This window comes from Gobio gobio (genome assembly GCF_949357685.1).
Source record: "Gobio gobio genome assembly, chromosome: 6".
In the NCBI taxonomy this organism is placed as follows: Eukaryota; Metazoa; Chordata; class Actinopteri; order Cypriniformes; family Gobionidae; genus Gobio; species Gobio gobio.
In genome coordinates this window covers 54,552,995-54,697,173 of record NC_137102.1, presented here as the reverse complement: position 1 = coordinate 54,697,173, position 144,179 = coordinate 54,552,995, and the positions used below count along the sequence as shown (strand labels likewise).

The 144,179-nt window shown below is 38.2% G+C and overlaps 6 protein-coding genes across 12 annotated transcripts; 5 read left to right on the top strand and 1 right to left on the bottom strand.

Annotated features, from left to right (window-relative positions):
- Positions 1-41,468: 41,468 nt before the first annotated feature.
- them6 (thioesterase superfamily member 6) lies at positions 41,469-46,153 on the top strand. Its single transcript, XM_079818429.1, has 3 exons — positions 41,469-41,513; positions 42,699-43,203; positions 45,842-46,153. Coding segments are annotated over exons 1-3 (618 nt in total). The 5' UTR covers positions 41,469-41,511; the 3' UTR covers positions 45,953-46,153.
- A 429-nt stretch (positions 46,154-46,582) lies between these two features.
- On the top strand, positions 46,583-51,186 carry LOC307127296 (protein THEM6). 4 transcript variants are annotated; one of them, XM_079818433.1, is made up of 4 exons: positions 46,583-46,596; positions 47,015-47,519; positions 49,875-50,021; positions 50,107-51,186. In XM_079818433.1, the coding sequence occupies exons 2-3, from the start codon at positions 47,019-47,021 to the stop codon at positions 49,980-49,982; spliced, it is 609 nt and encodes a 202-aa protein (XP_079674559.1). In that variant the 5' UTR covers positions 46,583-46,596; positions 47,015-47,018; the 3' UTR covers positions 49,983-50,021; positions 50,107-51,186. The 4 variants fall into 4 exon arrangements, with proteins under 4 accessions (XP_079674559.1, XP_079674556.1, XP_079674557.1 ...); XM_079818432.1 differs by having other exon boundaries at positions 46,588-46,621; XM_079818430.1 differs by having other exon boundaries at positions 46,584-46,621; positions 49,875-51,186.
- Positions 51,187-52,655: 1,469 nt separating this feature from the next.
- Positions 52,656-65,819, top strand: ftr67 (finTRIM family, member 67). Of its 2 annotated transcripts, XM_079820341.1 has the most exons (7): positions 52,656-53,321; positions 53,402-53,497; positions 58,505-58,738; positions 61,955-62,108; positions 62,232-62,291; positions 64,631-64,717; positions 64,850-65,819. In XM_079820341.1, the coding sequence occupies exons 1-7, from the start codon at positions 52,725-52,727 to the stop codon at positions 64,903-64,905; spliced, it is 1,284 nt and encodes a 427-aa protein (XP_079676467.1). In that variant the 5' UTR covers positions 52,656-52,724; the 3' UTR covers positions 64,906-65,819. The 2 variants fall into 2 exon arrangements, with proteins under 2 accessions (XP_079676467.1, XP_079676468.1); XM_079820342.1 differs by lacking the exon at positions 62,232-62,291 and having other exon boundaries at positions 52,665-53,321.
- Positions 65,820-69,880: 4,061 nt separating this feature from the next.
- On the top strand, positions 69,881-82,017 carry ftr87 (finTRIM family, member 87). The gene is made up of 7 exons (XM_079820340.1): positions 69,881-70,558; positions 70,647-70,733; positions 77,243-77,476; positions 77,683-77,842; positions 77,962-78,021; positions 78,139-78,192; positions 81,147-82,017. The coding sequence occupies exons 1-7, from the start codon at positions 69,983-69,985 to the stop codon at positions 81,695-81,697; spliced, it is 1,722 nt and encodes a 573-aa protein (XP_079676466.1). The 5' UTR covers positions 69,881-69,982; the 3' UTR covers positions 81,698-82,017.
- Positions 82,014-102,700, bottom strand: eef1da (eukaryotic translation elongation factor 1 delta a (guanine nucleotide exchange protein)). 3 transcript variants are annotated; one of them, XM_079820344.1, is made up of 9 exons: positions 102,621-102,700; positions 92,454-92,574; positions 92,057-92,128; positions 87,304-87,369; positions 86,781-86,868; positions 84,146-84,243; positions 83,859-84,056; positions 83,573-83,767; positions 82,014-82,144 (listed from the first exon to the last, which is right to left on the bottom strand). In XM_079820344.1, exons 2-9 carry the CDS (start codon positions 92,565-92,567, stop codon positions 82,106-82,108), a joined length of 870 nt encoding a protein of 289 aa, XP_079676470.1. In that variant the 5' UTR covers positions 92,568-92,574; positions 102,621-102,700; the 3' UTR covers positions 82,014-82,105. The 3 variants fall into 3 exon arrangements, with proteins under 3 accessions (XP_079676470.1, XP_079676471.1, XP_079676472.1); XM_079820345.1 differs by lacking the exon at positions 92,057-92,128; XM_079820346.1 differs by lacking the exons at positions 87,304-87,369; positions 92,057-92,128.
- Positions 102,701-105,813: 3,113 nt separating this feature from the next.
- Positions 105,814-143,232, top strand: ghrhra (growth hormone releasing hormone receptor a; the record flags this gene model as incomplete). Its single annotated transcript, XM_079820488.1, has 13 exons — positions 105,814-105,952; positions 116,661-116,750; positions 120,905-121,012; positions 127,622-127,722; positions 128,144-128,241; positions 128,388-128,524; positions 129,504-129,653; positions 130,774-130,834; positions 131,188-131,257; positions 131,388-131,479; positions 137,882-138,011; positions 138,108-138,149; positions 141,193-143,232. The coding sequence occupies 13 exons, from the start codon at positions 105,814-105,816 to the stop codon at positions 141,346-141,348; spliced, it is 1,374 nt and encodes a 457-aa protein (XP_079676614.1). The 3' UTR covers positions 141,349-143,232.
- Positions 143,233-144,179: the final 947 nt, after the last annotated feature.

Sequence of the window (144,179 nt, the reverse complement as noted above, 5' to 3'; positions counted from 1 at the left end):
TAAAATAGCTCCAAAGAAAGCCAAAGCGGCAATGACTCACTCATAAAGACCGTCAATTTACGCCTCCTAATGGTGTACCTGCAGAGAAGGTCAATGAAAAAAAAATGCATAACATATTATTTATGCATGCCTAACATATTATGTATCATTATTGTATATAATAGTAGTTCAAAAGTGCATACAAACATTGTAATATGCTATTTTTGTCAAAACAAATAATTGCACTGTAAAATCGAATTAGTTAGACTAACATAAAACAATCCTGCAAATATTGCAGGATTATATGGTGCTCATGACATAAGTGTTAGCAAAAAAAGATTGTTATTCGACATTAAAAAATAGACTAATGATTTAGTTAAGTCACATTTTAGAAACAACCTATTTATTACTCCCCCTGCATTGAAAGAGACTTACAGTAATATAAATGTAATAAAGTTAATTTAATTATATAATTAAAGTTAATTACACAGTGTAAAATCCAACAGTTGTTCTTACTAAGACGTTTTAGTTAACTTTACTTAATGTCCAATAATTTGTTGAACTTACTTAAAACTATTTAGTAATCTGAACTATTTGCATGCTATGCCTTCGTTACTCAGAAACCCAAGTAAACATTACTTGACTGGTTTGAGTACCATTTTGCCAAAGCAAAAAATAAAAAATAAATACAAAACAGGCGGGGCAAAAGGTTTTTGAGGCGGGGCAATTTTCGCTAATTTTCTCCACTTCTGCAGTCATCATTCTCCTTAGTTGCATTCAGTCATTTTCTAGTCATCTTGAATGTCATTGACAATACAACAAAAAATTATTGGAGAACGTCACATAAGTTGACTTCATAAATTCATGTTGATTTCCTAAAATTTCTCACCATTATGGTGATCAGTGTTCCATTTGAGTTGCCACTTGGAACTTCATTTATATTATTGTCATTCTCTTTCTATTGATGCGGCGATGCAACAAGAAATCACAGTTATTGGATTTCAACGGAAGAGAAGTATATATATATATATACACTCTAAAAAATGCTGGGTTAAAAACAACCCAAGTTGGGTTGAAAATGACAATTGGATTGTTTTAACCCAGCGATTGGGTTGTTTTAAGCAAACATTTAACCCAACCGTTGGGTTAAAACGACTCATTCACTGGGTTAAAACAACCAATTGCTGGGTTAGTCCATTTTCAACCCAACTTGGGTTGTTTTTAAACCAGCATTTTTTTAGAGTGTATATATTTGTGAATTAATGATGTATAACATAACTATATTTCATGTCAAATAATGTTCTTTTAACATTTTATTGCACTCTAAGAAATGCTGGGTTAAAAACAAACCAAGTTGGGTTTAAAATGGAATAACCCAGCGAATGGGTTGTTTTAACCCAGCAATTGGGTTGTTTTAACCCAATAGTTGGGTTAAATGTTTGCTTAAAACAACCCAATTGCTTGCATTTTTTTTAAGTGTGCTAACTCTTATGACAAACATTTATTTGGGTTGATATAATCCCTCTATATTTGTGACAATATCTTGCAACTGACCATGCTTGAGTCACACACAGATTTCAACATTCAGCATGCAAAACACAAAAATGGTAAGTTTTTTTTTGTTTTTTTTGTTTTTTTGTTGTTGTTTATTTTACTTAAGACCATTACAATTTTATCTGCTGTCATTATTGGGGTTATACTGCCAAAAGACAGCAAATAAAATAGTAAAATATAGCCAAAAATAGTGAAACAAAGCATGAATTATTCATGCCGCAATGCATTCTGGGAGTACACTTCCTCAGATCAAAGATAGAATTAAGTTGACAAAACTTAAATGGTTTAAGTAAGATACACTTGATGTAATTAAGCTTACTTAATTGAGTGTTAAGTACATTCAATGCTAGTTGAACTACTAAAAATATGTTCACTTTACTTGAAGAAAACGTGGAAACCAATTGCAGAACATAATATATAACACTATTAGTTAAATGGAATTTCTCAAGTAATCTTACTATTAAATCTTAAGTAAGATTAGTAAATATTCTAGAGTATGTGAACTAGAATTGTCATTAAAACTTGACATTTATTACTTAATTCACTTGGGAGGTGTCAGCTTTCTTTACTTTTAGCTGATTATTAAATTAACTTCAGGTTTCCCTTTAAGTTTGCTTTGCAAAAATAAAGCAATCAGTTTACAAACTTTTTTTAAGTAAACTGAACTGTTCGAATTTATAGTGTAAATGTAAAATAAAGTTCCAAGTGCCCAACCAATGGGAACACTGATCACCATAATGGTGAGTTCAAACAAAAACAAGGAAAAACAACATCAATTTATGAAGTCAGCTTATGTGATATTCTCTCCAAATTTTTCAGTTGTATTGACAATTCAACATTTAATATGACTTTGGGAAATGAGTGAATGCAACTAGAGAAAGCAGCACACAAACATTTATAAATTTGAAAAATAAAAGGATTCCTCTCTGGAGAAGCGTTCAGTCTTTCCGCTGTGAATAGCGAACCCACCATGGTGCGAGCGCAACTGGCTTTTAAAGGGAATAGGAGATGAGACTCTGATTGGTTTATTGCACAATACACCCAAAACACACCCATTACTCATTAAGAGAATAGGCACAACCCTTTTGGACCATGCGCTTGGTGCGCAGACTGTTTTTTCCGTCGTTAAACCAGCAGATTCGGACACACCCTAAGTCCACCTGCGCCATGTGCTTCAGACCATGCACTCAGATCAGGGCCCTATGACTTCACAAGATCCAGAAAAAAACATGTTGTAGTCCAAGCAAGCCATTCATTGTAGTTCTACCAGAAAGACTTGGGAGGCCATGAAGTAACAATGCGTTCATTTATTAACAGACCAGTAAGTATTATATTTAGAGGTTCTTTGGCGTAGCTCTCGTCTCGAGGGTAATGGACTCTGCATTTCCTGCCTGAAGATGAAGGCAGGGGCGCAGGCGACCCCCTGGGAGGTATAGGCAGGGACCATCCTGGTGGTGGTGGTGGGGAGGATGGAGGTAAATGTTGGCGTCAGCATCTGTGAACTCAGACATGTATGTGTAAATACCGATCTTTTATACTCTGAGATTGGTTAGGTCTGAATGTAACATTGAATCTTCCTGGAAGAACTTGCGCTAGAGCTTTCATTTCTTGGAAAGTGGATTCTGTTCAATAAAACATATCCCTTTGGACTGAACCTCAGTTCATCTTTGGAACACAAATGAAGATATTTTAGTTGAAACCCGATGGCTCAGAAAGGCCTCCATTGGCAGCAATGCACTTTACACTCTCAAGACCCATAAAAGGTACTAAAGACGTCATTACAAAGTCCATCTCACTACAGTGGTTCTACAATCATTTTATGAAGCGACGAGAATAGTTTCTGTGCACAAAAAAAATCGAAATAACGACTTTATTTAACAAGTTCTTGTCTTCCGCCTGGGCCTTTGACGTGAACTCACGAAGCACCTCGACGCATGCGCGAGAATATGGCGTGGAAGAGGAAGACGCGGCGTATCGAAGCTGTTGAATTCCACATTGATCGTGCTTTAGGTCTAGCCTGGCTCCGCCCTCCTACATACTTCCGCTCACTTTTCATTTTCCTTCAGTACTACGTCTGGGACTGCTGTATATGCTTAGGTTTTCTCCTGAACAATTTTTTACCGGTCCAATCAGCGAACAGAGGGAGTGGCTGAGAGCGATGACGTTGATGTCGTGCGCTAGTTTGAGTTGTAGTTCAGTAATGGCGATGGTGAAAGATGCGAGTGTGTGGCACCGCTGACGAATGTCCAGAAGTTAAAGCCGGAGTGTGGCGAGGTGGACGAGCGAGCGAGACATGGGAGGAGCGAGCGAGATCGGTGTGCGTGATTGAGAATGAGAGACTCAGCTCAAGTCCCCTCATGAGGGAGCACGGAGGCATATAAGGACGAGCGACACCGGTGAAGGACGAGAGAGGACCTGGCCTGGATTTTAAGTTGTGTTTTGTTTACGTTTTGTTATGTATGTGCGCGGCAGTCATCCGTGAGGGGTTGCCGCTTTTACTTTAATTTTGTGTTTATTATTTGATTAAAAGTTGTTAAACGTTTGCCGGTTCCCGCCTCCTTCTTCCCTGAACAAACGAACTCCCGTTACACGGAGCAAGAACAATCACTGCTGAGTTTTGTTGGTGGCCATGATGTTGTGGTCAGCAAAATATTTCATCACCGCTCAAAAAATAAAAGAAGAAAAGCACGTAAACATTTGAATTGGGCTGTTATTTACGGCAGCATTTATTCTTATCATACCAAGCATAAGACATTTTATTTACAGCATACACAATCATGTTACGGACCACGAGAGCAGCGTGAATGAATCACAATCCGAATGCACGAGGTTTTATCTCTGGCACTGTGAGAATCAAAGGCGAACGGCGTTAGCGATTGGCAGAGCCGGCCCAGCCACTAAGCGAACCTTGCAATTGCAAAGGGCCCCGTGGCCAGCAGAGGGCCCCCTAGAGTCATTGCTGAAAAAAAAATCATACATCAAAAGTAACATAAAATAAATAAATAAAAAGAAAGAAAGAAATTGGCCTACAGTGCTCTTTATCAGGCATCATGATAAGCACAGTTGTTATTTATTTAGTTCTTTATTATGGCGAGTTCCCCGCTAATCTTGACCACTGACTGACCCTGTGATGTCAGTCACATCATGTCACTCGTCACCTGTCAGTCAGTGACTCCGACGTCGACGATGTCTGACAACAAGAAACGAAAATATCTTTCTGGCCATGAAAAACGACAAAAGAAGAGGCTGGAAGAAGAAAAGAAGCAAGAAGATAAAGGTACGTAAACCTGTAGGCTTAATTTTCCGATACCTATGTATGTATGGATAATCTGCAGTCTAAATATAAGTTAGTCTCTCTCGCTCGCAGTATAGCGAGGCGGTTGTTATAGCGAATAAAAACCGCCTCGCAGCTCGCTATAGATTATCCCTCTTATTACATGGATACCTACCAAATCAATAAATAATTTGACACAAAATATTAATTGAAAAAGGAGTTTATTGATTTAAAAACGATTGTTGCTTCCGCTAAAGAAAATAGTCCGTTCCGCGTCCATAGCAACGCTCTGCTCAACGGTGTGTTATAGCCTACTTCACAGCGGGCTGTTATCAAGACGTAACAGACCCGCATTCTACATTGGAATTCAACCAAGCCATGTAATAAATGCTAATAACATGCTGCAAAAAATTAGTTTAGTATTATACCATTTGTTGTGATGTTAAAGCATTTAACAGAACAATACAACCCCAGTTTGGCTTCTTCACTAAAGGGCTAACATTAATTTACTCCTTATGTCCCCTTTCCAGGGGCACTATTAAAGTATATGCTGCCAGTTAGCAAAGCTCCAGCTGTTGGTGAGTATAAAGGTACTGTAAAATGATAACCTTCTGCATTTTAAAAAATTAAGTCTAACTTTATGTATAATTATTTTCTTTATTGCAGCTCCATCAACCACTTCTTTTCCTGGTTCACAACACAGTCATGTCACCCAAGAAGACACAAATACACAAGTTTGGATTTTAATAGTTCTATTGAAATGTTACCTAATTCTTATTATTGTTACTTTTAATCTTGTTTGTGGTGTTTTAGATATTGTTAATTTTGTTTATTTGAAAAGTTAAAATATTTAAATGTTCTATTTATTATTTTATATAATAGTTTATTTAAATGTATTAAATATTACTCTTGCTCTATTTCATTTCAATTATATATAGGCTGTTGTTTGTGCCTCTTAAACTCTTGTGTCAATTAAAAATGTTTATTTGATTGTCAGTGAAAATCACTTTATCAGTCTTTTTATTCAGCAAGTTCAGCAGTGTGTTCATTGCACTGCACTGCCATTCAGCTCAGTGGTATCATAATTTTACTGTTAGACATCAAACATGGAACTCAACTCAAGAACTCAAGGTCTTTTATTGTCATTCTGTACATGTTGCCACATAAGAACGAAATACGTACTCAGGACCAGCAGCGTAAAAAAGAAAATTAGCATACAGTATACATAGAATAATTAAAACATAATTTAATAGACTAAAAAATAAAATAAAAACATAGTAGATATAATATGTACAGTATAGTTATAAGGTAGTCATTGCTTTTCTTTAGGCCTTACTTAAAACGGTCAAAGGGGCCTCCAACCAAATTTTGCTTAGGGCCCCAAAAGGTCTAGGGCCGGCTCTGGCGATTGGTTAGGCAGATCCAGAGTGACTCTTGGCAGATCCAATAGTGTTAAACTTCAACAGAGTTCCCGCCTTCAAGGAAGTAAACGCTTGTCAATGGAGAGTGGCCAGACTCTCTGTACAAATGAAATGTACGAGAGTCTGGTAAGACTATAGTGGGAAGTTCGGATAATTTTACTGACTCGGATCTTTGAGTCTCGTTCAGCAAAATGAACAAATCTTTTTTCGAGTCTTTTTGTTCATTTCAGCAAAATATAATTAAAATGACATGTTAAATAGCCCAACACATCTAGTACTTATGAAAATGTTGATTACATTTGTAAAAATAAATAAAAATAAACTATAGGGTGCTGCAACCAAAGCCAAATGATGAGAAACTGAAACGTTTAATTAATTGATTAGTTGTTGGGTCAGGCTATTGCAGTCTAACTCTGTTAGTTCACCTCACCTCCTGATCCGAGACATTCTTTCTTTTGCAACTTTTCATTCTTCCTGTCAGTCCCATAGAGTCTATGCTGTCAGTAACGGAAACAGAAAAGATTAGTTCTTACAAGTCTTTCTGGTTTGAGTCGTTCGTTCTTTTGTCACGTGACTTTTCACCGTATTGAACACTAGTTCACAACCTTTTTAGTAACAAGCACGTAGTAAATGTTTTTTTGTTTTTTTGTTTTTTATATAATTCTCAGTTAATATCAAACATATACAAATATGGGAAATATATTGACTATTCAAGTCTAACATCACAAATTCAATTAGACTATTACTAATTTTGAATCAACTGTATTTTATTTTTTTCTATTGAGTTGTTATATCATTTTGTTGTCCTTGTGTTAATGAATAAAAATCAATTAAAACAATTTAAATTAACTGTTATTTATTTTGGATTCATGCAAATTTTTGAGTCATTCACTGTTGGTTAGTGTTATTTTAGTGATTTTTTGATGATTATCCAATTTGTTTTAAAGCTTTGAAAAATAATAATGAACAAACAATAAACAACCAGTCAAGAGTGTGTACAGTGTTGTAATAAGCTGTTACAAAGGTGTAGGTTTCAAACTTTTTTGGTGATTTATTATGGACGAAAACATAGTGAATGACTCAAAAATATGCATGAATCCAAAATACATAACACTTAATTTCATTTTTTTTAAACTGATTTTTATCCAGTAATAACACAAAGGACAAAAAATAAACAACTCAATAGAGAAAAATAAAATACAGCTGATTCAAAAATTAGTAATAGTCTAATTGACTTGAATTTGTGATGTTAGACTTGAATAGTCAATATATTTCCCCTATTTGTATATGTCTGATATTAACTGAAAATTATAATCCACAGTAAACAAGTCTCATCAAAGTGGTTTCCCCTATCATATGGATAAAGCTTTGCATTAACCGACTCTTAAATATCACATTCAATGTTATAGAAAATAATCTATATACATTTGAGAACAAATCGCATCTGGTAACTGTAAAAGTAAAAAAAAAAAAAACTAGTAAAAAGGTGAATTAGTGTTCAATACGGTGACAAGTCACATGACAAAAGAACGACTCAAACCCGAAAGATGAACTAATCATTTCTCTTTCCGTTACTGACAGCATAGACTCAATGGGACTGACAGCAAAAACGAAAGACTCGAAACCAGCCGAACCCGAACTCGAAAGAACTAATCTTTTCTGTTTCCGCTTCTGACAGCATAGACTCTATGGGACTGACAGGAAGAACGAAAGACTCAGATTCAGAACCCATATGTTGCGTAATGCGCATCCACGGTCAACACAAAATGAACGAATCACTCTCTGAGACAACTCGGTAGTCCCGAGTCATATTAAAGATTTGTTCAAAATGAACGACATCACTAGGTAAGACCAGGCTACTTTAGGTCTTGGCGTAGTGCTCATAATGGGGCTAAAATGTGCATTTCCTGGATGCCTGAACCGCGAGAAATGAACAAGTGCACGAAAAAATGCCTTATCAAAGCCGCAAAATGAAAGTCATATTCTCGCGCATGCGTCGTGGTGCTTCGTGAGTTCACGTCAAAGGCGCAGGCGGAAGACAAGAACTTGTTGAATAAAGTCGTTATTTAGATTTTCTTTTTGCGCACAAAAACTATTCTCGTTGCTTCATAAAATTATTGTAGAACCACTGTAGTGACATGGACTTTGTAACGACGTCTTTAGTACCTTTTATGGGTCTTGTGAGTGCAAATTACATTGCTGCCAATGGAGGCCTTTCTGAGCCATCGGATTTCAACAAAAATATCTTCATTTGTGTTGCGAAGATGAACAAAGGTCTTACGGGTGTCGAACGACATGAGGGTAAGTAATTAATGACAGAATTTTCATTTTTGGGTGAACTAACCCTTTACGTAAAGTGAACTAAAAAGTGTTAGTTAGAACATCTTTTGGATTTTTTTAAGTTTGGGAATTTTTTTTTTTTTTTTTTTTGGGGTGTGCAACATTTTTTCAAGTTATTCCATACTTTACAACAAACGCACCACTATAACCCTCCCCCCAAACACACACACACACACACACACACACACAAACACACTGAGAGGCTAGAAACCCCACATTAAAACACTTTATGAGCAGAGGTACACCAACTCTCAGTCCATTACTGTCTTTTAGTGTACATGAAATAACACTTATATCTGATGGGGAGTTGGTGATCTCTCTGCTGTAACTGTCATTTTCTTGCCTGTGTCTATATTTATGTCTGCGCTTATTTCATAAAGATAAAGTCAGTGTGTAAGAGAAAGTGTTGGTATGGTGTGTCGAATAACTGATTTGTTCTTTGCTCCTGGGGTGAGTCTCACCCCCATAGCAAAGACGGATCGAGTGTCACCCTACTTTAATAATGCATCTCTCCCAGACTGATAATAACACAATTTATTTCCCGACCAACCCTTGGTGTTAATGAATGTTTGGACAGAAACAAGCTCTTCATAAATGATAGCCACCCAGGTGTCAACGGCATAACCCACATCTCAATAATGCTTGTCCTCAGCTGCCGCACTTTGCCATAAAACAAGGGCTTGCAGATGTCATTTCCGCCCTTGTGTTAAATCCATAAAACTCGTGCATGGCTCACAATGGAAGGTTGAGTTTTCAGCAGGCAGGAATGGCACTCTGTCACCATGGTGATGTGATCCTGGGATGACATTAATATTGGTTTACGAGAAGGAAGAGAAACTCAGCCTTTTCTTCTCTGTTTCCTCTCCTGCGTGGAGAAGGCAGCTGCATATCTGTGCTCATAATCCCTGTTGGGTTCTTTTGATGGCTGCGTTATTGTTTATATATGGGTCGTATTAACCTCTGGGATGGGGCAGGGTAGAGGGGGATCAAGGCAAGCTGACCCACATTCAACTGCAGTTGGATCCGTGTGCATCTGTGGTGATGCATGCATTCAAACACGTTTTGAGCTGCGAGACTGTATTGTGGTGTTTGTTTGCATTTACTGTGCGTGTAAATACCCTCAGGGCTGCGCTGGTCCATGTCGACCCAGATCAGAGTAATTACACATCAGAGACCAGCGTCTGGAGTAGATTTGGTACACCACATACAAAACAAACACTCATCGTATAGCTTCATTTTTTCTTGACAAATAAAACCAATCGCTGTTTCAAAACCAGGTGAGCAGCTTACCTACATTTTTTATTAAAATTTTAGGTAACGCTTTAGATTACGGCCCGGAAAGTACTGCGTAAGTAAAAAGAATTTACAGCATAATTTTCGGTAATTATAGTGTAACTATAAAGTAAGTACGTGTAGGTATAAGGGAACAATATGTAAAATTGGGGGAATAAAGGGGTAACTATCAGGAAAATTAACACATTATTTATACTGTAAGTATTTTTTAATTAAGGGGTAATTATCAGTGTAGTTACAGTGTAAGCATGAATCTGCGGGCTGTAAATTAAAGTGGTGCTTGTTCCCCTCTTGTTTCGTGTAGTTACAGGGTAAGTGTGAATCTGCGGGCTGTAAATTAAAGTGGTGCTTGTTCCCCTCTTGTTTCGAGTAGTTACAGGGTAAGTACAATAAACAACACATACAAAATCTGATATCACTCGGAAATATTTATTGAAAAAACAACTTAAGATTGACACTTCTTATTCAATTTTTTAAAATAAACTTTTCATTTCAAATAATAACGTCCGGACAGAAAGAGGCACCCTTTTTTGCTTCTCTTGCTTGTTTTCCTCTTGTTCCTCTTCTTCTTTATCTTTATTTCCACTGATAGATCTTAAGAAGAATCCCAGGTCTTTTGATATTTTGTATTATTATTTATTAAAATAAAAAGTACACCAAGAAATGCTCTCATATTTACTAATCTTTTCGCATCCGATCAGCTGTTACCAGCACGTGTGTGAGTAAAGAAGCTTCCAGCTTTCATGACATTCTCGCGCAAGTTTCATCTGAAACACACGGGAGATAGTCAACAGTTTGTTATTTTTCTTACAAACACTTATCGTTTCACTTCAGAAGACATTGATTCATCCATTGGGATCGTATGGATTACTGTAGTTATTGCTGTATGTGCTGTTTGATGTTTTGTGGTCAAGGACGAAAAAGTAGAGGAATAAGACGAGGATAAAGCCAAGCAAGAGAACCGAATAAGAAGTTTTGTAAATCTGTTTTAAAAAAATTGTTTTTTAAATAAATGTTTCTGAGTGATATCAGATTGTGTATGTGTTGTTTATTGTACTCCCTGTAACTACACGAAACAAGAGGGGAACAAGAACCACTTTAATTTACAGCCCGCAGATTCATACTTACCCTGTAACTACATGAATAATTACCCCTTAATTAAAAAATACTTACAGTATAAATAATGTGTTAATTTTCCTGATAGTTACCCCTTTATTCCCCCAATATTACATATTGTTCCCTTATACCTACACGTACTTACTTTATAGTTACACTATAATTACCGAAAATTATGATGTAAATTCTCTTTACTTATGCAGTACTTTCCGGGCCGTAATCTAAAGCGTTACCAAATTGTTTTATTCAAATACACTCTCCCAAGATTCTGCATGCCGTACTTTATTGGACATTCCGATTGATATTTCTGACCTCTGCAACAAAAGCATTCCATTGCATAATGCATGGAAAATGAGTTTTGGAAATGGGAAATTCTGAGTTACAAGGTTTTCAGCATTGGGTGGAATCACATACAGTTAAGGCAATCCCAGAACATACTGCAAGAAAACAGATATAATCTTACATATTAAATGTGTGCCGTTCAAAAGTTTGGGGTTTGTAAAACTTTTAATGTCTTTATTTGATCAAACAACTATAATATTGCGAAATTGTCTGGTTTCTGGTGTGTTCTAGTCAAAACACCCGAGGAAGAACTGATTCAAAGTCTTTAATAAAAAATATGAAAACGCAGGAGATCACAGGAGAATACAAATTAGAATGATCACAATGATCAACTGAGGAAACTGAGGGCTTAAATACACATGGTGCTGTGTTCGAAATCACCCCCTATACCCTCATTCACTATTCCCTACATTACTCCACTAATAATAGTCCATTTGAGGGAGTGATTGAAAACGAGTGAGTGAATTCAGACACTGAGTGTTGCCGGAAGGGCTGCTACTTTTGCATGTGTGCTTGCTGCTTAATAATTATTTGAAGCTTAGCAAACTAGCAGCTCTAATAGCAATGGGAAAATGTATCTTGAACTCTGTCAATGGAAACTAGCATGTATAAACCTTAATTAAACAATTTAATAATCAATTAAAAAGGAATGTATACCTGTATGATATTACCATTTTACCATATTAGCAGTTTTGAAGCTTAAAGCATCTCATCGCTTGTCACTCACAGATAACAGAAAATGGGCAAAGAGGCGGGACGTGGGCGGAGCTGAGGTGACACGAGGACTAACAGACAGCAGACAAACGGCAATCCACCTGTCACTCAAAGTGACCACGCCCTTAATTATGCATAACTTTAAGGCTTTATATGATGTAAACGAATGAGTTATAAACCAAATTCACCCCCTCACAGTTGTCATGAAGGGCAAAATTAGATATATAGACCGAGACCACAATTTGTACCAGGCTGTAAACATGTTTTTTTCTGCTGTAAAGTTGGGCATTTCAACATGGGGCTCAATGAGATTCTGCTCCCTGCTGGAGCCCGTCTCTAGTGGCCAGTCGATGAATTGCAGTTTCACTTCCGTATTGGCTTCAAGAGAAACTGGGGGAGGTTACCGCTTGGTTATTACACTGTAGCCACATTTGGACCAGCAGTTTGGAAAGTGGATAGATTGATGATTCAGCTACGGCGCCATCTTCTGATCAGACGCGGGAATTCATTCTGCACATGACTCTCACAGTGCATTATGGGTATTATCTAGCCGTTAAGCATACATCGGTTGTACACTCATTATTGTGATGCAGTGTGGAATTTAATAAGTGCACTCGATAACATTCACAATGGTTTCGGACACCACTATGGCTCCTAAAATAGTGCTCTAGGGGCCGATTTCGGACACAGCCAGGGAGTAATGAGGTAACTAAATGAATAACAGGTGAACATAATAATCAGTAACTAAAGAAACAAACTGGTACACACTAGGAAATGGGTGCGTCTCAATCAGCTCCCGAGCTCGTGAATCAGTATATCGTGTTCACGAATTCGGGCACTGGTAAGGACAGTAAAGGATGCTGGTGTAACCCCTCCTGTTCGAACTGCCCGCTCTAAGCGGGACTCGAACCCGGGTCCGCCGGCATGAGAGTCGGACGCTCTAACAAGGAGGCTAAAGGCTACAACCTCTAGCGTCAGTCACTAGAGCGTCTCTTGAGATCAGAGGAGTGAGGTTTACTCGCACAGCAACTACTAGCTGGCCTCCGTTACACTCACCCCCCCAAACCAAACCTCACTCCCATCCGGGTCACGGCACCAATGTAACCCCTCCTGTTCAAACTGCCCGCTCCAAACGGGACTCAAACCCGGGTCCGTCGGCATGAGAGTCGGACGCTCTAACAAGGAGGCTAAAGGTCACAACCCATAGCGTCAGTCGCTAGAGCGTCTCTTGAGATCAGAGGAGTGAGGTTTACTCGCACAGCAACTACTAGCTGGCCTCCGTTACACTGGCTCACTACAAATTGGGACACTGATGACTCTATTTCCGCTGATGTGTCAACATTCTCATTGTACAACATCATTACTGGTATTTATGAATAACAGCAGAACTGATATTTTTTTTGACATTACTTGTAATTTTATTTAATGGATATAGGTAGCCAGAGAGGAAGTGAGGTCAGGTGTAATGAGGGAAGCAAACAATTTTTGACCGTGTCAGGAGTGGGTATAAGGAGTACTATGTGTTTGAGCATCGTAACTGTGACAATAAAGGTGATAATCTTGACTGGATTGGAAGTGTCTAGCCTTCATAATGACATCTTTTACAGTCTTCCAGAAGTCTTCACTCAGGAGAAAATGCCTGTGTCCAAAGATAACATTGTTACTCAAGGGGATTTGGACAAGTGGCCATACCTGAAAGGTGTTAAGATCCCTCAAATTCCTGCGGATGTGGATTTGCTAATTGGAGCAAATGCTTCCAAGGTAATGGAGCCCTGGGAGGTTAAAAACAGTGATGGAGAGGGACCTTATGCAGTGAGAACCCTACTGGGATGGGTTGTGAATGGGCCGCTCCAAGGAAGCAAGGACAACAGGAACAAGACTGAATATCCAGGTGTTACTGTCAATAGGATTTCTGTATGCAAACTGGAGGAGATGCTTAGTAAACAGTATAACCACGACTTTAATGAGATTGCTTCTGAGAACAAAGAGATGTCCAGAGAAGATCATGCATTTATGGAAAGGGTAAGCAGGTCAATTGAGCTTCAGGATGGACACTACAAATTGAACCTTCCTTTCAAAATGGAAAATCCCATGTTGCCGAATAACCTTGGTGTGGCTAAACAGCGCATAATGGGATTGAAAAGGAAATTAGAGAGAAATAAGACTTTTCATCAAGAATATAAAATGTTCTTGGATGAAGTCATCAACAAAGGTTATGCTGAAAGAGTACCATTGCATCAGTTGAAACAGGATGAAGGGAAAGTTTGGTACATCCCTCACCACGGCGTCTATCACCCCAAGAAAGGAACATTAAGAGTGGTATTTGACTGTGGAGCTGCTTTTAAAGGTACATCGCTTAATGATCAACTTCTGCAAGGTCCATACCTGACAAATTCACTTCTGGGAGTTCTTGTGAGGTTTCGACAAGAGCCTATTGCATTCATGGCTGATGTGAAAGCAATGTTTCATCAGGTCAAAGTTGCAGCAGAGGATATCAATTTTCTTCGTTTCTTGTGGTGGCCCGATGGTGAGTTAAAGCATGAACCTGTTGAATATAGGATGAACGTGCATTTGTTTGGAGCTGTGTCATCCCCAAGCTGTGCTTGCTTTGCACTACGCAGGACCGCTGAAGACAATAAACCCAACTTTCCAGAAGAGGTTATTGACACAATTCAGGCCAACTTTTACATGGATGATTGTCTGAAAAGTGTAGCTTCAGAGGAAGAGGCTATTTTGATGATCAAAGATCTAACAGAAGTTTGTTTGACAGGAGGTTTCCAATTGACCAAGTGGGTCAGTAATAGCCGTGTTGTGCTACAAACTGTACCTGAAGAACATCGAGCCCAGGGCATAAAATTGATGGATCTGGACAAAGATCAACTACCACTGGAAAGAGCTCTTGGTTTGTTGTGGTGTGTTGAATCAGACACTTTCAGGTTTAAAATGACCATCAAAGATCATCCTTGCACCAGACGTGGTGTTCTGTCGATGGTATGCTCTGTATATGATCCTTTAGGATTCTTGGCACCATTCACTCTTACAGCGAAAATTCTTCTTCAAGAGCTGTGTAGGACAAGATGTGGATGGGATGATCTGCTACCCTCAGATCTTCAAAGACAATGGTCTTTATGGTTGAAAGAACTTGGGAGGATTGCAGACTTTAAAGTAGATAGATGCTTAAAGCCCACAGGATTGGACCAACTTACCAACATTCAGTTGCATCATTTCGCTGACGCAAGTACACTTGGATATGGCACTGTAACATATCTTAGGATGGAAACAAACAAGGATGTTCATGTTACTTTCCTACTCAGCAAATCAAGAGTAGCACCATTGAAGCATGTAACAATTCCACGTCTTGAATTGACAGCTGCTGTACTTGCTGCTCGAGTGGATAAAATGTTGAGGGCAGAGATACAGTTTCCATTGGTGGACTCAGTGTTTTGGACAGATAGTACATCTGTGTTAAAATATATCAGAAATGAGGACAAACGCTTTCTGACCTTTGTGGCCAACAGGATCTCTGCAATAAGAGAAATTACAACACCATTACAGTGGAGATACATACCTACAGCTCAAAATCCTGCAGACTGTTGTTCAAGAGGAATGAAAGCAGATTTGCTGTTATCGAGTGAAGAATGGATCAGCGGACCACATTTTTTGTGGAAACCACAGGAAGAATGGCCAGCACAAATAGTTGATTCTACTCTTAAAGTCGATGATCCTGAGGGAAAGAGGAATGTGAGTGTAAACACCACTGTTGTGAATGATGTGTCAAGTGCAACAAATGCCACTCATAGGCTGATTACACACTTCTCAGATTGGACAAAGTTGAAAGTTGCTGTTGCCTGGTTTTTGAAGTTAAAAAGAATGCTGAGGCTACGTAGTCAAAAGCGGAAAGAAATCAAAGCCTCTTTGGATCCAAAGTGTGTATTACCATCATCCAAGAAGATGGAGAAGGAGCTTCAAAGGCTAACATTCTCAACAGCTACACCGAACTTAACTTTGGAGGACCTGACTGAAGCTGAAACGGCTATTGTTGCATTTAGTCAACAGCAACAGTTTGGAAAGGAAATTGCTGCTCTATCATCTGTTTTAAAGGTAAAGCGAGACAGCAAGTTGTATAAGTTGGATCCTGTCTTTCAAGATGGTCTTTTAAGGGTTGGAGGACGACTGAGGAATGCTGCAATGCCTGAGGAAAGGAAGCATCCTATCATTCTTTCTAAGGATCAGCACATTGCCACACTCATCTTGCGGCATATTCATCAACAGTTAGGTCACAGTGGAAGAAATCATATGCTTTCCAAGCTGAGAAAAAGATATTGGATCATTAAAGGTAATGCTGCCGCCCGGAAGATTATATCAAGTTGTGGCCATTGTAGACGTCTTGGAGTTAAGGTGGGTGAACAAAAGATGGCAGACTTGCCGAAAGAGAGACTTAAGCCCGATCTTCCTCCATTTACGAATGTAGGAGTCGATTATTTTGGTCCTATAGAGGTCAAAAGAGGACGCTCCATTGTGAAACGCTATGGAGTTATCTTTACTTGCATGGCAAGTAGAGCAGTTCATCTGGAAGTTGCCCATTCCTTGGACACTGATGCATGCATTAACTCTCTACGCAGATTTATTTGCAGACGAGGACAAGTTGTTCATATAAGATCAGACAAAGGTACCAACTTTATTGGAGCAGAAAGAGAGTTAAGAGAAGCACTCAGTTCATGGAATAAAAGCAAGATTCAAAGGGCAATGCTACAGAAAGGTGTCCAATGGAGTTTCAATCCTCCAGGAGGCTCGCATTATGGAGGAGTGTGGGAGCGTGTGATTAGAATGGTCAAGAAAATTCTGAATTCCATCTTACATCAGCAAACTTTGGAGGATGAAGGATTTCATACTATGCTATGTGAAGTTGAGGCTATTCTAAATGATCGCCCAATAACAAAGCTGTCAGATGATCCTAATGACCTAGAGCCACTTACTCCGAATCACCTTCTTCAAATGAAAGGCAAACCAGTTCTACCACCTGGACTGTTTGACCAATCGGAGTTATACAGCAAGAGGAGATGGAAACAAGTCCAATATATGTGCGACTTATTCTGGAGAAGATGGACAAATGAATATTTGCCTTTGCTTCAAGAACGACAGAAATGGAACAGGGAAAGGAGGAGATTTGTTCCAGGGGACATTGTTGTCATTATGGACTCTTCAGCCCCACGTGGATCCTGGTTGATGGGACGAGTTTTGGAAGTTTTTCCTGATAAGAATGGACTTGTACGTTCTGTGCGTGTACAAACTAAAACCAATATACTTGAGAGACCTGTGACAAAGCTTTGTCTATTGTATGACGGCATGGAAAAGGACTGATTGCAAATACTATGAACTCTAACCAACAGAAGATTGTTTGAATACAGTGTTGCTTTGGACTTATGGCTCTTTGTATTAATATTTTATTGAATTGTAATGTCTACCTGTCATGTACAATTAGGGGCCGGAGTGTAAGAGCCATTATGCTTTATTTATATGTCTGTTGTAGTTCCACTGTTAGACACCGGGTGGAGTGTGGGTTTAATGGATATAGGTAGCCAGAGAGGAAGTGAGGTCAGGTGTAATGAGGGAAGCAAACAATTTTTGACCGTGTCAGGAGTGGGTATGAGGAGTACTATGTGTTTGAGCATCGTAACTGTGACAATAAAGGTGATAATTGCAGTACTGGACTGGAAGCGTCATGTTTTGGATCCCACGCGTCAGATAACCCTACAACACCTCTAGCCTAAGGGACAAGATGGTCCTTTGTCGCTACAGTGCATTATGATAAATTCTTTGCTTGTTACATATGTGTGCAAAATTATATTTTTAACTTGCCTAGCGATGTATGTTTATGCTGAAATATAATAAAATAATGGTTTTTGTCCCCCTGTATAATTGTATCCCTTAAAACTCATCTTTGATCAGCAAAAATACATATTTAAACGTGTTTTCTTTGAAAAAAAAACTTCATGCCTCAAAATAGGTTAAATGCAACACCCTTGACTCATTTAGAAAAACGTGGTTCTATGAATATGCAAATTAGCCCCGCTTCACTCACTCGCACCAGCTCAGAGATTCACTTGTTGATGATCACACGTTTTGTGACGTCAGAAACACCAGCGATTTCAAACCGTGTCTCAATCTGTCGTGCAGGCATGGAGCCGGAGAAACGAGGACGCCCGGTGTAGCCGTAAGGCCAATGGTCCCAGGTGGAGCCGAGGGAGGGAGGAGCCAAGGTGAAGCCGACAGGCCAAGGTAGAGTGGCGGGATCGATAGCTGGAGGGGGAGCCAGTGGATCCTCTTGACTAGGCGAAGCTGGAGACCGGAAGGAACCAGTGGAGGTGGGGCGACGGACTGGCTAACTTTGGAAGAGCCCTATGTAAATGTACGGGTCTCATCTGAGTTAGCGTGCAGCCTTTGTAGGCAGTAGACAGCAAGGATTGGCTCACTAGGTTTTTAGAACAGAGCAACTCTGTCTGTGAACTACAAAACAATTACTATACGAGCTGTGAAGGTGTAAGTGTGCATGTAGATTGTACATTCACAGTGCATTATGGGTATTCTCTAGCCGTTAAGCATATGGTTAAGCTATGGTGTCCATAGGCAGAGTGCTTTGTAGGAATTATTGTAACATTGAATTGAGAAACCGAACACGTTTTTACCCTGGAGAAAGAGGTGGGCCATGACTAAAACAGCTTTGAAGGATTACAGCATTGAAAAAAGTCATATTTTAGAAAGAAAACATGAGCAATGGTGTAGAGACAGATGTTTTCTTTTTCGCTAATCTTTGGGGGTTTTGGGGAGGGATGAAAACAAGGGCTTTAGCACAAACAGCAGAGCAGACAGGCTCACACACACACACACGTTCAGACATCTGTCTCTATACTGTCTGCTCGAGGTCAAAGAATAAGCAGATTTGACTGATTAATGTTGTGCGCTTTTATCTGTGTGTTTTTAAAGGCCTGTTCACACCAAGAAAAGATAAAGATAGCGCTAATGTTCTGTTTATAGGCCTTTATTACACTTCCGCCTTTGAAAAGCAGAAGCTTCGAATAATAACTTCCGCTGTAGACTGAATCAATGGCAGTGCCCATGGCATGGTGATTTATTGATGTATGTCAGGTATGATGAAACAAAGAAAGATGGTGTCATGTTATTCCGATGCATCTTTCATGATTTACAGGGGAGCGCACAAGCCTACTTGTACGTGTATGTGCAATACTTCAGTCTGGCCACCTTTTTTATTAAAGAGATGCAATAATAGAATACAAACAACATATCACATTAAAGAGCAATATAATTAGAGAAGGTTACATCTAAAGACTGTAAAGACTACAAATTAAACAACAACAGCATTGCTTTCACATGCTTTACTTTCCAAAACAATCAAGTATTATATCAAATTGAAGTCGTACAAATACATTTCCAGCCCAGAGTCGATTATTTAAAAATAACTGGTTTGATCATCTTAAACGTGTCACACTATATTGTAGACAAGATTTGAGATTAATCATAAGATTTTTCTAAATAAATTACAGAGGAGCAGTAATTTATCAATTTGCAACAAGAATATTTTCATACTCGTAAGGTGTGTTCAGACCTTTATTTTGAAATAAAAAATCATGAAAGATCGGGAGAAACCTCAGTTTGTTTTCATGCCAAGAGTTCAAAAGATAACATCCATTCAATTTTTGAGAAAAAGAGGTGTGAAAATGTTTTAAATATAAAGAACAAAACAACAGATTTGGCATTTGTGATGTGGTGGCGAGCTATAACGCACATACGTGTTCTTTTTATGTGTTCGAGTTTGAGATATCAAACTAAAAATTAGAACACAACTTGTTCAGATTATTGGCTATGATTTTCTTGCAGTTTTAGAGTAAAACATGTTTTGTAAAATATATATTTTTATATAAAATATAATTTACACTTTACATTTTCATAAACTTTCTATAACTTTTGTTCTATTTCACTTACATCATTTATTTTTAAGTACTAATCTGTACTAATAGTCTTCTTTAAAACAAGACCAGCCTTATGTCTATATTACAAAGCATTCTTGAATTACAACCATTTAAAGGAACACTCCACTTTTTTTGAAAATAGGCTCATTTTCCGTCTCCCCTAACAGTTGAGTTTTACCATTTTCGAATCCATTCAGCCGATCTCCGGGTCTGGCTGTAGCACTTTTAGCATAGCTTAGCATAGATCATTGAATCTGATTAGACCATTAGCATCTCGCTCAAAAAATGACCAAAGAGTTTTAATATTTTTCCTATTTAAAACTTGATTCTTCTGTAGTTACATCGTGTACTAAGACCGATGGAAAATGAAAAGTTGCGAAATAAATTTCTAGACCGATATGGCTATGAACTATACTCTCATTCCTGCGTAATAATCAAGGAGCTTTGAGCCGTACCATGAGTGCAGCGGGAGCAATGATATTACGCAGCGCCTGAAAATAGGCTAACTTCCGTCAACATAACCAACGTGACAACCTGCTTGCACAGGGAGCGTGCTGGGGGCTATTTTCAGGCGCTGCGTAATATCATTGCGCCGCTGCACCCATGGTACGGCAGCAAAGTTCCTTGATTACTACGCAGGAATGAGAGTATAGTTCCTAGCCATATCGGTCTAGAAAATCGCAACTTTTCATTTTCCGTCGGTCTTAGTACACGATGTAACTACAGAAGAGTCTAGTTTTAAATAGGAAAAATACCGAAAGTCTTTGGTCATTTTTGAGCGAGATGCTAACGGTCTAATCAGATTCAATGATCTATGCTAAGCTATGCTAAAAGTGCTACCAGACCCGGAGATCGGCTGAAAGGATTCAAAAACGGTAAAACTCAACTGTTTAGGGAACTTGGTAAATGAGCCTATTTTCAAAAAAAGTGGAATGTTCCTTTAAGTTTGGATAGTGCATTTTCATGTCTATACGAATAAAGGAGGGGTGACAGTTTAAAGCGACAGGTTAAAATCATTCAATTCCAATTCCAATGATATAATTTCTCTGTGACGTTATTGTTTGGCTATAGTTGTGGTGCAGATTTGTGGTGAAGTCGATTATTTAAAAATAACCAACCCAATAACTGGTTTGATCATCTTAAACGTGTCACACTATATTGTAGACAAGATTCTAGATTAATCATAATAAACAAATGCAATTTTTCAATTGTAAATTTCAAATGTAATTCATAAATTTGAAACAAGAATATTTCCATACTCATAAGGTGTGTTCAGACCTTTATTTTGAAATTGCGAAAAATCATGAAATATTAGAAACCTCATTTTTTTTTTCATGCCAAAAGTTCAAACGATTACATCCATTCAATTTTTGAGAAAAAAAAGGTCTTGAAATGTTTTAAATATAAAGAACAAAACAACAGATTTGCCTTTTGTGATGTGGTGGCGAGCTATAACGCACATACATGTTCTTTTTATGTGTTTATTAGAGGTTGAATAGGATGTCATAAATTGTAGGCCTATGACAATTGTGAAAAAGTTTGGTACAGCTCCAAAACAAAAGCTTATTTTTGGAGATATCAAACTAAAAATTGGAACACAACTTCAGATTATTGGCTTTGATTTTCTTGCCGTTTTAGAGTAAAACATGTTTTGTAAAAATATATATATTATATAAAATATTTTTTTACATTTTCATAAACTTTAACTTCTGTAACTTTTTTCTATTTCACTTACATAATTTATTTTTAATTACTTCTACAATAATCTGCCAAATGTCTTCTTTAAAACAAGACCAGCCTTATGTCTATATTCCAAAGCATATATTTTCTCTGTGACGTTATTGTTATAGTTGATAGGGATAGTTCACCCAAAAATGAACATTTGCTTTTAATTTACTCCAAGATGTAGGTGTCTTTTTTTCTTCAGTAGAACAGTAAAGAAGATTTTTAACTGAAACAAAGTGACGGTAGCCATTACAGGTACTTACATCTTATGATGGTAGCCTACATCTTATATGGCTTGAGGGTGAGTAAATGAACAGCACGTTTTCATTTTTGGGTGAACTATCCCTTTAATTCGCCTATCTGTCCAAACCACTCATTCCAACTCTCACACACGCAAACACTCACAGCTCATCAACACAGTCGTCTGTAAATACTCCTCAATGTTTCAGCAGCTAGCCCTCGATATGCTCATTACGATTTCAGAAACACATTGCACCACAATCGATACATTTCCATTACCGTGATGGACGACTGTTTTTCAAACGCTCTCCTGTCTCAACAGAATCACAGGATGCCGTTTATGAGACAGAAGTGTCATGACTAATGCTCGCTCCTGAGACGATGTCTGTCTTCTTGGAATTTCAGCCCATTTAACTTCAGCCGATTATTCACATTCAGACACACTGCAGAGCTATTATTTTCACGTTAAACCTTTGATGAATTCATGTGGTAATTCCGTACGAGAAAGGAGAATGGGGGAAGATGACTACAGTAATTTTCCGCTTCTTTCAGACGTTCCAAAGGCCTGTTCATCCCTCTCCGTCACTGACAATGCCAGACTCAATCTCCTATAATTCATCATTCATATTGACTTACAGGACTTCTCAGAGGACACAAACTGCAGCCAAAGCAGGGACGGATCCAGCAGATATGAATACCTGAATTCATAAAAAGACAAGGAACCTTTAAAACATGTAAATTTATGCATCCCACATGCTCCATTAATTAAAAAAATATGAAAACACACGAGCAGCTTGGATGAGCTGCTATAGTTTTGAAATAAACAGTCATTCAAACAAATGCAAATCTGCTCATGCTAGGGTTTTTTAGATAGTCAGTGCATCCAAATTTGAGCTTCTGAGATACACAGCCTACTTAACCTAATTAATTAAACAGTATGGCTATATTAGTAACAGCATAGACCTCATACACTGTGTACAATATGCAAAGAATGCAACATTTTACAAAATGTACGTTATAAACAGCATCCAAAATGCTCGACACGAGTGTTGAGCATCTCCAAAACTGCAGCTCTTGTGGGGTGTTCCCGGTCTGCGGTGGTCAGTATTTATCAAAAGTGGTCCAATCGAAGGAACAGTGGTGAACCGGCGACAGGCTCATTGATGCATGTTGGGAGCGAAGGCTGGCCTGTGTGGTCCGATCAAACAGACGAGCTACTGTAGCTCAAATTGCTCAAGAAGTTAATGCTGGTTCTGACAGAAAGGTGTACTGTATACTCAAAAAAACGGCTTGTTGAATTTACTCAAAAAAGCAGCGTCAAGTGGTTCCACGCAACTATATTGAGTCATTTTTACAAATAACAATTTATATGAACAAAAGAAAGTCAAATAAAGCTGACAAAATGTCTTTAAGTAAATACAAACCATTTGAATTTGTCACTGTTACATAATATTTATATGTGCAGTTTACTTAATAATGTTAAACAGTGATGTCCGGTTCGCGAACGAATCGTTCTTATGAACCGGTTCTTTTTAGTGAACCGGTCAAACCAGTTCACCAAATCGGACTGAATCGTTCTAAACGGTTCGCGTCTCGAGTCAGCGCTGATCCACAAGTTACTAACTTTCTTGAGGGACAGTTCCTCCGACTAGAAATAAATGAATATCCTGAAGTATATGTTACTAGTAGCTACAACAGTTCACTGATGAGAACTCACGAGCAGCTGATACTGAGCGTGCGCATGTACAGAACGTACAGCGGTTCTCGAGTGAACAGTTCTCGAATCTGAACGAACCGTTTCTTTTGGACACGTTCGATACTGAGAACTGATGAGCCGAGTATGCGTGTACACTGTAAAAACTAATTAGTTCAGTTTACTTAATTAAATTGTGCAAACTTGTTGCCTTAATTCAATTAAGTAAGCATTACTTAATTGCATTAAGTTGTTCTTACTTAAACCGTTTAAGTTTCAACTTAATTCTATCTGGGATCTGAGGAAGTGTACTCCCAGAGTGCATTGTGGCATGAATAAATTAATTGCTTCGTTTTACTATTTTTGCCTTTATTTTACTATTTGTCTTTTGTCGGTATAACCCCAATAATGACAGCAAGTAAAATAGTAAAGGTCGTATTAATAATAAAAAAAAATAAAAAAAAATAAAAAAAAATCCTTGTTACCATTGTTGTGTTTTGCATGCTGAATGTTGAAGTGTGAGCATGGCCAAATGATATTGTGACAAACATAGAGGGATTATATCAACTCAATTAAAAGGTTATGCCATAAATATTAGCAAAAAAATGTTAAAAGGTCATTATTTGACATGAAAAATAGTTATGTTCTATATCATTAATGGACAAATATTACATATATATATATATATATATATATATATATATATATATATATATATATATATATATATATATATATATATATATATATATATATATATATATATATATATATATATATATATATATATATATATATATTACGGGTGTAACGGTTCACAAAATTCACGTTTCGGTTCGATACGATACACTGGTGTCACGGTTCGGTACGGTTCGGTACGTTTTAGATACAGCAAAAAGAAAAAATTGGCAGATAAATTTCCTTGATTTTTTTTTTATGTTTTATTTATTAAAACTAACAAAGTATGCTTTTTTTACATTGAACAATGATGGAGCTATACTTTACCCATCTTCTATGGTGTTTTCTTAGCAGCATACTGTATAAAACAAAAACAGCTCCTTATAAAAAAATGAAAATGTTATATTGTAGTAGTTATGAACAAATACAAAGAAAATTATTTTGTTTTTATATGTAACTCTATAACTCTTTACATGGAGTGTGTTTTTACTTAATTGTTAAGTTTTTTTTTCAGAAAGATGAGAGTGTCCACATTTTCTGTGGACAGCACAGATCTGCTTGATGTGACAATGTCCCCAGCAGTGGAAAACACCCTCTCATAGGGACAGAGGTTCCAGGCACAGCCAAGTAACGTCGTGCCAACATGGCAAAATGAGGGTATAAGTGCTCATGGGTTTTCCACCATTTCAGTGGATCTGCATCCAGGGGAATAGAGTCCACTGCCGTGAACAATTTCATCTCCTCTTCTGCCATTTTGGCCACAGATTTGGGGCTTGGCTCATGATGATGGGTCATGAACAGTCCTCCAAAAAGTTCAGTCATGGCTGATTTCTTTTCTCGTGGAGGTGATGTTGAGGGCTCCAAGTCCTCTGTCTTTGTCTCCATGGAGGTTGCTGGCTCTGTGGTGCCTGTAGCTTGCTCCTTGAGAAATATAAACAACAATAATCTTAGAGACATGCATGATATAATCCATAGCATGGGAATAACTAAAAAAGGTTATTATAAATCACACACACAATTACCACTGTTATACACAGGGACATGGGATAGAACAATACAGAACAGATTATTATGAACACAACATCTGTATATATTCAGTGTCAAAGTAAGGATACGCAAAATATAAATAGTACCAGTAGTTCAATAATACTCACAATCTCTGTGGTTAGAACTTCATAGATTCTCAGGCGAGTGGTAGCATCCAAGTGTTGCAGTGACTTAAAACGTGGATCCAAAGCTGTGGTCTTGTGTAGGTAATCTTGAAGATCAGGTGCTGTGTATCGCTGCTGCAGGTCATTTTTGATGGCTGTTTTGACATCCTTCACTGCTGGGCTGTCATCATCAGACAGTACCATGGATTTCAGGATCATAATTTTCATTGGAAGGACCATGGACGCAGATGGAGAGGACTCGGTGCACATAAGGGTTGTCACAGTTTTCAAGGGTTTCAAAACTGTGATGACATTCTCAGCCAGTCTCATGTCGTTTTCAGACAAAGTAATAATGTCTTTAACATTTTTCTTCACAGTTTTGTCTGTCATTGCAGAATACACTGCAGCCTGCTGTTCAATATATCTTTCTATCATATCATAGCTTGAATTCCATCTAGTTGGCATATCTTGAATGAGTTTGTGAACAAGAAGCTGCAGCAACTCCTGTTTTGTCTTCAACACATGGGCCGCTGTTGTGCTTCTGTGAAAAAATGTCACAATCTTTCTGATCTTTGCTAGGAGGCGAGAAATCTGCTGCACTGCCATTGCTTTCTGCGATGCTAGATTAATGACATGGGCAAAGCACCCTATTTGTGGACCAAGTCCAGCAGCTCCAACAACAGCATTAACTATATTCCTGGCATTGTCAGTAGTTACAGGAATAGTTACATTATCTCTCTCCAACTTCCACACTCCTACTGCTTCTGTCATCCCTTTGGCCAAATCCTCTGTAAATTTCCATCCATTAGCCCAAAAACCGAAAACTAATGACTTGGTCAAAAGGAATTCTGCGTGTAAGCCTTTTCAGCCTTTCGGTGAAATTTTCTGACTTTATTGATATCTCATTTTAAATCTGACTCCATTAATAATTTTATCTGACTCCAATTCTAAGTGACTCCATAAAGTGTGCTACATTTAGAGTTTATCAGCTGATTTTATGATTAGTTGCGATTTAATTTAGATCGTTGATTTTCTTTGTATCTTCCTAGTTTTTATATTCGTTCATCGAGAGACCCTAAATCGCAGAGAGACAGACGCGTCCGGTTCGCACGCTCACGGGCACAAAACGGTTACTTCTGTGATTAGTCAGAGGATGTAGGGTGAATATTTTACCTTTAAGTGGTTGCACATGCTCACTCAACAAAAAGTGTAATTTTAGTAATATCTACGGACTACAACTTGCTAACCCAGCGATAGTCAGAAATCGGAATATCGCGCACGCTGCGCTCCATGCTTCAGTCGTGGCGTCATGGGTTTGATCTATCATAACCCTAAATTTTGCGGTAATAAAGGACTCTACATCGATCCATACTAGAATAACGATTTCGGAACCATACAAAAGAAATCAAGGTTAACATTTATTTTGGCCAGACAGGAAAAGTAAATATGTAAACAAGAATCCATGGTACACAACTGATCAGCGTAAAAACATAAAACACAATTGCAAAGCAATATGAAAATATTTTAAAAGAGTCATCATGTCTGGCACATCTACATGCAGTTTGCACGGGGGGTCTGATTGCAGAATATTCCCCCAGAGAGTTAGAACATCCAGCCTTAAATACTCCAACTAGAACAAAAGGGCTGTAAATATTTGCAACACCCCCACCTGGTTTTGGGGGAGTGGATCAGATATCTTTGAAGAGACTACTCAAAGGAGAACTGAATTCTCATTAGTTCTCCAATCTTTCTAATACTACCATTGACTGCAGTGAAACTGAGACCATTTTACCATTCGCACTGAGACCTTTAAAAAGACATCAAACATGAAAAGGATAAAACAATAAATTTACAAATAACATCATCACTGATATATCTGCATTTGGTGACTTGAAACCAGGACAAGGAGAGGGCAAAATGGGGAGGGGGGAGGAATGTTTGTCAGGGTGTTGTCACAGTTTCTGTGAGATCTTTTCCTCAAGATTAGTGACTTTTATTGTTCAATTACTGAGGTGTGTATCTCAGCTTTTGTCTTAGCACCAAAACCGACTCTTACACCTCACTTGTGTGACTCTCAAGGGGGCGTGTCTGAAGAATGTGGCTGTTCAGCTCCCATTCATCGGTAACGTAATGTGCCGTTACAGTCAGGTAGCTTTGTGTAGCCCTTGACGTCCAGCCGTCTGTTGTCAGTGCAACCGCTGTTGCTTTGGCCAATTGGTTCTCTATTTGGGCTTTTGTTTTTTGGTACAAAGCAGGAATTACGGTCTGGCTGAAATGGGCTCGTGAAGGAATATTGTAACGGGGCTCAATTACTTTAAGCATGTTCTTAAAACCTGCGTTTTCCACTACAGAGTAAGGTCTCATATCCGCGGCTATAAATGTACCAATCGCCGCGGTGATGTCTTTTGCCCTGTTTGAATCGGTTGGAAATGTCTGTCTAAATGCTGCGGGGAGAGTTTGTGGTGTGTATGTGTCTGCTTTTTTTCGTCTTGTTCCAGATACTGACACACTGGGGTGATGTCGGCGTAAATGAGTTGACATGTTTGAAGTATTCCCGCTGCTGTACCCTATTGTCATGTAGCAAATGCGACATACCGTTGTTTTTTTATCCACCACTCTCTTGCCATCACCATCATAGCTTACAGGGAATCCAAAGTGCACCCAAACACCAGACCTGTTGGTTATTGGAGGATCTTCTATTTCTGGTCTGTTAAACGCATTAGCCATTTTGCAACGAGCATTCAGCGCGTACTGAGTGAGCGAGCGCCTGACTGAGTAGCCTAACATAAACATATTTAGAGTTTTTTTTCTTCTTCGGGGGTGTCAGGGGCGTTGCCTGTTACGTCATTTGGGTTATTGGGCTACCTTGTTGAACGCATAACATTATATTTAACACACTTTTTTATTTTCCAAATGTAAGTAATTAGTCCAAGAACCGTTCGGTGCGTACCGCATACCGAACCGAAAGTCTCGTACCGAACGGTTCAATACGAATACGCGTATCGTTACACCCCTAATATATATATATATATATATATTACTTCCTTTGTTTTGAAATCAATTTCTTGTTGCATTGCTGCATTAATAGGAAGTTAATTACTATAATATGAATGAAGTTCCAAGTGTCCAACCAAAGGGAACACTAATCACAATTATGGTGAGAAGAAGTGGAGGAAATGAGTGATAAGTCTAGAAAAAATTGCCCCGCCTCAAAAACACTTTGCCCGTCCGCCCGTCCACCCGCTTGTTTTTTTGCTTTGGCAAAATGGTACTCAAACCAGTCAAGTAATGTTTACTTGAGTTTTCTAAGTAACGAAGGCATAGCATGCAAATAGTTCAGATTACTTACTTGTTTTAAGTAAGGTCAACAAATTATTGGACATTAAGTAAAGTTTACTAAAAAAGTCTTAGTAAGAACAACTGTTGGATTTTACAGTGTACTACCGGATCATCAGTACAGAATCGAGAACCGTTTCTTTCAGACACGTTCGATACATACTGATGAGCTGATAATGCGTGTCATTTGTTCAGAGTAACGAAATGCAGGTTTCAAGTGTATACAATTAATCATGTTTGAAACATGTTCATCACATAATTGCTGTCTTATCTCTGTATTATTTTAAAGTTTGGAAACACAATGCATGGATTGTAAAACGGTCAAACTAAACATTTATTTGTTTTATCAATAATGCATGATATTTTCAGGAACAGCTTATTTAATTTCTAAATAAGTTGATATAAATCTTAAAATGTATTCATCAAAACAGTAGTTTTGATATAGACTACATTCAGCTTGCAGCAGTTCTCAGTATGACCATATTAGCCCAGTTCTGTCAACACTGCACTGGCTGCCTATTAAACATTGCATACATTTTAGAATCTTGCTTATTACTTACAAAGCACTAAAGGGTTTAGCTCCCCAGTACTTGAGCGAGCTCTTAACACATTATACTCCATCACGTCTACTGCGGTCTCAAAATTCTGGCCAGTTGATAATACCGAGAATATCCAAATCAACTGCAGGCGGTCAATCCTTTTCCTATTTAGCAACTAAACTCTGGAACAGTCTTACTAACATTGTACGGGAAGCAGACACACTCTGTCAGTTTAAATCTAGAATAAAATCTCTTTACTATGGCATACATATAAAACACTTTTTCAATTAAATGATTGTTAGGCTGCAGTAACTAGGTCAGCCGGAACCGGGAACACTTCCCATAACACCTAATGTACTCGTGACATCATGGCATCTACGCTAATGATAGTCTCTCTGTTTTATCCCTAGGTTTACTGCAGTCAGCCGGATCCGGGCCGTATCCAGATCAGATGGTGGACCTGCGCCCAGACAAGACCAACGCATGACCCTGAAGTGTCTTCAGAGGCCGTGTCAATTAGACTCCCCTGAAATTGCCTCGTCGACACAGCATCCTCAATAAACCCGTCTCCGGCGTGATGACTCTGATTGTTCGAATATTACAATTTAATAATTGTTAAATCAATATGTCATCCTCAATAAACCCGTCTCCGGCGTGTTGCCTCCGATCCTTCAAATATTGCACTTTAACAATTATTTAATCAACACATCATCCTCAATAAACCCGTCTCCGGTGTGTTGCCTTTGATCTTTCGATTATTCCGATCTATTATGACCTCTGACCTGTAAAGTTGCCAGAATAATAATCATACGCTGTTTGTTAATTGTGTAGCAATTTTGGGTGCAGACACATAGTTTAATGAATCTTCCAAATGATTCGATCAAATGAACATCCCCTTCACAAAGCCCAATTCAGCTCCAGACCCCAGGAAATCGACCGTTGATCACAAGAGAGATGGAGGCTCGATTCTGCCCGGAGCTACTAGTTGTTGATAATAATTAACCGACTTCCTATGGACTTTTGTCCAAAACTTAGTTAAAGAGGACAGAGGACTCGTTGTGATCACAAGACAAAGAAACAAACCAGATCTCTGTCTTTTCAATGACCGGTAAATGAACTCCACGTGACACAGCTAAAACTCCAAGCAAACTCACAGAAACTGTTACTTATGGAGTGCATCAAATCACTGATTATTGGACTTTCATTCAAATAGCCTTCGACATAGCTTGTTAGTGTGTTACAACTGATACACGTGACTATTATGCATGTATATTACTCCCAATTCATGCAATTATGTAACTATTCAATGAGTGGATGAAAAGGCATCGTGTTTGATATTTTTGTGTTCGTATGGGTACAATCCAACAGATGAGCTGAATGAAATCTTTATAGAATTGATCATGTCCTTATAGTAAGAAATTAGGTCTAAATTTACTCCCTGCTTAAGAGCAGGAAACTAAATTACTATTGATAACCCAATTTAATGGGAGGGGTGGAGACAAATGGGAGGGGCCCAAGCCTAATTGGCCAGAACCCATCCAGGGGATGGGTAAATATTTGAGTTTAATCTCAGAACACGAACAAAGAATCCAGTTCGGTTCACAGCAGTTCAAGTTGGTTCGCAGTTCAGAGTTGACCAGATTGAGTTCTGAATGGAGAGCTCCCAGGAGACGATCTGACGATCATGGCAGACCAAGATCAGAGAAAATGGGTTAAACAACGATTTCATTCAGGCCATCTGCTTTTCTCTCACTTTCCTCTCTTTTACTTAAAGTTTATTTTCTTTCCGTTAAGTCTCGGGTTCTGTTAAGTTTCGCCGCAAAAGTTACTCAACGAGTCTCCAAAAGTACGCTTCAACTTCAAACAACGCCCACAAGACTTTCATCCAGCCCCCAACACGCCACGTGATTGGCTTCCCAAGACGTCGATCCAAGACACGACCAGACCTTCAGCGAATCAAAGATCCGGGAAAACCCCTGTCCAGCCAGGAGAAGGGAACCCCCCTTGTCAGACGACACACGAGACAAACGCAAGTAATACCTCTAGATTCCCAGCTGAACTGGTGCATTTGATCAAATGTAATAACCCTGCCTAATAAACGATAGGAGGTTAAATTACTGATCAATGGTTTCTTCAGGTCATGTGTCATAAATGCATATATTGCTTAGGATTTCATAATTTCCCTCCCTTAGAACTTATTCTTTCCTCACCTTCTTCCTTTCTGCTACGTGTGAATGTGCAAGTGCGTGTGTTTATGTTAGATAGTTTAATGTGTTAGAGTAATCAATAAAGTTCCGTTTGTATTAAAAGATAACTGTTCTTGTGTTATGTGCTTATCAATTTAATGTCTTGAACTGCCGATCTAAGTTACCTGGCTGTTAAATAGTGTTTCACTATTGTTCGGCTATTAATATCCGCTGCAGAGTTGATATTTACGGCCCGTTCAAATGAACGCTGCAAGAGTCATTTGCTCGGCTTTAAAATAAATAGACTCTCAAAATTCCCTATGAATTCATTAATTCATTCATTTGAGCTAAAGAGACCTGTTTCCCTTTAACATAGTCGCCTCTAAGTTCTTACATATCGGTGGACGAATAAGTTAAGGTGTAAACATTAATTCTGAATTATTTATAAATTATAGTGTCATTCGAGTCTCTTTCATTGTAATTCAATTCCCTGTTGAGTTATTATTTTATCTGACTCATAGTCGCTACAATTGGCCAGAGGAGAACTGGCACCCCGACTGAGCCTTGTTTCTCCCAAGGTTTATTTTTCTCCATTAGGTCACCAGATGGGGTTTTGGTTTCCTTGCCACTGTTGCCTCTGGCTTGGCTTGCTTAGTTGGGGACAATACATTTCACTAAATTTTTCTTAATTGTTTCAACTAAATATCCAAATAAATCTAATTATTAAAGTAAATTAACCATATAAACTAAATTACTGATCTAATTACTGATCTAAAGCCCACATTGTCACTATATGATATTTGAAAGGAACTGATGACATAACGGTTTTCTCCAGAATGGCTATACGGCTGAATAAAATTCTGTTGCATTATTTTGCTGTTTAACACTGTAAAGCTGCTTTGAAACAATCTGCATTGTTAAAAGCGCTATATAAATAAAGTTATCTTGACTTGACTCAGCGGTCAGTGGTTCTCGAGTCAGGAATGGGTTGCAGCGGTTCTTGGATAACCAGTACAGAATCGAGAACCATTTCTTTCGGACATGTTCGATACTGAGAACCGATGAGCTGAGAGACTGAGCAAAGTGAGCATGCATAGCACCGTCTGAACCAAACTGTTTCTCTCGGACAGCTGATGCTGTGCTGATAATATGAGCATGGGTGAACCGAGGACTTGTGTAAGTTTATGTTATGTCATTGTAAATGTATTTAATCCAAGTAAACATCCGCGTTTGCACGACAGTGGCTGTATTGAGTGCTTTTGCAAAACGTAAATGTAAGAACTTATCAAAGATGATGATGACGATACTTATTATTATTAATAAACTAAGTTATGATTACAAATTACTTTATATGAATGTGTTTTAATGTATTTTATCCGGCGGGATGATAGAAATTACATCATTACGTGAACCGGTGAACCGTTTTTTTTAAACCGGATCATTGAAACGAACTGTCCGGAAAAAAAAAGCGGTTTGCGGAAAAGAACCGAACTTCCCATCACTAAATTTATAAAAGTTTATTGTGTTAGGTGAACACATTTATGGATTTAACTTACCTTATTAAAGTATCTACTTACTCTACAAGTGTAAGTGGAAAACTATTAAATGACAACAAGCATATTTTTAGAAACAAAATGAAAAAATAACTTAATTGAGGGCAGGAAGTACATCCAATGAATATGTGTATATGAGTGGCCACAGGCACCACTCTTCTGCATAATGGTAACCACAAAATTATAAAAACTCCTCTAAATGTCCAACATAACTGAATATTAAACACTAACATAAACTAACAACATATTTCCCTATACTGAAAAACACAAAATAACACTTTAATCCCTACATTTACTCTCCTAATGCAGTCCCTTGCAAAGCATGCTGGGAACTACAGCTCCACTGCCCAGTTTGTTCGTTTCGCTCAGCAATGTTAAGTTGACCGAACAAACACATATTAAAGCTGCTCTAAGTGATGTCACGCGTTTTTTAGGCCAAAACATTTTTGCAATTTTACAAAAACAAACTGGTGCAGGCTGGACCATGAAGCGCAACAAACAGTGCTCCAGCCAATAGCCGTCAAGAAAGATTTCCACCCCCAAATCATTCTTGACGGCTATTGGCTGGAGCACTGTTTGTTGCGCTTCATGGTCCAGCCTGCACCAGTTTGTTTTTGTTGCAGTTTGTGGAGATTAGGCGGACTACAGAGACCGCGTACAGAGCACCTTTAAGTAAAGCTGACAATACTCATTTTTAATACAACCCCAAATCAGAAAAAGTTGGGACAGTATGGAAAACGCAAATAAATAAAAAAGAAGTGATTTCTAAATTTACTTTGACTTGTATTTCATTGCAGACAATATGAACACAAAATATTTCATGTTTTGTCTGGTCAACTTCATGTCATTTGTAAATATGCATCCTTTCCTGTCATTCAGACCTGCAACACATTTAAAAAAAAGTTGGGACAGGAGCAATTTAGGGCTAGTAATGAGGTAAAATGGTTAAATAATGATGTGATTTGAAACAGGTGATGTCAACAGGTGATTGTAATTATGATTTGGTACAAAAGCAGCATCCAAGAAAGGTCTAATCCTTTAGGAGCAAAGATGGGCCGAGGATCGCCAGTTTGCCAACAAATACGTGAGAAAATTATTGAAATGTTTAAAAACAATGTTCCTCAAAGAAAGATAGTAAGAGATTTGGATATTTCACATTCAACAGTGCATAACATAATTAAAAGATTCAAGGAATCTGGAGGAATTTCAGTGCGTAAAGGACAAGGGCGCAAGCCTAAGCTGAACAACCGTGATCTCCGATCCCTCAGGCGGCACTGCATCAAGAATCGTCATTCATCTATAAGCGACCACATGGGCTCAGGACATGTGCGACCACATCACCACATGGGCTCAGGACTACTTTGGCAAACCTTCGTCAAGTACCACAATACGTAGTTACCAGTGATGCGCGGGTCAATGTATAAACAACCCGCACCCGACCGACGTTTTCAACTAACCCGCCCGCAACTCGGACCGCAAAAAAAAAAGAAGAAAATATTGTAGCTACCCGACCCGCTTCCTGACCCGCATTTTTTTAAAGTAATAAATGCTCATCGTAGCTCATTGGGCCATTGAGAAAATGTTTCAGGCCCTGACGTGGTGCGCTCAGAGGTGCAGCGGCGAGAGCAGGCAGTTCTTGAGGCGGCCCATCATTTTCCATTTCAGCTGTCTAGATCATAGACCGTAAAAAAAGATTTAGCTAGATGCATACTATTGATGAACGCGATGTTTATGTTTCGACCCGGCTTGAAGGTCATCAGCATGTCAACTGCGAGAAAGCCCTTAAGAGCTAGTTTCACTTTCTTATGCCAGCTGAGTGATGTAGTTGCTTTTGAATAGAAGCTTCAACTAAATTACATGTTTATTACATAACACTAGACTAGGCCTATATCCTACAGCATTCAGAAAAAGAACAGTTTGCGCTCCTAATGGATTGATTTATTCATTTATTTTGTTTCATTTTCTTAACAATTAAGATGCTGCATGTGTTTATCCAGTCTAATCGATGTGTGCGTCTCTCCCCTGACAACAAAATCCCGCCCCCTCTCAGAAAATACATAAAACTGACTTTTCTGAGCTATATGCGTTTAAAAGTAGCCTATTAAAATGGCACAATGGCATTGCTCAGTTCAACGTGTTGGGAAAGCGGGCATTTTGTCCCGCGTCAGTATTTATTAAAAAGTTAATAACGCTCAACATTCAAAAGGAAAATAAGGATGACCCGACCGACCGCGACCCGAATATCATTAAAAATTATTTTGGATGACTCGTTACCGCGGGTAACCGCGGGTGACCGCAGGCACCCGCTCATTTTGGATCAACCCGCGCATCACTGGTAGTTACATCCACAAATGCCAGTTAAAACTGTACTGTGCCAAAAGGAAGCCCTATGTTAACAGTGTCCAGAAGCGCCGTCGACTTCTCTGGGCTCGGAGGCATCTGGGATGGACCATCACACAGTGGAAACGTGTACTGTGGTCAGATGAATCAGTATTTCAGGTATTTTTTGGTAGGAGGAATGGACGCCGTGTGCTCCGGACCAAAGAAGAAAAGGATCATCCAGACTGTTACCAGCAACAAGTCCAAAAGCCAGGGTCTGTCATGGAATGGGGTTGTGTCAGTGCCCTTGGCAAAGGTAACTTGCACTTCTGTGAAGGCACCATTAATGCTGAAAAGTACATAGAGATTTTGGAGCATAATATGCTGCCTTCAAGAAGACATCTTTTCCAGGGACGTCCATGCATATTTCAACAAGACAATGCAAAACCACATTCTGCACACATTACAAAGTCCTGGCTGCGGAGGAAGAGGGTACGGGTACTTGACTGGCCTGCCTGCAGTCCCGACCTGTCTCCAATAGAGAATGTGTGGCGCATTTTGAAGAGCAAAATGCAACAACGAAGACCCCGTACTGTTGCCCACCTTAAGACTTGTTTGCAGGAAGAATGGGACAAAATTACACCTGAAACACTTCATCACTTGGTGTCTTCAGTCCCTAAACGTCTTTTAAGTGTTGTGAAAAAGAATGGCAACATTACAAAGTGGTAAATGCTTTACTGTCCCAACTTTTTTTGAAATGTGGTGCAGGTCTGAATGACAGGAAAGGATGCATATTTACAAATTACATGAAGTTGACCAGACAAAACATGAAATATTTTGTGTTCATATTGTCTGCAATGAAATACAAGTCAAAGTAAATCTAGAAATCACTTCTTTTTTCTTTTTTTTTTTGCGTTTTCCATACTGTCCCAACTTTTTCTGATTTGGCGTTGTAGAAACAACTCAGTAAATGTAAGTTAATTTAGTTACATGAGTTTTTAAGTTATGTGAACAAGGATGATTTGAGTGCAACTAACAACAGTGAAAGTTCCTTTTTTTGAGTGGCTCAAATTGCTCAAGAAGCCATCTTGAACCAATACCAACAGTATTTTTAAAAAAGGTTTCACACTGTTTGATAGACTACGTCCTTGATATAGTTAATTGTTCCCTGGAGAAAGGCATTTTTTCTCCATTTTTCCTTTTAAAGAGCACCTATCATGGCATTTAAAATGTTCCAAATATTGTTTTAGAAGTCCCCAACAACAGTTTTGCATGCATGCAATGACAAAAAAGACTTTAGTTTTCTTATAATATGTATTTATTTTTACCTGTTTTGACAGCGATTCTCAAATGATTCCTTTAGTGATTCACTTTTCAAAACCCCGCCTTTACGTGACGCTAATCTGCGGTGATTGGTCCGATGACCCAGTCATTTGTGATTGGTATAGTCTGTGCAGATATTTTCGGAAACGGAACGCCCATCAAAGTCTTATAGTGACAGTAATTTGTTAATATGTGTCAGGAGTTATGAATATGAAAACCGCGTCGGAACCGTTTGATTGTAATATGAGCCTCAGCTGATCTCATTCATAAAAAAACTCCTCCATTCTCCTCACGAAGACTCGCGACAAATCAACATCCCTCAGGGCTTTTAGTTCAAAAGTGTGCAGATGAGGAGACATATTGATAGATTCTCATATGTCTGTGTCAAATTTCTAAACAGAGGAGTATTTTTTATTCAATACTTCCTCAAAATGCGCAGATGTATCCTAATCATGAGCGATCGAGTCTCTTATGTGTTGTTTTCAATTCATACTGGCAGCCGGAGGGCGCTCTGTGCACATGTAGTCCATATATGGTACAGACAGATGAAGAAGATACCATGTGCCATAATAGAAGTCCATAATAAAAGCTTCCTGAGATCGCGAAACATGCAAATAGAGACATTTGACGATTAAATAAACACACAATCGCGACAATGTATGGTTTGTCTTCAAGCCACTTAGTCTTCAAATGCTCATCCTTGGGCAGATGAAAAAAGTTTGCTTTTGAGTCGCACTTCAGAACACAGCGTCTCGTCGCCATGATGTTTTCTAGTTTTCACTGGCGTCTTGGAGCGCAATAAGTGGGCGTATCGTATTCAAATAACGTGACAAGTTGACGTCATCTAGTCAGAGAAAAAGCTTCGGTCTTCTAACGATTCTTAAAAATGACTCAGAGTCGACTCTTACTTTTGAAAGAAAATAACTATATATACGGTGTACTGTCATATTTCAAAATTTTGAAGGATGTTTTTGTTCACTTAGATCTATGTTACACACTACATGAAAGGTACATTTCAAAATTCCATGATAGGTGCTCTTTAAATGTGCTGTTGTGAAGCCACTTCTAAAGAAAAGAAACCTAGATTGTTCTCTACCTTAATAGCTTCAGGCAAATTGCTAATATTATATTTTTTTGAGTACGGTTTTAGAAAGTTGTATTGCAGCAGCTTAAACAATTTTTAGATGAATATAATATTCAGGAGAAAGATCTGTCAGGTTTCAGACAAGGTCATAGGAAACAGTATTACTAAAGTGATCTGAGATTAAAGGAACACTCCGACTTTTTGGGACTTTAGCTTATTCACCGTATCCCTCAGAGTTAGATAAGTCCGTACATACCATTCTCATCTCTGTGCGTGCCATAACTCTGTCTGACGCACACACCGCTAGCCTAGCCTAGCACAAAGACTGGAGGTAAACGGCTCCAGCAATTTACATGTTGTGACGTGTATAGTTACATCGTGTACTAAGGCAAAAATTTGCGATTTTCTAGGCCGATATGGGTAGGAACTATACTCTCACTCTCTAGCCTGACAAGACAGACCCACATCAAGATGTTGGGTCTGGGAATTCATCATTGGCAGGGCTCAATCCGAGGAGTGGGATAAACGGTTGTCTTTCAAATTCCCTCTGCACGCAATAGGATAGCGCTACAACCAACCAGAGCAATGAAGAAGGTGAAGCGGAGCTAGTCGATAGTTGACTTTCGCCCAATGAGCTCAAAACAGAAAGGAACTTTTTAGTTAATATAAGTGAGTGTATAACAAAGACATATGAAATATGTGTTCCACAAGGATCAATTCTTGGGCCAGTTTTATTTTCATTACACAAGCTCCCTTTGGGCAGCATAGTTCAGAAATATGACATGAATTATCATTTTTATGCTGCTGATGACATACATTTCAGTGGAGTTCAGAGACACTAGAGAGGTTGTCTGACTGTCCAACATTGTAAAGTGAACACAATTGTTTGAAATTGAAAGGAAGACAAAACTGAAATTCTTATTGTGGGCCCAAAACATGAGCGGAGAAAAGCTGGATTGGGTTCCTTAGCCCTACAAGAAAGAACCTGGGTGTCATTTTGAACTGTGACCTGAGTTTTAAGTCTCATATTAAACTCAAAAAAATGCTGGGTTCAAAATAACCCAAGTTGGGTTGAAAATGGACAAACCCAGCAATTGGGTTGTTTTAACCCAGTGAATGGGTTGTTTTAACCCAACGGTTGGGTTTAAATGTTTGCTTAAAACAACCCAATCGCTGGGTTTGTCCATTTTCAACCCAACTTGGGTTGTTTTTAACCCAGCATTTTTTAGAGTGTGGCAACCACAGCTAAATGTGACAGATTCAAAATAATGCCATAATTTGTACATCTAAAATATTTACAAAACAACAGAATAGTACCATACAAACAAAACTGCTGGGTTAAAAATAACCCAAGTTTTGTTGAAAATGGACTAACCCAGAAACTGGTTTGTTTTATCTCAGCAATTGGGTTGTTTTAAGCAAACATTTAACCCAACCGCTGGGTTGTTTTAACAGAGTGAATGGGTTGTTTTAACCCAGCGGTTGGGTTAAATGTTTGCTTAAAACGACCCAATCGCTGGGTTTGTCCATTTTCAACCCAACTTGGGTTGTTATTAACCCAGCATTTTTTAGAGTGTGGCAACCACAGCTAAATGTGACAGATTCAAAATAATGCCATAATTTGTACATCTAAAATATTTACAAAACAACGGTGCCTTACAAACCTCTGAAATATTACACTCTAAAAAATGCTGGGTTCAAAATAACCCAAGTTGGGTTGAAAATGGACAAACCCAGCAATTGGGTTGTTTTAACCCAGTGAATGGGTTGTTTTAACCCAGCGGTTGGGTTAAATGTTTGCTTAAAACAACCCAATCGCTGGGTTTGTCCATTTTCAACCCAACTTGGGTTGTTTTTAACCCAGCATTTTTTAGAGTGTAATCAAGTGACAAAAACTTTCTTTTATCATCTGAGAAATATTGCCAAGATTTGTCATTTTTTTAATCTTTGGATGATGCTGAGAAACCCATTCATGCTTTTATATCTCTCATCTTGTAAACTGGCTTACCTACAATTGATTAAAAATGCTGCAGCCAGAGTACTGATGAAATTAAAAAGGAGAGAGAATATTACACCGGTTTTAAAAGAATTGATTACCAGTTCATCAAAGAATTGATTTTAAGGTTCTTTTATTGGTTTATAAAACACTGCATAATCTGGCACCTTTATTTCCGATCTGTCTGTCAAGATTGGTTCCAAATCTCTTTTATCCACAATGCTTAAAAAATTCATAATTGTCTACCAAAAGTGAAAGAGGCTACTGGCAGTCATATTTTTAAAAGGCAGGTTAAAACTTATCTTTTTAAAGTTGCTTATCAGTGATTCTCTCTAGTTGTTTTATTAAAAAAAATATTTATTTTTAATTTATGTTTTATTTATATTTATTTTATATTGATATTGAGGTGAAACTGTATTGCCAATTTCTTTATTTAACATTTTGAACTTGTTATAGTTGTTTTTAAATATTTTTACATTGACATGTTTGTTTTTATGCTTGTGAAGAACTGTCAGTTGCATTCCATGCATGAAAAGTGGTATACAAATAAATGTTTATTATTATTATTATTATAGTAGTAGTAGTAGTAGTAGTAGTAGCAGTATATCATTTCCACCATTATTTATTTTATGAATAAATGTATAATATTATACAATTCATATTTTATTAAATAATTTTTTTTTAAAGAAATTACATAATACAGTTACATTGAATTAATTGTTTGTGTGTATAACTCATCATAGCTTCTATTATTTGTTATTAATTAATTTTTAAAATTGTATTCAATGCCACGAGAACAAGAGGTACAACATTATCACATTAACTGCCAGGAAATGAAAGAAAGAAGAAAAAAAATACATTAAATGTTTTTTGTTTGTTCCAAAATATTTACATATAAGTTATAGTCATTTATAAAATGTGAAGAAATTGGTTTGCAACGCCCACTTCTTTTTATGTATATGGTATTTTCCTAATTAAACAAATAACTGCATAATATGTTGTTCTTTACATTCCAAATTGATAGTATAAAAAATCACATCAAATACACAAATGTCTGTTATACACTTCAGTTTTCTATTTATAAAGGTTTATAAATCTTTCTAAAATAATCTTGAGTAAAAAACAGATGCAAAATAGTTTCTTTGGTGAACAACATTCACAGGTATATGAAATATTGAGCTTAAATCAAAAAAAAAAAAAAAAAAAAGCTTAGCAAATCTCATAAACTCCTTCTGAACGCTGCTGTCCAATTACTTCATACATAAATGTAGATTCTTTAAGAACTCTCCCACATTATTACTTTCCCATAAAGATGTAATGATCTTCTTCAAATCTTTAAGACTCATGCATAACAAAAGGCCACTATTGTAATCTTCTAAAGGTATTTGTTGATGATAACCCCTTCGTGTAATATTATTTATGTATTTAATTTATTTGTTTCTTCTTTTTATGTTTAATTTATGTTGTTAAATTATTCTGTTTGCTGCTATTTGGACTTCTTGGAATTGTATAAAGATTTGTTTTTGTGAGGTTTGTTTGATATCTTGTAAGTTTCTTCAAGCAATAAAAAAACAGCTTCTCGTTACGTCATATTTAGGGGGCGTGTCATCGTGCGTTCAGTCAGGAGACGCAAAGAACGTAAAGAAGCAGCTGGTAAAAGCGTGGACATGTAAGTGCTGTGTTTGACACTTTCACAACTATTAATTTACCTCCGACGTGTGGTTTTATCGTTGTAAATAAGTAACTGATTTCGCAAAGATTTACACAGTGCAGAAAGGTGACAGTTTTTTAAACAGTTTCTGTTCAAATGACAACTCTTATCCGCTGTAAATAATGTCAACGTGCTGAACAGTCGTTCATACAACAAAATAGTTAATGCATGAAATACAATAACTAGAATGAGCAGTATTTGTTACAGTATTCATTAACCTTTGTTAACGTTAGTTAGGTAATAAAAAATACAACTGTTCATTGTTAACGCATGTTAGCGCAGGTTATTAACCGATACAACTTTTGATTTTAACAATACGACTATCACTGTTATATTGTTAGTTCATGTTAACTAATTAAGTTTACGAAATGTAATGGCTTATTGTAAAATGTTACCACAAAAGTACAAATTTTCTGGCAAGGTAATTGTTGTTTTCTCTCAAACAGAGCAACTAGTATGTTAAACTGTTAGTGTTAGATTTAAATTAAAGTGACAGTGTGGATTTTAGTCAGTTTCTCTCATCAATGCACTCATCAAAAACAGTACTCAAAATATTATTTTTCCCCTCACAAATACATTCTCTGGTGTCTGATACTAGAAGTAGCCTACATACAAAGCAGCCGAACAATCTCGTTAAAACGTGTTCACAAACCAGCCTAACTAGTTCAACTTGAACGAGGCTTGTAGCAAAAACCTGAAAATCTCAGAACTTTAAAGAGAGAGTTCACCTAAAAATGAACATTTTGTCATCGTTTACTCATCAAAGATGATGTTTTGAAGAATGTTGGTAACCAGACAGTTGACGGTAGCCATTGACTTCCATAGTAGGAAAAAAATCAACAGAAGAAAGAAACTCATGCAGGTTTGGAACAACTTGTGGGTGAGTAAATGATGACAGAATTTAGATTTTTTTTGGTGAACTGTCCCTTTAAGAATGACATCTGAGTGCAAACAATCTTTCATGCAGTATAGAAAGAAATGCACTAACATAATAATAAAATGGAATTGTATTAATAGAATAAAATAAAATAAAAATTGTTTAAAATAGTTAAATTGCTGATATGGCATGTCAGTTGCCCATGCATATGTTTAATATATATCTCTTGTGTATTCTGGCCTCAATTTGACTTCTGTATATGACAGGGAGGACACACTGCTGTGGATTCTGGGTGTGTTGCTACTCCTGTTCTGCACTGTGGATGTGTGGTATTATATCCGGGCAGTGGTTGTGGTGGTCAGGGCCTGGTTCCTCTCGCCTGTATTTGACGTCTCGGGAGAGCAGACCACCAGCGGACGAGTCCTTCTCCACGATGTTGACCTTTGCCATATGAACAACGCCCGCTACCTACGCGAGTGTGACTTTGCCCGTTTGTCTCTATACACCCGCAATGGGGTGTTCAAGGCAATAAGAGCTCTCGGGTCCACCATGGTTGTTGGGGCAACTACCATCCGCTATAGACGCCCACTGTGTGTCGGTGAGGCGTTTGAGCTGCGCAGTCGAATCATCACCTGGGACGACAAGTCATTTTACCTGGAGCAGCGCTTTGTGTCTTGCAAAGATGGGATGGTCTCGGCTGTTATGTTCTGCAAACAGAATGTCCTGCGCGGCAGCCCGGACAAGATCCTGCAGTACCTGTGCAAAAGAAAGGTGAGCAGCTTTAGATTTTCTCAAACTTTTAACTTTTAACCCCCTCTGGAGGTCTTTGGTGAACGTGATTACACCTCGTACAACATGAAAGTGAAATATGAAGGCCAAGTCCATACTCGGAATTTGTCCTCGGTATTGTCCCATCCAAGTTGGTGCACACACATTAGGAGTAGTAAGTAGTGAACACACACCCGGCCACGACTGCCCCCCATGTTCCTGGATTAACCAATAAGCATCAACCAATCAGATTTGAGTGACAAGTTTACAGTTTATGTCAAGTTTAGGGCTTACAACCAGGGTTAGGTGCTTCTACATCAGTGTTATTCGCCTATCATTTCCCTCTGATTTTAGGGATAAGTTATAGGGTTAGGTATAGGAGTAGGGATAGAGGAAGCAGAGGAGTACTTAACTATTAGGCAAAGGTAGGCAATTGTCTTGGGCCCCCAAAAGCCAAGCGCCCCCTAAAATGCTTTTTATATACGAGATGCATGTTCAATACGGACGTGCAAGGGGTTGCTGTGATTTTCCTTAACACGTGCTTCTTGTGTATCCTGTTTGTAGCAAATGAAAATATCATGCATCTTAAAGGGATGGTTCACCCAAAAATGAAAATTTGACATTTATCTGCTTACCCCCAGGCCATCCAAGGTGTAGGTGTCTTTGTTTCTTCAGTAGAACACAAATGGAGATTTTTAACTTCAACCGTTGCTGTGTGTCACTCATAGAATGCATGTCAATGGGGTCTAATTCTATTAGGGTAAAAAAAACATGCACAGACAACTTCAAATTAATCCATGCGGCTCGTGACGACACATTAATGTCTTAAGACACGAAGCGATCGGTTTCTGAGAGAAACCGAACAGTATTTATATAATTTTTTACCTCAAATACAACACCATGTCCAACAGCCCCGAAAGCGCAGCACTTCCGGGAAAGAAGGTCAATGTACACGATATCGAGTTATATTAAAATATGTCCAGGCTCTTCCATGCTTTATAATGGCTGTTTCTGTTTTGAAGTCCATAAAAGTGCATCTATCCATCATAAAACTGTTCCACACGGCTCCGGGGGGTTAATAAAGTCCTTCTGAAGCCAAGCGTTTGTGTAAGAACAATATCCATAATTTAAAACTTTACCATCTGTAATCTCTAACTTCTGCTAACTGTTGTACGCGGGTTCACGAGAGACTGCCGTTCCAGTGTGGGACGCTCCGGTAAGAATATTGCTAGTTCTCACGAGAACAAAGTTTTTTTTTTTTTTGCTGTATCCTCTGCGCTTCCACCAGTCTCTCGTGAACATGCATATGACAGTTAGAGATTAGTTTGTAAAGTTGTTTTTCTTACACAAATGCATCGCTTCAGAAGGCCTTTATTAACCCCCCGGAGCCGTGTGGAGCAGTTATATGATGGATAGATGCACTTTTATGGACAGAAACAGCCATTCACTGCCATTATAAAGCTTGGAAGAGCCAGGACATTTTTATTATAACTCTGATTGTATTCGTCTGAAAGAAGAATGTCATATTTACTTAGGATAACTTGAGAGTGAGTAAATCATGGGCTAATTTCCATTTTTGGGTGAACTATCCCTTTAAATGCAAGCTTGACAAGCTTTAAAGTTTATAAATTACACAAACAATTACCCCAAAGCACCACCTAGTGTCCAACTGACTAAATAAAATTATGAAATGGCAAGTCTAAGCCACACCAAACCCCTTGGACATTTCCATGTGTAATTTCACCATATAGCCTACAGTTGCTTTTTTGGGGTCTAAAACAAGGCGTCTACAACATGAAACAATGCCATTGTAACAACATGAAAAATGTAGAAAAGTTGGGCACAACTATGGGACACGGTCATGCAGCAGCAAGCATCATAACAGAGAAAGGAACCTCATGGTTGATCCAGGTCAATGTGTGTAATTGTATAGAGCCTTATTCCTATATTTTGCCTGGGCCCCCCAAATCACTAAATCCACCCCTCAGGGTTAGAACTACATATTTGGACAAAATATGTTGATCCAGGAACATGTTGGGGAAAAGTGGTGACAGGTGGTCTTCAGTCATTTTAGACCAAATAATTTTATGTTTTAAATGTTTTACTTCATGGGATCATTCGAAACCTTTTTACTTTGATGGCACTTGCTATACAAACACAAACAAATCACAATCAGCCTCAATGCAATAGTCTTTGTTAATGTCTAAATGTATGCAAAACTTAATAAAAAAATAAGTAATTATGTCTGCAAATACTCTTATAAGCTACTAAGGAATACACAGCCCTAAATAAATATTGTATTCATTAAAAATAATATGAAGTGTTATATAGAAATAAATGGTGCATAATATGGAGGTGAATATTATTATCTAGTAACATGAAATCCTCCCCATAAAAAACAAATATTAAAAAAATAAATGTTATTGAAACAAAACATAGTACATTCATTAAATTCTTTTTACGTGTATTGTCTTCTATCTTTTTTGAGTGAGACTCACCCCTAATTGAGGAATACCAAAGTTAAAGGAATAGTTCACAACAAAATGTCATAATTGACTTACCTTCATGTTGTTCCAATCGAATATTAATTCTCTGATTTTGAAAACACTGAAGCCTGACAGTTTATTATCTGACTTTCCAGGTTGAAGTGCCAGAATTTCCTGAAGACCTGCAGCACTGGATCAATTTCATCTCAGCCAGCAGTAAAGCCCTCAGGGGGGAATGTCAGCTCGATAATAAAAAGAACGAATGATGGCTCACTGCCTTAAATGAACTCTCACACACTGGTTTACAAAAATGCAAGAAGGTTCTGATGCACATACATTAATGTCTCAGGTGTTTTGATACTCCAATGCAAAATAAAAATGTGAGTTCTGCTGTACTCTAAAAGCCTGATTCATGCCACGTTTTGTCTTGCAAGCTTAAGATTGTGACTATCTAAAAATAAATTCTTAAAAACAATAGAGAAAATCATATTTTCTGGTGTATTTCATGGTGTATTCACGCCACCGACTGGACTGGAGTGTGAAGCATTAATAGGAAGGAAACAAAATATATAATAATAAATAGAACAAATGACTAAACAAAAATAACTACTTCATTAGCCTAATATATTTTAATCATGTTACTCTGAGATAATTATTTCTCTTTGTATTTTGACTCTCCTAATACACAATTCAAATGGTTGAGTGAAACTATTTAAATGATCTCTCCGTTATCTACAATATGTTTTAGTCTTGGAAAACGTGTTTTCTAGTAGGAGGATGATAAAAAATCTGGCGTCATGCCGTTCGTAGTGCGGCCTACTGGCGTAGTCACGTGGTCTCGTTAAACCAATCACAGCGCAGTCTCTGTCATTGCGGAAGTGCTTGAAGCCGGTTTTTGGGTGACCATCGCGTGAGTATCCAGAACATCATACTTGGCAAGATTATGATTCTAAACATGAATAAATGCACCTAGTTAATCAATATATATGTATTCAACCGCAAACCGGTAGACATGGGATAGGTTTATTTGCACGAGCGTCAATGTTCTGTATGTGCGATTTGATATTTAATCTAAATGTTGATATTTTTTTCGAAATGAATGAATGAGTATATGATGTTACATATATTCTCATAGCAACTATTACATTAACATTTGAATAATGACCTAATAATGTCTTGCATCGCATTTTGTAGCATCCGAAGTCTGTCAGAATCGCTTTCTCTTTATCATCGGGCTGTAGCATGTAAAATATTCAATTAACCCAGTTTTGTATCTCCACGTGAATTATTCATGATGTGAATAATTAATAATCTTCCCTGTGTAACAGAATCATGCTGCTGTGGGTTCTGTCCGGGTCTCTGGTTCTGTTCGGCAGTTTTGACGTCTGGTACTTCCTGAGAGGCTCGTGGATGGCCATCAAGTGCTGGTTCCAGGGTCCGGTTCGAGATGTTCTGGCCGAGCAGGTCGTTCACGGACGGGTTCTGCCTCACGACCTGGACTTCATGTGTCACATGAATAACGCCCGCTATCTGCGCGAGTGCGACTTCGCCCGCTTTGCGCACTGCACCCGGAACGGGCTCTTCGGGGCCGCGCGCGCGCTCAACGCCACCATGGTGGTCGGGGCCACGACCATCCGCTACAGACGCTCGCTGGCCCTCGGCGAGGCGTTCGAGCTGCGCACCCGGATCGTGTCGTGGGATGAGAAGTCCTTCTACATAGAGCAGAGATTCGTGTCCAAGTCAGACGGGTTCATTTCTGCTGTCATGCTGTGCCGACAGAACGTGATTCGAGGAAATCCACAGAATATCTTGGATTGCCTTTGCAAGAAGAAGGTATGCATTTGGGTACCATTTATGTGCGTTAAAGCGGTTGTTTTACATCTTTTAGAAAGCCACTGTCCTCGTGCTAGGGACCCCCATCCTTCCAATGTTATAGCCTATATTTTTTTTATAAATACCCAATTTGTAACATAAAACAAAGCTTTATGCTTACATTTTATTTTAAGGTGATGTAGATAAGGCAAGTTTATTTATATAGCACATATGCACAATGGTAATTCAAAGTGCTTTACACATAAAATAAATTAAAACATTCATAAGAAATACAAAATATAGCCTGAATCACTGGGTTCAGGGTCTGGAGTGGAAGAAAATGGAGAGTCAGGTTCGCGATTTTACTACTTCTTAAAAATATTTGTCAGGTAACTGTGCGTTTAAACAGTAGCCTATGCATTTTTCTACAATTTATGTGCATTAAAGCAGTTGTTTTACATCTTTTAGAAGCCACTGTCCTCATGCTAGGGACCCCCATCCTTCCAATGTTATAGCCTATATTTTTTATAAATAACCAGTTTGTAGCATAAAAAAAAAGCAATATGGTTAAACTTTATTTTAAGGTGATGTAGGCAAGGGAAGTTTATTTATATAGCACATATGCACAATGGTAATTCAAAGTGCTGTACACATAAAATAAATTGAAATATCCATAAGAAATAAAAAAAAATATGGCCTGAATCACTAAGTTCAGATTCTGGAGTGGAAGAAAATGGAGAGAAAATTCGCGATTTTACTACTTCTTAAAAATATTTGTCAGGTAACTGCGTTTAAACAGTAGCCTATGCATTTTTCTACAATTTATGTGCATTAAAGCAGTTGTTTTTCATCTTTTAGAAGCCACTGGCCCTGTCCTCGTGCTAGAGACCCCCATCCTTCCATTCAAAAGGCAGTTCTAGCTTATATTTTTTATAAATACCTTTTATAATGTAAAAAAAAAATTGCATTATGGTTACACTTTATTTTAAATGGATAGTACACCCAAAAATGAAAAATTCATATACACAATGGTAATTCAAAGTGCTTTACACATAAAAGGAATTTAAAAATATAGCCTGAATCATTAAGTTCAGGGTCTGGAGTGGAAGAAAATGGAGAGTCAGGTTCGCAATTTTACTACTTCCTAAAAATATTTGTTGGGTAAGGACACATCTTCCTGGAACCACCAGAGCTATACTTTGTTATCCGTCAATATAGTTACTCTGTACTTACTCAAATAAGTACTGAGTAATATTACCTCACTTACTAGAGTTACGGTTAGGGTTTGGTTTAGGTTAAATACTTGTAATTACACATAACTGTTATTACTATAGTAAGTACATGTAGTAACTACATCACCTTAAAATAAAGTGTTATTTAAATATGTGTAAAATATTGTTTAGCAAGTATTTAGTTTCTGTTATGTTACAATACTACGTTTTCCCCACTCAATATAGTACTGTACTGTTAAATGTATTCTTTATATAATTATTTAAATAAAGTTTTATTTTGTTTAATTACATTTGTATTATTTAATCCTTTTGCAACTTTTTTTGGTCCCCCACATATGCTCATCCCATATGCAGGGACCCCATGCTAGAATTGTGTAAGGAAAAATACTACTAAAAATGTGTGTGAAATATCATTTTGAAAATATTTAGCTAAAAAATGTTATACTCACCATAGTACTGTACTGTCAGAAGACATTTAATTATTTAAATTAAATGTGTATTATTTATTTTACTTTTGTATTTTAAAAAACGATTTATTTTATTATTATTTATTAATTATTTTATTTTTTTGGAACCCCAAATATGCTCATCCGAAAATTTTAATATATAGCCTATATTCATGTATAATGACCCAATTTTTAATGTGAAAATGTGTGTTATAAATATGTGGGAAAATATTTATTTAGTTTCTATTTTGTTGTTCCTACTCACTATAGTAATGCACTGTTAGTTATTTATTTAAAAAAAAATTATTAATATTTTTGTATATTTAGTTCATTTAAAATGTATTTTATTTTAATAAAATGTTTTATTTATTTTTAATAATATGGTTAAATATTTGTATTATTTACTATATATATATATATATATATATATATATATATATATATATATATGTATATATATATATATATATATGTATATATATATATATATATATGTATATATATATATATATAATTTATTATTATAATTTCCACGGATCCCCTAGCACTCCCTTGCGGCCCCCTGGGAGTCCCGGTCCCCAGTTTAAAATTAGAGCGTACCATATTGTCAGACATGTACAGTACCATGGTAATACCATGGTTTCCTTTGAAGTATGTTCCTGTTTGACTAACATAACCCATATGTCTGTAATTTCCAGGTGGACTGCCCTGATATCTCAGAGGAGCTCCAGCACTGGATTAGATTCATCTCTGCTAGTAGTCAGGCTCTGAGAGCAGAGAGTGGACTAGACGAGAAGACCAAATGATCGTATCTAAAACCATTACCGTAAGCCTTCCTTGTGCATGTAAGTTTCCCCGTGATGCTATCCTTGAATCATGTAACTTCTCTAAATGTCCGTTTTAAAATGACAAAAGGCTTTTCTGATCCAGAACCTGTTGCTGTCGGAAGCTTCAGCGTTTACTCTATCATACCAGCCCTTTGTATAGTTTATTTTAGTTCAGAAGTATTGCAACGTCATTATTGTATTTACAAAATCCACTCCAGAAGCTGCAAGGAATGGAACCGACAAAACGCAGAGCATGTTTCTGTGTTGACAAACAGAACGCATGAACCAATGTTGGAAAAACTTGAATGCTCGGGGCTTTGGAACGCTCCCTTGACCAAATACGCACTTGACCGTGATGAAAGTCACTTTAGAAGGATTTGCACTGAGTATTTTCGTAGTATGATGGTAAATGAGTGTTGATTTATCATATCACCTCATGGATTTGTTGTGCCGGTCAGATATGTTAATATAGTTTGCCTATTTAAAACTGAAATGGTTTATTATTATCATTATTATTTATGAAAAGGGAACATGTATTTATTCAAGTAATAATTTGCATAATTTCTTTAAGAAGAGTATTTATGTAAAGTAATTTAAGCACCTGTAATGAAACCTGAAAACTTGCATTATGAAATAAAGTACTGCATTATAAATAATGTTTGTATATGTTTCTAACTTATTAGAAGCATGTGCTTATAAACACTGTTCGTGTATCTGTATCAAGTGAAAGCAGCACTGCTGCCATCTAGTGTCGTATTACACTCAGAGTGGAAAGTTGAATTAAAAATGTACATGGGTTTCAGAATGTCTCAGCATGTGTTTTTCCCCTATGACTGAATGAATGACAGCAGCACTGGAGCTCACATGAACAACCTGATGCTCATGTTCTCCAGCATGATTTGAGATGTTCAGAGGACGTCTTATGCTTCAGTGTAAGCAAGAAAATCGGACAAATTATGTACAAAGGAGTTCTTATAATCAGTGTCACTGGTTTCGTTTTATCTGACCAGAGAACTCTGAACAATCGGAAATCATTTGTATCAGTTTTACGATGTAATGTTTCTTTGTTTTCTTATAATTCTAAATAATTCCGTTTATTTCCAAGTTTAAATTAGATCATTTTCTTTGTGGACTTCACGGTGTATATTAAATAAAAAGGTATTAAAGATTAATATATGATCCTAAAAGCAGGCTTAATTGTCTTTCATATTTTAAAAAATGTTTTTACACCTTTTATTTATTTTTACCATATTTTTCTCCAATCAGGCATAACATTATTCCTAATATTGTGTTGGCCCCCTTTTTGCTGCTAAAACAGCCCTGACCCGTTGCGACATGGACTCCATTAGACCCCTGAAGGTGTGCTGTGGTATCTGGCACCAAGATGTTAGCAGCAGATCCTTTAAGTCCTGTAAGTTGCGAGGTGGGGCCTCCATGGATCGGACTTGTTTGCTCAGCACATCCCACAGATGCTCGATTGGATTGAGATCTGGGGAATTTGGAGGCCAAGTCAACACCTCAAACTCGTGCTCCTCAAACCATTTTTGCTTTGTGGAAAGAGTGAATCACCAGGGAATACCGTTTCCATGAAAGGGTGTACTGTACATGGTCTGCATCAATGCTTAGGTAGGTGGTACGTGTCAAAGTAACATCCACATGGATGGCAGGACCCAAGGTTTCCCAGCAGAACATCGCCTAAAGCATCACACTGCCTCTGCCGGCTTGCCTTCTTCCCATAGTGCACCTGGTGCCATGTGTTCCCCAGGTAAGCAACGCACACACACCCGGCCATCCACGTGATGTAAAAGAAAACGTGATACAGCAGACCAGGCCACCTTCTTCCATTGCTCCGTGGTCCAGTTCACCTGCCCACTGTTGACGCTTTCGGCGTTGGACAGGGGTCAGCATGGGCACCCTGACTGGTCTGTGGCTATGCAGTCTATACGCAACAAACTGCGATGCACTTTCTATCAGAATCAGCATTCGCTTCTTGAGCAATTTGAGCTACAGTAGCTCGTCTGTTTGATCGGACCACACGGGCCAGCCTTCGCTCCCCACGTGCATCAATGAGCCTTGGTCGCCCATGACCCTGTCGCCAGTTCACCACTGTTCCTTCCTTGGAGCACTTTTGATAGATACTGACCACTGCAGACCAGAAACTCACTCATTACGCTTGCCCATTCTTCCTGTTTCTAACACATCAACTTTGAGGACAAAATGTGCACTTGCTGCCTAATATATCCCAGCCACTAACAAGTGCCGTGATGAAGAGATAAGTGTTATTCACTTCACCTTTCATAATGTTATGCCATATATATATATTTAATTGACCTTTTTTAATTTATTTTATATCTTATAAATGATTTATAACAATATAAGTATAAGTGAATATCGGAATAATTTATATAAAATATAAATTTACATTAAATAATGTATTTAACTGTTGTTTTTAACTATATTTTTACAGACAGACACTCATTTTTATTATTATTTGCTAATTTTTAGGGTGACATATTACCTAAACTCATTTAGTTTGATTCTGTACTAATTTTTAACACCGCAGCGCTGACACATGTATTTTCTGACATGCTCAGTTGTTGTGCAGAGCAGCTGTTGCGCCCCTCCCCCTCCTGTCAGACTCTGGTCACATGACTCACTTCCTGCATAAACAAAGCTTGCCTGGGCTTCGTTCTGCCACTGGACGGCAAGAAACCTTTTAAAATGGCGCAAGCTGGGGTTTTCCTAGACCATGACCAGTTCAACTGTTCTATATGCCTGGATGTCTTAAAGGACCCTGTGACTATTCCGTGTGGACACAGTTATTGTAAAGGCTGCATTAAAGGCTACTGGGACCAGGACGACTACCTCGGGATTTATGGCTGCCCTCAATGCAGGCAGAGCTTCGCTCCCAGACCTGTGCTAGGCAGGAACACAATGCTGGCGGATGTGGTGGAGAAACTGAAGAAGACAGGACTGCATGCTGGGCCGACCCCATCCGATCCGACCCAAGCTGAACCCGGGGACGTCGAATGCGATGTGTGCTCCGGGAATAAAAACAAAGCCTTTAAATCCTGCCTGGTCTGTCTGGCGTCTTACTGCGAGACTCACCTTCAACCTCACTACGAGTCTCCTGCCTTTCAGAAACACAAGCTGGTTTCTCCTTCAAAGAAGATACAAGAACAGCTCTGCTCTCGGCACGATAAACTACTAGAGGTGTTTTGCCGCACAGATCAACAATGTATTTGTTACCTTTGTTTAACGGATGAGCACAAAGGACACGACTCTGTTCTAGCTACAGCAGAGATGAATGAGAAAAAGGTAAAATTGTTGACCTTTTTTTTCTAGAGGGTTTTGTTTTTATCAGTCAGAAGAACAAACTATTGTGTTTTTCTTCCCAGAATGCTCTGGCGGAGATGCAGAGGATTTCCCAGCAGAGGATTCAGGAGAGAGAGAAGGATCTGGCGGACCTGAGACAGGCTACACAGATGCTCGCTGTGAGTGTTTTCCCATCACAAACTTCACGAAGGAGGTCAATCCATGCGAACACTTAGCTTTTCAATAGTACTTTATTAATTTGGGGCAAATAACACAGCCGTCTAGTTTATTTTATATATTAAATGGTCATAGTAAGAAGAAAGTCTAATGTATTTTATAGTGATGCACCGAAATGAAAATTCTGGGCCGAAACCGAAAATTTAGGATGCACTTGGCCGAAAACCGAAACTGAAGCCGAAAATGGCTTCTTTTAAAAAAGTATTGTTAAAAAAAATATATATATATATAGCTTGAATTTAATGGATCTGAAATAAAAAAATAAAATAAAAAATCACAAACCAATAAAATAATCAAACTTTTATTAAATTACATAACAAAACCTAAAATATTTTTTATTTTTTTAAATAAATATAAATAATAATACCAAATAATATTATTCTTCAGGTTTTATGTTCCATCAAATAAAATAGTTTTTTAATAGTTTTCGAAATTTCGGTGCACCCCTAGTATTTTACAGTTAATTTTATAGTTTTATATGCGTTTGGGGTAAGAAATTATTACAGGATGCATTAAATTGATCAAAACGTACATAATGTTACAAAGGATTTATATTTCAAATAAATGTTGTTCTTTTGAACTTTCTATTCATCAAGGAATCCTGAAAAAATAATTTCCCACAAAAATATGGAACAGCACAGCTGTTTTCAACATTGATAATAATAAGAAATGTTTCTTAAAAGGATTCCTGAAGGATTATGTGACACTGAAGACTGGAGTAATGGTGCTGTAAATTCAGCGTTGAATCACAGGAATACATTATTTTTATAATATATACAAATATATAAAAGTTATTTTAGCGATATTTACTTTATTTCTTCAGCCTTATTACATATGAAAGGACAGAAATGAACCTATCGAGGCAGAAATGAACATATTGAGGCAAAATCGAACAAAATTATTTGGCCTATTACTTTTCACAAAAGTATTGTTTATTCTTTTAAAGCTCTTGCCAGTAATTTAAATCAGTCATGTCGATATCTCAAATGAAAGAACAAACGTTTTATTGTTCTGTCATGCTTGTATGGAAATGACTTCTGTTTTGACTGACAACAGAGCCGAAGTCAAGATCTAGACCGATACCAGACCTCCTAGACCTGGGCTGTGTCCAAAATCGCCCCCCTATACCCTCATTCACTGTTCCCTACATTAGTCCACCACTAATATATTCCACTTGAAGGAGTGAATGAAAACGAGTGAGTGAAGGGCTGCTCCTTTTGCATAGTTTGTGCTTGCTGTTTAATAATCATTTGAAACTTAGCAAACTGGCAGCTCCAGTAATAATGACATGATTTATCTGTCATGGAAACTCTTGTCAATCTATAAACCTTAAATAAACAATTTAATAATCAAGTAAAATTGAATTTATACCTGTATGATATTATTGTGCATTGTGGGATTGAATGAGTGTAAGTAAGTAAGTAAGTAAGTAAGTAAGTAAGTAAGTAAGTAAGTAAGCACTACACAGGACACAGCACTAGACTAGAACGCCTAAGACTAAACCAAGGGTGTGTTCCCACTTGGCATGTTTGGCTGCTTTAAAATGAACTGGTCCTTTTGCTCCACGGTTCATTTAAATAAGTGTGAACGCTGCCATCCGAACCCTGTTGCGCACCAAACAAGAAAAGATGGGTAAAAGACAAAAATGGGACATGATATCACAAGATGCGACCCTAAAAAGGACAGCATGCTCAAGCATAACTGTTTTTTTCTCGTCATAGTAGCGATGATGCCCATCACGGTTCGGTACAGGCGTCAGAACCGCAGATCTTGGTTTGTGTGTGTGACGGAGGGATTCCTGCCGCTGTTTTGACACATTTTATAAGCTCTTCACGAGTTCTCAGCTGGTCAAAATACCATCATATGTTCCTTTGTTTGTATGCTTCTGCTCCCACACCCAGTTACACTTACATACACACACACACACACACACACACACACACACACACACACAGTTGATTGTTGTATTGTATATTTTATTAGTATCTTGGTTTGAATGTAGCTACGCACATACAACGAGCACATTTAGCTCAGCACACAGCACAGCATTGTTTTGGATGTTTGGTAAGTTCCATTGCAAATTACACGTAATAAAGCCGACCAATCAGGTTGTGAACATATCCCCATGCCTTTAGGTTCGATGTTAAAATGCCAATGTGAACTAGGACTACAATGTTTTTTTTTTTGGTCCAGACCAAGCGACCCGAACTATAAGTGTGAACAAACCTTAAAAGATTCAGATCCAGAGTAGACCACTTTAGCCCCAGATCCAGAGTCCAGACCCGTCAGCCCATGAACCAGGCAGTCCATGACCATGACTGAAATAAATAAAATGCTGAATGTATTTCATGTGTTTCCCAACCTTTTTCAGTCATGGCACCCTTTGAAAATGTTCTCCATTTTGTGGCACCCCCTAGCATACGTTACGCTAGGGGTGTAACGGTACAGATTGCTCACGGTTCGGTTTGTATCACGGTTTTAGGTTCACAGTTTCGGTACAGTTCAGTATTTGCCATGTTCAGGGAAAAAAGGAGTACTGTCAAATAAAAATAAAGAAAATAATAAGAACAAATAATTTAAATACAAGCAGCAGCATTGTCGGGTTCTTCCAAAAACTTTTCAGGAGGCAGTCATCAAGTCAACAAAATCTTGATTTATTCAAGAGGGGGAAAACAAATAACTTATAACTTATGGTCACATCAAAATAAATAAATAACTAAATGCAAGGGAAAACCAACGTGAGCTCTGAGTCTCTGATGTTCTATGACCGGGATCCCTCCCCAGAACTGACTCGCCATCAAAACCAAACTCATTTTTAAGAAATTAGACCAAACCATTGCATTACCCAGGGGTCTCACAAATATCTCATCTCATGGTTCACATTTTGAAGAAATATTCACACAAATAAAATATTCACACAAATAAAAAATAAACAGAAATATATGGAAACTCACATGCACCATAAAGTAATAATAAAAATAAATATACACAAAATATTATACACACAAGTATATCCATTCAAATGAACAAGATCCCCCAACCCCCCAACAAATGATCCGAACACATGTTAAACCAAACCCTACATTTCCCATAATTCCCCAAAATAATAATAAAAGATCTCCGGAAATAATACATCCGTTTAGTCCGATCTTTGCTCCATGCTGCAGTCATGGGCCTTCGGCGGAACCACGGGTAAGAAAACAACTCAAACAATAAAATTAATATATTAAACTCATAAATTTTTCTAGTGGAATTTATTCATTCTCTAGCGTGCACTCTAGTAATGAATTGGCGCTATCTCCTTTTTGGATGTTAAATGCGCACACCCCTAGTACAACCGTTTGGTTAGAATTTTAACACAACAATACATAAGAAAAAATAAAGCAAAAACAATCTTACAAAACCAACACAACAATAATGTACTACCAAATATACAAAAAATAAATACAACATATGAAAATAAAGAGGGGAAAAAGGTCAATCAATAACAATTCCCAATAAATATATAACCTACATATATATGTGTGGCCTTAGCCTTCACAAGCATAAATAAATACTATTGAGCAAAGATACTAATAAAATAAACTATGCTTTTCAGGTTTTTCAGGTACGTCTAACATTAGTTTTCAGGTACAGAAATTGATCAAATGTAAAATAATATTGCATATTTGACTGTATAAATTAAAGATTAATCCTATTAAACTTACAAAAGCTATTAAATCAAGAGCAGTGAGTGATGTCCTTGTCTTTTGTTGTTTGACGTTAAACAGACAGCAGTAAAGGCTACTGCCCCTTTAAGACCTAATGCATGGATATGCGTCGTCTTTCTCTACTGTATAAAGTTTACTTAAGGCATATACAGACTATGTCTGCTAGAATACTCATCAAGATGGACATGTTGACATACCTTTTGTGTGAGTTTGTCCGTTCAAGAGCAAGACTTGAAAGAGAACTCAATATTTGTGCGCTGTGAGACGTGTGCGCGCTCTCGGATGAGCGCACAGAGACACATTTTCTCACAGCGCGCGACTTCTCATTTGCGTCTTCTGGCACTACACCCGGGTGATGACGGCGAAAATGACTGGTCATATTCGAACATCCGGCAGCACTCGCATACATTGAACAAAGTTTACAAAGAGAGAATTATTTGAAAAATTTGAACAAAAAAAAAATGATTTGAAGGACTTTTACACGGCACCCCTGCTCTCGTCAGACGGCACCCCGGTTGGGAAACACTGATTTAGAACACTCAACAATTGTTTTCAGCTTGTTTTTAATAGTTCTACTGTTTCAGAAAAATGTCAATACACTCATATTCCTATTCGAGTATCTTTTACATCTTTGACTACGACACAGGGTAATAAGACCCTGAATAAGACCATTGAATAAGGCCTATTAAAGGAGTCGTTCACTTTAAAATGAAAATTAGCCCATGATCTACTCACCGGGTGAGAACATCATGGGCTAAAAGAGTAAATCATGGGCAGAAAGAAGAATGTCATATACACCTAGGATGGCTTAAGGGTGAGTCAAGCCATCCTTTTTTTTGAGCTTCAAATCAATGGACCCTGTCACTGCCATTATAAATCTTAAGCGTCAGGATGTTTATTAATATAACACCAATTGTGTTAATCAGAAAGAAGAAAGTCATATACATGTAGGATGGCTTGAGGGGGAGTAAATCATGGGCTAATTTTCATTTTAAAGTGAACTACTCCTTTAACAAGTTAAATGATCTCAAATCCAAGGCCGTATAAAGATTTCTGAATGAGCCATTTTTGCACTTTAGCTTCAGTACATGTTCTGGTTGGATGGAGTTCTGAAAGTTACAGTATGTCTACATAGCTCATCAAACTCTAACTTCAAAAGAGCAATAAAAATCCTGTTTTCCACGGCATGACCCCTTTAAAGACGAAGTCACGCTTCATTTTGCTTTTGTCTCCCCTCAGCTCTCCGCACAGACAACCCTTGAGGAGAGCGAGCGCATCTTCACAGAGCTGGTGTGCTCCATAGAGCGGCGGCGCGCTGAAGTGAAGGACCTGATCCGGGGTCAGGAGAGGGCGGCAGTGAGCCAGGCTGAAGCGCTTCTGCAACAACTGGAGCAGGAGATAACAGAGCTGAAGAAAAGACACAGTGAATTAGGAGAGCTCTCGCAAACAGAGGACCATATCGCCTTCCTTCAGGTAATGCTGCTGGTTATTCACAAATTGCTTTCTTATCCAAAGTCTCTGGAGTGTCCTGAAGTTAAGTGCCTTATCCAAGCACACAATGAGGGTTAGTTCATGAAGCTCATTTTTGAACATAATCAGTGTCTTTAACCACTAAGCAACACTCACTTACTCCATAATAAAGTTTTATTGTTGGATTTTTCAGCTACAGATTTTACACGTTGACATAATAATTCACCAAAAGATGAACATTTTGTAATTACTTCACCTTCATGTTGTGTTGTGTGACTTCATGCACAAAAGAAAAAGAAGAATCTGTTTATTGTAGGCCATGTGACCTGTTTTGTGAGAAACAGATCGTGATTCAATAAAAATCTGTAGCTCTTAAATCTATTTTATATGGAAGCCTGGATCTGCCTCGGAATAAAAACATAAAGGTCATTCTGAATGTGTTTTCACATTTCAGACTTTTTCTCACAATTTTTAGTTTATACTTCTCGACTTTGATTTAACATTTTGCAGTTCAGACTTTTTTTTAGCATAATTGCAAGAAATAAACTTACAATTCTAAGAAAAAAGTCTGAATTTCAAAATGTTTAATCAAAAGTGGGTCTTTATTTCTTTAATTTCCTAATTTATTGGGAGAAAAAAACGTGGAATTGTGACACAATAAAGTCATAAACTGAGAAGGAAAAAAAGAATGAAGTTGAATTAGATGTTACCTCAAATTTGACATATCTAAACTCTTTATATATAGTATTTGTATTGTGCTATATAAATATTTTCTGTTAAAGAGATTTTTTACTCAAAATTTCAATATAAAAATGTGGAATTGTGAGAAATAAAGAATTTTGAGACGAAAAGTTTGACCTTTTTCAATTTTTTCTTCCATAAAAATTGCACCTCCAGGGCCGGATTTATCTTATATAATGAGTCATAGGCAAAATACAATTCTGTGTTGTCAAAGTAGATATTGCAACATTTTATATGATCATATACTTGCATGTGTCATTATATTATTAACGTTTTACCCAAATCAAGCTCAAATGAAGTTAAACCGTCTTAACGTTGCATCTGAGGCAGTAAGTGAGCATTATGTTTTCATCAACTTAAAGGTTATGAAGTTTATTTTAGCAGTTTTTTCTGTCATTTGCTTCGCACAGGCTATTTAAGACAGTATTGGCTACGACAAATGCTAGACTTAGACTCTTTTTTTCCCATCCTCAAATACATAAAATGTTAGCCTTTTTAAATAAATAATAATAATAAATATATATATATATATATATATATATATATATATATTATACAATGAAAAAGCTTTACTTATTCAAACAAACAGTTCTTTCTTTACCATTGCATTGCAAACAAGCAGAGACAGTCTATGCAGCACATCGTTCACTTTAGAGGGGAGTGGAGTTGTGAGGTTTGACTCACAGTTTGAGGAGCCAATTGATTTAGAAGGTTTAGTCACAAGCTCTTTTTAATACATTTCATTGGTTAAATATTTGGAAAAACCACAGACAGACATAATTGGTGACCAATAGGGGTGTAAAGGTACACAAAACTGATGGTTCGGTATGTTCCTCGGTTTTGAAGTCACGGTTCGGTACGGGTTCGGTACAGCAGTTTTACAAAATTGCTTTTTATTTATTTTTATTAAACAGTCGTTTACTGAAAAAAAAGTGTCTGTCCTTAAATGAATTCAATTATAACTAAAAGTTTATTGAAGATATTGCTGTAAACTATATAGGGAGCCCTTACTTGCACATTAATATTAAACAGAGCCCAAACTATTAGCCTAAATTCAGTTGCTATTTATTTTTAGGTATAATAATCAACACTCAAATAACATAGTACGCAAACATGTAAACTTCACATAAGGCAGTTTTTGCAATAACTTCTAAATCTAATTATAAAATAGTTTTTTCTCCAATTCGTTGTTGAAATATAATAATTTATACACAGTGTCTGTCATTTTCATGACATGATTATTTCATGTATGTTTAAATAAACAAGACCTAACAGGTTATATAATGAATATATAGGCCAATATAGTGCATATATTTAGTGAAAGAGTTGATTTCTCTAGTGAATAAAAGTCTGTGGACACTGAATGACTGCCTGAGGTAAATGTGATGCTACATAACATTGTTTAGTTTACAAGCAGTTATACTGACATCTTTCCGCGGTTGAAACACTGAGCGATTACACCACGTATGATATGTGACAGTAAGTTGTAATTTATCCTCAACATACCTTCAGATGGTCATTCATGTTTATTCTTTAGGAAGAAATGATCGATCGCGTTCACAGATGATCACGTTCACGCGTGCGCATTGCACGGCCGCTTGAACTGTGATCAGTGATCAGTCACGCCACATTAAAGAGCATCAAAACGGCAATTTATCGTTTGAATTTCGTGATAAAATGGACTGAATACTTATGTTCGTGTGGGAACTCGGATTGAAGTGTGTTCCGCGCTTAAAACAAGCCAACTGTGAACTGTTAAAGATTGAATTTGGAAACCGTTCCAACCAAAAGCCCTGTACCGAAACGGTTCAGTACGAATACATGTACCGTTACACCCCTAGTGACCAATAATGATTTATGAAAAAAAAGATGAAATATGGAGGTTTCTGCTTGACAGCATCAATATTTTAATTTGTATTAATTGATAAAGTAATTGTCTTACAGAGATTTTGCATTACAGTGAAATAATCGTAATAATAATTAAAAGCGTTTTGATTAAAGATACAGAGGGCATATTATTTTTTAAAATGTGCATAGATTAATAATTTATAATAAGCACTGCAACATTCTGTTAAAAAAAAATAAGAATTGGCATTTTTGATTTCATGGTAACTTTAAAAAGATTTACTTTTAGGTGACCATTTCCTTCTAATGTGAGCATACGCTAAAGAAAAAGTCTTCGTAGACATGAGCTCTGAACCCACATTTATCCTTTGGACTGTTTGGCATTCCTGGGTTTCATTGAGTTTCACAAGGTGAACCTTTATTCAGGACTTCAAAGGACTCAAACAGAGACAGAATTGAGATTGCATCAGTCTGTGCTTTAATCTGTCATATGTGCGGAGATGAAAACTACCATTTGTGAACCGAAACCAGTAACAGGAATTGTATTTGGGTTGCATACCGTTTTTGATTCACACAAGTTTAAAGTCAAACTGCTGCCTATGGCTAAAAAAAATTTTCATCGTTCTTGTCCAGAACTGCAAGTCTCTGTGTGCTCAGCCTGTTCCTGTTGACTTGCCAAACATTACCTCTGACCCAAACTTTGGAATAGTGATGGCGGCGGTAACGGAGTTTCAGGCCCTCCTCGAGGACGTCTGCCAGGGGGGATGTGTTAATATCTCAGAGAAAGGTGAACAGACTTGCATTGTGTTTTAAATGAGACATTTCAAGCCATTAAGGACTAAATTAATATTTACGTGCATTGTGAAATTACCCTAAATACTCAATCTAACACTTCTGTTCCGGTTTGCAGTGAACGAGGTTACTATTATTCAGAGCACTAACCCAAAGACAGATTCTGAGTCAAATGCAGGTAAGAGTCCATAAAATTAAAAAAGCCTTCAATTAAGTCCATTTTTGGTTCCTCAAAGAACCCTACAGTGAACTGTTCTTAAGAACATTTAAAAGAACCTTTTGTGGAATGGAAAGTTTTCATGGATGTTAAAGGTTCCTCATGGAACCATCAATGCCAATAAACAATTTTTTTTTCCCCCCAACAGAATCAATTGTTGTTAAACTACTTATGCAAAATTGTAATATGCATAAAAACATACATTGCACATTGACTTACTGGGTAAACTTGTATATTTTAATTAGATTTAATTATTATTATTATCTATACGTTGTAGAACGTTTTTATAGTCACATTTCAATCCGTCTGCCATTTTGGGTTATATATATATTGGAACCACCTTACCTCAAGAGTGCACTTACAATACCGTTCAAACATTTTTGGGTCTTTAATATATTTAAAGATTTGAAAAAAAGGCTGGATTTATTTAATCAAAAAAACGGTAATATTGTGGAATATTATTACAATCTAAGATAAGTGTTTTCTATTTGAATGTATGTTAAAATGTAATTTATTCCTGTGATCACAGCTGGATTTTCTACATCATTACATCTTCAGTGTCACGTGATCCTTCAGAAATCAGGAAATAGGCTGATTTGCTGCTCAAGAAACATTTATGAATATTATCAATGTTGAAAAGTTTTTTTTTTGGAAACTGAGATGCATTTCTTTAGGATTATTTGATGAATAGAAAGTTTAAAACTTTTTGTTACATTGTAAAAGCCTTTACTGTAATTTTTAATCAATATAATGTCTTTGCCTTTACTTAAAATACTTTAGTGATGCCAAACTTTTAATTGGTAGTGTATTATGCCTTAAAATACTGTCTAAGTAGGCAGCTCACTAGCTGTAGGAACGGAGCTTAAAGGAACACGTCACTATTTTTGAAAATAGGCTCATTTTCCAACTCCCCTAGAGTTAAACGGTTGGGTTTTACCGTTTTCGAATCCATTCAGTCGATCTCCGGGTCTGGCGGTAGCACTTTAAGCATAGCTTAGCATAGATCATTGTATCTGATTAGACCGTTAGCATCTCGCTCAAAAATGACCAAAGAGTTTTAATATTTTTCCTATTTAAAACTTGACTCTTCTGTAGTTACATCGTGTACTAAGACCGACGGAAACTTGAAAAGTTGTGATTTTCTAGGCCGATATGGCTAGGAACTATACTCTCATTCCTGCGTAATAATCAAGGAACTTTGAGTGCAGCGGCGCAATGATATTACGCAGCGCCTGAAAATAGGCTAACTTCCGTCAACATAACCAACGTGACAACCTGCTTGCACAGAGAGCGTGCTGGGGACTATTTTCAGGCACTGCGTAATATCATTGCGCCGCTGCACCCATGGTATGGCAGCAAAGTTCCTTGATTATTACCAAGCGGCAACCTCCCACAGTTTCTCTTGAAGCCAATACGGAAGTGACTTAAACTGCAATTCATCGACAGGCCACTAGGAAGAAGTCTCCAGAAGGGAGCAGAATCTCATTGAGCCCCATGTTAAAATGGCCAACTTTACAGCAGAAAAACACATGTTTACAGCCTGGTACAAATTGTGGTTTTGGTCTATACGGCTAATTTTGCCCTTCATGACAACTGTGAGGGGGTGAATTTTTGTATAACTCATTCGTTTACATTATATAAAGCCTTAAAGTTCTGAATAATTAAGGGCGTGGCCCCTTTGAGTGACAGGTGGATAGCCATTTATCTGCTGTCTGTTAGTCATCGTGTCACCTCAGCTCCGCCCACGTCCCGCCTCTTTGCTCATTTTCTATTATCCGGGAGTGATGCGCTGACAAGATAGCAACGGCCAGCTCGTCCCTACTTTACGCTTCAAAACGGCTCTTCAGAATCCTATAGGGGATGTCACGGACACGACGTCCAAATTTTTTTTTACAGTCTATGATTATTACGCAGTAATGAGAAAATCGCAACTTTTCATTTTTCGTCGGCCTTAGTACACGAAGTAACTACAGAAGAGTCAAGTTTTAAATAGGAAAAATATCGAAACTCTTTGGTCATTTTTGAGCGAGATGCTAACGGTCTAATCGGATTCAATGATCTATGCTAAGCTATGCTAAAAGTGCTACCGCCAGACCCGGAGATCGGCAGAATGGATCCGAAAACGGTAAAACTCAACTGTTTAACTCTGGGGGAGACGGAAAATTAGCCTTTTTTTCAAAAATAGTGATGTTCATTTAATACATTTTAATCTAATAAAATATTATTACATCATTGATTTCATGTGACATGAAAAAGCTTACAGCGCTAACAGGATTCATGTTTTGTTTTTTATTTCATAGCTCTAGCACCATTGTTTGGCCAGCCTGTACAGATCCCTTTTAATGTTAGCGTCCCAACAATTGGTGTGTTTCCATTCTCGTCATTTGGTGAGTATCAGGAAAAGATTTAATTGTTTAGTGTTGAACTGAGACATGAAGAGATTAAGCCGTGACTATGGTCTCATCTTTGTTTCTGTATCCAGTAAATCATTGTCTTCTCATCTTCTCTTTCCTCTTCAGGATCGAGAACACAAGGTCCTCGTCAGAGACTACAGCCACGCAGGAGACGAAGGTAGCCTTAAGTGCAGCCTGAGAAACACCTGATTATAATTCATTGAAGAGGCCAAAGTCGGGTTATGTGTTTTGGAACATATAGCTTTACATTGTTTCCCATCAAAATGTACATTAACCACAAACTCTTATTGCTAAATAAGACGGAAATGTAAATGCAGATGCGTTTCAGTGTCTACTGTCCAATGGTATTAACTTTAAACGTATGTTAAACTGTATATCTTATAATTACAGATGTGCTTGGAGTGCTAGAATATTATGTGTAAACTTTTATAGAGGTCATATTATGCTCTTTTACAACGACTTGACTTTAAGGTTTTTTTTTAAACATTCAAGCATGAAAACGTCAATTTTCTCACATATTTGACCTTCCCAGTCTGTCAGTAACGCTCTGTTTAGTTCCTGTCTCTATGAAGCTCCTCCTTATGAAAAGCACAATGTGCTCTGATTGGTCGGCTGTACAGGTGTGTTGTGATTGGTCAACCACTTTGAGCGTGTTCGGGAAATGTCACGCCCCTTACTGGCGAGTTTCAACACACTACTAACTTGCTCAACCATAGAGAATTATTAACCGCCTTTGTGCTTTGTAACTTTGCAGATCTTTTTCTTGCTCAAACAACAGCATTACACACTAAAGAAAGATGAACATGTAAAAAAGCATAATAGGCCCATTTTAAACGAATTACCTGTTGATTAAGCTATAATTATAGTATTTTCTTAAGTATTAATCATACACATTATATAGAGTGCTATATTGGTGTAATTTATCAGTGTTTATCAACTGATGTCTATATTCATAGAAGTGCTAAAGATGTTCATTTAGCTTCATATAACTGAAATGTATTTGTGTGTATTAAACATTGTATTAAACAAGTATTTTTAAAATTATGGTAAAATAAAGTCAAGTTTCTTACAAGCAGTTTGATGGCTCTGGGATTTTAGTGTGGAACCAAATGAATTTCACTAAAAAGACTGAATCGTGTACATTTTCTGTATTTATGCAATCATCCCATGATGCAATGCGCTTGACTAGAGATTCCAGTCTCACAAGGCCTTAGTTAGACACTGATTCGCATGTTCAGGTGTGTTTAATTGGGGTTGGAGCTAAACTGTGCAGGACAGTGGCCCTCCAGGACCGAGTTTGGAGACTCCTGCATTAGGTGTTAGAGAAAACAAATTTCACAAATTAACTTAAAATAAAAAAAGTTATTTAATAATTTTACATCCTTAAAATAGTTGTAAATTGAAACTACTTCTTGGAGAGGCAATAAAAATATATTAAATGTTTTTGTAAAGAAATGTATGCATTAAGGCCATCTTTACATTAACTCATTTTAAGCATTAAACATAAGTCTTATGTTTAAAAGATCTTTAAGATCATGAGTTAAAGGCACAATATGTAAGATTTTTGGATAAAATATCCAAAACCCACTAGAACAATATTATGGACCGAGTTTGGAGACCCCTGAATTAATTTAATGGTTAAATAGAGCAGCTCAGGTTTGTGTATTCATGTATTGTTGCAAAAGTGTTATGAAGAAAAAGTTTATAAGAATCACCAGCCTCAGAAATTACAAATATACAGTAGTGGGCGGGATGTTTGTTCATGTTTGTAGGATTTTTTACAAATATTAAAATATATTATAATATGATTATTATAATATAATTGTTATTATATTATAATATGATTGTTATTATAATATTTTTTAAATATTTCTAATATGAGGGAATACACTAAATTTGTTTAAAGGGTACTTTAAGGGTTAGTTTACCCAAAAATGAAAATTGTCATTAATTATTAGGGCTGGGTATTGACACAAATTTCACAATTCGATTTGATTTCGATTCACAAGCTTTCGGTTCGATTCAATTCAATTTTGATTACTTTAGATATATAGCAGTTACAATACATGGCCAATTTTCTCAAGGAAAACAAATCTCTGAACTAATGTTGTAAACTATGGGAGTCATTTGGTACTACATTAGCCTACTAATAGTGAAGGTAAAAATGAACTGGTTTGTATACAAACACTTAAATTACACTAAATGATTTTAGTTTTTTATAATAATAAAGTTATAATATTAACTTTACAGTTATATAATCATATTTCTACTCCAATTAGTTTTTTTTTTAATATAAACATTTGGCTGTCATAAAAACTTGCCAGATTTATTCATAGGCTACATACATGCATTCAATATTGAAGAACATTAAAAATGACAATCAATAGCCCATGTAATGGTGCATATAATTAGCAAAATGCTCCTCTCTAGAGTTAATTTTTCTAGCTGACTAAAGCTGACAAACGAGTTTATGGACACTGGATATGGTTTTTCTGAGTGTGACGTTACATGACATTGTTTACAAGCCATTTTACTTACGTCTTTCTGTGGTTAAAACACTTGAGCTATTCTATGTGCCATGATACGGATTTCAGTAAGTTGCCCTGTATCTTCTAACACACTAATGTGGCATTCACACCGGACGCGATTCGCTCTAATCGTGCGAAGGTGGACGCTTGAACATTTTGAGTTTACTCGCTTCAATCGCGCGTGAAATTTGCGCGAATCGCGCGTGACATTCACTGTACAACAGACGCGAATTCGCGTCATGGGAGGGGCTTCTGCCAGCGGCTCGTCTCGTTGAGAAATGGCTGACATGGGCTGTGTTAACACGTCTTTTTTTTTGTTAAAATCTACTGTTAATGTGTTACAAAACGTAGTTTTAAGACTTTTTCAGTCGATAATGTAGTTGTTTAAAGCTCAAATATGTGGTTTATTTATATAAACAGTGCCTATTTGAACATTTTATCTGGCGTTTTCGGAGTTGTGAGCTCCAGCGGACAGCGGCGCTCAGCGCTCGTCAAAGCCGGCGAGGGCAACCTTTCCTCGGCCAGTCCTTCTGCCGTCTGCCGCTGGCTCTGATGTCTCTGTGGTGTGTCTCGAGCTATAATTCGTCTTGTAACGGCCGATCTTTGGTCTCATGGATCTATAATTTGTTCCCTGGCAAATCGTTTAGACTGAAGGCAAAGAGAAGTTTCATTACTTTATATGTGTAGGCTATAACTGTACGTTGCAGTTGTAACGTTAGCCTACTAGCACTGACTGAATGTTTGACTGAATTGTTTGCTTTATTTCATGTATAGCTTATTATACCTTTTACAAGTAAATACTTTTGTATTATTGATCATACATAAACTTGCATTTTTTCCCCAACAAAAAGAGACTGGGTTGTGTTTCATGTCATTTAATGGTATCACAGTGATAATCATATTGTCTGAACCAGATATTAATATACAGATTTTCTCCTCATTGTTGTCACTACAAGAGCAAGCTCCTGATTGGTTAACGCGGCGCGAAATATCCGCCAAAGTTCAGATTTTTCAACTTGAGCGATTTGCGCGTTCAAAACGTTCAATTCGCATCCTTCGCGCCGCCTCAATCGCGCCGCAGAATGCCATTTCGCGTCTCTGCATTGACTTAACATGTAAATCATCGTCCGGTGTGAACGCACCATTATAGATGCTTATTCATGTTTATTTCGCACTGTAACTGCTATAAAGGCGGAAGTGAAGATCCGTTCATGTGCGCTCAGTGCTGCCTCTTCCGTATGGTTTAATGTGCCTAATGCTATATTTAGTTTTTAAAGTAATCCCTCCAGGTTTGTTTAAAGTGACAAGTTTGCCACTGAGTCTCTCAATGATGTAGGGTCCTGAGAAGTCAGGTTCAATTCTTCCTCCTTTTCTTCCACGCTTCCTCATATTCACCAGAAGAACCTCATCATTAGCTAGAATTAGCGGCAATTCTTGAATTGTGGGTTCATTAGCCTATTATTCTTAATGAAAAACACAACAAAATGGTACAATGACAAACTCACTTAAATAGGCGCTTTTACATTTCGCTATGAAACCAAATCTTCCGCGATCATCTGGTCTGTCAGCTCCTCACTCTCTGATGAATGAGATCTGACTCCTGCTTCTGGTCTGCGCGGCGACTCTCGTTCGGCTCGTGCTGTATTGAGCAGACACGCTCAGTTTTTAATAGTGTCTGTTCTCTAACTGAACTAAATTATTTTATTACTATAAAAATCAAAACGACGATGGGGCAGTGGGCAAGTGATGTAACCGGTGGGAGTGGCCTCGTAGGGCAGTGAAACAAGTGCATTCTGGGAGTTGTTGTCTTTCATCCAATACATTTTCTGGCTTTTCTCAGTCTAGAAGAAACCAACTTCTAAAATAATTTCACATTTCTACTACATAAATGACCCATTATTTGGCAAAACTACAAAATGCAAACAAAAAGCTCAGAGGAAAAGCATACACTATCAACATAATCAGTTATTAATATTTCATTGGTTCTCTCTTGTTTTTGCATGTGAACTGTAAGTTCCATGTTATAAGCATCATTATTTAATATAGAAATAAGGCTTTTTTTATTTGCTGTACAACAAAGCAAGCAAAATATAATTCCCTTTTTGTCTGTAGATTATATCTCACACTCATCTCTAAAACTATGACAAGGAAAATGTGATAAGCAAATGTGCACTAAAAGAGAACAAATTCACTGGTACTCATATTTTATTCTAAAAAGTTTTTGGAGGATCTTATGGAAATGTTTGGAAACCGCTGGTCAATGAAAAGAGACTGAAAAATATAATGTGTAAGAGTTTTGAATTGTTTAAAGTTTAGAAATGTATTGGAATCCTCTCTCAAAAAACGTTTTAAATTTAAATAATAAGAAACAATACTTATATCATTATATACATTTCCTTTTTTCAATGCTTAAAACCCCAAATGTGTTTCAGAGATCACAAAATATAATGTATGTTGCATGTAAAGCAAGTTTACCCACCTGGTGCTTTGCATTTGCATAAAAGCAAAGAAGTGTCCTCTTCCTGTTCATGTGTGTGATTGGCTCCTTCAGGCTGTTTCGGACTGAAACCTGATAAGCTTCTACTGAACCTGCATTATGTTCACGCCCAGTCTATATACAAACAATCATTGTTTCGTCCTCTCTGTCCTTGGTGACCAGCCTTCTGCCTTTCATTTCGCTCTCCTCGGACTGCACACATGTAGGGGGGAAATGGCAGGAACAAATATCTCTGTCGATAAGGACCAATTCTGTTGCTCAGTGTGCTTGGAAGTGCTGTGGGAGCCGGTCACCATTCCCTGTGGACATAGTTATTGTATGGAGTGCATTAAAGGCTACTGGAGGAAATGCGAGTTAAAAGAGGAATACAGCTGCCCTCAGTGCAGGCGCACGTTTAGCCCCAGACCTGCGCTGTCTAAAAACACCATGCTGGCTGATATAGTGGAAAAACTGAGGAGAACCGGCGTTCAAGATCCTGGTGCAAAGGCAGAGGATGTGGAGTGTGACGTTTGCACCGGAAAGAAAAACAGAGCTGTTAAGTTCTGTGTGAAATGTCAGACGTTATACTGTGAAATTCACTTGAAGCCTCACAATGAAAGGAGTCGCGGCAGGATGCACCCGCTTATTGAAGTTACAAAACAACGGCAGAAAAGAATCTGTTCGAGGCACAATAAACTGCGGGATGTTTACTGTCGCACAGACCAACAATGCATTTGTAGTTCGTGCTTAAAAGACGGACATAAGGGGCACAGCGTGGTGTCGGTGATAGAGGAGAGGATGGAAAAACAGGTAACAAACACTGTAAAGAAAATCTGTGAATTGCACAAAATAAAAGTTTAAAGATGGCACAATTCTCACGTGCGTGGTTTTCGAGCAGAAACATCTGGAGGAAGCGTGGAAGAAGTCAAAGCAGAGGTGTAAGGAACGAGAAAAGGAACTCAAAGACATTGTAAAATACGTCAAGGTAGGTCTAGTGTCATTGTACTGAAAATTTCAGGGAATGACTTCTTATATTTGTGTGGAATACATATTGCTTCTGCTTTATTAACCCCGGTCCCGTTGGGGAAGTTTATAATACATTTTTTTTTTTGTACAAAAAACCTACTTCAGCGGAATGGTGCGAAACTTGGGTGATTTTTGTGGTACTTTCTATGTGAACACACAGAAAGGATAGATAGATAGATAGATAGATAGATAGATAGATAGATAGATAGATAGATAGATAGATAGATAGATAGATAGATAGATAGATAGATAGATAGATAGATAGACAGACAGACAGACAGACAGACAGACAGACAGACAGAGACAGACAGAGACAGACAGACAGACAGACAGACAATAGATAGATAGACAGAGATAGACAGACCGATAGATAGATAGACAGATAATAGACAGACAGACAATATATAGACAGACAGACAGACAATAGATAGACAGACAAACAGACAATAGATAGACAGATATACAGACAGACAGTAGATAGACAGTAGATAGACAGACAGAAGATAGACAGACAGACAATAAATAGATAGATAGACAGAGAGATAGACAGACCGATAGATAGATAGACAGACAGACAATATACAGACAGACAGACAGACAGACAGACAGACAGACAGACAGACAGATAGATAGATAATAGACAAACAGACAATATATAGACAGACAGACAGACAGACAATAGATAGACAGACAGACAGACAGACAGACAGACAGACAGACAGACAGACAGACAGACAGATAGATAGATAGATAGATAGATAGATAGATAGATAGATAGATAGATAGATAGATAGATAGATAGATAGATAGACAGACAGACAGTAGATAGACAGACAGACAGACAGTAGATAGACAGACAGATAGACAGACAGACAGTAGATAGACAGACAGACAATAAATAGAGAGATAGACAGACAGTAGATAGACAGACAGACAATAAATAGAGAGATAGACAGACAGTAGATAGACAGACAGAAAGTAGATAGACAGACAGATAGATAGATAGATAGATAGATAGATAGATAGATAGATAGATAGATAGATAGATAGATAGATAGATAGATAGATAGATAGATAGATAGATAGATAGATAGATAGATAGATAGATAGATAGATAGATAGATAGATAGATAGATAGATAGACAGACAATAGACAGATAGACAGACAATAGACAGACAATATATAGACAGACAGACAATATATAGACACACAGACAATAGATAGATAGATAGATAGATAGACAGACAGACAGACAATAGACACACAGACAATATTTAGACAGACAGACAGACCAGCTAGATAGACAGACATTAGAGATAGATAGACAGACAGACAGACAGACAATAGACACAGAACCTAATAAAAGTGTAAACACTGTTCCAGTAACTAGGAATTACACAACCCTATTATACATTTATAGGGTTATACACACAAGTATTTTTAGTCTTTAATAAGTAGGCATCCCATAAAAAAAAGTGTTCTAACTAATACTCTGTTTTGTATATATGAATATACAGTTTATTACAATTGCTATAGAACACATTTCTCTATAGAGTGGTGCAGGTATGACGTCACTTTGAAGGGCAGTTCGCATCACACTGGTTCCCTCAACAAAAACCCAATAGGATTTTCCCATTGGCTTTTGGATTATTGAGAAAAAACCCCTCTGTGATCTTAGTTTACCTGTTTGGCGTGATGCTGTTTAATCTCCTCGACAGCCTCTGTAGTCCCATTTAGCCACTTTTTAATCAACCGCCTTTTTCAAGATTACCGTAAGACACATAATCACAAGTGGGGTAATATCTTTGTATAAAACATGAAAGTGTCTTTAGCTTGTGTTCACCACAGACCAAAAACCCATTCCAAAAAAACCCATTGACTTTGGGATGATAGAACCTACAAAGTCATGTCATACCTGCACCTGTACTATACTTGGGTCACTTTTTTAAAACTCTTCCTCATTGAGAACTGCAGTTTATGTGAGCTAAATCATTTATCATTGCTTACTTTTGTACAAAATACATTCAGCGACTGCCTCTTTCAAATGGTATGAATTCATTTCTTACTTAGACACAAAACTAAAGGGCAATTTGTATCTTTACAGTACATAATGTACTCTTTTCTAAACTGCAAGTTCAAAAGCTAACAACACAAAAATGAATGAAACAGCAATTTGCTACATTTCTACAGTAATACCATATCAAAATGTTACAAATCTAAATCTTATATGTAGCTGAACACCTACACAGGTGTTAGTCTTTCAAAAGCATTACCGTCAACAAACAGGGTAACTTAATTTTGTAATATAATGTAAACATGGATCATGTAACAGGAGAGTGTCATTCTTGTTTTGTAAAGAAAAGCCATTAAAGAAAACATTGTGTAATGTTATCTGTTGTTAGTGTTATGCCATTGTTTTATGAATAATAAAGTGTATTTGTTGGGCAACAACCTTTAGTGCTATGGGAGAATGAGACAGTGTTTTGGTAGTTTTAGTGAATTTTGGATGTGAAATTGAAAGCTGAAAAAATGGTTAGAACTTTGAGAAGATTTTATAATTTATAATTTTAATGCTTAAAAATAGTATTTTCTGGAATGAATAAAAACTTTTAAGATGCAATTAATGGGGTATTGGGTAGAGTGGGGGGAAACACCCCGCTTAAGGACTTAAGACTTTTTCTGTGAAACAAAAGGTAAATGTGACTAGAATAATTATCCTAGTTTTCAGTGACAATGACAAATTATAAACCAAGTATGAAAAATGTCCAGAGTTTTCATGTTACTAGATTTTTGACAAAAATCTAATTTGTACCAAGGGGGCGTTTTACCCTACAGGTGGAGTAAAATGCCCCCCACTCTGACAAAGCAATTTGCTTTATACGTTTACAGCTAAATCAGAGTACAAGCATATTTTAACTTAAAATTAAAAAGACAAGCCAATATAACAGTAGATAGATATGAATATTTATTAATGAACCATTTTAAAAATCAACCTTTTTGAAAAATATTGTTAGCTGATGTTAACTGGCTGGCTAACTAGCTAGCTGACGCTAATGTGAGGTAATTTTTAAATATAAAGTCCAAATATTTTTATTCAACCACCTAGTTTGGATTACATTTGATGGAAAACAAAGAATATGGTGTTCAGAACATGGTAACTACAGTAATTATGATAGTGGGGAATAGTGGGAAACTGTTTTACCCCACAGACTATAAGTTAGGTTTGGGGGAAGGAAAAAAAAAAAAGTCATTCTGAAAATATAAGGATATTTTCCTTAAATGTGCACTATGTACACATTTTTCAGTAAAATATCCAAAAACCACAAGGCCAGTGTTATATACTCTGTTCAGTTGAGTACTTACAATATCCCAAATGTTTCCAACTATTTGTAAATCGTGAGAAAATTTGCTCAGCTTCACAACACTCGGTCCTGCTCTGCTTCATACTACAGTAACGTTAATAATCACATCCATCAACATGATTTCTGCCCGAGTCCTATCCCGATTCTTTTGCACTAAGGTGACCAGATTTCTGGACATTTACTCTTTGAGTGGTCAAAATATCACTAAAATCTCATTTGTTATTATCTTTTAATTAAAAAACACAGACAATACATTTTTGAATGTTTTTTGTTGTTGTTGTTGTTGTTGTTGTTGTTGTTGTGGGCTCTCTATATTATTATTAACATTAATAATTATTAGGATTTTTGGTCTGGATTTAATACAATTCAACGCACCCGCAAAAACAAACAAACAATGAAAACAGTTAATAGTATCTATCCTTACTATCCTTAATGGGTCTTGTTATTTTGCATTTTAGGCTTATTTTAAGCAGAAAGTATGTATATTCTGCACATGTATTTGTTGCAAGTGTAATGTTAATTGTTAATGTTTTTTTTATAGTTCAGATGTGTTTGTGACTGCGGAACTTTTGTGGACTAAACAATCCTGCACCTGTTGAGGCTCTGTTATAAAGCACATACAAAAAAATTACTTTAATTTTACATGAATAGTTAGTATGTTACTACCTTGAAAGCAATAACAATGTTTCTTTTGATATTTGACGATAATGGCGCTCTGCTCTCTCGCTCTCGCGCGCATATCTCACAGCGCCATCTGCTGGTGAAAATAATCAGGCTGCTGTATGTTGGTTGGGCGCTTTTTTTTTGCATATATCTGCGGGTTGTTTTGAACGAGCTGTAAAACGGGGACATTACCGGGGACAGCTTCAGTCGGGGACAGAACACCAAAAACTGGGACTGTCCCCGGAAAACGGGGACGTCTGGTCACCCTGTTTTACACCGGCTGTGAGGTGAAGACCACATGTCCCAAGATCCTGCGATCAAACGTGGCGTCATCAAACTACGCCTTTGTTTTGAATAGGCGACCTCTAGCGGACAGAAAAGTTACATAGTGCACCTTTAAATAACAAGTACTCCCTAACAGGCCTTGCTCTTTTCATATCCCATAAAACTGTGATGTTCTGCAAAACAACAAGCTTTAAAACACTTTTTCTTAATGTTAAAATCACTTAAATGTGAAATCCGTTTTCTCTCAGGTACTTCACCAGTGGGCGTTTTCACACCTGAAAGTCCGCACTAAGGTCCGAACCGAAGTTCATGTTTTGATACATTTTATACATTCAGTTAGTTTTGATTTGGTTTCACATTGCTATTATGTGAGCGCACTAAAAAACTTTACATGACACACTTGCGTCCACTCGTCATCATCTATGTGGGCGGCATCTGGACATTGATTGGTTTGTAAACGGACGTGCGTCTGACGTCAGCGTCTTTGACAAGAATGAATGAACGGATGCATATCGTTGCCACTATTGAACAGTGCGCATTGCTTGACTATTTTCTTTTCGTTACGTTTAAAAGTGGACATTTCAAGCTTATATACACATATTTCTCATGTTTGTGAGACAAGTAGCCTGCTGAGCTTCGGTTTATTTGAGACGCACTCCAGTTCATGTGTAAAGCATGTGATCGCTCCCGCGATTATTGTCTGCTATAGACTATTTGCTTCTTATTTATAAAATCCAGGCAATTATCTGATTAAATGTTGATTAAAATTAAGATACAATTTATACAAAACGAAATTCACATTAAAGGTCCCGTTTTTCGTGTTTTTTTTTAAGCTTTGATTGTGTTTACAGTGTGCAATATAACATGTGTTCATGTTTCATGTGTAAAAAAACAGTATTTTTCACACAATTTACTTATCTGTATACTGCTGTTTTCACTGTCCTCAAAACGGCCTGAGAATTTCCTCGTTCTATGAAGTCCCTCCTTCAGAAATACGTAACGAGTTCTGATTGTGCCAGCGGTTCCCGTGTTGTGATTCGACAGCAGCTTAGGGCACTTTGCCCGGGAAGGTCACGCCTCTTACCATAACGGGAGATGAACGCGCTCAAACTACAGCCCCTGAAGGCCAAACAAAGGTGATTTGACTCCGGGATGAAAATAACAGCGTCTGAACGACATGGCGACAAACGCAACCGAACCGAACGCAACACTTCCTCTTCTCCACGAGGGAGCAACAAGACCACGCCCCCTTTTTTGCGTATTCTTGTGGGCGGAGGTTAGTCAACAAACTGCTCTACTGACATCATTAAAGCAGGATGTACCAGGATGTAGTCCAAACCGGCCGTTCGCTGTAGGCTTTGAAAGGGAACTTCTGTTAAATAAAATATCTCGCTTGGCATTGAACTTTGAGCTTTATAATTTTACAGGTATTATTTATGCTCTAACAGCAACATTACACACTAACTAAAGTTTGAAAAATGGGATCACGAAGAACAGGACCTTTAAAGAAAGGCTTTCTAAGCAAAATCATACAAAATTTCGTTCAAAATCATTTCTGACCTTCTGTCTTCTGACATATTGGGCATCTTTTCATAATCAATGTAGCCTAGATTTAATTTAAAAATAACATTATAATATTTAAACATCAACAGGAACTTCCTGTAAATGGTCTGAAAGTCCGAACCATACAGAAAATGCTTTCACACTAGAAACGAACCGAACCTTTGTTCAGTTTGATCCGGACCGAGACTACCTCTTTTCGTCTGACCAAATTTTGTCCGGACTGTGGTACGAGGGAGGTTTCACACCTGTAATTCTGATTCGGACCAAACTGAAAAGTCCGGAAATCCGGACCAAACAAGGTAGGTGTGAAAACGGCCAGTGTAAGCTTTGCGGCGAAAACTTCTACATTACTCTGGTCAAAGTAGTCCATAGCAACAACAAAAACGTATCTTGATTTTATCTAGTGGTTATTCTGGGGGAAAAGGTATGGGGGCGTTTTAGTAACTTACCATGAAATGCTATAAAAATATGAATGAAAAAAATACTATGGAAGAAAAATTTAGATTATTTTCGTTAAGTTAAATGTATTGTACTCGTTCTGTTAGACTGGCGAACAGTGTGAGTTAAACAATGTCCTTCCTGTCATTGCAATAGCGCTCTGCACAAGCGTTTGAGGAGGACAGCGAAAAGATCTTCATCAGACTGCTGCGCTCCGTCGAAAAGAAGCATTTGGAGGTGAAAGAGCTGATCAGAGGCGAGGAGAGAACCGCTCTCAGCCAGACGGAGAAGCTTCTAGAACGACTGAATCAACAGATAGTTGAACACAGGAGAGGAGAGGCCGAGCTAGAGGTGCTCGCAAACACTGAGGATCATATCCATTTCCTACAGGTGAAGTCCTGGGTCTGAAATATGAACTGAATTTGTTTGTTTGTGCTGGAGGTTACGATACTCCCGCCCAAAACAATATGGGAACAGCTAAAGAAAAGAAGTCCTTCTCTTTGTGTATAGGTTGTAGGGGAATTTGGGTCATGGAATATGAAGGTGCGTGTTTGCTTGTTCACTAACTTTACCTGTCTGACGCATGACCCATGCAGAACTACAAGATGCTCTGCGCCCCACCTGACACCGGAGGTCGGCCCAGCATTGACGCCCATCCGTACTTTCCTTTGCTGATTTTGAGGAAAGCTCTCACAGAGCTGAGAGATAAAGTCAGCGAGGTCTGTGACAGAGAATCGACAAAGATCTCAGAATTAGGTGAGTATAAAAACAATTCACAAGATTGTTGAATATGGAGGTCTAGTCCTGCACAGCAGACACACCTCAGCTGCTGATGCACAAATGGCTGTTGACAGCGCACAATGTTATATTTACAGTCGATGAGCACGATCAGTCAGCTGAAAGCTCCCCGAGTTGTCCGTTGAACACTGAAACAGGTACAGACACTCACATCACTCCCAGCAAGTGAGTCATCAAACCACATCAACTCACCCATGTTTATACGTGCAAGTTAAAACGCATCTGACGTCATTCAACTCTCTGACCTTTTCCAGTCCATAGGCATTTACAACTGACTGAGCCGGGGACCAGAGGAGATTTCTTACAATGTGAGTTCCGATTAAGCAGACATTGGTTATTTGTACGGGATAATGCCGGTTGTTATCGCAAAATAAACCCTGACAAGGTGTTCAGAACCCCGAATTAACATCATCCCGCTTATTACACGGCTACTTTCCACATAAGTCATTTTCAGTTGTAATATTTGATTATACCATGGTCTGTCTGAAAACTCTGTTATTGGCTGGAAGGTGTGCATTAAATGAACACGTCACTATTTTTGAAAATAGGCTCATTTTCCAACTCCCCTAGAGTTAAACAGTTGAGTTTTACCGTTTTCGAATCCATTCAGCCGATCTCCGGGTCTGGCAGTAGCACTTTTAACATAGCTTAGCATAGATCATTGAATTTGATTAGACCGTTAGCATCTCGCTCAAAAAAAAAAAGGACCAAAGAGTTTCGATATTTTTCCTATTTAAAACTTGACTCTTCTGTAGTTACATTGTGTACTAAGACCGACGGAAAACGCTCCCTGTGCAAGCAGGTTGTCACCTGAGTTTTGTTGACGGATGTTAGCCTATTTTCAATGATCTATGCTAAAAGTGCTACCGCCAGACCCGGAGAATTAAAACAGTAAAACTTGTAAGGTGGAAAATAATCAAAGATATTTGAAATGGAACAAAATCCTCTGCTTTGCTGTTAACTGCCATCGTCGTGATCAAGATATTGAAATTGACTCAACCCCTTCCCCCTTAACGCCATCAGAAGGGCCAGGTTGAGTTAGAAAGACAAAAGAATGATTGGCCGGCTGGCCAACAGGTTTTCGCACCTTTGATAAAATGGGGGAAGTTTTGTCTGATTGGTTATTTTCAAATGTCTCACGGGTTGGTCTGATTGGTCAGTTTTACAAGAGTCAGATTTGAATTTGGTGACATCAGGGAAGAGTATAAAAGAGGATTTCATCTGTAGCTCGCTCTCTTTGGTTTCTCTGGCTTTCTCTGGAGAGAGCTGTTCTTTAGCTCTCTCCCTTTCTCTCTCTCTCTCTCTCTCTCTCTCTCTTTCTCTCTCTCTCTCACAGGTAACATTCTAGGCAGAGGCCTACAGAGCATAATTAAGGGTTTATGTTTTACATTTATTTGAAACTATTTTAAGTGTAACCATAACCAGTATTTGTGTTTCCTTTTAGAAGAGATTTATGTCTATGATGTAATTGACATTTTACATTTACTTGATTGTTAATAAATTGTTACATTTTGATCCTTTCTGAATTAATCTGTAATTATTAACTATCTCCAATGTGGAACGTTATAATTGTAACAAAGGGTTAAAACGGAACGATCAAATGTATGATTAACTACCAAATATAGATGACAAAACAATCAGTTGGGATTCTCTTCTAAATGCGACAACTAAATGAAATGGAGTCAGATAAAGAATATTATAATCAAATCCATTCTTCCAGCTGAGACACTGAACGCGTGCGGCCTTCACCGCGGTTCGCTGCCGATCCTTGGAGCGAATTCATGCGGTCTTACAAACTCAACTGTTGAGCCTATTTTCAAAAAAAAGTTTCAGTCAGTTTAACCAGTGTTCTACACTCACCTAAAGGATTATTAGGAACACCATACTAATACTGTGAAGGCCCTTTCGCCTTCAGAACTGCCTTAATTCTACGTGGCATTGATTCAACAAGGTGCTTCAAGCATTCTTTAGAAATGTTGGCCCATATTGATAGGATAGCATCTTGCAGTTGATGGAGATTTGTGGGATGCACATCCAGGGCACGAAGCTCCAGTTCCACCACATCCCAAAGATGATCTATTGGGTTGAGATCTGGTGACTGTGGGGGCCATTTTAGTACAGTGAACTCATTGTCATGTTCAAGAAACCAATTTGAAATGATTCGAGCTTTGTGACATGGTGCATTATCCTGCAGGAAGTAGCCATCAGAGGATGGGTACATGATGGACATGGTCAGAAACAATGCTCAGGTAGGCCGTGGCATTTAAACGATGCCCAATTGACACTAAGGGGCCTAAAGTGTGCCAAGAAAACATCCCCCACACCATTACACCACCACCACCAGCCTGCACAGTGGTAACAAGGCATGATGGATCCATGTTCTCATTCTGTTTACGCCAAATTCTGACTCAACCATCTGAAATTGAGACTCATCAGACCAGGCAACATTTTTCCAGTCTTCAACTGTCCAGACTGCCGCATATTGGATGTTTTTCCCTTTTCACACCATTCTTTGTAAACCCTAGAAATGGTTGTGAGTGAATATCCCAGTAACTGAGCAGATTGTGAAATACTCAGACCGGCCCGTCTGGCACCAACAACCATGCCACGCTCAAAATTGCTTAAATCACCTTTCTTTCCCATTCTGACATTCAGTTTGGAGTTCAGGAGATTGTCTTGACCAGGACCACACCCCTAAATGCATTGAATCAACTGTCATGTGATTGGTTGATTAGATAATTGCATTAATGAGAAATTGAACAGGTGTTCCTAATAATCCTTTAGGTGAGTGTATATTAATGTGATCCTTTCATTGTGTACACACACACACACACACTATATTAGGCATCTTTAACTATTATGTACTTATAGAGCCGCGTGGAGTATGTTTATGATGGACGGATGCACTTTTTTGAGCTTCAAACTCGTTGGCCCTGTTCACTGCCATTATAAAGCTTGGAAACATCAGGATATTTATTAATATAACTGATTGTGTTCGCCAGAAAGTAGAAAGTCATATACACCTAGGATGGCTCGAGTAAATCATGGGATCATTTTTATTTTAAAGTGAACTACTCCTTTAATACTGAAGCCCTCTGTTTAACTTAACAGTAAATACAGTCGATAATTGAGGTGCAAGATGGCCATAACTGCAACCTCAGAATGTTGCAACTGACCAAACGGAATACAGAATTTCAGAGAGCCATGCAATAACGTACATTTCTGGATGAGACTTATTAGCTAAAAATCTTTCCACTTTCAGACAGCTGTGATTTGAGATTAGACCCAAACACCGCCAACTTCTTCCTGCGCCTTTCTGGAGATCACACCGAGGTCACGACCGTCCACGAGCCTCAGACGTACCCCGATCACCCCGAGCGCTTCAGCAGCTGGGCTCAAGTCTTGTGCACCGAAGGTCTGTCTGGATGCGGATATTGGGAGGTGGAGTGGGGAGGTGCTGGAGGAGTTTCTATTGGAGTTTCCTACAAATCGCTCCCCAGGACTGGAGGGTCTATAGACCGAAAACTGGGATGCAACTCAAAATCGTGGAGTTTAGATTGCTCCGATTCGCTTTGTTTGTTCCGGCACAGTAAGTTTAGTGTAGAAATACACACTCCAACATCACACAGAGTCGGCGTGCATCTTGACCGCAGCGCTGGAACTCTTGCGTTTTATAGCGTTTCTCTGGCAGATGATACCATGATTTTGCTGCATCGAGAGCAGACCGCTTTTTCCCAACCTCTCTACCCTGCTTTCTGGGTTGGACTGGGATCCACTTTGAAACTGTGTCGAACTTTCAGCTTCTCAGCTTAGTAATGCATTCCGTGCTCTCATTTTGAACAAGGGACAGTTCACCCCAAAATCAAAAGCACGTCATTGTTCACTCACCTTCATGTTGTGTTTTCTTCCAGTGGCTTGTATTGTAGAGGCTAGCCTGTCCATGCAACCATTATGAAAAGGCGCACTCTGACCTCAATATACCTTTGTGTTACACAACATACTGACCATTTTCATTTTTGGGTGAACTAACCCTTTAAATAAAGAATAATAGTTAAAAAGTATGAAGCATGAATATAATGGAAATGTGTAAAACCAGGACAGGAATAAAGAGCATACCAGTAACGAGTCAACGCAGTTTGACGTGGCTGAACAGTTTATTGGTAACCGTGTGATATAAAAGCAGCATGACCCAGTGTGAGGTGGTTCTTCGTGGTGAGAGGCTCAGATCTTGTTGAAGGCAGCAATATCGACACTCTGGACCTACAACATCACGAAGAATTAATGTAGTTTTGGTCAAATTATTTTTTACATGTTATAAAACTTATCAAAGAGTGAATGTCATTTAAAAAATTTTTTATAAAATATTTCTTACATTTTATATAAGTAAATTTTTCCTCTTATTTTATTCAAATCTGTCATGCAATAAATATACACATTTGTAAATTGTTTATACATAATTATAAAACCATCAATATTTCGCTGCAATTCACAAAATTAATATAAAAATTATTTTTGCAATAAATATATATACAAATACTTTAGACCATGTTTTTGTCATTGTGATAAATATGCATCTAATTTATACATTTAATTTAATATGATTTTTATAATTTGTTATTTTCATAATTACGCTCCTTTTATTAAAATTACTGTAATGCAATAACTATACACACACACTTAAATGTTCTTATTGCAGTAAAATACTTATATATATGCATAAATTAAGGCTTTCTGAATAATATGGTTCTTGTCAATGTGATAAAAGTATTTTTTCATCACGAAGAATTAATGTAGTTTTGGTCAAATTTAAGAAATATTTTTACATGTTATAAATCTTATCAAAGAGAGAATCTCATTAAAAAATGTCTCTCTCTCTCTCTACAATTTATAACATGTAAAAAAACATTTCTTAAATTTTATACAAGTTCTTTTATACAAGTAAAATTTTCCTCTTTTAATAAAATCTGTCATGCAATAAATATACATATTTGTAAATTGTTTATACGTAATTATAAAATCATCAGTATTTCGCTGCAATTCACAAAATTACTATAAAAACATTTTGCAATAAAAATATATATAAATGCTTTAGACTAATGTTTTTGTCATCCAATTTACATTTAATTATTTCATATTGTTATTTTTATGTTAATTACATTCATTTTATTAAAATTACTGTTATGCAATAACTAAATACACACACACTTAAATGTTCTTATTGCAGTAAAATACTGATTGTATAATGACGCATAAATAAATTACTAAAAGGATCATAAATTGCATAAATTAAATTAAGGCTTTCAGAATAATATTTTTTTGTCAATGCGATAAGTATTTTTTCATTATAATTTTTATATAATTTGATTTAATATAACTTGTATAATTATTTTTTTGTTTTTTCATGACAATCAATTTAATTTTTTTCTCTACTTTATAAAAAAAATACTGTAATGCAATAAATACACATTTGTAAAATATACATCATTATAATGATTTTACTGCAGCATATAAAACATTTACTATATTAAAGTCAACAGAATCTAAAAATGCTGAAGTACCAATGCCTGGACACATTACAGTAATGGAAATTGGATGAGAAAACACTTAATTTTTAATTTTCTTTAAACAAGGTGAAATGTGACCTGAACTTTTTCTCATGATATTCAACCATAAACATAGTGCACTTACGTAGTCCTCATTTTTGGTGATCTCCTCTTCCAGAATGTCTGTTCCCACTTTATCGTCTTCTACCACACAGTTGATCTGCAGCTTTTTGATGCCGTAGCCGACAGGGACCAGCTTAGACGCTCCCCACAGGAGCCCGTCCATCTGTATGGAGCGCACACACGCTTCCAGCTTGGACATATCGGTCTCGTCGTCCCACTGATCAATGAAAGAAAGATGATATCAAATCGAAATCAGGAAGCATTTATACTTGATACTTTAAAGATTGTGTGTGCTGAAGCTCTCGTACAGGTTTGACGTCCAGCAGGATGGATGATTTGGCGATGAGGACTGGCTTTTTGGCTTTCCTCTGGGAGTACTCCTTCACCCTCTCTGCTTTGATGCGCTCTGCCTCCTCATCTTCCTCATCACTGCCAAACAGGTCAATGTCGTCGTCTTCGTCAGCACCGTTATGTTTCTCAACCTTGGGCTTCTGGACAGGAGCAGCCTTCAGAAAAATAATATACATGGTATGTAAAGAATTATGGTTGTATTTGGTTAATGCACAAAAGCGGCCTCGTCATTATTGACTTCTACCTTGAAGGTAACAGTCTTTGAAGCTGGTGATTGGCCTTTCTCCAGCGAGGCCATTCTGGACTCCAGTTTGGACAGCGTAGCTCTCAGATCATCCACCACTGATAAACCAATAGCTCCATTAATCTCACACTGATCACAATATACTCAGTAAGACAAACTGGATATTCAGCCTAAACTGTGTCAATCTGTTCCAAACCCTAGTGTGCTGCATCACTGTCCACATAGGCAGCTACTTTCTAATGCATCCTAGTTATTTTATGTTGGTCTTAGTGGGAACTGCATTTATGGACATACTGCATTTCACTAACATTCACCGTGCCTTGACTTCAAGTCACTCCAAATCGGTGTTGTCCATGTACGCTCCTTAAGGCCTGTTTCACACATACGTTTGCAGTGCGTATTTTTTTTCCATATCCATGTTAACCGGTTAGAGCTTTCACACTGCACGCGGATGCAGTCTGGCAGTGTGTTCCAGGAGCGTGAAATCGGTCGTCAATGTCACAATGTTTGAGATATCCAATCAAATCGAAGAGGCGGGATTTATTGTCCACAGAAACCGAGCAGTGCGGCACTTGAATGCGAGCCGAGGTAAGATAAACAGCTGAACTTGAGGAGTCAATACAGCAATATTTCCAGACTGTTTACGAATTAAAAAAAGTTAAACAATGGACATTCGTTTCCAGATTTGCAAACTACTGCTGCTGACCTTTTCGAATTTCTCAGATTGTAATGCCATTTACGTTATTCGACATACAATGCAAAAAGAAACATTAACGTAGCAGTTTTCAGCGTCAGTGTGAATGATTGTGTATCTGTTTCCAGGCTTTCTTCAGTAATATCGCAGTCAATGATTCATAAAAGTCAAAATATTATTTCCACTAAAACATGGTAAAACTGGCAACTTTCATTTTAAAGTAGCCCATGTCCCGTGAAGGAACGTGTCATAAGCCTAATAAAATAAATATAGGCTATAATTTGCTAGTTAGTTCACATGCATTATTTTACACAGTAGACTTTTAATAATTAAGACAAATGTTTTTGAAAGGAGAAGGCTGAATTTATTTGATTAAAAATAGAGTAAAAACACAATATTAAGAAATATGAATACAATTTCTAATATCTGTTGTGAATATATAGTAAAATGTTTTTTTGGACCAATATAATTTTTAAAATTGAATTTTATACAATTGGAGCTCTATTCCATAAAATGACAGATGTCGAGCTCCTGAAAGGACAAATATTATAACTACTTGAAAGGCACCATAAATAGTCCACATTCTGCACTACATACTAAGTCTTAGACCATAGCATTGCTTTATATGGACTGATTTTAATGGTAACTTTAGTGATATTAAACTTCACTGTATGGAAAAGATTTCAAAATGTGTATTTTAAAAAAATTATTATTAATTGCCATGTGCACCAGAAAAGACCAATTATAACCTAAAGAAGTATGCCTGTCATTCATTAATGTTAATGATAAAAATTTCAATTAAAAAATTCTGTCTAAATAGCATCTATTTTTGTATGTTAGTAAGAGGTGTTTAAAATTGCTCTGTGCATAATGAGCTAGTGAGTTTATGGTGAGATGAAAAACCTTACTTCAAAAGCAAAATTAATTTCCTATTATCACTGTAAAACTGCATTGACAATCTGTGTTGTAAAAAGCGCTATATAAATTAAGGTGACTTGACGTGTTGTGGACCGATTGTTATGGGCCGCTTTGTGCCAGAAAGTCCAGGGCCACTTTTTTGCCTCAGTCCGCCCCTGGCGGTGCATATGCAGCAGTTCACAGAGTCTAATTTTTGCTGTGCTGCACTCGCGGAATTAAAGTGACAGCGTATTGTTTGCGTTAAAATAAACATGTATTGACGCGAAAATCTAATAATTTCACCACAGATGCATATAATGTAAAGTCTACTCTGTTTCAAAGTCAAAATATGGCTTTTTGCCTTGGGTAAAGCAAGGAAAACGACACCTTACCTGCAACTAGGTAAATAAGGAGACATAATGGAAAGCACTCGTCCTATCTTGGAGGTGGAAAAATAAATTTCTTTATGACTTGCATGATTTATCGTAAAAAGATTTGAAAACAAAAGAAAAGACAATAATGGGCTGTTTTTGTCTAGCCTATTGTAAGTTTTAATTTAAAATGTCTGTGATTTTAGGCTATATAACCTATGTTTAAATTTTTTGCCACTTGCGTGAACAACGTATCAAGGGCCTATAGCTAAATCTAAAGTACAAGGCTATATAAATATAAAGTAATGAATTTAATAAAATGTTGTTTAAATGTAGTGCGTTTAAACTTGACATCTATGAAAGTGTATACAAAGATAATTGCAATGATGACAAGCCATGTTTTTGGATTTGAAATAAAAATAATGAATAAATGCTTTGTTTGTGGTATAAGCTACAACTGCGGATCAGTTGCGCACTGCAAACAGCGCATGCTGCTCCTGCATCGCATACGCACTGCAACACGCACCGCATACGGACTGCAGACGGAGTATGTGTGAAACAGGCGCAAGGCAGCATCCAACCACCTTCAGGTCAGGAACTAGAAAATTGCTTTCTAGGTCGGCAACTCACTAGGTAATGGAACAGCCATATCTCTGTCTTCTCTCATATGTACCTCTGTGCAGATTCTTGTTGTCCAGTTCTAGACCCTTCAAACGAGAGACCAGCTCACTCTGATCCTCAGACTTACTGGCATTCTGACTCTACAAATCAAAATGGAGGAGAAGTGAACGTTAGTGAATTACATCTCAAAGAGCTGACTGTAAAAATCACACCATGCAGGGCTGCGACTGCAGGCATGCCCAACAAAAGGTTTGTCAAACTCAATTTAAAAACCACAGGAAATCATATGAATGCATTTATAGAAGGAAAATGACAAGATAAATTACATTTATTTTTTCCACTTGATTTGCATGCAATTTACTTTGCTGAAGGCTAAAACTTTAAACTAATGCATGAAAACACAGGCATGCGTGACATCTGTGCACTTAATGTGTAAAAACAACCCATAAAACACACCAGTCACACAGAAAACAGGCTGTTTTTGAAGAGTAATGCGTGTATGATCCACGCTGCTCCAGGCTACATTCACATGCTATTCACACAGATGTGAAGCTGAACTGCCCCAGAGCACTTACGGTCTTCCTCTCCCGTGGTTTTTGAGAGCGCGTGTGCCCTTTACTACCCTGTAGAGCAGTCTTCACCTGAGAGATTCACATTTAACCACCACAACCAAAAAAAAAAATCAGAAAAGAGACAGAGATAAACCAACAGAAACAGAGTTTTACTCCATTAGAAGCTTAGAAGTATAGAAGCTTGTTTCTGCCACGGAATAAAACAATATAAATGATAATTGTGACTTTTTATTTGACAATTCTGACTTTTTTCTAGAAATTGCGAGCTATAAAGTCAGAATTGAGGGATATAAACTTGCAATGGCAAGAAATAAAGTCAACAAAAACGTCTTTTCTCAGAATTGTTAGATATAAATTCTGTCCAATTCTGAGGTAAAAAATAATCATTTAAAAAACTGTCTGAATTGCAGTTTATATCTCACAATTCTGACTTTAAAACACACAATCACGAGTTTATATTATGCAATTCTGAGGGAAAAAAAATTCTCAGAATTGTGAGAGTTTATTCAGTGGCGGAAAAAGATGCGTGCATGAACCGTTTTCATTGCCATTCAGTTTCTGCTTCACTTTAAAAGGTGTAAATGACATGGATTTTTTTATTATTATAATATGTTATAATATATCTTAAAATATGTCAGTGCCATTGTTTTGTCTCGAGATGCACACAGTAATGTTTTTTTCTAAGGCACGTTTATAAAAGCTACTTAAACATCCTAATTGAACTAAGGCCTAATCCTGGATTTATTATTATTATGTTCCTTGAGGTTCACTTATAATGTTAATAAAGATTTTTGCACAAAAAAAACATAATTTTTTAAGGGGTGGCTCCTTTAAGGCTTCTCAGTAAATGGCCATTATTATGATTGGCTAATGTCATTGAATAGGAAACCATATCAACACCCACTCGCTATTGTACGCAAGTAAACAAACATTATCCATCTAAAACCATTTACATCTAAAAAGTAATTTACAGACAAAGCTTTATGAAATAATTTACTTGCGGTTTATGATGCAGCTGCTGTCAGATATCATCTGTTAACAAAAGTTTATCATTATATGGTGAAGCATAAAATAAAATGCTCTGAACAAACATATCCTCCGACACGGGATGTCATTAAAATAAACCATCCACTTGTTTCCGACATTGGGATACTTCTGAAGTCTGTATGGAGATACAAACGAGCTGTTTACACTGGACGTGTCAAAGCAAACCTTCTTTCACTTTTCCATTTGTCCTGTTGTCCACAGACTCAAACGTGGAATATGTCAGAAGCTAATGCGCATCAGTGATTATAATGGGATCTATTTGCTTTTGACCCAATGCTCACATCCAGCGTAGGCAAATGTCAGCCGTTAAGCGACTGAACGTCAGTGGGTGGGGCCTATGATGCGATGATATATAACTATTAATCAATGTCTTGCTCTAGAGGTGGGCACATGCAAATGTATTCGTCACAAATCCCACAATATCCAAACAAGCCGTTTTTGGAGCTTGATTAAATAAATGCTTTGTTTATAATGAGAAGGTTGTTTTAAGCCAGGAACATTGCAGGATGTTTTAATGGTACAAAGACCTCTTATATGTCAAAAGTAAGGCAAATTTGAATTCTCATGTCATGACCCCTTTAAAGAGATAAATAGGTTGCTTAAATACATTTGTTCAACTGTGCATAGCTCTTAATAAAACTACAGTTGCAGACAAATCTTTCCAGTTTTTCCAAGCAGCAGATAAAAGCGTGCAAGCACATGTTTGCAGTGTATTTGTGAGGTCTGCTCACTTGAATCTGAGTCAGACCAAGACGAGAACATGCCATTAAAGCATAAACCACAAACACTAACATCTTCAGGCAACTGTGAAGCAACCCGCTTCCTTTAACAATATGAATGATGACAGATGAACAAGACTGAGAACAACAGAGCGCAGCACATGCATTGCAAAATGAACAGGCACATATAAACAAATAAAGATGTCATGTTGGGAAGGAGATCAAGCTAGACCCACTTGCATGACAGGACAGTTTGCTATAGCTAAGTGCTTTTAGGTGCGCACAGCACCTAAGATTATATAAAATCGCGTGAAGATTATATCAAATCTTAGTCAATGTATTTGTGTCTAGTAAGCGGATGATACGGGAGTTGTAAAGTAACTGCTGACAGAGTTGTCAAATACTGCAGAATCAGTGAGAAGAGACTGTGGGAGCAACTTCTGTTGGCAAAAAGTTTTTTTTCTTCTTCTGTTTAAATAAAAAACAGTTCTCAAATGTAAAGGCATTTTATTCACACCCAGCAAACATGTCTCTGTGAAAAGCATTTTAGGTGTTTTAATGCAAACCCATCCACAAAATTAAGATTTGTTTACTTAAATGCAAAATACAGATCACTGCCATTGACTAGCAATATATTGGCTGATCAATGGGCCAAAATGTTTTAAAAATGATAAGAATCAACATTTTCCCCTGGTTTCAGAGACAAGGCTTATAGTCCCAGACTAAAATGCATGTTTGAGCTGTTTTAACTGAAAGCAAAGTTTGTGCTGAAACATCTCAAAATGTCAGTCATTGTTTTGTCTCAAGATGCACACCAGTAAAATGTTCCCCTAATTAAACTAATGCCGAATCCTGGCTTAATCTAAGCCCTGTCTGTGAAACCAGGCCATAATGTGATACTTTTATGCATGCATACATATATGGACAAATTAATATTTTCAAAACTGATGTAATGCATATTTTTGAGTCATGAACAATGCGTTTAAACAAGTTTCAGTTGTTAAATAACATTTAATGCGTTTAAAAACATTTTTTGACTTATGCCAGGCGGTACAACCAAATAGTTGTATGTATACTGTAGTTGTACCACCTGACATTGAGTGTACCAAACAGGGGCGTAGCCATCCCACTATGATGAATAGCCCCCCCCCCAGTTTATTATACAAATATAATAATATTTATTAAATAACAGTTGTTTAAATCATTTAAACGTAATTACAAAATTATTATAACATCTCAAATACAAAAATAAATCAAATTTGTTTGTTTTTTTAGTCTATGGTTTTTGCATAATGCTTGATTCGTTTGATTGACAGCTGTGTTAGGCAATTAGGTGTCAGGCTGTCTCATGCGGCTTGCGCCTGTGAGTTCATGAAGTGTGTTTACCTATTCACTTAGCCTATAATTTGCAGTTGTGTGATAGATAAACAGCAGTGATGCAAAATTTTATAAAAAGGACTTTTAAAAACTCGCATTAACGCGGGAGAGAACCCATCCATCAGGCCGCAAGTAACAGTAAGACTCTCCAATTCCAAGCGCAGGTTAATTCTGTAGAGCCGGGAACACGCCATCAGTGTCTGTCAGTCGTGATAGTGTAGGGATAAGGTGCGTGGCACGAAGTTTTGATGCAATTCGACCCGAGGTTCGAATCTGGCTTTTGCTGAACTCGCTGTACTTCCTTTTCCCATCACATATCAGATCGGAACTGCTGGGGGGTTTTTTCAATTAAAAATGAAGAAAATATTCGAAAAATGGAAATAAAGTGTCTAACGTTTGTTGTAACCCATGCTCATGTTGTGTATGTGGACAGGTAGTAGCTACAGTTTTGGTTTATGTTGACAGTGACAAGTGTGAAAGTGCCCGCTCACTTTTGCCCAGGCCCGACCAAAAATACAATTCTGCCTTCGCCACTGGTACCAACCTACCCATTCTTGAAATTAGCGGCTGGATGATGTATTAATATCATGTTTACTGTTATTACCTTGCCAATTCATAATAAAAGAGCCATGTTTGCAGTTGCGTCACCCTGACATTTGAGAATATGCAAATTTCAATTATCTATTAATTATCTATTGCAAATATCTTCAATTATCTCAACAGCTTTAAAACCACTGATATTCATTACATTTGTTTATATGAGAGGTTCCAAAACTTAAATTATGCTCAATTATTTTTATTTTATTTTATTTTTTATTAAGACACCATTTTAAATCGTTTTCTTAGTCTGTTCATTGATCGGACAGTTGCACCACCTGACATTTTGGGGGGTTTAAGATAACAAAACATAAAATAATTTGTATTATTTAAATGTACAAAACATTTTATTCAAACTAAATAGGTTTATAAGAAAATAATGACCTTGGACACAAAAAAAAAACATACATACATACATTATATATATTATATATATATATATATATATATATATATATATATATATATATATATATATATATATATATATATATATATATATATATATATATATATATATATATATATATATATATATATATATATATATATATATATATATATATATGAAACAAAACTCCAAATCCTTTTACAGGTCATAAATTGTGTACACGAGTTAGTAATCTGCATGTACAGTTTACTAATCCATATCTATCGCTGATTTTGTTTACCCTGCCAAAGGCACAGAGGGAGCTCAGTAAACATGTTAAAATAGCACAGGGATATTTTGGGAGGGCGAGTGTTTGTACTGTAGCTCCAGTCTTGTGGGTGATCAGCAGCTGAATGAAAAACTGTCCTGTTCATTTCACCTCCAACTTGGTTAGAGTTTCATGAAGTAGACTTAAATCAGCCCTTCAGAGTGGTCCCATGCAGGACGACAGTTACAGAGCATCAGTAATCACTCTAGTTAAATGCGGTTCACAAGAAGATTACACTACAAATTCAGTATGCTCCAAAAAATGATTAATACCAAGAGTTGAGATTATGAGTTCTTTCATTTTGGGGGCAGTACTCACTCCGGCTAGGGATTGCTGGATATTCTGTCGGGCTTTAGCAATGTCCTGCAGGATGGCACTAGAATCTCTCTCCTGGAAGGGTACAGCGGGGTAAAAAGGCCCATGTCAAACAAACCAGCAAGAGGCAGAGAGTGAGCATGCAAGCAAGCAAGCAAACAAACACACACAGGTCAGGTGCTTATAGAAGCGCATATGAGCGAAAAGAAAAAGCAGACATACAGCAGCTGAGTAAACATGAATTCATGCCTCGTCATTAGGATTCTGTCAGCCTCATTTATTAGGACAATTACAGCCTTATACCGGTTTGTATGACAACCCAAATGAGGAAGTTTTAGACCCTCAAACTGTGCTGTTGAAACTGCTTTACTAAGACATCCAGATCTCTAGGGGGCAGTACCTGAGATGTTTGAGGTATGCCGTTCGAGCCCTCGTAGAAGCATCTCTCGGCCTCGTCGTATCTGGACTTGTCAAACCAGATGTTCTCCTGGGCGAGTCCCTGAAGTCCACTCATTGTGAAGCTAAGACCATGAAAAAAATGAGGTGTGGAAGTTAGAATTACAGTTTGTCAAAGAGCATACAACTCTAGAAAGACTCAAAGTAACAAAAACAGTCAGAATTCAAATGCAAGTCTTCAATGCATTTTTAAAGTAATTCATGAGTAGTTGTTGTGCATCACAAAAGCATTAAAACATGAGCAAATATAAATCAAGCCAAACAAGCCGAGCACCATGTGCCACATTTCCTTTCCTGTATTTACACATTATCACAATTTGCAGGTTTTAGAAACCATTTAATTTATATTAGGTCTCTAGAATTTGGATCTTAAATTGAATACACAATGAATTATTAGAGATTTTCTTGCATTCAAGAAATTCTTGGCAGCCAATACAATTTTTGAATAAGAAATGCTTTATTTGTATTTTTCTCAAATAAATGTCACAATCTCCAAAAGCTGGAGAAGAAAAACAAACTTGTTGAGCAAGATTAAAGAGATAGTTCACCCTAAAAGTTTTTCAACAAAAACCCTATCATATACCCCAGAACACTTGGAATATACGGCACGTTGCATGGGATCATTCTGTGGTACTTTTGCCTCTTTTAAAAATAAAAAAAAAGCTTCATGCTGGTTGCTATTCACTGCTATTATATTGACAAGCACGAGCGGGACATTTAAAAAAATAATTCTTCTTTTATGGTCCATAAAAGAAAGAAGGCCATATGGCGTTAAATGAGCTTAATTTTCATTTTAGGGTGAATTATGCCTTGTAATGTTATTTTTTTAAGTGAGTGACCATGAAGAACTATCCAACTGCTGGTTTAAAGAAGGCGGCCATGACTGACAATAACTAGCTAAATATAGCTAGTCGAAGCGACACAAAAAAGTTATATGAACAATATAATATGCTGACAAAATAGGAATGTTTATAGCAATATATAATATAAAACCAATAACAAGTTCATACAACCATCTTTTCACTAGAGCTGCTCAATATATCGAAATATTGCAAACGTACATAATCGCAATATGCATATCGCAAGGGCACGCAATATCTGAATGATTTTAATAGGCTACTTCAACATTGTGAAAAGTGTACGTTCTAAGTCGACACATATAGCAGAGAATAGACTGGGCACACGACTGTTACTTATGTGACTTGCTTGACGTTAAAAAGAGTTATTAAACGCAATAAGTTGCTAAAAACAACTCCATGCAGTCTTGCGCTGTCTGACACACACACACCAAAACGTGCGCAGAAGCCATTCTTTTTTTTCCGTGTCTTGTTACACACTCAAACTGTCAAATACACACACAGTTATGTCAAAATGGCTGTCTTGATGAGTATTCATGTAAACACAGTCGATTATGCTTTAAGTGAAAGATATCAGTTGGGGAAAGAAATAGATTTTACACACTTAAAGCAATATCGTATCGCATTATTTAACAAGGATATCGCATATCGCACCGCCCTACTTTTCACTATACTGTACATTACCATAAATTCAGTCACTGCTTAAAGCAAATAAATTAGTATTATCAGATGGCTAGTATTTCTGCATTAGTAAGAAAAATCTATTGTGAGATGCACAGCAATGGAAAACCACATTTGTGAACAGACCCTTCATTAGTTATTCGTTCTGCTTCACCCATTTCATTTTATGGACACTTTTATTGTCGTCAGTATCCGTTATTCAGCATGAAAAAATTAAAGACCGAAGATGATCATCAATAAACTTGTACATTCTGTAAACACCCACTTTATGCCTGGCTAACTTCCTGATGACGGGAAAACTATATCACCCAGGTCTTGCATTCACATTGATTTTGTAGAATGGTTATATGGATTGATTGTCCAAGTCCCTTCAACCACTAAAACTCCTTTCATTTATTTTTTGCTGACACGGGCTGCAGACAATGGGACAGACTTTGCGTGCTAAAGCCCTCGGATTAGTTTCACACTGATCAACTTTCACCCAGCAGCCAATGGTGACGCAAACCAGCTTTTGAAAAGAGAAAAATTCTCTTATACGGTCCACAAACAACTCAAGTAAAACTCACAAAAACACACCGTTCAGTAAGTGAGAAGACTCAGAGTTTCTTAAAAGTCAATTGTCCCATGCCCCTAAACTAGCCATACTTGTCCCTTTTCTGAGGGGCGCGCTCTGTCTCGGAGAAGACCCTCTTCCTGCTACTTTTTGGGAATTGCCGATCCCTCCGGGGTTCAGACGACGACCGCTGCTGTTGATGTGATGCATGAGAACGTGTGTAGGTTTGGTTCTCCTTCTCTTGGGATTGTTGTGCACCGTTCCGTTTAGCCCTGAAGACCAGGGTGCGGGGAATTCGGTCTTTGGGGTTTGAAACTGGAGGGGTCCCGCTCCCAGTGTTCAAGCTCTGATAGGCATCAGACTGCTCATATAGGTTGCGGTTGAACCAAACCTTCTCTCCTCTAACGCCCTGAGAGGTCAGATCATGTTGGAAACGACCTTCTTCAGAACCCTGATTTTCAGACCTGGACGAACGAGTGCGGTTTCTCTTTCCGTCGTTTGAATTCGGCAGATTTCTTGTCTGTTCGTGTCTAGTGTCTTCTTTGGCTCGAGACCCACACTGTTTCTCCATCCTCTAGCTCAATTACAGAATATAAGGAAAAACAAAAATGGTACATGCTAAAGAATTAGTTTAAGCTCATGTTAGACACAGTGAACGAGGGCAGAGATGGAAACAACCAAGCGCATACAGAAGCCTGGCAGAGCAGCAGAAGGATTTATCAAGGGAACCAATAAAATACAATTTAAAATTTGAATAGTTTGACTATTCAAATTTCGTATGAGATGTCTGGCTAAAGATGATTGGCTAAATGGTTGTTGTCCCTTCGATAAATACATTTAAAAGAATATTTAAACCTTTTTTTAAAGCCATGCAAGTTGAGCAGAACAAAATTAACAGAAACAAGTTGCACAAAATTACAACCAAATGCCTCAATATATTCTGGTTTGATATCCAAGTTTTACATTACCTGTAGGGATGCACCGAATATTCGGCCGGCCGAAAGACTTCTATCACCGAAACAACACGGCCGAAATGTTGTGATGACGCAAACAGAAACCGCGACCTGCACGTGCTTGTCTGAAGCAACATGTCTGTGGTGTGGACGTATTTCAGTATATCTGAGAAACACCCACGTCTGCTCCATGCACAAGCTGGATACTATTGGTTCAGTGCAGCAGCTCATGTTCTCGATGAGAAGAGGACCATACTTCACTGTGAAACCCAACGGTTTCCGAATGCAATCTTTAACAGTGGGCATGTTTTAAGAGCAGAACACACTTCAATCCGACCAACATTGATCAACATGTAACACGAAATTCAAACGATAAATGCCGTTTTGACGCTCTTTAATGTGGCATCACTGATCACATCACAGTTCAAGCGGCGGCGCGCGCGTGAACGCGATCATCTGTGAGCGCGATCGATCATCTCTTCCTTACGAATAAACACAAAGTAACATCTAAGGTGTGTTGAGGATACATTACTTACTGTCACGTATCATATGTGGTGTAATCGCTCAATCAGTGTTTCAACGGCGAAAATACGTCAATATAACTGCTGTAAACTAACTTTAGCATTTACCTCAGGCAGTCATTCAGTGTCCACAGAATTTTATTCACTAGAGTAAATCAACTCTTTCACTAAATATATGACCTATATTAGCCGTTATATTCATTATATTCTACTTTAACCTGTTAATGATATCTTGATTATTTCATATATGTTTAAATAAACCTGTCGTGAAAATGACAGACACGGTGTATAAATTATTATATTTCAACAACGAATTGGATAAAAAAATATTTTATAATCAGATTTAGAAGTTATTGCAAAAACTGCCTCATGTGAAGTTTACATGTTTGCTTACTATGTTATTTGAGTGTTGATTATTAGACCTATTGCACCTCTTCTGAATGCACTTTCTTGTAGTAGTCAGAAAAATTTAAAATGCACTAGACCTAAAAGCATTTTGTTTTTATGAGAGAACATTTAATTTTAAAACCTTTCTGTAGGCCTGTACATTATTATTTAATGTACAAATGAATGGGGTCAAGTTAAACATTTTAGTTTGAATTTTATTTTATACTGTGCATTGTTGCAATGTGCTAAATAAATATTGGCATAATTTGTAATTGATTTATTCTTTGAAACTTTAATATTAATTTATGCAATTGCAATGCCTTGATTTTAGTAAAGTTAGTACACAGTCATAGCCATAAATGCAATGGTACTAATAATTGGCATAATTTCTTTCGGTGTTTCGGTTTTCGGTCTTGGTTTCCTCTTTTTCGGTTTCGGCCAAGAATTTTCATTTCAGTGCATCCCTAATTACCTGTTTGGCATAATGTTGACTACAACACAAATTTTAAGCTATAATCATTCTAGTAATAAATGCCATCTGACCAGCAGTAATTGGAGCCACAGGAAGAAAAAAACAGAAACATGCACACAATCCCAATGCCTTTTACTAGACATAATTCAAGTGCCCCTATTATGGTCTTTCAAATATTCCCTTTCATGCAGTGTGTAATATAGCTGTCTGTGAACATTAACGTTCTGCAAAGTTGTAAAGTCAAATGTGAACGATAAATAAAGTTAGTGTCTCCCATAAGAATCGACTCTGAACAGCCTAAATTAGTTGTTTGTATTACGAGTCCCACTTGGTTACAGTTCTAAATCACTAAAAAAGATATTTGCATAATTGACCTATCGGTAAGCCCCTCCCCTCGAACGCAGATGAGCCAATAGCAGTTGAGTATCAGTTGCGCTGGGACCGGAACTCGGACATCTTTAGGTGTCAGCGCCATAGAGAAACATTGGAAAATCCAAAGCTCTCATCGATTTGATGGTGTTTATGCAACAAAAATGCTCAAATGTCGTGCCTGAGGTACTGTAACACTGATTCCAGGGATCCTGAGAGGATTTTCTGTTTGTCATGCTCTCGTTAACTAACAATTAAAGTCCCTGCTAACATACAAACCGAAATAACGAACTATTCTCACGTAGGTCTGTAGGTCAAAAACACGAAGGTCTACATTTCAGTGCCTCTCCATTTTAAACTGGTTATTAGGGCTGAAACGATTAGTCGACATTGTCGACAATAAAAAATTGTCGACAAGTATCTTTGTTGTCGGGTAGTCGTTTGATCTCACTTGACCTAATGTAAGGGCCTGCAATATCACGATTTGATCGCTACGGCGCTGTAGCACTAGAGTGTAATGCAGCCCTTACAAATGCTATTACAGTAGAAGTGGTAATGGGCGTTTAGCTCCACAAAGTTAGCCTGACAAGCCAGACCCACATCAAGATGTTGGATCTGGAAACTCACCATTGGCAGGGCTCAATCCGAGGGGCGGGATAAACGGTTGTCTTTCAAATTCCCTCTGCACGCAATAGGATAGCGCTACAACTAGGGATGAAACGGTATGGAAATTTAGCATCACGATTATAGTGACCCAAATTATCACGGTTATCAATATTATCACGGTTTTGTTCAAACGAAATGAAAGTGTTCAAAAAGAACAGATGCACACACTTAAAACATTTCAACAAGTTTTATATTTGAAATTCAACAAACAACAAATAACTAAAGCAGCTCTAAGCACTTTTTTAAGCTAGATTCTGTGGGATTTCCTTCCTTAATGGCCGTCATCAATAGCAACGCATAACACATAAATAATAATAATTTGTCGTAAATATAATCTCTAATATTATCACTGTAAATATATTCCCAAGCAATATTCTCATCAGTGTTCTATCAGACACATTTAAATCTAGCATATTTTGTGTTAGAGCCCAAACAGTATCCTAGTGAAATAATGCATATCCATATTTCCATATGATTTGACAGTTTATTTTATTAAATATCAAAATGTGTGCATCATACCTGAGACCTAGATGAACACTTTACAGTCTTTTTATGACTGTCATTCTCTTCAAATGCTATTGAAGTTTGAAACGTGTATAACGTTACCAATGTTGTGTGTAACTTTACAGACGGTCCCTAAATTCGCCAGCATTATGCCAGTCATTTCAGATGCGCTGTGGTTCTGCTGTGTTTTTTTAAACCATTTTCGCTGCTGAAATAGAACAAAAGCAGTCATCCACTGTATGATGAATGAATCTCCTGCGTTCAGCACACGTTTATCTCTGCTTTGAGTGCAGATTTCAGCGTGTGAGAGCGGCGCGCGCTCTGAACAAAACTCCGCTAATCTGAACGCCTCTGATTATGAGATATTGCATTCATAAACTCAATAGAAGCACGTGTAAGTGCTTATAATGCGCAACGCGATCTCATGGCTTTTGAGAAGACTATTATAAGTTCAACAGCCAGAGTGGCTAGTGTGCAGCCGAAATAACGTTACACTCGCAAATGGCGGTTGTTAATGTCAAACCCTGATTTTTATCCCTTAAATGTATGTCACCCTAGTCTTGTCTGAATTTGTTCGTTCGCTTCACGTTATTATTTCCCAGACGTAGGTTTGGTATTGAGGTCAAAGTCCACTTGCCTTGCGTTCGTAGTTTTGAAGTGTTTTCCCTATTACAGCGACTTTCTTTTGGCATGTTCTGCAGACAGGTGACCATCTTAGGTTAAGTTTCCCTCAGGACTTTTGTAAAAGCCAAAATATGACCACGCCTCAGATGTGGTCCTTTTAGAAGTCAGAACAATCCCCCGAGTGCTGTCACTGCTTCCTGCCATTTCTCCTCATTCAGAAAACAGCGGTGCGCCAGACTGACGCTGACTGGACAAGATTTACCGCGAGTTTTCACAACCGTGATAATCACACGCGGTTTTAATGATAATAAAATTTTATACGATATTACTAACCGTCACTAAATTTTATCGTGGTTTATCGTGAAACCGGTAATCGTTTCATCCCTAGCTACAACCAACCAGATCAACGAAGAAGGTGAAGCGGAGCTGGTTGATAGATTAAACTTTCGCCGTATCCGTTCGGCAAAACTCCGAACACATCTTCCTTTCTTAAGAATGACTTCAGAGCCGTTCTTTGTTCTTTTCTCAAAGAAAAGCTTAACTCCAAGTCTTCCAGAGTCGCGGCCAAAGCTGATCGCCAGCTTCTTTGTTTGCCAGTATCACGCGGAACCGCCGCAACTCTGGAAGCGTTTCCAGGCAAAATGGAATAGGAAAATATCATTTTGACACGAATGCATATTAATACATGACATTTTGACATTTGAAAGTCTCTAGGTTGACATAAATGCAGATATAATTGTAATTCTTAAAAATTTACAATATCGATTATAAAATATTTTGTAGCCTATTTGGCCATCAATATTGCAGAGTTCCACTACGTCACCTAGCAGCAGCAGCGCCGCGTCAGACACGCTTCTGGTGTGCAAAGACAGAAAACGTCACGCAGCCGACATGCAACAGAAACGCCACGCTCACGCCACGCTTGCAGTGTGTCGGCCGGCCTTAGACCAATCACCACAGACTGATCCATCTGACCAATCAGAGTAGGCTCTCAGAAAGGAGGGATTTAGAGAGACCAAATCATTGGTCAAGTCGTTTGAGTATCATTGAAATATGTGTTGATGTGTAATGTATACAGGGTTTTTCCTACATTGAAAATTTTTTGGCGGCCGCCAAAACAAATGTTTGTCCCGCCAAAGCCTTATTTGATTAGTTATTGTGATTTATGAGTGATGTAGAATAGATGCTGCGCTTGGGTTAACTGAGTGTCAGAGAGAATGATCAGAGCTCCTCCCTCGCACTCTCTCTGTCTTCAAAATAAGCATTCTTAGCTTTCATATATTTTACATATTACGTTAATCAAAATCTAAAGGTCGGAAGACCGAATCCATGTTGCACGTGGCGCTATCAGACGATGTTTTCCTTTAATTACCGCTGGGTGTGAAATGAGCTCAAAAAACATTGACTCTTCTCTGACCAGCTGACATAAAGCATACTTTCAATAAACGGGAAAGAAATCCTAACCGGTTATGAAGTGTTTTCTGTGTGTTGACAAATCTTCCGCGATGTTCTAAAGACGGGATTCACACACAACGCGTCTGCTAATGTCCGATTCGCCACCTAATGACTCCTTTGAACCGAATCATTTTAACGACTGGTTAGAACTGATCTGTCCAACACTGAACTCACGAATCAGTTGAATCATTTACTCTAAACATCTGAAATGAGAACACAAGTGTGCTTACCCAATTTAGCAAGAGTGGGTGTAAGAGTTAGTTTTAATTATCCACAGTCTTTCAGCTTATTTATGTTCACAATGTGTAGTAAAATAAATAGCCTAAAATCACTTAGTTTAGACTGGAGTGAGGTGAACCCAGAACAAAGATGTTGTTAGCTAGCTGATCATTTTATGAAATTGTATATGGCAGAAAATGAGGCTATTTGTTCATTTTTTAATACTACTTTTTAATATTGATATGATTATATACCAAAACAATTATCAGTCAATAGTGTAAAAATGAGGAACAAAAACAAACATCAAGGTATCCCATAGCTACTATAGTATATTATAGTAAAATTACTCTAGTAAATACTATAGTGTTTTTGAACCATACTATAGTAAGTACTACAGTAAATTGTAGTATATTGTAGTATTTACTACACTTTGTTAATTTACTGTAGTATATTTACTATAATATACTATAGTATTTTTTCATGTGGGATCAAAATAAGATAAGCAAAAGTTACAATCTTTCTTTGAATTTATTTAAAATGTATTGTCAGTATTGCGCTTGCAGATAACGTGGGTAGGGTACTTTTTTACTGTGCGTGCGTGTGTGTGTGTGTGTGTGTGTGTGTATGGATGACCATGTCTGTCAGCCACCACCGAAGACCATTTTTGACCCAGGAAAAACCCTGGTATATTGTGAGGAAATTGACCTTTGATGCATGTAAACCTGTTGTTGGAGATCTAAATTTAGGAGCCTTTAAAATAGCATAACAGGGGCACTTTAACCTGAGACGTGATGTAAAGGCAGAAGTGCATGAGAAGTCCAATAACTATTAAATTAAAATGTATACACATATTTACAGTATTTTGGTTTAAATGGCAACAATCAAGTGGAAAATAGACAGGAATATTCCACTGATGTTTTTTTAAGGGTGGAAGGAAGATGACAGACCTATAATGCCTATCCTATAATGCTCAAAATTTGGTCAAACTCAAACCAAATCCAACTTCCAAAACTACCACCAACTATTCCTTGCTCTGAGAATCCATCATACGGGTTCAAAACACACCATGCATCTCTATTACAAAAATATATAAAACACAACAGTTCACTGTTAGTTCATGTTAGCTCAGGTACAACTTTTGATCTCATTAATGGTTTTAAAAATTTTCAAATTAATAAATGCTTTAGAAGTATGTTTTAGTATTTCATAATTAATGTAGGTTACTAATGTAAACATTAAAATGTTACCCGTATTTTATTTTTTTATTGCAATTCATATTTAATTGCATTTCAGATGCATAAATTGTTATGAAATGTGCCTTACTCTTTGAGATGAAAAGATAAGAGAAAGGAGATGAGAAGAAACTTATTGTCACCATGTGAAATATTACATTAAAAAGGGGAGTCACTGACGACATGTGTAGGACATGAAAAGCAAATAAACCAGAGTAACACACGTCTAACCCAGATTTAAACCAGCAGAGACCTGTGGGTCAGGATTAGATGACACACACAGATCCGTTACAGATGCTTCATAAGACCCACCCTGTTTATGAACATATGAAACACAAAACACAACTTCATGTGTGCTGTCAGTATCACCTCCAGATGATCCATGGAAGTTTTATGAACTCATGAAACATTAGCTTTTATTCACGTCCAAGATACAGTATGTTGTGCATGTTGTGGGATCGAGTTCGGGGAGTTTTAAATTCTGCAGCGGATTAAACTCATGAGTTTCACACGCAGCCACGTGGCGCGACACGCACAGCGGTACACTTCAGCAATAACACGATACAAGTTAAATACAATGACCACTATTGTGTTAGTGGAAACTAAAGTTTTACTTACTTTCGAAGAGTTTGATAAGTGACAAGCGGTTCGAGTTGAACTTCTCCACCGGACTCCCTATAACAGAAAGAGACCGAGGAAGCCGGTTAGCACGAACTTATAGCTGATAGAGGGGTTTCCTGTTGAATGTCATTATTCATATGGAACTGTGCAATGCAGGCTAGACGATTTTAGCATTATAATATGCGTCTGCTTTATTAAAAAGTTGATTATAATCTCATACAATATGTACAAATGTGTAAATATGTATTAAAGTGCACGTATTTTATTAATGTCGCCCCCCAGAGCAGAGATGGTACATTCAGTGACGTTGCAGTGAAACATCCCGTCCTCGTGCCCAAACTAACAGCTGCACATCAAAGCTACAAGTTAAAACGTTCTGTTAAAAATTTGACGCTTTATTTTTAATTGGATTATTATTTTATTCTTTCTTTTCTGTCACTCTTTTCTGTATATGCTAATAGAGGAAAGATACGTTTTCTGATCAATACAATTCTTTAAAATGTTCAAGTGTTATGTTGGGCATTTTGACAACAGTTTAGAGTACCGTAAATTCCACTGTATTTTTTTTTTGTGTGCCTTTTTGACAGTTCTGTTGCGTTTCTACTCCCCATTACGTTTTATTGAATGAAAAAATCATTGAGCGTTGCCTGGAAATAAAGAAACATCTTCTGTAACGACTTTAGGTGTTATCTGAGGATGACACCAAGACACTGTAGTACATGTATTGTTACGACGATACATCATGCATTTAAAGCAATCTTAACATATATGGATTTTTTTCATTCTTTCAGGTTTCTTAAAGAATTGCCCTTACCAGGAGTGGGGTTCGAACCCACGCGGACATTTGTCCATTGGATCTTAAGTCCAACGCCTTAACCACTCGGCCATCCTGGTTAACTGTCAATGGGACAGCACCAGAGAGGGTCATTCTGGGGTCATACTGCAGTTATTTTAACACGCGCACGCACACATATTAAGTATATATTTGTGTATACTAATAATATGTGATTACAATCAAGTCTTGTCTTTTAGTGGCAACTAATGTGGCATTATTGCATATCTTTTTGGCATTATTGTAAAAACAAGACGCTTCAAAAGAACTCAAACAACAAAAAATTCTAAACGTTGACAAAAATACTGCTTTACTGTATTTTATAATGTTTAAATATATATTATTCACAATCACAAAAGCTGTCATAAGAGCAGTTAGCCACATCCAGAAAAATGAATGGATCTCTATGGGCCTCTGCTGGATGTACATGGTAATTACACTTTTATTTTCTAAAACCTACAGATTTTTCTCTAACCAGCAGAGGGCAGGATTCTGCCTCTAACACATTTATAAATATGCAGAAACAATATTTAATTTGATCATTAAAGTGTGTGTGTGTGTGTGTGTGTGTGTGTGTGTGTGTGTGTGTGTGTGTGTGTGTGTGTGTGTGTGTGTGTGTGTGTGTGTGTGTGTGTGTGTGTGTGTGTGTGTGTGTGTGTGTGTGTGTGTGTGTGTGTGTGTGTGTGTGTGTGTGTGTGTGTGTGTGTGTGTGTGTGTGTGTGTGTGTGTGTGTGTGTGTATAATATTTATAGTAATTGTAGTCACGTTTCCCCTCAGTGTCCTCTTTTCATTCTTGTCCAAATGTAAAAGCTAAATCTAAGTCTAAAAATTCAAATGAGTCATTTCAAAAGATGGTTAAAACTTCAAAATGAATACAATGTATTAATATCATGTAAGCTAACGCTCAGTATGAGCGACAACTTTAGTTTATTTTATTACTATTAATTTTATTTTATTAACAACTTTAGCCTATTTATGAACATATTTATTGAAATACTTAAATTACAACAAGCATATTCTTTTCTTCTTCTTTTTAAGGTGCAGAACGCAGCACTGACGAAAGTATAGGGACAGAGAATTCCCTGTAAAGTGTGCTTGAGTCCAAGTGCGGTGCCTGGTCTGGATACAGCATTTTGTGGCCTTTTTGTGCCTTGAATCTGAGACCATCTGAAACGCCTCTGGTATTGACAGATCCGTCCAGTAAATAACAACCACTCCATTAAAATGACAGTAATCGATGCTAGCTCAATTACCAACAATTCACTAATACAGACCATTATAAACCAATAGTACTTAACCTTTAGAGTATAAAGTGACTGTCAGCATCAATAGACAGACACATATAGCATCATATTACTGATACAGTCTACCAGACTAAACTGACACAACATTTTTGTTTTAATAATTAGAAATGCATAGCCATTTTAAATGTTCTCTCAGAAGCAGTCCATGATTAAACTTATATATACACTGTAAAAAAAAAAGAGAAAGTTTTCTAGTGACTGATCACATCTAAGATTTTTAGTTGGCCAAATTGAATTTCTGTGAATTAAATTGCATCCATTCACAGAAATTCAATTTGGCCAACTGAAAAATGTTCATGTGGCCAGTCACTAGAAAATTTTCAATTGGAGAGGCCGGACATTTTTTACAGTGTAACTTCTATTAACCATTTGCAGTTTTGATCACAAATAAAGCAGCATTTTTTATCATCTGTTTGGTTGTTGATTTTCAACAATCTCTCATCTAGAGTATACAGTATTCCACCTAATCTCTGTTTAAAGCGTACTAAAGCTTCTACCAGGAGTGGGGTTCGAACCCACGAGGACATTTGTCCATTGGATCTTAAGTCCAACGCCTTAACCACTCGGCCATCCTGGTCTGGAAAGCTTTAATATATATATTTAGTTAACTTGTTTATGTGAACAGGTTCCACGTAACAGGGTTATAATGCATTTAATTAACATTGTTTATCTCAGTAAACCTAAGTTTATTACATAAGGTTAATTCAATGCCATGTGATTGAATCAGGTTAACATTCTTAATTTTAAACATTCAAAACTATTAAAGGCACAATATGTAAGATCTTTAATATGGTTTAGACAAGGGAACAACTGTTTGGAGACATTCATCAACAGAAAACAAATTATTGAACAGTAATACAGCATTTTGTCCGTCATATAATATGTTTTAAAATGAATTGCATGCCATTTAGCAAAACAAGCCATCCAGCATTTATTAATATGATATTCTAATATCGATCTAGCTCACTGCAGTGTGCAACAAGTGTCTCACAGCAGCCGCGGAGCGAACGCAGAGTAACGTCATAACATGTCAACACACTCAAATGTATGCAATATGATAAAACAACGCTGCGTTACCTCACATACACTTGAGCGGGAGAAGCGGGAGAAGCGGGAGAAGCGGGAGAAGCGGGAGAAGCGGGAGAAGCGGGAGAAGCGGGAGAAGCGGGAGAAGCGGGAGAAGCGGAAGCTTGGCATAATGCTCTATGCTCGTCTCTCATTAGCAATCGCTTCAGCGGCCTCGTTCAGTTCCCACAGCACTCGTCCTGCTCTGCTTCAAACTACAGTAACATTAATAATCTCATCCATGAACATGATTTCTGCCCGTCCCGTCCCGATTCTTTTCCACCGGCTGTGAGGTGAAGATGACAACTCCCAAGATTCTGCGCTCAAACTTGGCGTCATCAAACTACTTGCCTTTAAGTTCAATTATACTAAAATTAATATAAAACAAAACAAGTAATCCAGTTTAATTGATTAGTTTATTTAGTGATTGCATTCAACCATTTTACAACCTATCTATGAAAACCTTTTATAAATTCTTTACTCTGTAAAGACTCTTATTGTTAGGCGTTAGCCAGAAGATGGTTTGATTACATCCATGGCATGCCCAAAGTAGATGTTTTTATTATTATTATTAAAACAATTTTTAATTGCTGTTAGCGGGTCCTCGCCCCAAGCACATGCTCTACACTTCAGCACAATGGTAACCTCCAAGAACAACATAGCAGAAACTCTTTTAAATATAAACATAAAAGAACGTAAAACATGAACAAGTCTCCCCTTTTTTTTCATCTTGATGAAAAAACACATAAAATAACATCTTATTTCAACATTTACTCTACCTATCCAGCCCCGTGCAAAGCATGATTGGAAGGGGAAATCCTGTTCCTAGTTTCTATAATGCTATTTCAATCATTTATGTACACTCAACTCAAATGGATTAAGTAAAGTGGCTGAAAAGAGTCATGTTGAATTAACTTCATGTTCTTCTTTACTTCACTTGAACAAGCATCAAATGTTATTTTTGGCCTACTTAATTGAAACATGTTCTTTGAACATGAAAATATTGAGTTGAGCCAAAATGCATCTGTTTCAAGTCAGTTTAACACAATGCAAATCCGAGAGCTCTCTGACCCCTCCATAGACAGCAATTTAATTAACACTTCCAAGGCCCGGAAAGGTAGTAAAGACATAGTTAAAATAGTTCATGTTTTGTGCCAAAAACAAACAAAAATAATGACTTTATGCAACAATTTGTAATTATGCTGTTTACATTGTACACTAAAAAAAAATTATTTATGATGCTCCACACTAAAAAAAATGGTGTTGGATTTACATGAATAAATCATGTACATCGGTTCCACATGATTCAATTAAGTTAAACAAACATAATTTGTTCACATAATTTCAACATAACGGATTTAAGTAATTTTTAAGTAACCGAATTGAGTAGTCTCACAATGATTTTAATATGGCTCCCTAACAACAGTGGTGCACATGGGGGCTTGAGACCCTGCGTCTTTAATCAAAACACATGTTTATTTTTGTATATTTTTGTTGTCACTTGACTGATCCATAACACAGTACTCAGTAGCTTTCATTATATTTGCCAGTAATAGGACATCATATATGTGCTCAGTGTGAAATGATCTTTAATGACATGTGCTGAGTCAGTCCACACCCTAAGCAATCGCTCCGCTCTTCTCCACTATGGTAACCAAGTGTAATTTAAATGGTTCGAATAATTCCAACATAATTAAACATTAAACACTAATAAACAATATAAAGTCTCCCCCTTTTTCTCATTTTGCCCAAAAACACATAAAATAACACTTAATTTCAACAATTTTACTCTAGTCGTCAAGTCCCAAGCAAAGCATGCTGGGAACTACAGTTTCAGCAAAAATCATTTTCGAGTACTTAGTTGGTTCACATTCACCCCAAATAATTTAATCTAGTAGATTGCACATTTTAGAGAATTACATTAATCGAAAGCAATGAAATCATGATTAGAAGAGAAACACAAATTTGTTGCGTAGATCACAAATAATACGATTAAGTAAATTGGACAACATGTGTTTTCCTGTTTTTTCAGTGCATCCATCCATCCATCATCTTCCACTTATCCGGGGCCGGGTCGCGGGGGCAACAGTCTAAGCAGAGATGCCCAGACTTCCCTCTCCCTAGCCACTTCCTCCAGCTCTTCCGGGAGAACCCCGAGGCGTTCCCAGGCCAGCCGGGAGACATAGTCTCTCCAGCGTGTCCTAGGTCTTCCCCGGGGCCTCCTCCCGGTGGGACGTGCCTGGAACACATCCCTGGGAAGGCGTCCAGGAGGCAGCCGAAATAGCAACCCGTTCTCACTCCCAAGGCGTCAAATTCCGACGCATGGTCAAGTGCTTTTCGCGTCACAATAAAGACGCTAAAGGTACCCCTAGGCGTCACTATATCGACGCGCTGAGTGCTCCGTTCATTTCAATGAGAAACCTTTGGCGTCAGAAACAGACGCGTTGGGCATGGGAAAGTTATCGTCATGATGATCATATATTGGGTTATGATTTTGCCATTATGACATGTTGGACTGTGATTCTCAATTTAATCAGCCAGCATCATTTTATTTACGCTATCTAGACACGTTTTAACATGTAACCCAACCCCATTCCATCCCTAAACCTACCCATTTGTGTGGGATATAAAACGCAGATATAACAGGCAGAGTCGACTGCATGCACAATTTATTCAAAAAGTACAAATATTCCAAATATTCCGAGGCCAAGCGATTGATTTGTGTGAAGGAAATCCCCAAAAGCGATCAGCGTCTCCATCCGCAGAAGATCACGAACACATTAAATTTCAAATATTGCCGCCCGTTACGTCAGGTTTCATAGTGAAATTGCATTGGCTCTCGTATGTCTCATGACCAATTGCGTCATTACGTCAGCTTTGATTGTAAAATGTCATTGGTTCTCATGTGTCTTGTGACCGAATGCGTCATGCTAAAGAGGCGTGTGTATTATTTGAATTATATATGAATGTGTGCGTTCACGGAGTGGCGGGATCATCATCTCAGCGATTAAAACATTAAGATCAACTCTGTTCTTTACATAAAGACATCGTGGGACTTCAGAAGACTTGGAATGCAACATGAGTTAATACTTTTATACTGTTTTGGGTCAGTTTTTGCAATAAATAGATGTGACTGTACTTGTATTTGCCTGTTATGTGTTTTATATTGTTTAGAAGTGGGTAGGTTTAGGGTAGGAGTTGGGTTAGCAGCTCCAAAATATAAAAGTAACCTTTAAATATGAATAAAATATGAACAAAATCATGTCTGCTTTTACAAATGCAAAGAATAACATGCGTCTTGATCTGACGCATTGGGTAAACAACTGAAATGAATGGAGCACCCAGCGCGTCGACATAGTGACGCCTAGGGGTGACTTTAGCGTCTTCGATGTGACGCGGAAGGCACTTGACCATGCTTCGGAATTTGACGCCTTGGGAGTGAGAATGGGTTGGAAATAGATGCCCGAGCCACCTCAGCTGGTTCCTCTCGATGTGGAGGAGCAGCGGCTCTACTCTGAGCTCCTCCCGAGTGACCGAGCTTCTCACCCTATCTCTAAGGGAGCGCCCAGCCACCCTACGGAGAAAGCTCATTTCGGCCGCCTGTATCCGTGATCTTGTCCTTTCGGTCATGACCCACAGCTCATGACCATAGGTGAGAGTAGGAACGTAGATTGACCGGTAAATCGAGAGCTTTGCCTTACAGCTCAGCTCCTTCTTCACCACGACAGACCGGTACATCGACTGTATTACTGCAGAAGCTGCACCGATCCTGTCTGTCAATCTCCTGTTCCATCCTTCCCTCACTCTTGAACAAGACCCCAAGATACCTGAACTCCTCCACTTGAGGCAGGAACTCTCCACCAACCTGAAGTGGGCAATCCACCCTTTTCCGACTGAGAACCATGGCCTCGGACTTGGAGGTGCTGATTCTCATCCCAGCCGCTTCACACTCGACTGCAAACCGTCCCAGTGCACGCTGAAGTTCCTGGTCTGAGGAGGCCAACATGACAACATCATCCCCAAAAAGCAGCGACGAAATCGTATATGGTCCCCAAACCGGACACTCTCCGGCCCCATGGCTGCGCCTAGAAATTCTGTCCATAAAAATTATGAACAGAACCGGTGACAAAGGGCAGCCGTGCCGGAGTCCAACATGCACCGGGAACAGGTCTGACTTACTGCCGGCAATGCGAACCAAGCTCTTGCTCCGGTCGTACAGGGACCGGACAGCCCTAAGCAGGGGGCTGCCGACCCCATACTCCCAGAGCACCCTCCACAGGATGCCACGAGGAACACAGTCGAAAGCCTTCTCCAAATTCACAAAACACATGTGGACTGGTTGAGCAAACTCCCATGAACCCCCCAGCACCCTGGAAAGGGTATAGAGCTGGTCCAGTGTTCCACGACCGGGACGAAAACCACACTGTTCCTCCTGAATCCGAGGTTCCACTATCGGCTGAACTCTCCTCTCCAGTACCCTGGCATAGACTTTCCCGGGGAGGCTGAGAAGTGTGATCCCCCTATAGTTGGAACACACTCTCCGGTCCCCCTTCTTGAAAATAGGGACCACCACCCCGGTCTGCCAGTCCAGAGGTACTGTCCCCAACCGCCATGCAATGTTGCAGAGGCGTGTCAGCCAAGACAGCCCCACAACATCCAGAGACTTGAGGTACTCAGGGCGGATCTCATCCACCCCTGGTGCCTTGCCACCGAGGAACTTTTTAACTACCTCGATGACTTCAGCCCAGATGATGGACGAGTCCTTCTTCGAGTCCCCAGCCACTGCTTCCTCAACGGAAGACATGTCGGTGGGATTGAGGAGATCCTCGAAGTATTCCTTCCACCGCCCGACGATATCCCCAGTTGAGGTCAACAGGTGCCCATCTCCACTGTAAACAGTGTTGGTAGGGCACTGCTTCCCCCTCCTGAGGCATCGAAACGGGTGCCAGAATCTCTTCGAGGCCAACCGATAGTCTTTCTCCATGGCCTCACAAACTCCTCCCAGGCCCGATTTTTTGCCTCCACGATTTCCCGGGCTGCAGTCCGCTTGGCCTGCCGGTACCTGTCAGCTGCCTCCGGAGTCCCACAAGCCATCCAGGCCCGATAGGACTCCTTCTTCAACTTGACGGCATCCCTTACTTCCGGTGTCCACCACCGGGTTCGGGGATTGCCGCCTCGACAGGCACCGGAGACCTTACATCCACAGCTTCGAGCGGCCGCATCGACAATGGAGGTGGAGAACATGGTCCACTCTGACTCAATATCTCCAGACTCCCTCGGGATCCGGTCAAAGCTCTGCCGGAGGTGGGAGTTGAAGATCTCTCTGACAGGGGGCTCGGCCAAACATTCCCAACAGACCCTAACAGTACGTTTGGGTCTGCCGAGTCTGTCCAGCTTCCTCCCCCGCCATCGGATCCAACTCACCACAAGGTGGTGATCAGTTGACAGCTCCGCCCCTCTCTTCACCCGAGTGTCCAAGACATATGGCCGAAGGTCTGATGACACGACCACAAAGTCAATCATCGACCTCCGGCCTAGGGTGTCCTGGTGCCACATGCACTGATGGACACCCTTATGCTTGAACATGGTGTTCTTTATGGACAAACCGTGGCTAGCACAGAAATCCAATAACAGAACACCGCTCAGGTTCAGATCAGGGGGCTGTTCCTCCCAATCACGCCCCTCCAGGTGTCACTGTCACTGCCCACGTGGGCGTTGAAGTCCCCCAGTAGAACGATGGAGTCTCCAGTCGGAGCACTTTCCAGCACCCCTCCCAGAGACTCCAAGAGGGCCGGGTACTCCGCACTGCTGTTCGGGCCGTAGGCACAAACGACAGTGAGAGACCTATCCCCGACTCGAAGGTGCAGGGAGGCGACCCTCTCGTTCACCGGGGTGAACTCCAACACATGGCGGCTGAGCTGGGGGGCTATAAGCAAACCCACTCCAGCCCTCCGCCTCTCACCATGGGCAACTCCAGAGTGGTAGAGAGTCCAGCCTCTCTCAAGAAGTGTGGTTCCAGAGCCCAAGCTGTGCGTGAAGGTGAGCCCGACTATCTCTAGTCGGTACCTCTCGACCTCCCGCACAAGCTCAGGCTCCTTCCCCGCCAATGAGGTGACATTCCACATCCCTAAAGCCAGATTCCGTGTCCAGAGATCGGGTCGTCTGGGGCCTCGCCCTCGACTGTCGCCTGATCCACTATGCACCGGCCCCTTACGCTCCCTCCTGCAGATGGTGAGCCCACAGGAGGGTGGCTCCACGTGACTCCTTCCGGCTGAGCCCGGCCGGACCCAATGGGGGGAGGCCCGGCCACCAGACGCTCGCATACGAGCCCCAACCCCGGGCCTGGCTCCAGGGTGGGGCCCCGGCTGCACCATGCCGGGTGACGTGACGGTCCTTGCTGTAGTTGTCATCATAAAGGGTTTGTGAACTGTTCTTAGTCTGGCCCGTCACCAAGGACCTGTTTGCCTTGGGAGACCCTACCAGGGGCATACAGCCCCAGACAACATAGCACCCAGGATCATTCGGGTACTCAAACCTCTCCACCACGATAAGGTGACAGTTCAAGGAGAGGGATTTATGATGCTGTTCACTTTATTTAAGCAATTCATCTTGATTTAACACCATTATATAAGGTTTCTGGTTCAAATGTAATTGATTCATGTTAAACTGACTTAAAACCGTTACTCTTTGACATAACTTGATGTTTTCATTTTGAAATAACATGTTTCAATCAAGTAACCCAAAGAAATAAGACTTTCACTTTCCATCATGCTTTGCAAAGGGGCTGAATTCGGAGAGTAAATGTTTAAATAAAGTGCAATTTGATGCATTTTTAACAAGATGAGAAAATTGAGAGACTTTTTAATGCTTAATGTTTTATGTTGGTATTTAAAAAGTTTGTGTTATGTTAGTGTTTTTGGAGGTTACCATTGTGGTGAAGTGTAGAGCATGTGCTTGGGGTGAGGACAATAACTATTAAAGTTGTTTTAATAATAAAAAAAATACTAATCTGGGCATGCTATGGATGTAAAAAAACCATCTTCTGGCTAGCAAATCAAATCTTGTAAAAGGTTTTGTAAATGCACTAATCTTTGAATTAATGTAATTAAATCATGGAAAGGATTTCCATGTGATTAAATGGCTTTCTTTCAGCATTAAGCACTTTTGTTAGGCTAACTTAAATAATTTAGTTGGTCCAAAACATTGCAAATTAGTTGGGCTGACACTATTAAATTAAGCTGTGCCTAACCATAGTAAATAAGTTGAATCAACCTTAATAAATTAAGTTGACCCAACGTAAGTACATTCAATTGGAATAACAGAATTGCATAATGCTGAAATAAAGCAAGTTAATCATGTGGAAATACTTTCCATGATTTTTTTATGTTCATTCAAAGAGTTATTTTTTTGAGTGTAAATACAGTGCAGAGATTCCTAGTTCTACATCAGAACACTCGCTCACCATTGGCTAGCTCCTGCGTCAGCATCACATGCATGCGTCGTCGTGCTCAACAGCATCGGCCAATGGTAAGCCAGTGTTCTGACATAGAACTAGAAGCGCTGCACTGCGGTAACAACGTAAACAGCGTAGGACACTGACATAGACGAGAAGAAATTGTTAAATAAAGTTATTTTTGTAGGTTTTTGTTTGCACACAAAAAGTATACTCGTCACTTCATAACATTAAGTTTGAACCACTGGAGTCACATGGACTATTTTAATGATGTCTTTACCTTTGTGGGCCTTGAAAGTGTTCATTAAATTGCAGTCTATTGAGGGGTCAGAGAGCTCTCGGATTTCATCAAGAATATCTTCATTTGTGTTCCGAAGATGAACAAAGGTCTTACGACATGAGGAACGACACGAGGGTGAGTATTTAATGACACAATTTTTTTTTTTGGGTGAACTAAGCCTTTAATCGTCACATTTGATCGGATTGATTTTTCACAGTGGAGTAAAACCACCTGTCACTGGATGGATCTGGATATTCTGGATAATGAAACCTAAAGGCAATGACACATTTTCAATATAAAATCTTCTCACCCAAAAATGTTAGAAAATAATTAACAAAATAAAATAAAAAAATATGTGGATGATGTGATGAAAGGCAATTGGAGGAGCAAAGTCAACAATTCTAAAATAGAGCAATGTTAATAAATTAATCACAAAAAATAATTATAAATGACAAATATTGGTTAAACATTATGTTTTATATTAGTTGCTTCCCTCTTACAATTAATCACTGTACGCAATACACCAAGCATTTCGGTCTAAATCACACAACATACTTTAAATGATGTTTTATAAGCATTTTTTGACATTTATAGGCTATGTCTGTTTATGAACCTGCTTTCTATGCTCCTATTGTGTAATCTTACAGTCTGTTCCACCAGATATATTCAACAATGAATGAAAACTGTGTCGACCAACCCCTGTGCCAATCCTGCTCTTCCCTGCAAAATCCCTAGAATTGGCTCAGTGTTTTTACCAATGTTGTTTTCAATTATTCACATTTATCAGACGACATGTCCTCTCCCCTGTATCATCTGCCCCTGTTTAACCAACTAAAAATAGATTGTTTTCTCATATGAAATATTAATGCATCGAGCGTGCTTTTGTCTACAAAAGCGTGAGCCAAAAGTAGCTTACCTCTACAAAATCCCACACATCTCTGAAAAGATCAGCATTTCTCCACATGCATTTCACAAACAGATGCTTATATATTCAGCTGTGAAATTAGGTTACGTTTTAAAGTCAATCCGACAGTGCGCGCTGCACGCATCAGTGGAAGCGCGAGCGTGTGAGTGTGTGTTGACTTCAGTCTGTCGAGTCTGCGTTGAGCAGATTCACTGTTTGAGGAGTTCCAGGGATATTTCGTGTTTCTTGGGTCATCACAAAGTGACTTTAATATGACTGTTCTACATCTGTGTTTTTTCGCGACTTTTTGGAGAGCTGTAAGTATTTCATCTTAAACATTTTCTTCATATTTAGCTATACAGTGACCACTGGCTATATAAAACTAATTAGCCTAAAATAGCCTACTATAACCAATTAGCCTTTCAGAATGTACAGAACTTGCCTCCCTTTCTCAGATTTCTGCAAACAATTGAGTTATGCGGATCTGTCAGAATACATTTAACGATTATGACAATATGTTTACGAAGACGTCCAGAAAAAAAGCTAAAGGAGTCGTATTGGAATTTCCTGCATGACATTGAATCTATAATTCTGTGCAAACACGTATCCTTTTTTTCCATTGGATATATATTTATCAGTAGGAAAAGTGCAACTGTATCATTCTTATTTCATCACATTAGGGGGGAGACCGGGGATGGTTGTAAAAATTTTTACCTTTCTTTCTATATCTTAGAGTACTTTTAAGCCAGTGTGTTCAAAATGTGATTTAAACTAGTTACAAGTGTCTGCTATTAAATTACATAGCTATTATTTTCTCAACACAAACAGAAAATGCATGGTTTAGTTTTAAACACGAGGAGTGAAATGTTACAATTCACCCCATAGCCTGGGTTAGTTGTAATACCCTGGGGTGAGATGTATGATATCCACCGGGGTGATATGTAACACAATGAAATAAGGATTATGACAAAAAAAATATTTTGAAAGCTTTTTATTCAACACTGACTGACAATATAACTGTCAGTCATCTCAGTCATAGTAATTGACCATAATAAATTGAACTTGAACACAAACATTGTGTGTAAGCACGTTTGTTACTGTAAGTCATAGTATTGGCCATAGTAAAATATTGAAATTGACCACTTGAACGTGTGTGTGTGTGTGTGTGTGTGTGTGTGTGTGTGTGTGTGTGTGTGTGTGTGTGTGTGTGTAAGGTGTTAGTCCCCATCTTTGTGTTAGACCCTCTTTCCACTGTGGTAGCCTACTCTTGGAAGTTCAGCTGAACCCTTCTCTTCTGACATCCTCCTCTTTCTACAGAATCTGTACAAGGTTACATGGCAAATGCCATACAACTTTGCCACAGATCTTATAGACTTTCCCATTTCTTTTACACCATCTGATGCTCTCTTCAAAATCATGAGAGACACCCCTCTGTCTGTCCTTCTCTTCCAAGACCTAGGCATACTGAAATTCGAATAAAAAATAAATAGATTCAACAAAATATTCTTGGGGTAGGTTGTAACATTTCATTATTGTTACAACTAACCCAGAGTCATGTAGGCATGAACTAGCTCACCTTACAGCTAACAGCTAAAACATTAGCACTAACAATTTGCATGAAAAATATATACACAGACACACAATAAACATAATTTACATTTGATGAGTTTAACTACAAAGCAGAAATTCCCATAACAAAAATAAAAAAAGTAAAAAAAGTAACTTTCTTAGCTCAAACTCTCACTAGCATCTGCTATGTCTGCCACAGAGCACTACTTTTTCACATGTGGAATAAGGACTAAAATGAGCATGTGTGAAGTGAATCAGGTGATTTGTAACTAGTTCCTGATTGGACAGATTGGAGTTGTTACAACTGACCCGTGTTACAACCATCCCCGGTCTCCCCCTACGCTTTTGGATAGACTTCAATGATAGGCTAATCGAAACACATTCCTTCTCTTTTTTTTGTGGTCTAGTGTCTTATTTTTAGGGAAAAAAATGTCTGGGAAAAAATGTTGACAAGTGGGACTTTATGTAAGTCAGGATTTGGCAAGATGGGAAGAACGACGTATTTGAAATCAATTCACAGTTTTGCATTACTTTAAAAAGCTGGTATGAACCAATGCCACCTGTACTCTGACAATGCTGGCTAATGGATTCACAATTCTTTTCCTCATCAGGTGCATGTTATCCATCCAGATTGTGCTATTATCTCCCAGTTTATACAAGACAAAAAGGTCTGCATCCAGATTAGGACGAGAGAGATGAAGAACCAGTCCCAACAAGCAGGTTGTAGGCTACTGATGAAACATTACACTATCATACTGATGAAAAATGCATATGTGTGTGTGTGTGTTCCTGTTTTTCTATCCTGGTGGGGACTTCAACCTGAATGCAATGCACCTAAATTGAGGTCCCCATGAGAAAACAAGCTTATAAATCATACAGAATGAGTGTTTTTTTTGTTGTTGTTTTTTTATGTAAAAATGCAGAAAGTTTTGTGTGAATGGTAGGTTTAGGGGTAGGGGTAGTGTAAGGGGATAGAATATACAGTTTGTACAGTATAAAAAACATTACGTCTATGAAGAGTTTCCACAAAGATTGTGGACCACACACACACACACACACACACACACACACACACACACACACACACACACACACACACACACACACACACACACACACACACACACACGCACACACACACATACACGTCTGGTTCACTATCTTTGTGGACCACACACACACACACACACACACACACACATACATACACGTCTGGTTCACTAAGATAGTGAACCAGACGTGTGTGTGTGGTCCAGGTAAACCTATACATGGCAATAGTACAAAGATGTCAATATCTAAAATTCATGTTTGGTCCCCATGAGGAAAACAGCTTATGAATCAGACTAAATTATGTTTTTTGAAATGGTAAAAATGCAGAAAGTTTTCTGTAATGGGTAGGTTTAGGGGATACAATATACAGTTTGTACAGTATAAAAATCATTATGTCTATGGAAAGTCCCCATAAAACATGAAAACACAACATGCGTGTGTGTGTGTGTATGGCCTGGTTAACTAAATATGAAATATGCAGAAATTTAACCATGTTACTTTAATTGAATAAAGTAAGGGAAAGGAAGGAAACATCCTAGTTTTAGTCTCAGCAGAACTACAGCACATGTTAGACGTGCATGGTTTTCGACTACAGAGCAATTCTGTAGTGTCATTTTAATGGATTAATACTAATATTGAAGCGTTGTCCTTTCTAATAGGATTTTAATTGTTAAATAACATACAGACAGTGTGAAAACAGCTAAGCACTGTGGGAAATATCCCCGCAAAAGCTCTTTAGACCAGTCAAGCATAATCTCTGAAGTGACTTGCAGTGTTATTGTTCATTTGAAATGATTTTCGATTGGGGTTCTGATTAAATTCCTCCCTAAGTTCTATGAATAGAACTTCGTTGAATGAGATTCATGCAGACAGACGTTCAACCCACAGGACATATGATAATTATGTTACGTGGCAGCCTAAACCTCCGGAGATCTGTGTTCTTATAACTTGACAATGCGTGAGTGGAAAAGGAGATTGCGTGAAATGGTGTTCTTGCAGTTTCCTGCAGCACATGTTCCGATATATGATTTATTTGAGCTTTCCTCAAACAAGCTGAATTTAATCAAATTAATTACATATTTTGCAAATCACAATTCATCTTGTACATCAACATTTCCTGAAAAAAATCTCCAAATAAGTGTGTTGGGGCTATTGTCACACGACAAGTTTTTGAATTCAGTCTGCAGTATTTTTATATTGCTGATCCCTGTACACAGACCGTCAGTCTGACTAACTGTGACCGGCAGACTTTAAAAGGACATGTCTTCCCCTCAGCAGGGACATAAAGATGCAAAGCTGTCTATGTCTTTAAGGCAAAATGCAGTATTCTCTTCATTAAGCTTACAAACAGGGTTTTCCAGTCTGATTGATTCATAAAACCTTTATAAGATTGTATGATGCTATGATGCACTTTGCCTTTGTTAACAATGGTTCACTGATCTTAAAAATATAATCAAGCCACCAGAACCCATCTAACAAGCAAGACAGAGCAGGACTCCGGAGGGGACTCTGGAGCGGACTTTGGCTGGCAAACAGTGTCGGAGGAAGCCAGCCGAGAAGTGTACACCAGGACCATCGGACTTGGGACCACTGGAGTCAGGTCCTCCAGGACCACTGGACTTTGGACCACCAGAGTCAGTTCCTCCAGGGCCACTGGATTTGGGATCACTGGAGTCAGGTCCTCCAGGACCACCAGACTTGTGACCACAGGAGTCAGGTACTCCAGGACCACTGGACATGGAACCACTGGAGTCAGTTCCTGCAGAACCATCGGACTTGGTACAACTGAAGTCGGGTCCTCCAGGACCATCAGACTTGGGACCACCGGAGTCAGGTACTCCAGGACCACTGGACATGGAACCACTGGAGTCAGGTCCTCCAGGACCATCAGACTTGGTACAACTGAAGTTGGGTCCTTCAGGACCATCAGACTTGGGACCACCGGAGTCAGGTACTCCGGGACAACTGGACTTGGGACCACTGGAGTCAAGTGCTCCAGGACCATCGGACTTGGGACCACTGGACTTGGTACCACATCGGACTTGAGACCATGGGAGTCAGGTCCTCCAGGACCACAGGAGTCAGGTCCTCCAGGACCATCAGACTTGGGACCACCGGAGTGAGGCACCCCAGGACCCTCGGACTTGGGACCACTGGACTTGGGCCACAGGAGTCAGGTCCTCCAGGACCATCAGACTTGGGACCACCGGAGTGAGGCACCCCAGGACCCTCGGACTTGGGACCACTGGACTTGGGCCACAGGAGTCAGGTCCTTCAGGACCACCAGACTTGTGACCACAGGAGTCAGGTACTCCAGGACCACTGGACATGGAACCACTGGAGTCAGGTCCTCCAGGACCATCAGACTTGGGACCAATTGAGTCAGGTCCTCCAGGGCCACTGTATTTGGGACCACTGGAGTCAGGTCCTCCAGGACCACCAGACTTGTGACCACAGAAGTCAGGTACTCCAGGACCACTGGACTTGGAACCACCGGAGTCAGGTCCTCCAGGACCATCAGACTTGGGACCATCGGAGTGAGGCACCCCAGGACCATCGGACTTGGGACCACTGGACTTGGGCCACAGGAGTCAGGTCCTCCAGGACCACTGGACTTGTGACCAATGGAGTCAGGTCCTCCAGGACCATCGGACTTGGGACCAATGGAGTCAGGTCATCCAGGACCACTGGACTTGGGACCACCAGAGTCAGTTCCTCCAGGGCCACTGGATTTGGGACCACTGGAGTAGGGTCCTCTCTGTGGGTGGCAGATTAGGCGTATCTGTTCGTCCTCCTCCGATCGTCATTGGACGACTGGGCCTCCACTGAATGAAAGGAAGAATCAAGGGACAGTCAGTGTGAGAAGACCTCATGCTGCATGGAGACTCTGACTCCCCACGACAATGTAAATAATGCACAAAGTCCCAAAATGGCAGCCTTATAGGCTTAATTGTCTAAAAAAAATTGTCATTAAATTGAGAAAGCATCTTCCAAATAATATCAATGCAACCATGTATATCTGCCAAGTGTCTGAAATCTGTTGAAGACTTGCAATTGCACAAAGCATATTCATGAGTTAATTTGCAAGACAGCCATGCCCTGAATGTATTTTACCTTGTTTTTTTTCCTCAAAGTATTGTGATACTGCCAAACTGAGAATAAAAAATTAATGTTGCTATGAATAGCCATAGACATCTAGGTCATTCTGCAACAGAGGTCTTGAGTGTCTTAAAGGCACAGTTATACAATAACCTTTCCCATTCTTTGATTGTTCCAACTTTACATAATTTTAATAGCATGAATGCATGCAAATGTTCACTAGTGAACAGAAGCTTACTGAACTTTCAAAACTAGATGAATGTCCAGCTAATGAATATTCAGTTACATCATGTTAAGGACACTGATAGTTGTCAAAAATGTGCATTTACTTGGGGTCTGTATATGCCTTTAGGCAGCAACCAGAACAAATATTTTACATGCAGATGGATGAGCAGTCAACAAGAGTTCATCCAATGCAATCACTGATCTGCATATGTTAGCGTGACAAATTACTGTTGCTAGACTTGTTATAAATGAACCCTGTCTATAAAATAATATGGGCTGACTGTGACTGGGCAAACTGGTGCTCTGTTAATGTAGATGGATCAATCACTAGCTCACTTGAATCATTCGGTGTCATTCAAACTATTTGGAAACTTCTGACTTTGAAAATATTGGTAAGAAGGGACAGAAGAGTGATGGAATGAATTTAACATACTGTATTGTCAACAGCTTTTGTTAGACTTATTTTGAGTATGCCATGACAGTTCCTCTGTATGTCTCAGGATGTGGGACAGATTGGGATGGGATCCGCTGCTGGCATACAGCCAATTCGGGACAACTCATTAATGTGTCCTGTTCGGAAGTCTTCAAGCATATCTCTAACACTCAAGGTCAGATCTATCTATCTATCTATCTATCTATCTATCTATCTATCTATCTATCTATCTATCTATCTATCTATCTATCTATCTATCTATCTATCTATCTATCTATCTATCTATCTATCTATCTATCTATCTATCTATCTATCTATCTATCTATCTATCTATCTATCTATCTATCTATCTATCTATCTATCTATCTATCTATCATCTGTCTGTCTGTCTGTCTGTCTGTCTGTCTGTCTGTCTGTCTGTCCGTCCGTCCGTCCGTCCGTCCGTCCGTCCGTCCGTCCGTCTGCCTGTCTGTCTGTCTGTCTACAGTTGCAAGAAAAAGTATGTGAACCGCATGCAGAATCTGGGAAAATGTGAATAATTTTAACTAAATAAGAGAGATCATACAAAATGCAAGTTATTTTTTATTTAGTGCTGTCCTGAATAAGATATTTTACATAAAAAATGTTTACATAAAGTCCACAAGACAAAAAATTGCTGCATTTATTAAAATGACCCCGTTCAAAAGTTTATGAACCATTGATTCTCAATACTGTGTGTCGTTCCCTGGATGATTCACGGCTGTTTTTTTGTTTTGTGATGGCTCTTCTTGAGTCTCTTGTTTGTCCTGAGCAGTTAAACTGCCCAACGTTCTTCAGAAAAATCCCCCAGGTCCTGCAAATTATTCAGTTTTCCAGCATCTTTTGCATATTTTAATCCTCTCCAGCAGTGACTGTATGATTTTGAGATCCATCTTTTCACACTGAGGACGATTGAGGAACTCAAACACAACTACTAAAAAAGGTTGAAACATTCACTGATGCTCCAGAAGGAAACACGATGCATTACAGTTTTTCTCAGTCGCTTTGGTACATTTCTCAGAATTGAAATTCTCAAAACTACCTGTTCAATCTTCACATCATTCACTCTAAGAAAAAAGGTTCTATATGGCACCAAAAATGGTAATCACATACTTTTTCAGCGGTTCTTCAGATGTGCTATATAGCACCTTAGTCAAAGAACCGGTGAAGAACCTCTGAAGAACCGCTGAAGAACCACTGAAGCACCAAAATTGGTGCTTATATAGCACTAAAAAAGGTTCCCCTTTTTTAGAGTGTTGTGTCACTTGTGTACATCAAAAAAGCAGTTTCTCATTTCTTTGAACAAGTTGCAAATGCTTTGGATAAGTCTTTACACGCAAAATGGTTGAACAAGTTGTCATAATATGTCAAGCATATTTCTATACTATATATATATTTCCACTAGAATTTTTTTCTAAAGATATTCGTTGTGATGTGGTCATGTGGATGAGAATTTGTGGCCCAACAGACAGGAACGTCAGGAGGTTTAGGAAGACTGCACTGTAATTCCTAGAGCACTGCATGTACAGTTTTCCCTTAGGAGATAGTCCTATGTTCACATTTCGACTTTCTTTTTTTTGTGCTATGCAGTGCTATCTTTTTCTTTCTGTATCGCAATGACATGGTCTGTCAACAAATTACAGTACAAACAGTAAAAGCGTAAATGTAAATCTTGTTCAGTCTCTTGCAATCAAACACCCACATACACTAAGGTGTAACCTACAATTTACAATAATTGTCATCAAAACTTTAGCCATATTTACATCAGAACATCCCTCCAGAGTAGTTATATTGACAACATGACTAAGCAATTTGACTGTCTTATCCGTACACAATGACACAAGGACTTGTCATTCTGATGGCACTGACATGTTCATTGACACGGATATTTACTTTTGAGAGATGAACTAAGGATTTTGAGCAAGAGACTGTTGTTTTGCTATTTGTACAAATTGTTTTGAGAAATGCACAGTGCAAATGTCGAGGATGATTTGGGAAATGCACCAAATCTTTACAATCTGAGAAAAACTGTAAGTGAAGATCAAGGTAAATTGTTCTTAATTTGTCTTCCGGGAAACATGCAAGTATCTTCTGTTGCTTTCAAAGGGCAGTACTAAATGAAAAATATATATATTTAAACAAAATAAGAACATTTTGGACCTCTTTATCCTGTTCAAAGATTTTCACCCCCGGATCGTAATGCAATCGTCCTCAGTGTGAAAAGATGGATCTCAAAATCATACAGTCACTGCTGGAGAGGGTTCAAATATGCAAAAGATGCTGGAAAACTGAATTATTTGCAGGAGCTGGAGGATTTTTCTGAAGAACATTGGGCAGTTTAACTGCTCAGGACAAACAAGAGACTCAAGAACAACCATCACAAAACAAAAAACATCCGTGGATCGGTGACGACACACAGCACTGAGAATCAATGGTTCATAAACTTTTGCATGGGTAATTTTAATAAATTCAGCAATTTTTTGTCTTGTGGACTATATGTAAACATGTTTTTATGTAAAATATCTTAGTCAGGACAGTACTAAATAAAAAATAACGCATTTTGTATGATCCCTCTTATGTTGTTAAAATTATTCACATTTTCCCAGATTCTGCAAGCGGTTCACATACTTTTTCTTGCAACTGTATCTGTCTATCTGTCTGTCCGTCCGTCCGTGCAATCAACCATCCATCCGTCCATCCATACACCGTTCTATCATTCTATCGGTCTGTCTGTGTATGTACCTATCTATAATTTCTTGGCTCTTTATCGTTACTGTCATTCTTTAACATGCGCTGGTGTGACAGAGCTTCAGGCTCATGTCGCTTGAAAAGTTTGTCAAACAGCAGCAGATTTTTTTTCTTCTCTAAAGCCTGTATGTTGTGCAATAATCGGGGCTGAAAGCTGTCACTGTTCTAGTCAGGGGTTGTAATATTGTACGGGTCAGTAGTCTTTATAGTTACAGGGCTATGATTCTGTGAAATGTTGAATATGCAGACAGAAAGTTACAGAGCCCTAGAGATATTGGGATTCAGCTTGCACTTAGATGACCTGTGTATATCCACTCAAGAATGGATTTTTGCAGCTGGCTAAATTTAGTTAATTAAATTCATGAACAGTTTTTCACAGCTTAATCTCATGGAATTCAATCAATTTAAATTCCTAAAATGGAAATTTACTTAATCCATTTGCATTGGGACTACATTAATAATTTTTACTGGCCATAACTAGATATATGGAAACACAAGATGACAGAGATGTTGGGCAGATATTTAGTGCTCTAATAAATTAAAATTAGGTTATTTCATTTTGTCTTGTTGCATGTCCAAAAAAAGAAAATGCTTTATATTTGTTCTCAAAAATGTCTGAAAGGCATAACAAAACACAACTGTGTATATAGTACATAATCATAATTTCATTCAGACTGCAGACTCTGGTAAAATATAACTTTTTGCAATGAAAAGCTGTGAGAGATCTTAAAATCAATATTGACATTAAATGAGGATTGTGATGAATGTGAAAATCATTTTATCCAGTCCCATTTAACCTAGACCTTATATGAGATTAATCTTTAATCCTTGTCAATGTTTTCTTCGCTGCTTGTCAGTGTCTTCGTGAAAAGGATGTTTTTTTTAGAAATATGATTGTCTCCTTCTGACAACATAAACCCATAGCATTTTTACAATCCATAATTTCATTAAAATTCTCTTCAACAAGGAATTATGATGTCTTTTACTGCCCTTAAATATTAAACATCAGGTGGTATATCACATCTGTGTGATTACTTTTCCCCTAAATCCAGAAAGTTTGGATTAAATCTAGTCTGGTTCTGTAAATATTTTAAATCCTCTGCTTACAGCTCAGGATGTTCAGATGACAGTAGACACTTACCAACAGATCTTAATCAGAGCAGACACCATACTTCAAAATGAGGATGGGAGGGATAGATATAGTACAGATGTACACACACAGACACACTCAGACGCGCGCACACACACACACACACACACACACACACACACACACACACACACACACACACACACACACACACACACACACACACACACACACACACACACACACACACACACACACACACACACACACACACACACACACACACACACACACACACACACACACACACACACACACACACACACACACACACACACACACACACACACACACACACACACACACACACACACACACACACACGCTTTCCACAAGGTTTAGGAGTGTGTTTATGGGAATTTTTGACCATTCTTCTAGAAGCGCATTTGTGAGGTCAGACACTGATGTTGGACGAGAAGGCCTGGCTCACAGTCTCCGCTCTAATTCATCCCAAATCGGGTTGAGGTCAGGATTCTGTGCAGGCTAGTCAAGTTCCTCCACACCAAACTCGCTCATCCATGTCTTTATGGACCTTGCTTTGTACACTGGTGCGCAGTCATGCTGGAACAGAAAGAGGCCATCCTCAAACTGTTCCCACAAAGTTGGGAGCATGAAATTGTCTAAAATGTGTGGCGTGCCCTACACCACTGTATCCGGTGCTTTGCAGTGCACTTGGTTTGGATGCAGCTGCTCAGCCATGGAAACCCATTCTATAAAGCTCTCTACTCACTGTTCTTGAGCTAATCTGAAGGCCACACGAAGTTTGGAGGTCTGTAGCTATTGACTCTGCAGAAAGTTGGCGACTGTGTGCCTCAGCATGCGCTGACCCCGCTCTGTGATTTTACGTGGCCTACCACTTCGTGGCTGAGTTGCTGTTGTTCCCAATTGCTTTCACTTTGTTATAACACCACTATTGTTGACCACAGTTGACTGTGGAATATTTAGTGGTGAGGAAATTTCACAAATAGACTTATTGCACAGGTGGCAACCTATCCCGGTACCACGCTTGAATTCACTGAGCTCCTGAGAGCGACCCATTCTTTCACAAATGTTTGTAGAAGCGTCTGCATGCCTAGATACTTGATTTTATACACCTGTGGCCATGGAAGTGATTGGAACACCTGAATTCAATCATTTGGAGGGGTGTCCCAATTCATTTGGCAATATAGTGTGTATATATATATACGGGTGTATGTATATGGGTGAATCAATCAACAAAAGACAAAGAACAATCACTCATTGCTTGTAATGAGGCAGGCAAGTTGATAGAACCCAAGTGCAGTTTATTTACAAAACAAATACAAGGACTTGACTCGAACAGAAACAGAACCCACCAACAGCGGTACAGGGAGCAATACTAGACAAGGGAACAAGGCAAACATGATGGCTTAAATACACAAGGACTAATGACTAACATGACACATGACGTGATCACATGAGGGCACAATGGAATCACATGACAAACCAGGAAACATGACATTGAACATAACAAAATAAGAACATGAACATGAAACAAAACCAAAATACACATTGATATTGCTCTTGGCTGAATAACTTTCGTAACTTTAATAAAGATTAACCTCATGGCTGGTAAAAATATTTATACCCAGTAAATTTAAGTCACCGGCCATTGGCAGGTGCTAACAACAAGCTAAATCATGTTAGAAACATGCTAATTCATGCTAGCAACATGCTAATTCATGCTACAAATGTGTTAAATCATGTTAATTCATGTTAACAATATGTCAAAAAAAATTGTAGCAGCATGCAAATTCATGCTAGCAAAACATGTTAAATAATGCTATCAACATGCTAATTCATGCTAGCAGAAATGCTAAAACATGTTAGCAACATGTAAAATCATGTTAATGGCACGCAAATTCATGCAAACATGTTAAAACGTGTCAACAACATGGTAAATCATGTTAACAACATGGTAATTCATGCTAGCAGCATACTAAAACATGATAGCAATCATGCTAGTGACATGTTAATTAATTCTATCAACAAATGCTAAATAATGCCAAGCATCATGCTAATACATGATAGCCACGTGTTAAAACATGCTAGCAACACCCTAAACCAAGTTAACAACATGCTAATTAATGTTAACAACATGTTAAAACATGTTAACATCCTGCTATTTCATGTTAAATCATGTTAGCAAAACATGCTAAGTAATGCTACATCATGCTAAATATGTTAGCAATGTGTTAAATCATGTTTTAAAAAAAAGTGTGTTCCCCCACTGTCCCAAACTTCAATTTCAACAATTCAAACTTTAAGCTTGTCAAAGTTATTTCAAACTTCCAGACAAGGCTTTTTCAAGCCAACTTCAAAGTTTGTTTACACACTTTATTAATAGCTATAGTTCCTATTCATTTCCAGCTTTATTCTATACCTTATAATTTGAAAATAGTTTTAGTCAGAGTTATAGTTGCTGGTCAGACTCACAGGGTAAAGCAGGTGAACCCGTGATGCACATACGGGGGCTGAAGAACACCTGTTCTGCCACAGGAAATGCAACCAGTAGCAGGTTTTGTCCCAGTTCTAGTGATCATGTTTTCCCCTAAGCGTTCTCCAGGCTTCTGTAGGTATTTTTGGAAGTGTTATGAAATGGTAATTGTGCATACTGCTCTCTGAAACGAGGGCTGATCAGCAGGAGTCTGTAACAACTGATAAACTTGAGACTTATTGGCACTCAAGCGCGTGAGATTTTAATGACTATTCATTATGTGATCTAGACAAAAGCCCTTTAACTGGGTTTCTCGAGCAATAAGGTTCAGTGAAATTTTACCAAGCCTTTCAGGGACAAACGGTGCACTTTGGTTATCTTTAACCCATAATTCTTTGCTGTTTATTCGGCAGGTTTTATACACAGGAACTGCACGGCTCATGGCTGGAGTGACCCATATCCTCCATATGAGGAGGCCTGCACATTTGAAGATGAACCAGAGTCTGAGACTGTGGTGAATATATTCCCATAATGCATACATATTTTAACATATCATAACATTAGCTGTGTGGAGTGGCTCGGTTTAATGAATGACTTCCAGTGCATGTACGTGTCCTTGAACGTCCCGTGATGACCACTAGTGGTCACTGTGTTTTGTTTTTGCATGTGCATTTGTTTCCTGCTCTTCTTTTAGGATTATTTTAAAACTAAGCAGGTCATTGACTTCTTCATGCTGAAATAAAAAAATAATAATTACACAAAATATACATAGTAGTCATTTGTTTGGCCTTTAAGATCTGGAAGGGTTTTACTATAGGCAGTTTTAATCAAAATCCAAGGTATTGGTTACTGACATATAATGAAATTTAAATCTGCTGGAATAGTTTGATGTGATACAGTTTGTCTATTGATGTCAATGACTTTATTTTTTTCAGACAACTTACTTATCGACTTTGAAACAGCTGTACACTGCAGGATACGCAACATCGCTTATATCACTCATTACTGCTGTTATCATATTCACGTGCTTCAGGTAACACTTATCATTGTTGTGGTATCCAAACGCAATTGTGATACACAAAATGGAATCGGGGTGAATTAAAATATATGTAAATATTAAGTATGCAATCTTCAGAATAACATTACATTATATTATGCATCGTGCTCTGTTGATTACAGGAAGTTCCACTGTACCAGGAACTACATACACATCAATCTGTTCATTTCCTTCATCTTGCGGGCTAGTGCAGTCTTCATCAAAGATGCCGTTCTGTTCTCAGATGAAACTCAGGACCACTGTTTAATGTCCACGGTGAGTGAGAGTGTCTCTGTACGATAAAGAATTCACAGGTTCACTTTCCCTGCAAAAAGTCACTTTGCATACCGTATTTCCTCAAATAAAAGCCTGTAGTCAATTAAACGCCGGGCCTCTGATAGTGGCCGGGGACGTGGCCAGCACAAATGAAGCGGTTCTTCAGAGGTTCTTCACTGGTTCTTTGACTAAGGTGCTATATAGCACCTGTGAAGAACCACTGAAGCACCAAAATTGGTGCTATATAGCACTAAAAAAGGTTCCCCTATGATTACGAGCCAAGAACCATTTTTGGTGCCATATAGAACCTATTTTTTTTTTGAGTGTATGGCCGTTTCTGGAAGCCAGTGATTATAGTTTATAAAGTTATAAATATGGGGATTTTCCTTACAAAACACATCTCTTCACTTCAGAAGGCCTTTATTAACCCCCTGGAATCGTATGGATTACTTTTATAATGGATGGATGCTCTTTTTTGGACTTCAAAATCTCAGTTACTATTCACTCCCATTATATAGCTTGGAAGAGCTAGGATATTTTTTAATATAACTCCAATTGCGTTTGGCTGAAATAAGGGTAACATTTTATTTTACAGTGTCCTTGTTACATGTACTTACCATAGTAATAACAGTAAATTATGCATAATTACATGCAACTAACCCTCAACCAATCCCGAATCCTACCCTTACCCTATATTAAGTACACGTAGGTTAATTATTATTACTCAGTCAGTACTTAAATATATAATTACACTGTAACAATGACACCTTAAAATATAGTGTAACCAGTTATATGCATATAGGATGGCTTGAGGGTGAGTAAATTATGGGATAATTTTCATTTTTGGGTGAACTACCCCTTTAAATTATGAGTTCACTTATATAAAATATTTACTTGTTTTAGAATTATTTATATACAATTAGAGTATTTATGAATACCTTGCTCCTCATTCTGTATCTGTGTGTGTTGTTGTTCACAGATAGCGTGTAAGGCTGCTGTATCCTTCTTCCAGTTCTGCATCCTCACTAATTACTTCTGGCTGCTGGTGGAAGGCATGTACCTGCAGACACTCCTCGCCCTCACGTTCGTCTCGCAGAGGAAGTACTTCTGGTGGTACATTCTAATAGGATGGGGTTGGTACATCCTGAAAAAAAATGGATTCCAGGAGAAAGGCTGTGTGTAATCAGATTAAGAGATGTCTGTGTCACCAGTGTTGGGGAAGTTCATTTTAAAAGTATCAAGTAAAGGAACATGCCACTTGTTTTTGATAATAGGCTCATTTTCCAACTCCCCTAGAGTTAAACAGTTCAGTTTTACCGTTTTCGAATCCATTCAGCCGATCTCCGGGTCTGGCGGTAGCACTTTTAGCATAGCTTAGCATAGATCATTGAATCTGATTAGACCGTTAGCATCTCACTCAAAATAATGAACAAAGAGTTTCCGGAAAGACTGACGGAAATGAAAAGTTGCGATTTTCTAGGCCGATATGGCTAGGAACTATACTCTCATTCCTGCGTAGTAATCAAGGAACTTTGATGCCGTCCCATGAGTGTAGCGGCGCAATGATATTACGCAGCGCCTGAAAATAGTCCCCAGCACGCTCCCTGTGCAAGCAGGTTTCACGTTGATTATGTTGACAGAAGTTAGCCTATTTTCAGGTGCAGCGTAATATCATTGTGCCGCAGCACTCATGGTACGGCTCAAAGTTCCTTGATTATTACGCAGGAATGAGAGTATAGTTCCTAGCCATATCAGCCTAGAAAATCACAAATTTTCATTTTCCGTCGGTCTTAGTGCACGATGTAACTACAGAAGAGTCAAGTTTTAAATAGGAAAAATATCAAAACTCTTTGGTCAGCAAGATGCTAACGGTCTAATCGGATTCAATGATCTATGCTAAGCTATGCTAAAAGTGCTACCGCCAGACCCGGAGATCGGATGAATGGATTCGAAAACGGTAAAACTCAGCTGTTTAACTCTAGGGGAGTTGGAAAATTAGCCTCAAAAAAAGTGCCGTGTTCCTAAAAAGTAGCTATGTTAGTTACTTTTTATGGGAGGTAATGTGTTACGTTACTTTTGTATGAACTTTTCTTACCTGGGCTGGGATTGCTGATTTGGTTTTTAATAACTAACTCAATTACAAAAATTGACTCTTATGACTGTTTTTGTGGTCTAGGGTCACAAATATGTAACAAAACTGGAGGTTGTTTTTCTGTGAATTTGGAAAAAGTATGCATTGTCTGTTTTTTGTAGGTGTCCCATCGGTTGTGCTGATTGTGTGGGTGTTGACAAGACAATTCTTTGATAACAGAGTGTACGTCACATCTTCAACTTTAAAATGATCATGAAACTAAACAAAACTGACCCAATTTACTTTCTTAAAGGGTTAGTTCACCCAAAAATGAAAATTAGCCCATGATTTACTCACCCTCAAGTCATCCTAGGTGTGCATAGCACGAGTCAACTTGCGCTAAAAGAGTAACCTTTTATTCTTTTTCCGTCTGAAAGAAGAATGTCATGTACACCTAGACTTGAGGGTGAGTAAATCATGGGCTAATTTTCTTTTTTGGGTGAACTATCCCTTTAATTCACTTTCCTGGTCTGATTGTGAATGCTTGCAAATACAGTTTAATGTTGTTACAATAAATACATTTCTCATGTTTGCAGATGTTGGGATGACACAGATAATATGAACATCTGGTGGATCATTAAAGGACCGATCACAGCATCACTGTTTGTGAGTTATGATGTTGTTGTATGTCAGATTTTGAGATTGACAACATTTATTCAAACAGATATTTATTCAGAGATATTACCTGAAATATTACCTGCTCTACTGTTATTGTAGCTCTTTCTCTGTCTGACAGGCTAATATCATCATCTTCCTAAATGTGATTCGAATCTTGGTTCAGAAATTGAAAAGTCCTGGAGTTGGTGGCAATGACACAGGCCACTTCATGTGAGTCAAATAATAACGTGCAAGAAGTGCTGAAAATTAACATTTTGCCACAGATGTTAATGGTGGGTGAATAAAAAAAAAAACAGTCATAAATATTTCTTGCCAAGCATTTTGCATTCTTTCTTTTAAATATTTGCTTTTGTCAAACTTAATTGTTGTTTATTTCATTATACTTGCAGCAAACAGCACATAGTTATTAGCACATTTAGTAACTAAAACTACATAATCAGGGCTGTACAGTGCGACATATAGGGGAGACCAGGGACAGTTGTAACCCTTTTTTGCAACTTTTAGCAATACATCAAAAACCATTTATACTGGAATAACCAATTTATTATAAACTTCAATCTGTCAACTGCTGAAACAATGTATTAAAGTGGTTTTATGAAATATGTACAGGTTGCAAAATTGATTTTAATACAGTCTCTCCACTGTTACAACCATCCCAGTGTACAGGGGCGGTTGTAACATGTCTAAAATATGCATAATGAATCAATCATATACTCAAAATGGAAAATATTATGTTATTGTGACTATTCATTTCATGTTTTTAAGTAATGATTACCTTTTTTTCATACTACATGATAAAAACAAATAGGTGAAACCGTCAAATTATAATGCAAGAAAATTATTTAATGGGTAGAACACCTCAAAAAAGTTTAGACATGAACTCAAACATTTTATATATTTATTCTTAAATGCTCTGTTTTGTATTTTATAGCATTTTTTAAAAGCATTTTTTAGAGATGGTAACAGATGTTTTATACATGTACAATTGGTTGGCCTGTGCTACAAAACTTTCAACCTCTGTAGCACCTGTGCTATGTGCAAAAAAAGTTAATGTTAAGTTAAAGTTAATGACATTTTTTTTAAATGCACTCTTAGAAAAGATTCAATGGGATTCTACAGGTGCTGGTCATATAATTAGTCATTACACACAGACTGATATATTTCAAATGTTTATTTCTTTTAATTTTGATGATTATAACTGACAAATAAGGAAAATCCCAAATTCACTATCTCAGAAAAATAGAATATTACTTAAGACCAATACAAAGAAAGGATTTTTAGAAATCTTGGCCAACTGAAAAGTATGAACATGAAAAGTATGAGCATACTTAGTTAGGGCTCCTTTTGCCTGAATTACTGCAGCAATGCGGCGTGGCATGGAGTCGATCAGTCTGTGGCACTGCTCAGGTGTTATGAGAGCCCAGGTTGCTCTGATAGTGGCCTTCAGCTCTTCTGCATTGTTGGGTCTGGCATATCGCATCTTCCTCTTCACAATACCCCATAGATTTTCTATGGAGTTAAGGTCCGGCGAGTTTGCTGGCCAATTAAGAACAGGGATACCATGGTCCTTAAACCAGGTACTGGTTGCTTTGACACTGTGCAGGTGCCAAGTCCTGTTGGAAAATGAAATCTGCATCTCCATAAAGTTGGTCAGCAGTAGGAAGCATGAAGTGTTCTTAAACTTCCTGGTATACGGCTGCGTTGACCTTGGACCTCAGAAAACACAGTGGACCAACACCAGCAGATGACATGGCACCCCAAACCATCACTGACTGTGGAAGCTTTACACTGGACCTCAAGCAACGTGGATTGTGTGCTTCTCCTCTCTTCCTCTAGACTCTGGGACCCTGATTTCCAAAAGAAATGCAAAATTGACTTTCATCAGAGAACATAACACAGCAGCAGTCCAGTCCTTTTTGTCTTTAGCCCAGGCGAGACGCTTCTGACGCTGTCTGTTGTTGAAGAGTGGCTTGACACAAGGAATGCGACAGCTGAAACCCATGTCTTGCATAGGTTTGTGCGTAGTGGTTCTTGAAGCACTGACTCCAGCTGCAGTCCACCTTTTGTGAATCTCCCCCACATTTTTGAATGGGTTTTGTTTCACAATCCTCTCCAGGGTGCGGTTATCCCTATTGCTTGTATGCTTTTTTCTACTACATCTTTTCCTTCCCTTCGCCTCTCTATTAATGTGCTTGGACACAGAGCTCTGTGAACAGCCAGCCTTTTTTGCAATGACCTTTTGTGTCTTGCCCTCCTTGTGCAAGGTGTCAATGGTCGTCTTTTGGACAACTGTCAAGTCAGCAGTCTTCCCCATGATTGTGTAGCCTACAGAACTAGACTGAGAGACCATTTAAAGGCCTTTGCAGGTGTTTTGAGTTCATTAGCTGATTAGAGTGTGGCACCAACTGTCTTCAATATTGAACCTTTTCACAATATTCTAATTTTCTGAGATACTGAATTTGGGATTTTCCTTAGTTGTCAGTTATAATCTTCAAAATTAAAAAAAATACACATTTGAAATATATCAGTCTGTGTGTAATGAATTAATAATATACAAGTTTCACACCAGCAACAGTATATACGTAGAACTCTATAGGGTTTTAAAGAACTTTATGCCAAAAAGTTTCTATTTAAGAAGATATGTCATAAATGATTGCATAATACTGTCATGTTTATTGGGTTATTTCAAATGTTTCTAGTGATAAAGTATGTTTACAAGCTGTTTTATAAAACTGAATCAAAACAGAAAATTAACAAAAAGGAAAACTAAATCCATTAAAAAAAACCATGATGAACACTAAAAGGTAAACATATTATGTATGCTGTTCCAGATGAAACCAGGGGCCTATACCATGAAGCCGGTTTAGCTGGCTAGCCAGATATGTTTAAGCTTAGTTTGTGCCAATCCTGGGTTTTAGGCACCATTAAAGTGGTTTGGCTTTTAGCCGTGTTCATCTCCATAGTAACTTACTCTCCACGGCTAACCTGCTCCAGGGCAGGTTATGTTCTGGATAAGACATCTCAAACTGAAATATATTACCCTTATATATTTTAGTTAATCAATCATTAATAGGCACTTAGTTAAAATTAATATTAATAGCCTATATAAAGGTCATACAAATAAGCTTTAAAATCAATAAATAAAGCTATAAATGACTACATGTGATCTTAAATGTTCAATTCTCTCTATATATCAACTAAACTATCTTCATAACTTTTACTTGCATTGACGTATAAGATATTTCTTTAAGTTATCCTCTTTCATAGACAGCTCTTTTCTTCCTGTCTATTTGTTTAAATTCTTAATATTTTTCTATCATGTAATATTCTGCAGAAGAGAGAAATGAATCTCAGTTTCACTGATCCACAGCATGTGATTGGCTGTTCACTACTGATGTCACAGCTAAACTCCTAAATTCAGGATCAAAGCCTGAGTTGACAGAGAAAGCTGATGATCAGCATCATGGGACCAACAAAGCCTGAATAGATTGGTTTGGTTTTGTCAACTCTAAACTAATCCTGTAACCCTGAGTTTGTTAAACTACCATCATGGTACAGGCCCCAGTTTAGAATCAAACAGATGGCATGTGTTAATGTGAGTGAAATGCATATCTTCATTTCGCTGCAAAATGTCTGTTCATTAGAACACGCTGCCAGGTCGTGCTTCATGCATGAAAAAATATTTAGCTTGACAGTTCACGCAAAGGTGAGTTTCTGTTTTAGGCCCCATTGTGTCTTAATACCTGTACCTCCTGATAATTCAATGTTTATGCAAAGACGAAGAGAAATTGCATTTAGCCCATTATCCAGAGGCTTATTCGTTTCTGAAAGTGCAGATCTGTCTTTCAAATTTGATTATGTGCCGTTTAACTTCATACTGGCACTGGGCTTGACCTTGCAACCCGAGAATTTATGAACGCAATAACTTTAGGTTATTCTCTATATCAAAATAAAGGGACGAGGCCTGGTTGATTTGTGTTAGTAGTGTGTTGAAACTCGCGGTTACACTCTAAAAAAAAGCTTCTATATGGCACTAAAAGTGGTTATTTGCTCTTAATCATAGGGGAACCTTTTTAAGTGCTGTATAGCACCAATTTTGGTTCTTCAGTGGTTATTTTGCTGAGGTGCTATATAGCACCACTGACTAAGGTGCTATATAGCACCGCTACCATATACATAATATGTTAAGATATGGTGCTATATAGCACCAAAAGTGGTTCCTCTATGATTACGACGAAGAACCACTTTTTGTACCATATAGAACCTTTTTTTTTTTTAGAGTGTATGGTAAGGGCCGTGATACTTCCCAAACACTGGTCTAGCCGTCCAATCAAAGCACATTGCGCTTTTCAAAAGGAGGGGCTTCATAGAGACAGGAACTAAACAGAGCGTTACTGACAGACTGGGAAGAGAAGAGCTGCAACAATGTCAAACATGTGAGTTTTCCAAGCATGAAAACCTATTCTAGTAGACTCCAAAATCAAGACTTTGTAAAAAAGACCATAATATGGCCTCTTAAAATTAAACTTCGCTTTAATTCATGTTACAAAACATGTACTGTTTATACTTGAATAGGTAGCTACTGTTCTTAAAGGTCCCGTTTTTGCTGTTTTTTTGAAGCTTTGATTGTGTTTACAGTGTGCAATATAACGTGTTCATGTTTCGCGTGTAAAAAAACGCAGTATTTTTCACACAATTTACTTATCTGTATACCGCTGTTTTCACTGTCCTAAAAACGGCCTGATTATTTCCTCGTTCTATGAAGTCCCTCCTTCAGAAATACGTAACGAGTTCTGATTGTGCCAGCGGTTCCCGTGTTGTGATTCGACAGCAGCTTAGCGCACGTTGCCCGGAAAAACGCAACACTTCCTCTTCTCCAAGTGGGAGAGCAGCAAGACCACGCCCCCTTTTTTGCATATTCTTGTGGGCGGAGGTTAGTCAACAAACTGTTCTACTGATGTCATTAAAGCAGGATGTACCAGGATGTAGTCCAAACCGGCCGTTCGCTGTAGGCTTTGAAAGGGAACTTCTGTTGAATAAAATATCTCGCTTGGCATTGAACTTTGAGCTTTATAATTTTACAGGTATTATTTATGCTCTAACAGCAGCATTACACACTAACTAAAGTTTGAAAAATGGGATCACGAAGAACAGGACCTTTAAAGCTGCAGTACGTAAGTTTAGCCTCTTTGTCGCTATCTCTGTTTGAAGCCTGCAATTGCGTGGGTTGTGCATCGGCACGGCTCCTCAGCGCGGATTAATCTAATGTGTTGATGAGTAGGCTATGTGTGGCTGTCAGTCACCGCACCGGTGTGGATGTAACTTCAGAATCACAGATTCTACGTCTTGGAAGTACGACCACAAATAAGAATTTTCACTGGAAAATGTCATCTGAACAAGTAACTTGTCAGCCACTTTTGTTCTGACAAACTCAGAAAAAGGGGCAAAAACTACACCGACCAATCATCCCACTTGTACACCGACTGAACAACAATAATGAAGTTAATACTGCTTTTTACTGCAGTTTTTTATATTCAGTAATATTCTTCAAAATTAGATACTAATACCACATTACTGTCATGGATATTCTGTATAATATTCATCAATCAAAGTAGCTCAGATGGAAAAACGCTGCCCTTGCAAAGCGCTCTCAAGCGCCACCAGCTGGCCGTTTTCAGAAGAGCACCAGGCGTTTTTTAGCTGGCTAAAAATGCTTTGATGGACACATGATAATTTAATATGTATTGCAAGGCATATGGTCAATTACTATTATACTGGAGCCAAACCTGAGAAAGAAGTCCACGAGATTCCACAGCGTTCCTGTAAACGTCATTTGCAGTTGTAACTCATGGGCGGGGATTATGCTAATTATGAATGAGCCTGCACGCACGTCCTATTTACGAATGTTTGGAATTCATTAATATACACACGTTTAACTACCGAATCCGTGGAATGCGAAGCGTTTGTGAATCTGGAGGAGAGTTTTTGTAAAGGTCCATTTTACGCGCAAATTTGCTCATATTTTAACGAACGTTTCATGAATGAGGCCCAATGTGTGTATGTAGTGTGTACTAGCGTTACTTGTAGATTTACATTTCTGTTCAGTCTAATCTTTTGCTTTTGACTTCGGGTGAATCTCCAGTTGTCACTGATGATTGTCGTTTGGACCTTTCGGGATTACAATCCAGAAACAATCAAAAATGATACGTTTAATATTCCCAGCTGCTGTGAGAAAAGGCTATAAATGATCTGCCACCTGCAGCATCCTCACATGCGAGCCTTCTTTATTTGTACAGACGTGACGTAATGACACAAAGGCATGCTCGAATTTCAGAAAGCTACCAGTACCACTCAAATTATAACACATTATTAATCGGCTACAGTAAGAGGATCGTTTTGAACTGGTTATGTACTTGCTCAAAAATTTATTTAGGATCATTTTTAACCAAAATCTTTAACTAAAACTAGTTAAGTACTGCAGCTTTAAATGAAATAATTACTGGTATGCTAAAGATGGTACACACTAGATAATGTACGTCTAGTAGTTGTGCTCTGAATTGTTTGTGTGAAGGCATTCAAATTGATTCACGATTATCTGTGATCATCACACAGGAGACTGGCCAAGTCCACCTTGTTTCTGATTCCTCTGTTTGGGATGCACTACACTTTGTTTGCCTTTCTGCCAGAAAACACGGGTGAAATCGTCCGCTTCTACATCGAACTCGGCCTGGGCTCCTTCCAGGTACAGAGGAATTCATTTGTTATGAAGAGATGATCTGCTGAGGATTATTTTACAGATTCAATTATGTGGAAATGTCTTTTATTCCTTCTTCCCCAGGGCTTTGTGGTGGCACTTCTTTATTGTTTTCTCAATGGAGAAGTAAGTATTTGTGGAAAAAATCTATATGGTATTGATATAATATATACAGTACAGACATTTAGAAAATGTCTTAAAGATGTTTATGATTTAGAATGTATGTACTGACTTTTTAAAGATGTTTATCAGATGTCAGCAGAGGCTTTCCATACTCTTTATAAGACATCTTGAAGACGTATATGGGCTATAATACAATATCCTCAATCAGAGACATTCGCATTTGGACGGGATTCGATTTCTCAGAGGACCGTTGAGTTTGCTGAAAAACAGTAGGTCATTTGCCCTGGAATTTTTACTGAGGTTGTGTAAGAAAAACACAGACATGGCAGTTTCAGACAGGATTAAAATCACAAGTATAGCCCTATTTGGACCTTAATTGTTTCTCATGGGGTTGTAAGGTATTTTTAACATTTACAGTCTGTGATTTTATTGCCGTCCGAATCCAGAATGTCAGTGTTTTTCTCCCACCGAAATCGCCGGCTGAATTATCTACTATTTTAAATTAAATTGCCGTCCAAATCCACATCACTGAGTTTACAAGAAGAGATCAATTAAAAATTCACAGTTTAAATCCTTTTTGACCCCTGTCGAGCACCGTACGATAACTGTTGCGGTTTGGGTGCATTTTTTATATCTAGCCTACACTTTTATCACTGAAATGCTGGAAAGTATTTACAAGAACAATATTTCATCACTGCTCAAAAGAGAAGAAAAGCACGTAAATATTTGAAATGGGCCGTTATTATGGCAGCAATTAAATATATAAAAAAAATAACCAAGCAGCTTTATCTTTACCTCATGTAAATAAGAGCCTGCATTAACTTATTTCCAGGTAATTTCCACATTTCTAACATGACATCCATCATTTTGAGATACAATATAAGACCGAAAACTATTTTAACTATAGTGAGTTTTCCTATTTTTAAACAGAAGATTTATATAATCAAATTATGATTAGGATATTGTTTTCCTATTATTAAATCAAATATTTAATAACCTATTCTTATTATTCCAAGCATATGACATTTTATTTTCAGCAGGCAATCATGCGACTGCCCATGTGAGCAGTGCGTTCCTGGGTTTGTCTGATCACAAAACTCGCTCCTCCACCATGAATAAATCGATATCTGAATGCGCAAGTTTTTTCTCTGTGGTGCCATGCAAATGTACTTTTACGGACATCCACATGAGAAACAGTTGTCAGAACAGGGAAACACACATTTCTCTAACCCGTGATTTTCTGTGAAATCTGTCAAAAGTCTGTAAATTTCGACAACAAGTGTCAAATACTATCGACTGGAGGAGCCTTAAATGGTTAGTTCCCCTAAAAATGAAAATTATCCCATAATCTACTCACCCTCAAGCCATCCTAGGTGTATATGACTTTCTTCTTTCAGCCAAACACAATTGGAGTTATATATACACTCACCTAAAGGATTATTAGGAACACCATACTAATACTGTGTTTGACCCCCTTTCGCCTTCAGAACGGCCTTAATTCTACGTGGCATTGATTCAACAAGGTGCTGAAAGCATTCTTTAGAAATGTTGGCCCATATTGATAGGATAGCATCTTGCAGTTGATGGAGATTTGTGGGATGCACATCCAGGGCACGAAGCTCCCGTTCCACCACATCCCAAAGATGCTCTTTTGGGTTGAGATCTGGTGACTGTGGGGGCCATTTTAGTACAGTGAACTCATTGTCATGTTCAAGAAACCAATTTGAAATGATTCGAGCTTTGTGACATGGTGCATTATCCTGCAGGAAGTAGCCATCAGAGGATGGGTACATGGTGGTCATAAAGGGATGAACATGGTCAGAAACAATGCTCAGGTAGGCGGTGGCATTTAAACGATGCTCAATTGGCACTAAGGGGCCTAAAGTGTGCCAAGAAAACATCCCCCACACCATTACACCACCACCACCAGCCTGCACAGTGGTAACAAGGCATGATGGATCCATGTTCTCATTCTGTTTACGCCAAATTCTGACAGAAATTGAGACTCATCAGACCAGGCAACATTTTCACAGTTTTCAACTGTCCAATTTTGGTGAGCTCGTGCAAATTGTAGCCTCTTTTTCCTATTTGTAGTGGAGATGAGTGGTACCCGGTGGGGTCTTCTGCTGTTGTAGCCCATCCGCCTCAAGGTTGTTCGTGTTGTGGCTTCACAAATGCTTTGCTGCATACCTCGGTTGTAACGAGTGGTTATTTCAGTCAAAGTTGCTCTTCTATCAGCTTGAATCAGTCGGCCCATTCTCCTCTGACCTCTAGCATCAACAAGGCATTTTGGCCCACAGGACTGTCGCATACTGGATGTTTTTCCCTTTTCACACCATTCTTTGTAAACCCTAGAAATGGTTGTGCGTGAAAATCCCAGTAACTGAGCAGATTGTGAAATACTCAGACCGGCCCGTCTGGCACCAACAACCATGCCACGCTCAAAATTGCTTAAATCACCTTTCTTTCCCATTCTGACATTCAGTTTGGAGTTCAGGAGATTGTCTTGACCAGGACCACACCCCTAAATGCATTGAAGCAACTGCCATGTGATTGGTTGATTAGATAATGAGAAATTGAACAGGTGTTCCTAATAATCCTTTAGGTGAGTGTATATAAAACAATTAATCGTGGCTCTTCCAAGCTTTATAATGGGAGTGAATGTGGTACCTTAGATCTTGAAGCCTAAAAAAGTGCATCCATCCATCATAACAGGAATCCATTCAACTCCAGTGGGTTAATAAAGGCCTTCTGAAGTGAAGCCATGTGTTTCTATTAGAAAAATATCCATATTTATAACATTATAAACTATAATCACTGGCTTCCGACCTGATACATGATGTATTGATGAATGTGGAAGCGCAGAAGATAGAGCAAAACAAATCACCGGTCATGAATTACAAGAATTTTTAAAGAGAAGAGCTTGAGAGCTTGATTTCGTTGCCCAGCTCTATTTGTTTGAACTGTGAGATGCGTCTACTCACCTGAGCTTACGCTACTCCTACATCCTACATCATGCTTCGCAATACTTTCTCTCCTCCTTCAGGTACAGGCAGAGTTGAAGCGCAGGTTATGGACGTGGCAGACCCAGACTCATCTGAGCCCCAGTAAAAAGCGCCGGGTCACCGTTACTCAGACCATGATGCATGAGACCGCTCATCCACAGACTGACGTCTGCAGTAGCTCCATCACGTCAGTGTGAACGCACCTGGATGTTGCAAGCGGAACAACATGCTAGAGCCTTCAAGAGCTTCCCGCTCGGCTCTGGAGTGTGGAAGACCGCCGCACGCGAGGAAACAGGACACCGTACCACACTTATCAAGGTCATGGTGAAAATATCAGAGTTATGGATTTGTAAAACTACAACCAGATGTTAGATTTTGTGACACAGCAAGTGTGTGGAGGGTTGATTTGATGGAGGATAATGTGGCCTGTTCCTGAGGCTGGATTTTTTTGGCAAAAGGTTGATTAACATTTGAACCATAGACTGTAAAAAAAAATGGACGTAGTGTCCGTGACGTCCCCCATAGGATTCTGAAGAGCCGTTTTGAAGCGTAAAGTAGGGTCGAGCTGGCCGTTGCCATCTTGTCAGCGCATCATCAATGATGACTAACAGACAGCAGACAAAAGGCTATCCATCTGTCACTCAAAGTGGCCATGCCCTTAATTATGCAGAACTTTAAGGCTTTATATAATGTAAAAGAATGAGTTATAAAAAAATTCACCCCACTCACAGTTGTCATGAAGGGGCAAAATTAGCCGTATAGACCAAAACCACAATTTGTGCCAGGCTGTAAACATGTTTTTATCTACTGTAAAGCTGGGCATTTTAACATGGGGCTCACTGAGATTCTGCTGCCTTCTAGCGGCCAGTCGATGAATTGCAGTTTAAGTCGCTTCCGTATTGGCTTCAAGAGAAACTGGGGGAGGTTGCCGCCTGATTTGAACCTGATTACATCAGTATTTGATTTTGGTATGCATATAAGAATGATTATAAAATGTCAAGCATTTTACATCCTCAGTCCAAGTTTTGAGCTAGATCAGTTTGGTGGCATTATTTTCATTTTTAAGTGATTAATAAGCTATTTATTATTGCTGATGATGTGCTCTAAGGATACCGGTTAGGTTTTTCTTACATGCCAATGCTTTTTTATAGCTGTTTTTTTAACTTAAGAATTATTTTGACACTTTGTACATTGACAGAAACTGATAATAGTGCTTCCCAGCCGCATATAGATGTATTTAGATGGTACTGTGGGATATAAACTTGTCAGTTTGATTTTTAAGTGTACACTTCTGTTCAAAAAATTGGGGTCAGTAAGAGCTTTTGAATGTTTTTGAAAGAAGTGCTCGCCAAGGCTGCATTTATTAGATCAAAATAACAGAAATATTGTGAAATATGAATGTAATTTATGTGATCAAAGCTGAATTTTCAGAGTGTCACATGATCCTTCAGAAATCTAATATGCTGATTTGATGCTCAAGAAACATTTCTGATCAATGTCGAAAACAGTTGAACTGATCGATTTTAAAGTTCATAGTTAATGTATTTAAAATAGAAATCTTTTGTAACATTATAAATGTCTTAACTGTCAATTTTGATCAATTTAATGCATCCTCACTGAATACAAGTATTCATTTCTTTCAAAGAAAATCACACTGACCCCCAACATTTAAATGGTGTTGTACGTCTGCGGACATTACAGCTGAATACCAATAACGCACAATATTAACTGGAGCACTTAGATTGTAAAAAAAGGGAAATGTCAACAGTTATGTTCCACTGAGAAAAATGTTTACAGCTCTACATTAAAAAAGTATTTTAACTTTGTACCCCTTTTCGAGATGCGGACAGTTCATTTTTATGTCTGACTGACATGCTATTTTTAAATCGTTTGGCTTTATATTAAATTTGTATTATATTAAATTACAGCTGACTATTTTAATATTTCATATATTTATGAAAATATTTAAATGTGTCAAGTTTATTTGACTATGCTGGCTGTAGCGTGGCTTATTTTACTGTTACTACTTTGACTATTTTACTTTATAGTTTTTTGCTTTGTAATAAAAAAACATGCATTTGAATTGAGGTGTAGACCTTCCCTACACATTTGTCTTTTTGTCAAATTTAAAGGTGCAGTAAGAGATTTCTGAGAAACACTGTTGATATCTGACATCAACCCAAACAAACACACCCCTCCCTTTATTGACCCGCCCCCAAAATCCACACACAATGCAAGAATGGATGTCTCTTTATCATAGCTGAAGTGAAGCAAAATAATGGTTTGTGAAAATAAAGCGATGATGAACAAACGACAAACGAAGAAAAAAACTGAACATTCAGTACACAAGAGTGCTCCAGACAAACAATGTCACTCAAAACTGTCCTGTTACTAGAGCTGACATTACAACAACAGCATATCTTGGTTATGTGAAACAGCAAAACCAGTGTCACGTATGGAGCAGAAACGACGCAACCTCTGCAACCTCAGGCCTTCCCGCTTAGGTCTCTCCAGCTCTATAAAGCTTTTCAAAAATGAAGGCGGGTCTTAAAGCTCTTACCAGATCATAACCCTTCTCTTTCCAGTGATATTCCTCTGACCTTTCTCTTTTGTAATGTCTCTCAGCCATCTCTCTTTCTACAGTGTTCAAATCTATCTCTTGCTCACTCTCTCCTCCCCCATCACGAATGGACACGCCCCCTACTGCTGATTGGCTCACTCTCTCTCCTCCCCCATCACGAATGGACACGCCCCCTACTGCTGATTGGCTCACTCTCTCTCCTCCCCATCACGAATGGACACGCCCCCTACTGCTGATCGACTCACTCTCCTCCCCATCATGAATAAATACAGCCCCTACTGCTGATTGGCTCAGTCTCTCCTCCCCCATCATGAATGGACAAGCCCCCTACTGCTAATTGGCTCACTCTCTCTCCTCCCCATCATGAATGGACACGCCCCCTACTGCTGATTGGCTCACTCTCTCTCCTCCCCATCACGAATGGACACGCCCCCTACTGCTGATTGG

Excerpts from the sequence above, each read along its gene's own strand:
- ftr87 (XM_079820340.1), top strand. The coding sequence starts at position 69,983 with ATGGCAGGAACAAATATCTCTGTCGATAAGGACCAATTCTGTTGCTCA. Across the intron at positions 77,843-77,961 it reads GACAAAGATCTCAGAATTAG|TCGATGAGCACGATCAGTCA; the intron begins GTGAGTATAAAA and ends TTATATTTACAG. Across the intron at positions 78,022-78,138 it reads TCCGTTGAACACTGAAACAG|TCCATAGGCATTTACAACTG; the intron begins GTACAGACACTC and ends GACCTTTTCCAG.
- ftr67 (XM_079820341.1), top strand. The coding sequence starts at position 52,725 with ATGGCGCAAGCTGGGGTTTTCCTAGACCATGACCAGTTCAACTGTTCT. Across the intron at positions 58,739-61,954 it reads ACCATATCGCCTTCCTTCAG|AACTGCAAGTCTCTGTGTGC; the intron begins GTAATGCTGCTG and ends GTTCTTGTCCAG. Across the intron at positions 62,292-64,630 it reads AGATTCTGAGTCAAATGCAG|CTCTAGCACCATTGTTTGGC; the intron begins GTAAGAGTCCAT and ends TTTATTTCATAG.
- LOC307127296 (XM_079818433.1), top strand. The coding sequence starts at position 47,019 with ATGCTGCTGTGGGTTCTGTCCGGGTCTCTGGTTCTGTTCGGCAGTTTT. Across the intron at positions 47,520-49,874 it reads ATTGCCTTTGCAAGAAGAAG|GTGGACTGCCCTGATATCTC; the intron begins GTATGCATTTGG and ends TGTAATTTCCAG.
- them6 (XM_079818429.1), top strand. Across the intron at positions 43,204-45,841 it reads AGTACCTGTGCAAAAGAAAG|GTTGAAGTGCCAGAATTTCC; the intron begins GTGAGCAGCTTT and ends CTGACTTTCCAG.
- eef1da (XM_079820344.1), bottom strand. The coding sequence starts at position 92,567 with ATGAGTGGACTTCAGGGACTCGCCCAGGAGAACATCTGGTTTGACAAG. Across the intron at positions 92,129-92,453 it reads GCATACCTCAAACATCTCAG|GAGAGAGATTCTAGTGCCAT; the intron begins GTACTGCCCCCT and ends GTACCCTTCCAG. Across the intron at positions 86,869-87,303 it reads AACCACGGGAGAGGAAGACC|AGTCAGAATGCCAGTAAGTC; the intron begins GTAAGTGCTCTG and ends TTTGATTTGTAG.